Source organism: Castor canadensis, chromosome 11, assembly GCF_047511655.1.
Source record: "Castor canadensis chromosome 11, mCasCan1.hap1v2, whole genome shotgun sequence".
NCBI classification, from domain to species: domain Eukaryota; kingdom Metazoa; phylum Chordata; class Mammalia; order Rodentia; family Castoridae; genus Castor; species Castor canadensis.
Genome location: NC_133396.1, coordinates 111,070,365 through 111,214,543, shown reverse-complemented (window position 1 = coordinate 111,214,543; position 144,179 = coordinate 111,070,365). Strand labels below are relative to the sequence as shown.

The window sequence follows — 144,179 nt, the reverse complement described above, 5'->3', positions numbered from 1 at the left end:
AGAATATTATTTTCAGGGGATTAGAGGGAATATGTTCAGCTCAGCCTCTTTCCTACAGAGAAAGTATTAAAGAATCATTTTGTACAGAAGCATTCCTTTCAAAAGACTTAGGGATTAAACCCCAGTGCTACCAAAAAAAAAAAGGTACGAGATTAAAGTCCATAGTCCAAAATTCTGCTTTGTATGTCAATTAAGTGTAGAGGCAAAATGAAGGTATTTTCAGGTATGAATTATCTAAAGAACTTACCTCCTACGCTTTGTACTAAGGAACGTATGCCATCCAAACAAGTGAGGCAACAAAAGGAGAGGAAAACACAGAACAAAAATTCAACTCAAGAGAAAGGCAAAGAGTTTCCCTAGAGTAATTTTGAGGAGGTGTCCTGAGAAGACAGCTATGCAGCAGGTGCACAAAGCAGCCAAATCAGATTGGAGCAAGTAGAAAAGCTTGGGAAAAGATTTCTCCAAGAAGATGAAAATAATGGCATTCACAGTGAGCTTAAAAGTGTTCAGAGGAAATTTAGACAACCATACACAGCTTGTGGTTGAATAAATTATACTGTAGAGAATATTAAGAGGGGAAGAAAACACAGAAATTATTACCTCAGAGAAAAGACATGCAAGAAAGGTAGATGATCATAATACACAGTATTCACATAGTTATTATAATGAAAATATGAAATCTTTCCCTAACCAGAATGGGACAGGAACACTGAGAAGTGTGTGTGTGTGTATACACATATATATGGTGAAACAGAATTAAATGTTTACCTTCCATAATAGGAGGTCAGTAGGTAATGTTTGAAAATGAAATAGCAAGAAATAACAACATAAGCATATTATTTAGAGATAAGAAGAGAAGGCTGGAGGTATAGCTTAGTGGTAGAAGGCATACTTAGCATGCTCAAAGCCTTGAGTTTGATACGCACATAGTACTACATAAAAAGGAAGGGAGGGAGGGAAGAAGGAAGAAAGGAAAGAAGAGAGACAGAAGGAGGAAGGCGGTGAAAAAAAGAAAGAAGGAAGAAAAATCAGATGTTCTTTCTCTTATGTTGAATCTAGACATAAAAAAATGATGTGAGTATAAAACAAGAGTGGAGTGGGAACTGTTTGGGGTGGGAACCAGCAAGAGGAAGGAGGGTAAAAGGAGAGGGTGAAGGTATAAGAAGTGCTTAAACTGCTTTTGCTGGAAAGCACTGCCTCCTTACTTGGGCCCACAAATTAACAAAAAAACAGGAGAAGCTTGGCATCCTTGCCTCACCTCCATTTTGTATCTGTCTTTGCTCTAAGCCAATCTCTTTGCAGTCACTTTGTGATCAACTTGGATTCCAGAAAGGACAGAACTGATAATATCTTTATGACAAGGGACTGAAACTTCCCATAAGGAACAGTGGAGACATGCAGGACAGATCACCCCTCCAAATGAGGATATTTCCTATAATGATGAGGATGCAACCTGGAGCAGGAGTAATCATTTCATAGGAACCAGATTGCTCCCCTCAAGTGATGACAGCAATAACATCTTATCCAGAACCCCTCTCGGAAACTTCAAACTGAGATAATGGTCAACCAGAACACATCTGTGACCGAACTGTTTAACTAGGCACACCTTTGTCCCCTGCTCTCCAGTTCTTTTGTGTACTTAAAACTATAGCTCATGTCTGTACTGGGAAGATGGCTAAAGATGGGCTGAGTGCTTACTCTGCCTCTTTCCAAAGAATGTCCCAAGCCATGTAATAAACCTCTGTTTTCTGCCTTCACCATGACTCTTTATTTGGCATTTAGGGGCAGGTGACCAAACCTGGAATATGGACTCTCAGAGTTTGGGCCTTGGGTCCAAAACTCAGGTTTCAAAGGGAAGGTGAATGTGATGGAAGAACATCATACACATGTATGCAAATAGAATGTCAAAATTGTTTAATAAAAGGAGGAGGGGTACAAAAAAGAGTAACAGAGAGGGTGATCAAAATCTGCATATATGGAAATATAGAATGAAACCCCTTTGTACAATTAACATATGTTAATAAGAGATTTCTATTAGAATCCAGAATTCCTGCTGCAGGCTTATGAATGTTAAAAATGTAAGTTATTTTTCTTCCCACTTATATTTAAATACTTCCTAGTGCTTCTGAAATGTCATTAAAATTTTGGAGTGGCAGCCAAGGGCTGTTGTCATCCAAGGACATAGTTTCTAGCCTATCTCCATAGCAGTGACCAAGGAAAAATGGGTGCATTCTCCTAAGCTTTTATTTCCTATATAACAAGCTTAAAAATCCAGCTCTCTCCCTCTCCTTCCTGTCAGTTCGGATTCTGTGATTTGGTATTAATCTCTCTGATGATATACAGACTTTCCTCACGTGGCCAGGACTACCATTTATCATGCTTCCAACTTTGGGATTGGGGGATTCAAAATACCAAGGGAGTCTTCCTTTCTGGCTCCAAGAGAATCCTAGGAAAAATTGATTCACTTTGCTGAAGGCTATGCCAATCCCTAAACCAAGAAACAGGGTACTTGAGCTATCCCTTAGTTATGGTGGCTAAAGGGGTTGATTGGGCAATCTCACCATCCAGGTCTGGTCTGTTACCAGAAGGTGGAAAGTAAAACAATGTTATTAGAACAAGACCTGCTGCAATGACCTTATGTACCCAGTATCCTGTAAGTGACCGATACTGTAGATGTTTCATGATTATTTGTTGAGTAGACTTGCCTATGTCCTGCATGCCTGATACTATGTCTGTTGTTTGCTGGGGAAAATTTAGCAGAAGCATTGGATTTTCCAGATGTGGTGGTTATGCCACCACATGAATTCTAGCCACTATGTGGAAACTGAGGAAGGAAGACCAAAATTTCAAGGGTCAGTCTGGGAAAGTCAGCAAACTCTGTCTCAAAGTAAAAAAAAGAGGGATCTGGTTAGCTCACAGTGGTACAGAGTTTGTTTGGCATGCATGAGACCTGGGTTCAATCTTTAGTATCACACACACACATGCACACACACAAAGGCATGGGATTGCTATTGCTACAACTGATTAGTCAAAAAACAATAATGATAATGATAGCAAGCGCTTATATAATGCTTATGGCATGGTTCCAAGTGTTTTATGTACACCAGCTCATTTGATCTTCACAAAAACTTGATGAGGTAGATGCAACTATTTATGTTGTTGAAATTGGGATTGTATCCAAGTTGGTCAACCGGGAAGGACCTGCAACAACAGACACTCCCTGGTAATTTAGAGATTGTACAGGCAGGAGGAGCAAGTGACTGTTGATGTTAAGACTAGGTGTCACCACAGAACTGGGCTGTTCTTGTCAAAAGATGCTGCAGGACTCATTAATAGCTGAATTCCCCTGCCGAGATTCTTAGGGGGATAATAATGCTAAGATCTTGTACATATTGTATCAGGCTTGTCTCATATAATTCAAGTTCCTTTCACACAAACAAACCCTCCATGATGAACAATATTCTTATTGCACCCCTTATTGCTCCTTGTCTTTTTAAATTAACATATATTATTTCACCCCCCTATTGCTCTTTCCTAGCCCCTTCTCCCTTTTAAAACAATTTTAATGGGTTTTGTTATTCTATTTCCACACATGTGTATGAAGGACTTTGATCATATTCACTCCCCCTCACCCTCTCTTTTCACCCTCTTTCTCCCCCACTGGCTCCCACTCCCAAACAGTGCCCCCACCCTCATTTTACATTCATGTCATTCTTTTTTAATTTTTAGATCTAGATTCCACATATGAGAAAGACCATGCTATAGTTGCCTTTCTCAGTCTGACTTACTTCACTTATGATGATTTCCAGTTGCATCCATTTTCCTGCAAATCACGTAATTTCGTTCTTCTTTATGGTTGAATAATACTCTGTTATGTATATATACTGCATTGTCTTCACTTGTTGGGCACCTAGGCTGATTCTGTAACTTTGGCTATCGTGAACATTACCAAAATAAACATGGGTGAGTAGGTGTCTCTATTGTATGCTGACTTACATTCCTTCAGATATACGCCCAGAAGTGGTATACCTGGATCACATGGTAGTTCTATTTTTAGGTTTTTTTGAGGAATCTCCAAACTGATTTCTATAGTGGCTGCAACTGATTTACATTCCTACCAATGTATAAGGTGTATAAGTGTTTCTCGCCTCATCCCATCCTTGCCAGCATTTGTTCTTGTTTGTTTTCTTGATGATTCAGACTGAGGTGAGATGGAATCTCAGAGCCATTTTGATTTGTTTCCTCCTTGTCTTTTTTCTTTCTTTCTTTTTTGACTGTGCTGGGGTTTGAACTCAGAGCCATGTGGTTGTTAGGCAGGTGCTCTACTACTTGAGCCACACCTCCAGTCTTTTTGCTATAGATTATTTTTTCAAATAGGTTCTTGCTTTTTGTCTTAGACCCCAATTCTCATGCCTATGCCTACTGCATATGGGATCACAGGTGCACACCACAATGCCCAGCTTATTTGTTGAGGTGGGATCTCATTAACTTTTTGCCCAGGCTGCCCTTAAATCATAATCCTCTGGATAGCTACCTTCCAAGTAGCTGGGATTCCAGACAAGAGCTACCTCACCCAATCCTACTCCTCCTTGCCTTGACAAACACTTTACTCTGGCTTACAGAGGAGGTGCAAATGAGGATACCTCAAACAGAGCCCTTCTTTACCCTACTAGCTAAGGGCACAGGAAAGGCAGAGACAAACAGATAAACAGGAAGAAGAAGATTGTAGATAGTGAATGGAAATAAACCAATTACATTTAATTTCTCATGATGGCCAATACAGACCACTTAAATTATTTTATTCACTCATTCAATGAGTAGTCATTCCACTTTAATCTTGCACAGACACTGTAATGAGCACTAGTAATGTAACAATGTCAAGGTGGCCCCATCCTCCCTAAGCCCAATCTGATGGAAGTCCGAGAGTTCATCTTTACACTTCTTCAGAATAGGACTATTTTTAAAATAGTGCAACGAGATAGGTGTTGGATAAGATGTCAAAATGGCTAGAGTACTGTTGGGTGACACAAAACTTCATTGAACTTTCCTCTGGGCAGCTCACCATATGTATCATGAAGTTTCTAGCACATCACCTTTATTCAGCTTAAGCCATACTCAGATTGACCAATGATAAAATTTAGCACAGAGTAGAAACTCAACAGTAAGGGAGAAAGGGCAGTCAAAAACCAAATCTCAAGATACTTTAATTCTGCAACATTTGGAGGAATTCCTGATCATGTTAAAGGAGCATGAAATGGCTCCAGAAAAGGGAAAGAAAAAAAGTTCAAATTGATGATAAGTGGAGAAACATAACAATTTCAATAAATGCCTAAGCCTAGAATCAAATCTTTTGTTGGTTTATAATTCGACAGTTCTTGGCTTACTCAAAAGTAGAATGACATTCCTGTGGATTCCTTGAAGAGTTCATCTTTATACCATAATTAATTTGCTTGCTTATTTGTTTGTTTATGTATTTAGAACATGCCTCTTTCTAAGAAAGACTTAAGGTAGCATGCTACTACAATATCTTTACAGAGAAATTAAACAATTTGAGTGAGTTGTTTTATCCTCATAAAAAAGGAATTATCCAAGTAGCAAAGGACTACAATATGTTGGTATGGTAAAATAATGTCAAGAAGTTCTCTGCATTAAAATAATAATGTTCTAGCCAGGTACCGGTGGCTCACACCTATAATCCTAGCTACTCAGTAGGCAGAGGTCAAGAGGATCATCATTCAAAGCCTGCCCAGGCAAATAGTTTGCAAGACCCTATCTCGAAAATACCTAACACAAAAATGGCTGGTTGAGTGGCTCAAGGTGAAGTCCCTGAGTTCAATCCCCAATACCACAAAATAAATAAATAAAAATAAAATAGTAACATTTTAAATATGCATCTCAAAGTCAATATTTGTCAGAGAAAAGAATGCTATGCACTAGAGAAAGCTAGGTTGTTTTTTCAAGCTATAAAGATGAAGAAACTGTCAGCCAATGCCATTGTGACATAAGGAAATGTCAAGTTTTGGAACAGAAACAGTTTACTACAAGAGTTTAGATTGTGGTCATAAAATAACCCACTTATAATGAACTCCTGGCCAATAAGTGAATCTAGATAATGCTAGGAAGACATTATTTTTCACTAAAAAAATAAATAAATAAAAAGAAAAATGGCTCTTTTTTCTAGCTGGTTAAGTATATGGATGACTTTTTAGGATAACTTTATTATTGTGAATCTTTCACTTGAAAAGCTTATTTTTGACATTTGTTACTTTCACTCTTTGTGGAGATTATTACACTACAGAATTTTTAAGCTTGCTATATAAGAAGTGAAAGCTTAGGCAGATGAAGCCCTTTTTCTCTAGTCACTTTATGGGGACAGGCTAGAAACCATGTCCTTGGATGACAGCAGTCCTTTACTGACATTCTAAATTTCAGTAACATTTTAGAAATCTTAGGAAGTATTTAAATGCAAACAAAAAGAAAAATAACTTAGCTTTAGCATTTCTAAGCCTATAGCTGGCCTGTCTGGATTCTAATAGAAATCTCAATTTCAAATTTCAACATTTGGGTTTTGTTCAAAGATACTGCTGCAGATATTTCTACTAACCGTGAGTGAGTATGAGTAAAGTTTGATGGTTAACAAGTAGTCCTCCACCAACTTACATGATCGAAAAGGACCTAAAGGTCCTTCATCCATGCCATGAATATTTGTAGAGCCATAATTATATAGCGCCTTACTAAATGCCATCATTTCAGGGTGTTAAGGAGCTTTCAGGCCAGTGGGAAATAAGATAATCTCATATAAAATCTCAAAATAAAATGAGTATAGCGTTATGTATTACTAAATGATAAACGAAAAGGGTAAGCATTACTAGTTACTAACTTTCTGAGAAGGTGTGTCTACAGAATAGAGAGGCAATATTACTTGGTGGAGCTCAATCACCTGCTTTTTAAGTCCTGCCTAGGCCTATGACCTGAAAAAAGTTACTTTGCCTCCCTCTGCCTCAGTTGTCTGATCTGTAAAGAGCCCAGGGGGCAATGCAGGGAATAATGTAGCAAAAACTGAACATTGCCTTGTTTCTAATATGATTAAGCAATTTACATTCCATAGAGAAGAGAACCCAGAACACTTTGACTCTTAGATAAACCCCAAAATAAGTCATCCTGATTCTTTTTTCCCAAATAGTAAAATACCGAATATCTCCCATAAATTTCCCCCACAATCTCATCTCTTTTTGTTGTTGCTATGTTGATCTCTGAACATGTCATGGCTTTCTGTGAATGTGATAATTGTGTGGGAAAGTTGTTGCTTTTCTACCACAAAAAGATGTCAGTTTCATAACATTGGTAATTTATAGGTTTTAGCCTTTGAAATACTTCTGTTTGTATGCTCTCCTGTATTCCTTGCCAGTCAACTTTGTCTTTCCTTTTCTAGATGCTCTGCCACTGAGTCTTCCCTTGATACTAGTAATATAACTGATCTTTTAAAGCTCTTCGAAGGATAATGAGTAAATATTTACAAAGCATTGAGAACAGTGAAAAGATTTTGTTAAGTAGTGAAGTGGGGCCGTGTAAGAAAGCTTGGAAGAGAAGGGCCAACTTTACCTGGTGAAGAAAAATGACTAAGATGGAATGAGAAAAGAGTGTGAGAGCCAGGATGTGAGTTAAGAACACCAGGTAACCTCATTGGAATGGAACAAAGGATTGTGTGGTGAGAGAGATGACACTGAAGGGAGTGTCCAGTTTTGAATCACCCATTGAGAGGGTTGTTCCTGTTAGTGAAGATAACAGGGAGTCAGTGACAAGATGTGGCCACAACTCTTCCATAAGACATCTTTTCTTCCAAAAATGTCTTTGAAGCCAGAGTCACTGTCCATTCTGAATCACTGTTTGAAGTTTAGCTGTATTCTGCAAGCTGCTTGCCGATGTCGCTGAAAATAAAGCCTGTCATTGCTTCCTGCCCACTCCCACCAGCCTGCCTAATGCTCCTGGCAGTCTGCTTGGAGGCCACAATTGAAGTTATTTTGTAAACCAATTAAAAAAGCCAGAATTAGGCTCTTTAGTACATACTAGTAGGTTTTTGCTTTTGCCCATCTTATTTGAGGTCAAGCCACTAAAGCTCATCACATAATTGCTGCTAACGCACTGTGTGCTGTACAGCATTCATTCAGTACTAGTGTCAGATCTTTGCTGCCACTAAACGTAACAATAGTCAAGAAGTGCAATTTGCAATCTGGAGTAAAAAAGAACGGGGGGAAGCATTTCACCTGCTATGGTTTGGATAAATGTGTCCCAAAGCACCATGTATTAAAAGCTGGTCCCCAATCTTTAGCGCTATCTGGAGATAGTGAAACACTAAGGAGGTGAGGCCTAGAGGATAAAGTTAGGTACTGGGGGCATGCTCTTGAAGGACATATTAGGACCCTGGCCCCTCTTTCTCTCTTTTTGTTCCATGTTTGTAATGAGGTGAACAACTTCCTCTACCACATGCTCCCATCATGATGTACTGCCTCACCACAGGCCCCAAACCAACAGGGTCAACTGACCATGATGGAAAGCTCCAACATTGTGAAAAACAAGCCTTTCCTCTTTTTAAAATGATTGCATAATTTGTTGCAGTAATGCAAAGCAGGCTAACATACTACCTAACTTCAAAACATATTACAAAGCACAGAAATCAAAACAATGTGGAACTGGAATAAAAAAGAGATAATGGGACAAAATAGAAAGCCTAGATATTTCTAGAGTAGTTTTTAATTGCTCCTACCTATGCACTTATCGTCAACTGATTGTCAAGAAGGATGTGGAGAATACACAAAGGAGAAAGGGAGCTGGAGGTGTGGCTCAAGTGATAGAACGCCTGCCAAACAAGCATGAAGCCCTAAGTTCAAACCCCAGAACCACCAAAAAAAAGAAAAGAAAGAAAGAAAGGGAAATCTCTTCTCCAAGTGCTGATGGGAAACTGGACATTCACATGCTTAACAATAAAATTAATTAACTCAAAATGGATTAAAGATATAAATGCAAATCCTTAAGCTGTAAAACTACTAGGAGAAAACATAGGGGAAAGCTCCACTGGTCAAGGCAATGATTAATTGGATATGTTCCCCAAAATCCAGGCAATAAAAGCAAATACAGACACATGGAATTACATCAAATTAAAAACCTCTGCACAGCAAAGAAAACAACAGGGTAATGGAAGAATATACTTTCAAACTATACCTCTGATAAGGGGTTAAGATCCAAAATATATAAGGAACTCAAATAACTCAATAGCAAGAAATCAACCCAATTTACAAAATGAGCAAAATATGAGTAGGTATTTCTCAAATGGAGACATAGAAATGGCTAATAGGTACATGAAAAAATGTTAAACATCACTAACCATCAGAGGACTGTAAATTAAAACCACAATGAAATATCAGCTCACATCTATTAGAAAGGCTATTATCAAAAAGATGAAAGAAGAGTCCAATATTTCCATGCCTTAGGCATGTAATAAATTTTGTGTGTTTTTTCCATTTTTTTTAAAAAGAAGAATGAAAACTATTGATTTGGATGTGAGTAAGAGGGAATCCTTGTACAATGTAGATGGTAATGTAAATTAGTACAGCCACTATGGAAAATAGTTAGAGGTTCCTCAAAAAGTTAAAAATGAATTACAATATGATTCAGCAATCCTACTACTATGTATCCAAAGAAAATGAAATCAGTATGATGAAGACATATCTGTACTCCAATGCTCATTGTAGCTTTATTCACAACAGTCAAGGTACAGAATCAACATAAGTGTCTAGCAACAGATAAATGGATGCAGAAAAAAAGATACATATACATATACAATGAATAGTATTCAGCATTCAAAAAGAAATTACTCCTGTCATTTGCAACAACATAGATGAACCTGGAAGACATTATGTTAAAATATATAAGCCAGGCACAGAAAGATAAATATCACATGATGTCACTTTTATGTGGCATCTAAAAATGTGGAACTGATAGAAGAGTAGAATGTTGGTTACAGGGATTGGGCATTTGGAGGCTGCAGAGATATTGATTCAAGGATACAAAATTTCATTTAGATAGGAAGAATAGGTTCAAGAGCTGTATTGTACAACATGATGACTATGGTTCCAAATAATGTGTTGTATTTCAAAAACTGATGAGAGTAGTTGCTAATTGCTCTTACCACAAAAATAATGTTGTCACTTGATTGATTCATTCTACAATATATGTTTCAAAAACCAATGTTGTATATACAAATATATAAAATGACATCATTAAAAAAAAAAACAAAAATTTTTTTAAAGAAATGGAATTGACTTATGGACTAGCCTAAAGAACATTATTAATACTCTGTCAACATTTAGTCTGAAACTTGAATCTCTTTTGCATCTGCACCTTGTTTTCTAGCCTCTTGATTCTATGCTTCCTTCTAATTAAAAAAAAAATCAATGTGACATGTGCAGGAAACAAAAGCCTTTACAACTTTCCTGCCAGCTAAAATATATTTGCCAAAATCTTTGATCCCACCGGAATCTCCTCACTTTGTTATTTTTATGTCTTGACAAAGGAGTCTGTAAGTTTTGTGGGTGTGCTTTAGGGACTATAACTATTTAGCAGTTCAAATTTATTTGGTAGCTAGACTAAATCACTTAATTAGCATGGTATTTGGAAGAGCATTGGATTCTTAGTCTGATTTCAACACTAGTTCATTGCATGCTCTCAAATAAAACATTTATATTCTCTGAACCTGATTTTTCTCACCTGTAAAACAAGAGGGTTGAATTAGTGTAGACAATACCTAAGGGTTTTTTCAGCATTAAAATTCCACAAGCTATGATTTCATGTGCATCAGTGAAGATGCCCTACATTGAGTGAGTTGCCCTGCCAAGTCACCAATCTTATACTGATTGTGATAGAAAGCTTCTGAGATGGCTCCCAATGTCCCCCCATCTCCTGAAGTCCATGCCCTATGTAGTCCTCTCCATTTCAGAGTAGACTGGACCTACCATCTTGCTTCTAGATGATAGAATACAACAAAGGCAATGAGGTGTCCCTTTCATCATTAGGTGCAATGCTGCAGTGCTAACTGATGCTAATTTGATGCTACCCATATAGGATTAGAGGAGACTCCACAGATTTAAGAGCACATTCCCAAAAAGACTGCCTGAAATTCAGAAGCCAGTTACAAGTTTGGAGCTCCTGCCCCAGATATTGGTAATTCTGAGCAACTGGTCTATAAATTTGGGGAGTTTTCACTGTCCCCTCAATTTTGATCATTTATCAGAACATCTCACAGAACTCAGGAAAGAAAAATACTTGTAGTTTTATTCTAAGGATATAAATCAGGACCCATCATAGGAAGAGACACAAAGGCAAGGATCGGAAGGGTCGCTTATGCAGCGTTTCCATGTCTTCTTACTGTACAGTCAGAACACATCATCCTCCTGGTACATCAATGTGTTTACCAGCTAGGAAGTATACTCAAACTTCAATGTCCAGAGATTTTATTGGCATTTTATTACATAGGCATGATTGACTGTATTTTTAGTCCTGTGATGTGGCTGAATTCAATCTCCAAACTTATCCACTCCCTGGAGGTCAAGGTAAAAGTTCTAATCTTCTTAATCACATGGTTGGTCTTTCCAGTACAACAACCCCCATCCTGAAACTACATAGGGCCAATCATGCGTCATCTTGTTAGTTAACTCAGGTGCAGGTGAAAGACTCACTATGAACAACAAAGGCACTCCTATAACTCAGGAAAAAATTCCCAGACTTGGAGGTTATCTCCCAGGAACCAGAAGCAAAGATCAGATAAATTCTTTATGACACAACAGTAAGTTACTGAAGACTGTGAGTTTTGTCTTAGTAGTAGAATCCTCTCTTACTGGCTTTGATGAATACATGACAAGGTACTGAAGGAAGCCTCAGTTAACAACCCTAGAGGAACCAAAACTCAACAACCATGTGAGTTAGGTTAGAAGTGGATCCTTCCCCAGTTGAGCCTTCACATAAGACCCTTGATTCTAGCCTTGTGAGAAATGCTAGAGCAGAGGACCCAGCATATCTCAGGTTGCTGAACTGTGGTAACTGTGAAATTATAAAAATATGTTGTTTTAATCTACTAAATTTGGAGGTAATTTGTTAGATAGCAATATGTATAAGTAATACATTTCTCTACATTGTGACCAAAAGCCAGTGATGTCCTGAACACAGAGAACTTAGAAGTTTAACAAATCATCTCCTTTAGTAAGGCTAAGTGATAAAATGAGATGTACCTGGTAAGCAGAAAACTACAAAAAATCTGAACTGCTTGTTTTAGAAACAAAGTTGGAAAATCTTAGTAATAAATCCTACTAGCTAACAATATTCATCTTAAACTACATGCCAGGCATGGTTCTAAGTCCTTAGTGCATATTATCTCATTTAATTCTACGAGGGCATCATCTTTATTATTCCTATTGCAGAAAATGAAACTGATGCATAGGCAGATTAAATGGATTACCTTAGATCAAATAGGAAATTAGTAATGATTTGAACTCCCAGTGGCCAGAATTCAGAATCAATGCATTAAAATACTACCACACACTGCCTCCAATAAAAATTTAAATTACAAATAGCCTTAACTGCATACTAGTTAAACAAGTTAATGACCCAGATGTTCCTAACAAAATAAGCTGCTCTCTCTCAGGTTTTTAACTTCTATTTATTTATATGTCATTGTTTACAAAGAGGACATAAGGTGTCAAAATTATTCTATCATATCCCATAATCAAAATAAAACCAAATGAGTAAATGAAGCCAGAATGAAGAGAATATAAAAGTACAAAAAGAAGAAGAAAGCGATAAACAAAATGAAAGCTACAAAGGCTTATTCATTGGGTAATGATAAAAGCCACAAATCTAACTCTCAATGCTAAAAATTCCAGGACAAAAAATATTATATAATCAGTTTTTCATAATCTACAGTGCTCTCAAAAGATTAAAACAATTAGTACTACAGACAAAAAATAATTACTCCTGGTTGAATTCCAGAGGAGAACATTTCCTGTACTCTCTCACAAAGGAAATAGTGGGTAATGTCGCCGTCAATGATCACAAAAACATCTCTAGGAGGCTGAAACAACGCCATCCAACTTCCTGGTGATGGCTCAACACATGCACAGGTGTTAGAATAACTGAAAAAATGGATGCAATGCCTAGCCTCTCCTTAGCTTCTGTTTTCTTAATACTAAACAAAAAATTCCCCTACTCTTAACACCTGCTCGTTGGTAGTTTGAGCATAGGTGATTAACACCTGCTCGTTGGTAGTTTGAGCATAGGTGAAAAGCCTGTGTAATTTGGAGCTGAAAGAGAATAGCATGCACAAAAATCACTATTATAATTATGGCTCTTAAAAAGAGGAAGACAAGGGGGAAGAAAAAGAGGATGTAGTTCTTTAAATAAATAAATTGCTCCCTTCATATTAACAGTCAAACCTCTTCCCTGGATATATGTCCTACATTCTGCTATCCCACTGATCAAATTTTAAATGTCTCCATTATGATACATTACACTCTAATACTTATAACTTCTGCTTTTGCTGTTGCAGAATGATTATTTTTAATTTCTTTGCTGTGAAATCTAAATCCTCCAATACTAACCTCACAACCCAGCTGGGCAATGTCCTGCCCCACACAGCTATTTGATGTCTGGCTAGCCTGTTGGAATTCTCATTTCCTGGATCCCAATGACCTTATAAGTGAAGCTATTATATGATATGGAAGAACTATTAAAAATAATGTCAGGAAGCCAAGGGATATAAAACAAAGACATGAGTAATTGCTTTGGTCTGTGGTGGCTAAATGTTTGGTTATCCATAAAAGGTCAAGCAATTAGAGTGGGGCAGGACAAGGACCCAATTCTTTCCAGAATGTCCTTTAGCAGATCCACGCCTCTGGTTAACCTTCTAATCTGTATGCAATTATTAGAATAGATAAGTGATTCTCAGGGGTAAAGACTAGGCACCAATGAGGGACTTTTCAGAACCTGGATAAGTGAACTATGTAAGTTGAAGTCACAGTATAATGTTACAATATTTTTTTTCATTGTGAAAAAGAAAAATGCACATTTTCCTTATAAAAACTTCTGAAAGCAATGCTCAAAGAGATTTTCTAAGCTGCAGAGAATATAGAGAAAGGGTAATTCTGAAAGTTGTAAGAAAGTAGGGGAACTGAGGGCATGCCTGTCAAGAAAGGACCTGAGATTCCTATCATTATATATATATATATAAAAAAGATATAGACTTAAAAGTTAAAAAACATGAGTTGAGCATGGTGGTATGTGCCTGTAATCCCAGCACTCCACAGGTGGAGGCAGAAGGATGCTGAGTTGGGGGCAGCTTGAACTACTTAGTGAGTTCAAGGTCAGTCGAGCAACATATAGAGATCCTGTCTCAAAAAAACCAAGGGCTGGGGAGGGAGCTTTGTGATACACCATGTGCCTAGCATGCACAAGACCCTGAGTTAGATTCCCAGCACTGAAAAAAAGAAAACCCTGAAAACCCCATTCTTTCATTTGTTCAGATCTTAGAATCAATTTAGATTCCTCTCCTTATTTTAAACTAAACCTTCTGATTTTTCACCTATGTTTGAAGGATATCCAGAGTTCTTACTTCATTCTCTTTCATCCTGGCTCCAGCTACCATTGACTCTTGGCTAACACAAGGACCCCCTAACTGGTTTCCCTGCCTCCATTCCTACCTGGCTCCTCTACTGTTCTCACTACAATCAGAGAGATCCACTTACAATATTTTAGATGATGTGCCTCCTCTGCTGAAAATTCTGTAACAGTTTCCTTTTTTTTTTTTTCTTTTCTGGTGGAACTGGGGTTTGAATGCAGGGCCTCACACTTGATAGGCAGGCACTCTACCTCTTGAGCCACCCTGCCAGTCATTTTTTATGTTGGGTGTTTTCTACACAGGGTCTTGGGAGCTATTTGCCCAGGCTGGCTTCAAACTACAATCCTCCTGATCTCTGCCTCCCGAGTAGCAAGGTTACAGGCATGACCCACCAGCCCCTGGCTAGTTTCCTTTCTTACTCAGGATAAATTCTCAAGTGTTTACATGGCCTTCAGGACCCTCCATAATTTGTCCCCAACTCTTTCTTTCCCACATACACATATTCTCTCTCCCTCCCATACAAATAAACTCGAATTTTTCTTTTACAATTACTCTCCTCAGTCACTAGGCTCCACAAACACTCTCCTCCATGCTGTTTACTTTTGGTTGTTCTTTGTTTTTTAATTGTTTTTGTGAGATAGGGCCCAGGTTGGCCTGGAACTTGAGATCCAAAATCCTCCTGCCTCAACTTCCTGTGTGCTGGGATTACAGGTGGCACCATCACACCTGGCTTCCTCCACATTATTTTTTGAAAATACCAAGCACCTTTCTGTCTCAGGACTTTGACTTCTTCTTTTGCCTGGAATGACATTCTCCTAGATATCCCAACACTTCATTAGAGAGGCTGTCACAGACTGTCTAATAGAATAGCTTTCCCTGTCTATATTGCTTGATCCTGCTTTATTTATAGTGCTTATCACCATCTTACATATTATTGTGTTTTCATTTCCCAGAACTAGACTGTATTTTGTATTTCTTGTTCACTGATGTATCCCAAGAGCCTAGAACAATGCTGGGCACATTAAAGATCAATATATTTTTGTTGAATGAATTAATGAATTCTCCATTCAAGTCATGAATCATTCTTAAAATTGACATTTCTAGACAGGGTCTTGGGAGCTATTTGCCCAGGCTGGCTTCAAATCTATCTCTCCCTTAGTCACTCTTTCCCATTAACTGGACCATCATTCACGTTGTTGCTCAAAAACCTAGCAGTAATCCTTCATTCCTCTTTTCACCTCATCTAACATATTCAACCCATTAGTGATTCTTTTTGGTCTATTATATCCATAATACATCTATTTCTTTACATCTTCACTGTCACCATCCCAATCCTATATCTCTGCCCTGTATTATTAAAAGATTCAAATCAAGATATTTTGTTTCTTGCTAAAAAGATTATAATAGTTTCTTGGAATTTGTAGACTAAAATATAACCTCTTTCCATGGCCTGAAAGACCCTATGTAATCTTTCCCCTACCTATTATTCTATCTCTCACTACTGTCTACTCACCTGGGTTTCTTTCAGAATCATCAAGTTCATTCTGGCCCCATGGCCTTTGTGTTTGCAGTTCCCTCTACCTATGTTCTCTTGCTTCAGTCATGTGATGGTTAATTTTATGTGTCAACTTCATAGCAATGACATAGAATGTTCTTTTGACAACTCAGTGGACATATATCCATGATTCCCACTCCTATGGCCTCAAGGGGGAGTTCCACAAGATCAGTTGGCAAAGATAAGACTCAGGCCTGGTTTACAAATGGTTCTGCATGAATAAGTGGACAGCTACAGCATTCGAGCCCCTTTTGGGATATCCCTAAAAAACAAAGATGATGAAGATTCTCTACCCTCCCATCAATGGGCAGAACTTCAGGCTGTGTAAATGATTGTTTACTTTGTTAATGGAGAAATAGTCAGACATAATCAGTATATAATTTTGTACTGATTCATGGACTGTGACCAGTGATTTGGCTGGATGATCAGGGACCTGGTGAGAACATGATTGGAAAGTTAATGAAAAGGAGATCTGGGGAAGGGGGATATGGATAGACTCTCTGAGTAAGAAGAAAAAGTGAAGATAATTTTGTCCCATGTGAATGCTCACCAAAAGGTGACCTTTGCAGAGGAGGATTTTAATAATCAAGTGGATAGGTAGCCCCATTCTGTGGATACCAGCCAGTCTCTTTCTTCAGTTACTCCTGTCATTACCTAATGGCTCATGAACAAAATGGCTTTGGTAGCAGGGTGAAAGTTCAGCAATACAGACTTCCACTCACCAAGGCTTTCCTGGCTATGATCACAACAATCTACCAGCAGTAGAGACCAACGTTGAGCCTCTGCTATGGCACCATTTCCTGGGGTGATCAGTCATCTACCTGGGGGCAGGTTGATTACATTGGACCACTTTCATCATGGATGGGGCAATGTTTTATTCCTATTGGAAGACACACTCTTGATATGAATTTGCCTTCCCTGCATGCAAGGCTCCAGTCAAAAGTACCACCCATGGACTTACAGAATGGGTTAGTCATCATCATGATATTCCTGCATACAGCATTGCTTCTGACAGAGGAAGTCAATGTACAGCAAATGGAGAGTGGCAACAACAGGTTCCTGGTTACAGAATTCTCTGGTCCTACCATGTTTCACACCATCCTGAAGCAGTTAGTTTGATAGAAGGATAATAGCCTTTTGAAGACTCAGTTACAGCACCAGGTAGGTGGCAAAGCCTTGCAGATCTGGGGCAATATTCTTCAGAAGATCATGTATACTCTTAATCAGTATCCAATATAAGATGCTATTTTTCCCATAGCTGAGATTATATACCCAAAAATCAATGGGCAGAAATGAGAGTGGTACCACTCATTATTTTCCCTAGTGAACTGCTAACAAAATATTTGCTTCCTGTTCCCAAGACATTATGCTCTGCTGGCCTAGGAATCTTATTTCCTCCAGAAGACACAACTTCTATTGAGCTGGAAGTTAACACTTCCCCTGGTCACTTTGGGCAACTCATACCTCTGAATCAATGGGCAAAAGAAGGGAATCATTGTGTTGACTGATCCTGACTACTAAAGGAAAATTGTACTACTACTCCACAGTGGAGGTAAGGAAGAGCATCTATGAAATAGAAGAGCTCTCTCAGAGCATCTCTTAGTATTACCATACCCTATGGTTGAGATCAATGAAAAACTGAACAGTCCACCTCTGGCAGGACTACTGATGACCATGTTAGTCTACCATAACTGCTGTATCACAGAAATATAAATTATGTTTTTAATTTTTAAAATAATGATTCAATAAATTTTTATAAGAAAAATTCTACACCAAATAAAAATGTCTAAAGACAAAGTGTTCACTTAAAGAATGACAAAGCCAGAATGATCCTGCCCTGACAAGGACATCAGATCTCATTGTCCTCCTAAGTGTTTTTTCAACTCCTTCCCACAGATTCCCTGGATACAGCCCAGCCATATTCACTGAATCTAAATCTCCAGGGGAGGTACCCAGGAATCTTTTATTTTTAATAAGTACTGATGATTTGGCAACTACTAATTTAGGGCAGTGAATGACATCACAGAGACTTGAAAGAGTCAATGTAATTTTCAATCCACCAATTGATTTGGTCCTGTAAGTATATGTTTCTCATTCTTCTTTATTCCCTCTTATTAAAGAACCACAACCTAGTTCTTCCAGTAGCTCACAAGGTAGCAATGTTCTCAAGTAATACATGGTAACCAAGAAGAGATTTGGAACCAGAGTTGGTTTACTCAGTGAATTATAGATATTGAGTAGAGCAAGGTACTATTTATGCCATCTGGAGGCAGAGAGAAGGAAACTATTTTTTTCCTTAAGTGGCATTAAAGTGATTCTGAAGGTCTGGAGGCATGACTCAAGTGGTACAGTGCAAGCATGAGGTACCGAGTTCAAACCCCAGTACTGCCAAAAAAGGAGAGGAGGATTGTGTACATGGGGAGAGGGCAATAATGGAAGTAAATAAGAATACAAAACTGAGCTTACTGTTAATAAGAGGAAATGTTGTCTCTATTTTTTTACTTCTTCTCCATCCTCAGTTCAAGATAAAGTTGAATGGCCAAGTAGTCAGAATGTGTCCAGCAACCTAGCTCACGTTTTACTAGGCTAAATGCTATGAAGAAGTTCCCAACTGGGAGGTGGTGACTGTTTGTTGCCCAATGGAGGGCAAGGTGAGATATTTCCAGAGCTTATCTAATGAACTGGGAGACACGGCCTGGGGGTGAAGCTCGGTGGTAGAGTGCTTTCCTAGCATACACTAAACCTTGAGTTTGATTTCCAGTACTGCAAAATAAATACACGAATAAATGAATACAAAACAACTGAGGGGTCGAGGACACTTAAGGAAGAGTAACCCTGAGAACTTCACTGGGACAATTTTAGTTCCCCTAATTGCTCTTTAATTTTATTTGCAGCTCCTATTTCTTGGAAAATCTTCAGTATATGGGCATCCTTTTTATGATGCTTGTACATAAAGACAGTTCTAAAAGGAAATTTTAAATATTTATAAAAAAATGGACAGTCAAGAGAAAGAACAGAGTACGAAACAGGTTGAGGGATGCAGTGGTTAGGTCCTTGAAGGGAGCATACTCCCCTTTCAGGCTAAACTTTGACAGTCTGGGCAGTCAAGTTATTTAACAACATTCATTGTACTGGATAAGTGCCTCCCCCTATTATTTATTGTGTGAGCCCAACCCACAAGATTAGGACCTTGCCTGCCCTGCTTCCCACTAAGTGACTTCTTCAAGTCCACACTTAGTGACAGAGTTCAGCCCAGAACATTACCAGCCTTTTTACGAATTCTGGCATGTGTCTTTCTCATCAGCCCCTCCCCTCTCACCTCCCACTGTCTTTGGTGCTTTTTTTTTTGGTTTGAACTCAGAGCTTCACACTTGCAAAGCAGGAACTCTAATGCTTGACCCGCACCTCTAGTTCATTTTGCTCTGGTTGTTTTGAAGATAGGGTCTTTTGAACCATGATCCTCCTGACCTCAGCTTCCCAAGTAGCTAAGATTATAGGTGTGACCATTGGCACCAGGCTTTCTGGTGACTTCTTCAACTACAGTGCTGCCAAATAGTGCCCCAGACATTGATAAAACGTCCTCTGAGAAGAGTATTGTGGCCTGGTTTGCTAATCTCCTTTCAATATCAGGTTGCTGGCTATCCCATCCTAATAGGCAATTTTTCCACTATGGTTCTACCTAGTGCCTTTATCCCAGTCCTTGACACTGTACTTGAGTTTGCATAAAAGATGACTGAAATACAAAGGATGATCTAAATAATACTATGGACATTAGCCACATGCATGCACATAAAGAATAAAGATACTTTTAAAAAGATGACAATTGCTCATTTCCTTCAGAGGCAACAATGCCTCAAAGGATATAACCTGGGCAGGAAGGCAGTTAAAAGCTCTTCTCTCCTGGCCTCTGTCTTCTGAGATGCATTCACATTTCAACCACAATAGTCAGTTTAGACCCCATCTGTAATGATATATATGACATGACATATATATGATATTAAGAAATATTTCATGGATAGAATTGGAGAACATCACTCTGAGTGAGGTTAGCCTGGCCCAAAAGACCAAAAATCGTATGTTCTCCCTCATATGTGGGCATTAGATCAAGGGCAAACACAACAATGGGATTGGACTTTGAGCACATGATAAAAGCAAGAGCACACAAGGGAGGAGTGAGGATAGGTAAGACACCTAAAAAATTAGCTAGCATTTGTTGCCCTTAACGCAGAGAAACTGAAGCAGATACCTTAAAAGCAACTGAGGCCAATAGGAAAAGGGGACCAGGAACTAGAGAAAAGGTGAGATCAAAAAGAATTAACCTAGTAGGTAACACACACGCACAGGAAATTAATGTGAGTCAACTCCCTGTATAGCTATCCTTATCTCAACCAGCAAAAACCCTTGTTCTTTCCTATTATTGCTTATACTCTCTCTACAACAAAATTAGAAATAAGGGCAAAATAGTTTCTGCTGGGTATTGAGGGGGTGGGGGGTAGATGGAGGGGGTGGAGTGGGTGGTAAGGAAGGGAGTGGGGGCAGGGGGGAGAAATGACCCAAGCCTTGTATGCACATATAAATAATAAAAGAAAAACAAAACAAAACAACAAAAAAGAAATATTTCATATACCTTCAAATCTTCTTCCTTCATCTCATTTTCTTTATCGTATCTCTCATTTCATGCCCCCGATTCTGCATTCCACCCTTCTCAGCTCTTGGCCTCTTCTATCCTGACATGTGATGAATTGGCTTTGCTTGGCTCTTTCCTCTGATGTGCTCCTGTTGCACCTACTTATGATACCGATGGCCTAAAACAAGTCCCCTCCAAGTAGTACAGGACAATAACCAGAAAACAATAATGACACTGGAAATTATGTTGTCAGGCTTATCTTCAAAAAGCTGCAAAGTCATTCTGGTTTTTGTCTAAACCATTGCTATTGGTTTAGGACCCCAAACAATAATGTCCCATTTAGATGAAAACTAGAAAAAGAAATAAAGCAGTTATTAATGAGACATGTCATCTCTAAGACCATAAAAAAAATCTAAGACTCCCTTGCCAGCATGCTGTCTCTAGTTAGTCTTAAATCAGAAACACTTGTGATTCTGAAGCTGTATCAATTAGGATTTGACTTGGGAACTATTATTCTTCAGATAATTGATCATCTGTTACTCATACTGTTGACAGTTCCTTTATCACTGCCCAACCCTTAAAGATGGTAGGCAGTGAAGCTCAACCTTCCATTGTTACAGAGTTGAACATCCCACCTTCATTCTAGCCCAATGACAAATAACTTTAAACATTTCCCACCGTGCACCATTATCAGTTCAGTTAATTCATTAGATATTGATAAGCATATTATGCCACATACTTGAAGCATACAAAGGCAAATGAAACATGCTCTTGAGCTCCTTTGAGCTGGGATACAGTCCCCAAGGAAGAGGCTCCTGCAGGGCTGAGACCCAGACCTGGGATGGCACAGTGTGGCAGAGAAGTTGCTGTGTTGCAGTACTATAGAACATTGTGGAAATCTGCTCCCTGGAATTTACTGGAAATCTGTCCAACAGAATGCCAGGAAAATCTGTTCTTGAGGAGGTATCTCACCAGAGGTACTTCAAAAAAAAAAAAAAACCAAGGGAGGCGGAGGTGTCCTGGGAAACAGTCAGTAGCTGCTGCTGACTACTGTGTAGTACAGGAGCCTGAGCCCAAGAAACCACCCAAGTACGGAGGCCTGCCAATCAAGCATACCAGAACTAGAAAACAAGACCTTCTGTCTTATAATATCTCTCCAGAACCCCCTACTGACATGGCTTACTAACACTATGCCAGCAATAAGGGATAAATATTCAAAGGACCCAAATGTATTTTCCCAATACCAGGCAAAAACAATAAATTCAGATTTCAAACATAATACATAGATAATTGGCACAAGAAATTTTTAAAAATTAAAAGCAAAAACAATTGTCTATGTTTACAGAATTAAAGTCCAAAATCCTGTGCACACAAGCACTTCTCTCATCTGGGTGTTTACATTAATTATGCTATTTATGCTGTTCCTTTTTCTTGAAATGTCCCCATATCATTCTTTGCTTTTCAATTAGGAAAGCCTTTGTAAGAATCCTACTATAAGCCAGGCATGGTGGCACATGCCTGAAATCCTATAATCCTAGCATCTGGAAGGGGGAAGCAGGAAGATTATGAGTTTGAGGCTAGGCTGGGCTAGTAACAATCTTACCCACTTGCTATGTCGGTTCATCCTCTTAACAACCGTGTGAGACAAAAGAAGGAAGGTAATATTCTCTTTTACAAATATGAAACTAAAAACACAGATCTTAAGAAGTATACTTACAGAAGTGGCCTATACTTGATACCACTGTCTTGCAAAGGTCCTGTGGTAGTTTGCAGGCATAAAATTACATTTAGAATTCAGAACTCCTAAGAGCTCAAATGTTGTTTTTTAACAACAATTTGTTTTGGCTGGCAAACATATCTAAAAGAAGAATTATTTCAATAACTGAAACAAAGCCAATTGTTTGCCTTGAAATTCTCTTTACAAAAAAATGTATAAGGAATAGTAGGGTAGAAATCCAGCATATATAAACAAAAGAAAAATCTGAATGAGATGACTGGCAGGAACTGGTTAAAACTGCTCTAAAGTTGTATTCTCTTGACTAAGTCAATAGATGTGGATGTTAACTAGTTAGTCATAAATGGAGAGTTAAGGGAGTAGGAATGCTTTTCATATGACCACTTCATACAAACAGTTGCCTGTGGTGTTTGGATTTGCAAAATACATGAATTAAATTAGAGTTCAGTTTCACTTTCATGAAGGATTTTTTTATGGGTTTCCATAATGTATTTAAAGCATGATTCCATTTATAGAAATTCTATTTTAATTTAACCTATCAAGAAAGCATCAAATTTTAATAAAACAAGGTAGAAAATGATTCAATTTAGGCTAAATTGTAATGGTTCTTTGAAGAGATAGCAATGTCCTAAGTAGAAAAGTAAAATTACAATCTACTAGTGGAGATGAAACTAACACCTTATAAACACACAAACATCTCAGAAAGTTATGCATAAAGCATTTATTGAATGCTAAATAACCCTGTGATGGCTTGGGTATGATTTGAGTGTGTCCACAAAGGTTCATGTACTAGAAGCTTAATCTTCATTGTCCCAACGGTGGGAGGTGGTGGAACCTCTAAAAAGTGGAGCCTTGTGGAAGGTGATTAGGTCTAGGAGTTCTTATCAATAGAGCAAGACAGGCCTGTCCCTGACCTCTGGCTTCCTGTCTCACCATGTTGTATCTCTTTCTTGCATGTGCTCCCACTGTGATAACATCCACCAAGATGGGATGCAGGAAAGGTGGCCCTCACCAAAGGGTGAATTAATGAGTCAGTCTGATCTAGGACTTCGGTTTCCGCAACTATGAGCCAAATAAACCTCTTTCTTTATACATTACCCACTCTCAGGAATTTTGTCATAGCAATAGAAAATATATAAATACAAACTCCAAGGTAGGACCATCAAGAAAATAAGTTCAATGATTTTGCTACAAAAATAGGTAAAATGACTAAATGTTGATGTGTCTGGTAAATGGGGAAAGGATGCTAATTCTGACAACCTTACCACCACCCGTACCTCCAATTAATAGCCTCCCTTTAATTACCCCCCTTCCCTTAACCCTTAGTCATACTTAGCTTTCTCTGCAGTTTCCATACCTACTGTGCAACAATTAGATTCCAAACCAAATCTGTGAAATAAAGGACATATTGGAAACTTTAACATTAAATCTAAGAAAGAGAATGCTTCAAAATTCAGTGATTTGTGCACCTTTACCTTTGTTACAGGATTGTGAGAATGCAAAGTTGTGGAAGTATCAAGCAACCCTTTAAAACTTTTAATTCTGAAATAATTACAAGGACCTCTTGAATGTTCTGTATCCAAATTCATTGATTGTTAAAATTTTGCCATATTTCTTTATTAATGCTATCTGCTATTTCAGACAAGACCAAGAGTGTTCACAATGGTATGGCCATAGACGTCATCTATCTTTTCAATCGTCTGAGAATAAACCGAGACGTCATTTCCTTTTATCTGTAAATATGTAAATGTATATTTTTTATGAACAAGGACATTATCTTACAAGGTCATAATACAATTATATAAATCAAAAAATGTGAAGTGATTACAATATTATTATCTAAAATTCATATTTAAATTTTGCCAATTGTTCTTTCAAGCTATTTTTCCCTAATCCATGATCCAATTCAACATCACTCATAGATTTAGTTGCCCTGTCTCTTTAGTCCCTGCTTCAGCTTTTTGCATGCTTGGATTATAGGCATACGACACTACAACCACCTTTCTTTAGTCTTTTTTTTGGGGGGGGCCCTGGGTTTGAACTCAGGGCCTCAATCTTGCTAGACAGGCTCTCTTACCACTTGAGCCACTCTGCCAGTGCTTTTTTGTGATTTTTTTTTTTTTTCTTTTCCAGATAGGATCTGGCTAACTATTTGCCTGGGGCTGGCATCCTCCTGATCTCTGTCTCCTGAGTAGCTAGGATTACAGGCATGAGTCACCAGTGCCCTGACTCTTCAGTCTCTTTTAATCTAGCATAATTCCTCAGTCTTTGTCTTTCATATTAATATCTTCTAAAGCATGAGCCAGTAATATTAATTTGTCTGTCTCAAATGCAAATTATGCATTTTTGTGTATGAATACATCATGGTAAAAGGCACATGATGTCAATTCCTCCCAAAACTTAGCCCTTTTTTCTTTCTGATTTTTTTCTTTTGGGGGGTATTGGGATTTGAACTCAGGGCCTCACACTTGTGAGACACGCTTGCTACCACTTGAGCTACACCCTCAGCCCTTTTTCATTTTTAGTTGTTTTTTAGATAGGATCCTGTTTTTTTGGCCAGGGTGAGCTTCAGACTATGATCTTCTTTCCTATGCCTCCCAGTAGCTGCGATTACACCACATGTGCCATCACACCTCACTTATTAATGAAGATGTGGTCTCACTAACTTTTTGCCAGCTTAGCCTCAAGCCAAGATCTTCTGTAGCTCTGTCTCCCAAATAACTGGGATTATAAGTGTGTACCGCTACACCAGGCCCCCTGTTAGTCTTGATGATTTGGTGGTTGATCTTGATCATTTCTCTCTTGGAAACATTTTTCATCTTTGTAATTAATATATAATTTGTGGGAAGTTATTTTGAGATTATGTAAATATTGTTCTTCATGTTTTAGAAGCTAGTTTTGGCATCTTTTGATCATTCTTGTCTAATACAATTGTTTTGTTGGGATATAATTCACATGTAATAAAATTCATTATTTTAAAGTATTCAATGTTTTTAGTATGTTCACAAAGTTGTACACCATCACCACTATCTCATCCCATTTTTCAACACCCCAAAAAGAAAGTCTGCTTCCATTAGCAGTCACGCCCCTTCCACTCTCCCTCCAGCCTCTGGCAACCTCAAATCTACTTTCAGACATCTCATATAAGTGTCATCATACAATATGTGGTCCTTTGTGTTTGATTTCTTTCACTTAACATATTTCCAAAGTTCATTTGTGTCGCATTTTTCATCCTTATTTTATTTCCTTTTATTTGCCTAAATCAATCATGACTATGATTCGTGCGAAATGGTGATGTTCTAACAACAACCTTCCAGCTGTACTATTATGGCAACAATATTTTATCATCCTTTGTCAGGAAGCTCTTTAAGAAAACTGCACCAATAAAGCTCATTTTAATAAACAGAACTCCTTGTCCTTAAGAAGTTTCCAATCTAAGACAAAAAATGGCCTAAACCACTACCTTTCTTGGGATTTACAGTATTTTCTCTCCTTTCCAGTGGCATAAACAGCAACGTGGCCATCTCTTTCTGCCTGTCACCCCAGAGGCTCCTCCCTCTTGCTCTGGTGCCCCCTCCTCGGAGGTTGCAGGAGGCGGAAGTGACGCACCGGAAGTGCCCCGTTCCCCTAACTGTGGGGGAAGGAATCAAACTCCTAAGATGGCGGCGGCGGCGGAAGAGCGGATGGCTGAGGAGGGTGGCGGCGGCCACGGTGACGGCGGCTCCTCTTCGGCTGCTGGCTCTGTTCAGCGACAGCCCCCTTTGCCCCCGCCCCAGCCCCCTCAGCCGGGGTCCCAGGCGCCTCCAGCCCCGGCGCTGGCTCCGGACCAGCTGCCTCAAAACAACACGTTGGTGGCGCTGCCCATCGTAGCCATCGAGAACATCCTCAGCTTTATGTCCTACGACGAAATTAGCCAGCTCCGCCTGGTGAGCCCCCCCGCGGGACCCCGCCGCCCTCTCCTCTGGGCCGAGGTCTTGGGAGGGGAGGCGAGGGGAGCGTGGTCCCGGGGAGGGAGACCCCGCGAGCCCCAGCCGGCTCCAGCTCCCGGAGCGCGCCCCTCCCGCCAGAAACTGGCCCTCGGCGTAGGTCACCGGCGGGGGGCCGCTTCCGGTTGGCGTTGGTTGTGGGGCTGGGGGCGACGGACTTCGCTTTGGGGGTGTACTTGCCCCCCGTACCCCGCCTGGAATCGGTAGCGAAGTTGGGCTTCCCAGCTTTATGCTCGCCTTGAGCGTGGACCCCCCCACACCCAGGGGTCGCGTTGCCTCTTCTATATGGCCTTTCAGCCCCGGCCCGGTTAAGGGAGAAACTCACTAGTAAGCAACTGATCCCAGGCAGGCTGGGTTAGCCTTGTAAGAATAACGCATTGTTTACCCGTCCGCCCAAGCTTCCTTGTTGGAAAAGATGAAGCAGTGTTGATGGGTCCCCCCACTAAAAAAAAAAAGAAAAGAAAAAAACAGTAGAGGTTCTGAACGTCCGAATCCCAGCGTCCTAACTGACCACCAAAGTAGCGCCCTGGGAAGTGACGGTGCCCACCCTACTTCATCCTGACACATCCCATCCACACAAGCAACTTGACCCCTGGACAGTGTTGGGGTGTTTTTTCTCTTGCAATTCATTAAAGAAAACCAAGTCCTTTACGCCCACCTGCCAGCAGTAGAAGAGGATTATTTATACCTTAAAATCACAGTTGTTTGGTCCAAGATTAAAAAAAAACCAAAAAACCTAAATTTGACATTGGACTTCTACTTCACCCCAGAGGTTTGACTGAAGGTTTCATGAATGTCTTGATTCAGTCAGATATTTTGCTTCCTTTCAGTGAATTTATCTTCAGGTGGTCAGGAAATTGCAGGAGGTGGACATTTTGAAGTGATTGCGAGACGCTTCAGTGTGGATACTAAATCTGCTTTGGATTGTTTTTTAAGAGGACAAAGACGTGTTTCTGACTGTACGCTGTATAGCATTTTAAAAAACTTATCAGTGTGCCATATTTTGGGCTTACACCTCCAGTTTAAAATTAATTATAGTTGCTTTTAAAAAATATGTAAAAGCAAGCTGATAAATGTTAATTCAAACTGATGGGCAGTTTTTTTTTCTAGTCAATACAACAGTTCAACCATGCCAAACAACAGAATGGAGAATTTCTTCAGTTGAAAACAGATATGTCAAAATTGATTGCCTCTGATTTTCAAAACATGTCACTCTAGACTTTTGTCTAGACTCTTAAATATTCCTTCATATTTTTACAAAGAAAGGTGTTTGATCAAAATTGACGATATATGTATGTGGGCGTACATAACATTTGATTGAATTCAGCCAGTCAAGCAGACAATGGCTTTGTAAAGCTTGGACTGTTTAAGTTACATTTTGCCAAGGAAAACAGGTTAGACGTTGTAGTATAGGTGGTGGTTGTTCAGACCCACCTTGTACGTAGTAGATAAGTAAGTGCTCTACCAATAAGCTACACCCCTGACCCTCTTTATACTTTTTTGAAGTTAAAACAGGTTTTGGGGAAGGGGGGGACGGGGACAGCCTATGCTAAGGAGACAAGAATTAGAATACGTCTCACAACTTATTAATAAATGGTATCTCTTTCAAGTGGGATGTGTAGCAACATAGTTAATTTTTAAGCAGCTATCTCTTCTGGCCTTTTAAGGTTAAAGATTTATAATTTTAAATAACAAGTTTTTCTTAGAGTTCCTTTAGTACCAATTTCCACCCTTACCTCCCAGGAACTCTTATTCTTTTCTTTACTTAAGGTCAGTAGGTAATTCTTAACTAGATTAAATGGATAATCTTTTGTGGGAATTTAGAAGTATCTTGGTTTTAGATTCATTGGTTTGGTTTCAGAAGGTACAATTCAGATAACATTAAAGAAATGTTCTTGTCACTAGGTGTCAGCATTAATTTAATTATGATCTTTATATGAAATGGACAGAAAACAGACATTGCCTGGTTAAGTGCTTTGTATTTAATCTTTTCAATTTAAGTGGCCAAAAAGAATCAAGTCACTTAAGTATATGGTGTCTATATAACAAAGTTCCTGTCATTGATTTTTTTTTTTCAGTAGAATTAAGGTTCAGTATTCTTGGAAGGCAATAATACTAAAAACAGAATTAGTTTCTGTAAAGCCAGACGTCAGCTAATTTGGGGCTAATGAGCTAGTTTCTGCCTTGTTCATGTGTGTTTTGGTTTATTCTTCCCAGTTTGCTGAATTGCCTTATCCTATAAGATATCAATCATAAGTATTGTTAGCACCTAACTTAGAGGACAGGTACATAATCTGTTATTCTGTATTTTCTTTGAAAGATTTTCTCTAAGTTGAAGTTGGGCTACAATAACATTTTTCAACTAATTTTGCAAGTTAGATAATAATATTTGCTTCTTGTTACCATAAATAATTGAAATTTGGCTGTCCAGTTTAGTGATTTCCAAGGGACTGTCTGAATGTCCTCTTAAATTGGATCTTTTTCTATCATTAAATACTGCTGTAAAACTATGCCTAGAGCCTCAAAGTCCTGGTTATGCAGAAGTAGTTTTAAATATTTAACTCCCCCACTGTATTTTAAATTATTTGATTGAACCCAACTTTTGAAATGACAAAATGTGTACTTTGAGTTGCTTTCCCATTAAAACAGACAAATTTGTGCTGACGTAGCATTAGCATGTCACCTGGTTTTTTGTAGGTAGTGCATGAGAGACTTTGAAACAAGTAGCAAAGGGTAAGAAGTGAGGTTCTACCCTTAGAAAGCTGATAAAAGCTAACTTTGAACCTGTTCCTTTGACTCATGAACACAATATTCTTACCTGCAAAACGTAAGTATGAGAGGATTTAAAAGATGTTTTAGAGAGAGAGACTATCACAGTTTTCCCCCTGTACTTCAAATGCAGTACATGTAAAGGAGTTATCAGAGCTTCAGAACATGAATTTGTGGGTTAAATTGAGAATACTTGCTTATTTTCTAGAATGAGATTTTCCAGTCAGCAACAAAATACATAGAGCTGTGCTTTGTTCCAAGACATTTCTCTCTCTCTCTTTTTTTTTTTTTTTTTTGGTGGTGCTGGGGTTTGAACTCAGGACTTTGCTCGTGTGAGTCAGGCACTCTACCGCTTGAGCCATGCTCCCAGCCCTGTCCCAAGATACTTCTCTAGAATACTGTTAAGTTGTTAAATCTGCTACCTGTTTATAGTTATTTTTTCAATAGAGCCTCTTGTCTGGGACCAGTCTGCAACATGATTTTCCTATCTATGTCTCCTACACAGCTGGGATTGCAGGTGTGCCCCACCACACTTGGCTTGTTTGTTGAGATGGGAAGCCCTCTTAACTTTTTGCCCAGGCTGTCCTCAAACTGGGGTTCTCCTGATCTCTGCCTCCCAAGTAGTGAGGATTACAGAGTAATAATAAGCGTTACAGGTATGGACCACCACATGGGGCTGGTAGTGGGGTTTGTTTTGAACCTAGAGCCTCATGCTTGCTAGGCATAGAGGCAGTTGAGCCAGAGTAGATACTCTGCTTTGTATACCTCACTTTGTACCAGGAGTTCTCAAATTTTTGTCTCAAGACACGTTTACACTCTTAAGAATTACTGTTTAAGCCCTGAGTTCAAACCCTAGTACCACCAAAAAAGGAAAAAAGATTATTGAAGACCCTGAGAACTTACCTTAGAAAATTGTAGAAAACACCGCACATAATTCCTGTAGCTGTCAAAACAATAATGTCATCATATTATTGCTATATTGCCCATAGAAAATTCCACTGTGTACTTAGAATAAATGAAAAAGTCAATTAACATCTTAGCATAATAAGAATAGTTTGGTCTTGCAGACCTCCTGAAAGAGTCTTGGGAGATCTAGTGTCCCCAGACCACATTTTAAGAACCACTTCTCTGCATTTCTGTTTTATAGAGAAAATTCTTGCTAAATTTTAGTTGGGTTTTTTCTCTCCCATCACTTCTTCCACTGTTGATCTTGTTAATAGGTACTTAAGTACAGATAAGAAATAACAAATCTCTTAGGGACAGTTCATTCTTCCTGTTAACTCCCAAAGTAAAGGGGTTCAACCAGTAACATTGTCTGCAGTGTCGTTGTGAAGACATAATGCATGTGCTTTCCTTGAGCATACTCAGAAAGCCTGCAAGTCACAGGGCAAAGATCATAAATCCAAGAGTGCTGAGGTTAATTGGAGAGACTTCCTCAAGAAAATGGGTTTTATCAGGAAGTAAAAGTGGACGAATATTCCCAGCAGGAAAAAAAAAAAATTTTGAAGTAATGAAGAATTTGGAGAGGGGTGATTTAGAGGGATTAAGGTGAGCTTGAATTTGGAAGTGTGAAGGTTTAAATGTTCTGGATTATTGATCAGTTTCCTAGTATGCCTCAAATTTTTTTATTTCATGGACAGTGAAACGTAAGAAACCATTTTTGAGAATCTCCAGGATGAACAGTTTTGGTGAGGGACTTCAATAAAACTACTTTTTAATCTTTTATCATCATTATAATTTCATAAAAGAGACTAGCTGTATCTGCATACCTGTGCTATAGTTTGGATCTGGAATGTCCCCCAAAGGTCCATTTGTTGAAGACTTTGTCCCCAGCTTGGGACTGTTGGGAAGTGGTAGAAATGTGAAGAGGTGAGGCTTTAATGGGAGGTTTTAGATCATTGGAGGTATGCCCTCAAAGGGGATGGTGGGAACCCAATGTCTTAGTCTCTTACTTCCCCACAACAAAGTAAACAGTTTACACTCCCACAATGAGGCTATTCCCCCCACCTCCCAGCATCACCACAAGTGACCTAAAAAGAATAGCTTCTAATAAGTTGATTACCTCAGGTTCCAATAGCAGAAAGTTGGCTTGATGTACTGAATGGTACAGATTCTTAGAATATTGAAGAAAGGTACTATGTTAAAAAGATGACTTTTATGCATATGAATCCAGTTTTTGTAATTTTGTCGGAGTGGAACTAGGGTTTGAACCCAGAGGTTCAGTGCTTGCAAAGCAGGCACTCTACCACTCTAGCTTTACCTCCAGTCCATTTTACTCTAGTTATTTGGAGATGGGGGTTTCATAAATTGTTTGTCCAAGCCCACCTTGAACCTAGATTCTCCTGATCTCAGCCTCCCAAGTAGCTAGTCTTACAGGTATGAACCATAGGCCCCTGGCCCAATTTCAATATTTTTGACACTAGGAGCAAATGATATCATTTGATGGGGGTATATTACAAGCACCTCCTTCTAGCATCTTGCACTTAAGATTAAGTGAAACAGATATCAAGTGTTTAATTTCCCAAACTTCTGGGGTCTATGTGAGCACATACTCTGCTCTGTTTTCCCTCTTGGTAGAAAACATCTGTACAACTCATGTGGGGGCACCTCAGTAAACCTTTCAAGACTCTTCTCTGAACTTTACTCAGCTGCATTTCTAAGTTAACCTTAAATCATCTAAGTTAACCTAAAATCATTTTTAGAAGAGCCTGTTGTCCCACTAAGTTTAAGCTCCATGAGAGTGGGGAACATACCCTTCATTGTGAGTCTTGAGGGCCTTAGATAGTCTGTGATACAATATAGGTGCTCGTTATCTGCTGAACAGATTAAATAGTCTATAAAACATATCACTGCTCTGAGTAAACAATAGAAAAATAGGTGTCACTGTGAAGTTAGAGGAGTTTTCTATATAAATTATAATCAGAAAAATCAGTGCTTATCATTTGCCTCCTAAACAGGTTAGTAATTTTTTTAATTTTTAATTTTTTAATTCATCCCAGAATGTGACTAACATTTTACAAGACTATTTTAAGAAAATGAGTGTCTCAGAATTTTCAGAATAAAAATTGATAAGGTTATCTGAAGTTAGAAATCTATTTTTAACACTCAAGTTTCCTATATTAATGAGAATAGCGAGATAATCAAAAACAGAAAGCTTTGCTCTTTGGCTTTCAGAGTACATTATCGAAATCCTGGGAATTCTTCCTAATTGTTTTTCTTTATATTTCTCAAATGAATATCCAGGGGACAGACTCAAAGAATGTAAACTTTCTTGTTATTCTGCCCACTGATAATTGAGGACTGCATACATATGTGTGTGTGGTATCTATAATACAACAATGTAGTAGCACAAGTAATCTCTGATATATTTTAGTAAAGGCTTAAAGTATTTTTAAGTAAGAGGTGGAAAGTTTTATTCATATTTGGGTGAAAAAAGTGAAGATGAGTTCACTGGAAAAGCAAGTAGGGCACAAGAAGAACCGAAATAGTTGTGGCTCATTCATGATTCATTTTAAAATGATTTTTCATCTGTCATTAACTTTTTGCACATTTGCTTCATCTTTTTTACTTCTGTGCTCATTCTCTTGCTCTAAATGTGTCAAGGTTAGGTGCACCTGTGCAGGCAAGGATATGCATATCACATCTTGCTAAACCATTAAAATGCAAATACAACTGATATGTAACCTCTAATTACTTATATAATCACAGTATTACCACAGTATAAATTCAGATTTCTCAACTTCTGATTCCTCTTTTTGGGGTATATCTTGAATCTAATAAAGGTTTAAACTAATCTACAGCATTCCCCCCGCTTTTTAAAATTCTTTCCTGCCATTGGCCTTTTGAAGCATGGCTTGTAAAATGTCCTACAATCTAGATTTTTCTTAATTTTCTTCCTTATGATTTTAAACTTTGGAGGAACTGTAGGATGATCTAGTTCTTTTTGTCTAAACATTAGCATAATAGGAACTGCTGTTGATGTCCTTACAAATCTCTTCTTGTCTCAAGAAAGTAGGACTTCTTGGTTTCAGTAGTTTCAACTGAGGATCTGATAAGCACCGAAATCTTTAATAATAGCTGCTGATTTATTTGAAGACAAAGATCAAGTTCTCAATTTATTTGAGAATTTATTTGAGAGTACTAAATGAATACATTTAAATACTAGGTTCCATTATACTATTTCCCTGATACTAAGAGATAGTTTTTATATTTTAACATTTTAGAACTCAGAATATATCTTGATCCACCCATGTATATTACTATGGCAGTACTTCCTTTTTCTGCCAGAAGAGCTTTAATTAAATTGACAGTACGTCTTAAAGATTTACAATATCTTAAAGAGGTCCAATGTACATTTTTCAAGGAAGCTAAGACATCCAGGGAGGAAAAAATGCTATGAACTACACAGCATCATATATTGTAAGCCTTACTGTCAAGTGCTAAGATGTGCATTTTTTAATTAATACTTGATATTAAAGGAAATTTTGTAGCTTTCAAAAATTTACAGTATGATTGTCTCATGTTATTAAAAATGACCATGGTGACACAACAAATCAAAAATGATTCTAAACAAAAATTTTATTGCCACTTAAGTTAGAAAAGGATAAAAGGGAGCTGGGTGTGTGGCTGAAGCTGTAGAGCACCTGCCTAGCAAGCATGAGGCTCTGAGTTCAAACCCCAGTACTGCCAAAAGAAAAAAGGAATTGATTTTAAAGGCATTTTAAATCCTGAAGTAACAGATTAAGAACAAGTAAATCTAGTCTTTTACGGTAAAACAGCAAATAATAACGGAACCTAAGCTAAGTATCATTCTTGTACAATGATTTATTCCATAGGTTTCCTTCTGTTTTGGGGTTTCAGTGTATATGTTTTATAGTTTACATTTTTCCTAATCTGTCAGTGCTCTGATAATTTGTTGGGGTACTTAAAAAATTTTAAATGACATTTAAGACTTTTTATTTTGATTTAACATATTTTGTAATTAGCATATTATTTAAGAGACTATCTGCAGTACATTGTGTTATACATCTATAATCCCAGTATTCAGGAGGCAGAAGCAGAAGGATCAGGGGTTCAAGGCCAGCCTGGTCTATGTAATGAGACCCTGTCTCAAAAAGAATATCTATGGATTTGAGTTTTCCATATCAATAAAACTTAATAAGATATATGTACATGGGGGTGTTTGCCTATAATCCCAGCTATTTGAGAGGTAGAGATAGGATCAAGGTTTGAGGTTAGCTAGCTCAGGCAAAAAGTTAGCAAAACCCTATCTCAAAAAACAAGCCAGGTCGGGCACCAGTGGTTCACACCTATAATCCTAGCTACTTAGGAGGCAGAGATCAGGAAGATCACAGTTCGAAGCCAGCCCAGGCAAATAGTTCTTGAGACCCTATCTCAAAAAACCTCATTACACACACTCACACACACACACACACACACACAGAAAGGACTGAAGGAGTGGCTCAAGATGTAGGCCCTGAGTTCAAATTCTAGTACTGAACAAAAACAACAAAAAACCAAGCCAGGCATGGTGGTATATGCTATAATCCCAGCTTCTCAGGAGGCAGATAGAATCAGTTTCTAAGACTGGCACAAGCAAAACCATGTAAAAGTGCCTATCTAACCAAAAATGGCTGGGTCGTGGCTCAAGTGTTAGAGCACTTGCTTACAGTGCAAGGCCCTGAGTTTAAACCCCAGTACCGTACCCCCTTCCCCCCAAACAGATATATGCAACTATTATCTTGGTTATTCCTGTGTCTTTACATCTGTCAAACTACCTAAATTTATTGCAACTTTTTAAAAAATGGGTGCCATCAAAAGCTGTTTCCATGACATCATTCACTTTTTTTTTTTTTACTGTCACCATTTTTCTTTTTAACTGATACATACCGTATTTATTTTTGAGGTATCATGTGAGTTGGGTTTGTTTGTTTGTTTGTTTATTTGTTTTTGAGGTAGGGTCTTGCTGTGTAGCCCAGGTTGGCTGGAACTTACCATCCTGCTCATGTCTCCCGAGTGCTGGGATTTTAGGCATACACCACTCCTCTTGGCCTATTCGATGTTGTGACATACATATATACTGTGTAATGTTTGAATCTTGGTAAACGTACCTTTCTCCTCAAACATTTATCATTTCCTCCTAGCAAAAGCATTTAAAATCCTTTACCTAACTTTTGTTAATGTACAGTATATTATCGGTATCAGTTGTCCCCCTACTGGGCAATAGCACACCAGATCTTACTCCTGTCTGACTGTAACTCTGTACCCTTGATCACCTGCTCTCCTCCTCTCCTCAGCTCTTCTCAGCTGCTTCTAAACCACCATTCTCCCTTCTGCCTCTATGAGCCCTCATAGTTTTTAACATATCATCATCTTTTTATTAGGCTCTGTATTTTTAACTTACTGTCTTGGGTAAATTGTGAAATTCCTAGGATTTTTTGTTTGTTTGTTTTAATAACCAGAGAAACAAAATTTCTTCCCTTTAGTTTAGAACATCATTAACATGTCCTTAAATTTAGAACTCTACTTTAAATGAGGCAATTTTGGTTTGGGTTTTGATTGTTTTGGGGAGCTAAGGATTGAACGAGGGCGTCCGAGCATTATATCACAGAGTGAGATAATTTAGAGTTGCAAGTTACCTTACACTGTCAGCAGTAGTCATTAAATTGGTTCTCTTGGGGGACATGCAGTATATTTTAGTTTTCCTTCAGTCACTTTGCTTTCTTCTAAATCCTAAATAAAAGTTGTGTGTATGCTCTTTTGTATCTTTGTGTTTATGAGTCAGTCAGTGTTTATTGAATATCCATGAAAGGATGAGGACCACATTAGAACACTGAGCTTGTCTTACACTGTTGATTAATGCTTTACATATTTTTATGTTGATTTTTGTGGTGCTGTTCTAATTTGTCTTTGAGACTTTTTTTTTCTTTTTACTAGTTCTGAACTACAAATGTCATTTTAAGCTTTTATTTGTAAGCCTTTTTTTTCCCCCCATGTACTTCTTCTTTTGGTGATCATCTACATCAATCCTCGCTATCTCTAGTGAAATTTGCAGAACCATATCTTTAGTCCTTTAGTCCTAATATTACAGTGCTTATAGAAAATAACCAACCATCATAGTACCAGATCTTTCAAAAGATGAGTGATCTTTATCTGGAAGTGTAGCTCAAGTGGTAGAATGCTTGCCAATGGTTTTCTCATTTTAGACTTTGTGCCTTTGCACTATCAACTGCAACTCGGCAGTCCTTGCCCTCTTCCTTCAAAGTCTAGTTTCAAATTTTTTGTCATGTAAGGTCTCCTGTAGTTGACTTATTCTCATCAGCCATTCTTCGATACTCAAAACTAGTCAGTGCTCATACTTGCTTGAGTTTCTAAGTGATTCATAAAAGATACTGTAAATCATACAACTAGCTATAGTCAGTGCAGCAAAACAAAGTAACTTCAGCTGAACCTTGGCAATTGTAATAGTAGTGATTGACCTTAAATTTTGTGTAATTGTGTTGTTTAAAAATTATTTCATAGTGAGTGAATGCCTATAATTCCAGCACTTGGGAGGCTGAGGCAGGAGGATCATGAGTTTAAGGGCCAGCCTGCATTACATAGCAAGTTTCAGACCAGCTTCATCTACATAGTGAGACCGTTTCTCTAGAAGGATAAATAGATAGGTACGTAGATAGATATTTCATCTTAGAACTTAACAGCATTTTAGAGTTTATAGAGACATTAAGTGTTCTACAAGGTTGTGTCAGAAGGTACCTTGGGGTTTTCTTTTTTTTTTTTTTTTTTTTTTTTTTGGTACTGAGATTTGAACTCAGGGCCTCAAGCTTATGAGACAGGCTTTCTCGCACCTGAGCCATACCACTAGTTTTTATTTGGCTTCTACTGTGAAAGATGAGAATTTAGCCCTCTCTGTTGCCTTCATTTCACACTCAAAAATAATGTCTTTTCTCAATACAATAAAAGTATATATTTTTTCTCACATAAGAGTTGAAAACTGGTGTTTGTAAAAATGTGATTATTCAGAATTAGGGTGCAGATTGTCTGAAGTGTGGTCCAAGGAAACTATAGGGGTTCCCAAGATCATCTCAGGGGTCCATAAGATCTAAAATATTTTTATTATTGTGTTTTTCACTCATTCTGGTAGTTGTATAACGTGATCTTATCTACACATTGATAACTAATAAAATATGTGCTGTGTGTTCTTTTGTTTTTTAGAATTTTCCAAGTTATAGAAGAGCTCTTCAAAATATAAAATAATGACCCTTACTAGTTTGTTTTGGAAGGAAGAGTTATTTATTTCATTAAAAACATATGTTAAAGGGTTGGAGGCATGACTCATGTGATAGAGAGCCTACCTAGCTATCTCAAGTCCCTGAGTTCAAAACCCCAATATTGCATAGATAATATAATATATGGGTTTATTGGCCTTTTTATTCAGTTACTCTGAACAAATGTTGGTAACTGGCTTAGTTAGGAGTAGATTCTATTGTATTTTAAACTATCATTATAAATTACTTAAGTCACAGTACTCAAAGTTTGTTTTTTAATTTACTATGAAGTTGAAAATAAATATTAATACATTTCATGTAGCATTCTGTGATTTAGGAAATGCCTGGTGTTGATATTAAAGCCTTTGTGTACTTCAACCTAGTTTGCAGGAATTTTTGTCTCCCTGTATTCTAAGGAGAAAACAAACATATCTGGGGTTTCATCAGCATTTCATTGCATCAAATGTGTGTCACACATTTATACATGGGTGCTGTGAGAGACAGAAACATAAGATGCCTCTGACATAATTGACTTATCTTTGGCAGACATTTACTTCATTGTCTTACTTTCAACCTCCAGCCCTATAACTGAAGCACTGAAAGTTTGTCAGGGATCAGAAAACAAACAGGGGGTTGGGGGTATGGCTCAAGTGGTAGAGTGCTTTTAGTTGAGGCCCTGAGTTCAAACCTCAGAACTACTAAAACAGGAAAAAAAATTTATATACTAGATTTATTAAGATGAAAAAGATGTTAGAATATCTTAAATATAACAGCTATATATGTGGAATGCAGATTTTAAATTAGTACTAAGATAAACTTTAACAATTTTATATAGTATTTAAGAGTTTACCAAGTGGTTTAGCCTATATTTTATTTAATACTAGTGATTGAGTATTTGGTCACATTTTACAGATGGCTAGATAAAGCTTTCAAATAGTAGCTGACTTGCACAAAAATGCATATAGGTTGACTCAAATCAGCTGTTCTAACATCTGATATTTTTACTGTAAAAATAGCATATGCCTTAAGAACTCAAAGTAGTTGTCTTTGTGCTACACAGTCATTCTGGTTGTTGATCATTTAAATTTTGTGAGAGGTTAGACTCAGTTTGATATACATTTTTGCCTAAAAGGGAATTTCTCTGTTTTCAAGCTATTAAAAAGCTTTCCAGGTACAGTTTTTACTGATCCACAGGGCCACAACTTACTGGGTACATGCACCTAACATCTAAAGTAAATGATATTAATTTCTTAATACTATAGAAATTACATGGCTTAAGGGATTCACTCACTGACACTGATTCAGAGATTCATACAGCAAACTGGGGAACAGTACTAGCACTGAGAACTTTCAGGTATTTGTTAATGATTTGGTTGTTGATTTAAAAGAAAAAAATTCTGTCTCCCGTCTTGCCATAGGTTTGTAAAAGAATGGACTTGGTCTGTCAGAGAATGTTGAATCAGGGATTTCTCAAAGTGGAGAGGTACCATAATCTATGTCAGAAACAAGTTAAAGCACAACTTCCAAGGTATGTTATGGCTAGCCATGGCATTAATTTACAGTTGTGGGTGGTGGTTTCTCTAATTTTTTTTTTTTTTTTAAATCCCAAGAGTTTACATAGTCTTCCAACTTTTTCTAGCAAAAGACAGTTGATTTTCAGTAACAATGCTAAGACAGTTCAATGAGAAAAGGGTAATGTTTTTAAAAATTGACTGGGTATAGTTGGTGTGTGCTTGTAAATCCAGCACTTGGGGAAGCTAAGTAGGAGGATCATGAGTTCAAGGCCAGCGTAGACTATATAGTGAGACCCTGTTTCAAAAATATTTTTTGTGGGGGGCAGTACTGGGGTTTGAACTCAGAGCCTCACACTTGGTAGGCAGGTGCTCTACCACTTGAGCCACTTCACCAACCCTGTTTTGTATTGGGTATTGAGATAGGGACTCAAGAAGTATTTGCCTGGGCTAACTTCAAACGTGATTCTTATCTCTGCCTCCTGGGTAGCTAGAATTACAGGCGTGACCTCCAGGACCTGGCTTCAAGAAGTATCTGCATGTGATAGAATGAATTTACACCTCTCCCTCATGCGCTTTGCAAAGGGACCATAGTCCTATGTGTAAATGGCAGGAGTAACTCTGGAACCCTAGGAAGAAAACATAATAGTAAATCTTCATGAACTTGGATTAGTGTTTCTTATATATGAAAACAAAAGTAGATGGACCTGGTGATCCAAGCCTGTAATACCAGCACTTGGGAGACTGAGGCAGGAGGATGGAGAACTTGAGGCCAGCCTGGGCCAGCCTCGTGCATGTACTAGGCAAGGGGTCTACCACTGAGCAACTCCACTAGCTGTAATTCTTCTTAATATGAAGTGTAGTTAGAATTAGTCCTTATCAAGGACATCTGTGCACAGTGATTCATTCATCTTTATAGTTAAGGATTACATTGTAGATGTAGATGTAATGTCTAACATGTCAAAATGGACATCTTTGGGGAGGGGATCATTACTCAGTTTACCACAGCTCGAAGTCAATCTTACCTCAAGACAATAATAACAAAACATAGTTGGATTGTTTCAGGAAGGCATTTTGTTTGCTTAACAGTTTATTCTACCCTACTGTGTTAATAGTTGCCATTTATTTTTACTATTATTTTAGGAGAGAGTCAGAAAGGAGAAACCATTCTTTAGCCCGCCATGCAGACATACTTGCTGCTGTGGAAACCAGGCTGTCGCTGTTAAATATGACTTTTATGAAGTATGTGGATTCCAATCTCTGTTGCTTCATCCCAGGAAAGGTAAAGTGGATCTGTTTATCCAAAACAACTGGAGTGTCACATGCAAACTTTAAGTTGTTAGAAACTTACGAAGTGGTCTTTACAATGTTAGCATTGTCCATGCTTCTGAATGAGCTTCTCAGAATGGGTATGTTTAGTTTTGTACAATTACCATAGGAATATGTATCATTTGTGTGATCTTTATATTTAAAATTCTAATTGTAAAATATAAGAAGCTCTGATATTCTGTAGGGAAGCTTGGTAAGAGTTCCATTCTCAAGAAAAAATTTTTAACTTTTGCTGTTTGCAGAGATGCCAGAGATACCACAGTGAACAAGATAGGAATTGTCCTGCCTTCAGGACACTGACACTGGCCTTGAGACCATTACCATTACTATTCCTGCCTCAGTTGTTTTCTTCCTGGATCTCCAAAGTGATCAGTTCTACATCATCATTCATTCTTACTTAAATATGTCAAGAAGCCTTTCCCAGACACCATCTGATGTATTCCCTCTTCTTCCCACAGGAACTATCACATTACTCTCTTTTTTCCTCATGGCATAACTTTAAATTATTTCATTATTTGTTTACTTAAACTTCATTATAATAAGGGTCTTGTCATCTTCATTTGCTGCTTTTTAATATGACATGTCCATAGAAGGAACTCAGTAACTATTTGAATAAAATGTTTATCTTGTAATTTTAGGATATTCTCACCTAATTAAATTATAAGTCCAAGGGAAAGTACTCTTATTTTCTTTTTCTTGACATATGTATTAGTTTCCAATGTGGTAATTGAATAAATTATCTTTGAAAAAAAGTGATTTTCTTCTAAAGTGAGTTCCTTAGTAGTAATGCCAGAAATAATACAGCATTAACCACTAGTGCCTTGGATTTTGCCTTTGATTATTTGGTTCTGCATATTCTCCCTTGGCAATCTATTTATTAGCTACTGAAGCATCACTATCATCTGAGTTTCTCTCCTGTGTTCCTGACCTGTACTTCAGCTGCCAGCTGCCATCAAGCAGGTATCACCTGACTATCCCATGTAATTCAAAATCAGCATACTGATTTGAGGGACTGAGATCAGGATTGCAGTTTGAGGTCAGCCTGGGCAGATATTTTGAGAGACTCCATCTCCAAAATAACCAGAGCAAAATGAACTAGAGGTGTGGCTCAAGCAGTAGAGTGCCTACTTTGCAGGTGTGAAGCCCTGAGTTCAAACCCCAGTCCTATCAAAAAAATAAATAAAAATAAATAAAATAAAATAGTCAACATACCTTATCCCTCAGAACATCCATCTAAGCACACACCAATTCAGCCCATGGCAGTTCCTGTTCAGTCCTCAGTCCCACAAACGTGGACTCTTCTATGAAGTTTTGTTGGCTCTATGAAAAGGACAAATCCTAATACTTTAAAAAATCTTGCTGACATGTATTAGGTCCTTGTTTTTTTGTTTTGTGTGTGTATGGTACTGGTTTTTGACCTCAGGGCTTTGTACTTGCTAGGCAGGTGTTCTACCCCGTGGGACCATCCCATGGTTCTTGTCATTCTAGACTGACAAGGACCATCACACTACTGAAAGTATAGAAAATGTTAAGGACTAGGAGTTTGTCCAGGTACTGTTCTGCTAGATTATGTTTCTCTAGTAAACAATATATGTTTGCTATCTGAGTAAAGGAGAAGAGAAGACCCATTATAAGATGGATCCAGAATTGGGAACTGGGAGAACTGGCTGGATAAATGCAGTGGGAGGAATGTATTGATTAAAGATTGCCTGAGGTTTTGGTGACAGAATGGTTTGGTTTGTTAGTACACAATTCTCATGGGGAAAAGTCCCATTGGAATAGATGTCATTCAGATTGTGGGCTTTAGGAATGTGAATTATTATCTTCAGGTCTATGGTGAAGCCATGGGAAATATTAAGGATACCCTCACAGGGATAAAAGCTGAGAGCATAAATGACTGAGAAAGTTCAGTTACAATTTCAACAAGAGAGGGGATAATTAATATTAGTATTGTAAGAATTTTGTTTCTTCTCCATGTATATTGTGCCTTGGGTTTCCCCATTGCAATTATCATTAAAACAGTTGCTACCCTTTGGTGATGGCAAGAAAGTGTGATCTAAGGAAACCATTCCAATCCATGGTGACTCTTGGAGAATGAAACTTTAAACTTTAAAGGGATAGAACCTGTGGGAGCAGTGCAAAAGAGAGAAGGAAATTGGATTGAGTTCCTGGGGCTTGGGGAGTGGAGTTGGATTTGGATTTGGAGGATTAATAGAATATGGGTTTGGGTAATAACCCCACCCTACCACTACTCCCATGTGGGATTTAATTTGTGTTTGGTCTTCTGGTTTCTTTAGCAATTTGTGTAACCCTCTTTATATCATGTGTCTGTACAGATGTCTCCCCAATTATTCTATGATTTCCTTCAGGGGAGGAGCTATATTTTATTTGTCCTGACTTCTTAGCTCTGGGACAATAACTAATAAGTCTAAGTATTAAGTATAAAGTATTATAACAAGCCTAAAAGTTACATGTTGCAGATAATAATATTATCCATGGCCAGTACATCAGTTAAAATATCCCATAGATCTGTACAGGAATTGCAAAACAAGTGATCGTTTTTCTGCATATTTAGCTATTTTCTTTAAAAAAATTCTTTAAATGCTAATGAGAATTCATTGTTTTAGGTAATTGATGAGATTTATCGTGTATTGAGGTATGTAAATTCTACCAGAGCCCCTCAACGAGCTCATGAAGTACTGCAAGAGTTAAGAGATATTTCCTCCATGGCAATGGAGTACTTTGATGAGAAGATTGTTCCAATTCTAAAGAGAAAATTGCCAGGCTCAGATGTTTCTGGAAGACTCATGGGCTCTCCTCCAGGTAACTCTTGATTATAGTATTCAAAGTTTTAATAATATTCATGCATACTTCTGTAATATGCTTTTACTTACTATTTTCATTTAACCACATATCTTGAAATTTTCTGTTAGTAAATATTTATCTGTAGCATCATTTTTAGTAATAGATTGAATTACAGACCATAACTTATATAATTGGTCCACTACTCTTGGGCATATCTGTTATTTCTAGTTTCCTTTTTAAAAAAATTTTTTTTTTTTATTTATTTACTTTTTTTCAATTTGGTGCTAGAAATTGAACCAGGGCTTCATTCATGCCAAGCACATGCTCTTCCTCAGCTCTTTGTTTCTAATTTTTTTTTTTTTTTTTTTTTTTTTTTTGCAGTACTAGGGCTTGAACTCAGGACCTACACCTCCTTGAGCCTACATGAGTTTCCCCTCCCCCCCTCCCTTTTTTTGTGAAGGGTTTCTTTGAGATAGGGCGTCACGAACTATTTGCCTGAGCTGGCTTTGAACCTCGATCCTCCTGATCTCTGCCTCCCGAGTAGCTAGGGTTGTAGGCATAGTTTTCTTTGTTTTTTGTTTTTTTTTTTTAATTAAATTATGCTATGTAGAACAATCTTATGGCTAAATATTTGCAAATACCACAGTATTGACTTAAAGTACCATTTCTGATTAGTTAATGTTCATTTTTTAAAAACAAAAGTTATACCAGATAAAACCCAAAATATTCTTTTGATATTTTTTGAGACGGGACTTAATATGTATCCCAGACTGGCCTTGAACTTGATCACCCTGCCTCAGTCTCCTGAGTGTGGGATTAGAGACATGTGTCACCATACCCAGTTCAAAATATTCTTCATGCAAATAATGCAGTGTACTATTTCAGCCACCGCAGTATCTGGCTGCTACTTTCTTTTTTTAATTTTTATTTTTTTATTATTCATATGTGTATACAATACTTTTTTAAAAGACAGGGTATGTTGTAGGCTATTTTGAATCCTGTCACTTCGTGGTAGCTATTTTGCAAAGTGTTACTTGTGTGGTAGCTGCTTTGTGAAAGCATATTAGATACTAGAGATTTATGCTCTTTATCTGCTGAAAGACTAAATTGGGGCTGGGATGTAGCTCGGTGGTACAGTGCTTGCCTAGCATGTGCGAGGCCCTGGGTTCAATTCCAGCACCAAAAAAAAAAAAGACTAAATTGTTTGATATCTTTTACTCTTGCAAATACTTTAAATTAGGGGGGAAATTTTAGTAAGCTTTCTGTTTTGTTCAGATTTTTCCCTCCAATACTCAGTGGAGTAACTGTCTCTAATTTAATAAAGAAGCCTATGACATTAAGTATTGTTAGATGCACAGCACTGCACCGTGACCTATAGAGACTAAAAAGTGGGCTGGAAGTACAACTCAACAACAGAGTACCTGCCTAGGAGCACGAAGCCCTAAATTTAAACCCCAGTATTACCAAAAAACAACAACAAAAAATATACTGATAAAACATAAAGATTTAATACTCACAAAAAACTGAAAAGAAAAGAAATACATGCTATGTGCTCTCGGGAATCTTACTGTTTTTAAAGATAAGACATACCTAGAATTGAAATTAAATTATTGTAGAGAAGAAAAATATGTCAAAACACTATCCAATTATATACAAATATGGCAGAGACCGAATCTTAATGGAGATAAAACCAGTATTGGTTGGTTTGATTGATAATGTCATGAGGTAAGAATTGGTCTATACCTCGGAATAAAAGTGGAAGTTGGATGAGGGAAAGAAGAGTATACCTCAGACAGTGAAATTACAGTGGTTACTTAGATGTACAAGTCTAAGTCTATCTATGTCTATAATCTTGGCTACTTGGGAGGAGGCTGAGATTGGGGGATCAATATTTGAGGCCAGCTAGGACAAATAGTTCATGAGACCCCATTTCCAAAGAGTAAAATGGAGTACAGGTGTGACTCAAGTGGTAGAGCACCTGTTTTGCAAGCACAAAGCACTGAGTTCAAACCTCATCCCAACCAAAAAAAAAAAAAAAAAAAGATGGGGGAGGAAAGAAAATGGGAAACAAACAAAAAGGTTTATGTTTGTTTATGTAAAATAAGATAGAAAAGTATTATTTTCCAATTTCACTATTTGTATTTTCTTACTTGGTCCTAAAAATGTTTATATTTTGAATCCAAGTTTCTCTATTGGTTGGCAGTCCACATGATCAGGAAAATGAGAATTCAAACTCATTTATTGTTAAATTATCTGATTAGTCCATTAAAGCAAGTAGATTGCAAAGAAAAAGAAATCAGAAGTGATTTCAGGAGGATATTCCATTCTAAAACAAGTATTACTGGTAGGAAAACATTAAGTGATTAACCCTTTTAAACTATTTTCCTACAGTTCCAGGACCATCTGCAGCCCTAACAACAATGCAGCTCTTCTCCAAGCAAAACCCTTCAAGACAAGAGGTTACCAAACTCCAGCAGCAGGTTAAAACCAATGGTGCTGGAGTGACTGTTCTCAGACGTGAAATTTCTGAGCTTCGCACCAAAGTGCAAGAACAGCAGAAGCAGCTTCAAGACCAAGACCAGAAACTGCTAGAGCAGACCCAGATCATAGGTGAACAGAATGCACGTTTGGCAGAGCTAGAACGCAAACTACGAGAAGTAATGGAAAGTGCTGTAGGAAACTCCTCAGGGTCTGGGCAGAATGAAGAGTCTCCTCGGAAACGAAGAAAGGCAACAGAAGCCATAGACTCTCTTAGGAAATCCAAACGACTTCGGAATAGGAAGTAAATTGGAATATGGTTCTAGCTCCAGAGGAAGAGATAGGTTAAGCAATTATGCATATCAGGATACTGGGAGCAACATGGTGTCCCTTAAGCTTCTAGACTTTCAGAATACAACTTACACTTGAACTCTAATGGTTGGGACTTTCTTTTCCCACTTCTGGTGGAACTGATGCACAGAATGTTTTTACTTTGCAATAGATTTGTACTAACCAGACCTGTTCTATCATGTTTTGGGGAGCTAACTTTTTTTTCTGTGCACATAATGTTTAAAGTAAGTTTATTTGATCTGCATATATGCACATTACATAAAGATCTTAAACTCAGTCTTGATAGACTAGAACTTAAGTTTAATACAGAAAATGTCCTGTTCACTTGAAAGAAAAAAAGTACTTTTTAAATGGACACTATCTTGTTTAAAAAAAGTTGACTTTTTGTTATAAGTGACCTTTGTCTGGAATGTCTAAAAAGTAGTTAATGCTTTTTAATATTGAAGTGATGGGTAAATGAAAGGACTTCCATAGTATTCACTGTAGAAGGAGCCTCTACAGTATTGACTATATATTTTTATAAATTGCTGGCAAGGGATGTTTCCAGTTGTTACATACATGTTTTCAGTTTGTTTTCGGGCCATGTCCTACATTTGCATGGATGGATGCATGCATTGCCTAGTCAACTCACTTACAAAGCTCTTGCACTGGTCTTGATCCTGAATCTCTATACTTCTCCACTTTTAGAGCAGTGTCTTCATTGATGTAAGCACTTAACATCTTCCACTGCAACAGTTTGCCTCTAGGGGGAGAATTGTTAGTCCATTTGTCCTCCAGTTTTATAGGAACAAGAGACTATTAAAGCCCATTGCTTTATCTATTCTCCGCAGGGTTCAGTCACACTAGCTAAGGTAGAACCCCAAATCCAAGGTTCTTTCTATTGAGATCAGATCTCTGGGAGCTAGGACTGATCCTAACTCACCACTGTGTGCTTGCTCATGGATCAGATGTGGTGACTGAGTAGGGGATCCTACTATGGATGCAGTTTTGCTACTGAAAGAAAGTTCATTGAAGAAAACTGTACCATGAAAAATCTGAGCATTTCGTATCTAGGGGTTGACCTGAGGAAAGCGTCTTAACATTAATTTCAGGCTTTCCTTGCATTATAACTTTAAACAAAAGCTTTAATTTTGTTTGCACTCCTGTTTTGAGCTTGTAACTGGAAAAGCATGTCTTGCACTGTTCAACCTTCTAAGTGGTCACTTTAACAACCTCCAAATTGTGTTCTTTTCCCCAGTTGTATATTTCTGAGTCATTCAACTTATCACTGTCCTGGTTTTATTTTAATGTGTTAAATTATGTAGTTATTTTACTGTTACGTTCTTTTAAGGAACTGTTGCCCTGGGCTACAGTTATTTAAATAAGTTTAGGTGTAATACAGAAAACTATCCCTTTCCAGGTGGGAGTTTGACACATGTATAAAACCTAAGGTTTTGGTAAGTACCATAATTGAATAAAAGCACAAGCTTATTGCCTTTTTTTATCCGTCCAACATGACATGGTTATGCATCCTTTAGGTTAATCTTACCAAATGGAACTTTCCTATCTGTTTTTAGTTCTGTCCTTTCATAATACTGTCCTTAGATTTTGATCATTTCTATGTCTAACTTTGAAACTCCATTTACAATGTAGTATGTTTTCAATGAAAAACCACAAAGTAACATCCAAGTGTTTAATGGTTTGTTGGGAAGGTAATTTAAAAATAAACAGTTTCCTAAAAACATTTTGTCAGCCAAGGTCATCCATAAAAGTCCCATGTCTGGAACTTATTTTCTCAGCAGGTCTCATTTTTGTAATCATAGGATTTAGCCATATTGCCATAACTTTGGAGGAGGCCTACTGGAATACTCACGGCATAACTTTAATAGTCTGCTTTTCTGATAATAAGAAAATGTTTTTTATGTATCAGAGTACAGGTTTACAAAGTATGATCTTTATGCATCAAAGGGAGATGCCTCAGATTATGTCTTTATAATTATTAAAAGTTTCCTGAATTTCTTTTCAAAACTACATCTGCGTAGCATAAATGTATGTATAGTCTTCCACTAGTTAACATGAATATATGGCTTTCATAATGAGCACTCACTATTAGAGAGAAATTTTCTGTTCCAAACATAGATTTCTACAGCATATGCTCTATTCCCTTGTTTGTAAACTTGAGCTGCACTTGGTGCATGAATATTCATGACTAGGAGAATAAAGCAGTACAGTTGACAGTTTAAGTCTTAGAATTGTTAAAACATGTTAGGATATTGCCTTCACCATTTATCTTATTGGGTAGCTTTTAAACTTGCTTTTGGATACCATAATTGTATTTAGGGTTCTACAAATCACAAATTACTTTGATCAGCTAAAATTAACGTTATGAAAAAATTATAAACCTAAGAGAGAATGTTAGTAATTTAAATGTTGTGGGTTGTTAAGACAAAAATTTCATAAAGTATCTCCATCATCTTCCTTGGCCACTTTTCAAAGACTTCTGAGTCATTTTTATGTATAAATTTATTATAGTACAACACTACACACGTGGATAAAAATATGAAAAGACATACATAAGAAATGAAGAATACTGGCCACACCCCCTCACCCTGACTGGATCCTCTGCTTATCTAACCACATGGAGGGCTTACTCGGTTTTCACACATCCTGAGCTAATACAAAACCTGCTGTTTTTCAACCATCTTTTTTGATGTACAGCGCCTGGAAATAATGGGGCAAATGCAAATGTATTCCGAGTAACCCTACTGTTGTAAGGACTATTGGGGTGCCATCAGGTCTAAAGCCACTGGTTTTGGAAGCAACATTTTGGTAAAAATGTTTTTTTGGAGTACTGAACTTTACAGGGGCTTGCCTTAATCTCTATTTAGTAGTTTCAAGATGTGTGTGCTATTCTATATGTTAAAATGTTAAAATATTCTATGTAACCCCAAAAGTGGGTTAAACAGAGTATAAGTAATTCCTAAATAAATAAGCTAAAAGGTGTCACTACAGCTGGATTTTTGAGAGCAAATGAACATGAAAATAGGCTATGCGTCATAAAAATAATGGCACCTTAGGATTGCACTATTTCATGCATTATTTTATAAGCCATTTCATAGCCTGCACTTTAATCTCCAAAGAAATGTGTGGTGTCCTAGTTCCCTATTAGTAGACTTTTTCCTAAGATTGGGCACTTAATTCTATTTTACTATACTGAATTAGTTTCTTGGAGGTGGATTCTTTTTTGAGTTCTCCATTTCCTTGGCCATAATATTTTTTAGGATCTGGGAACTCCCTCTTACCTATTTCCAACAGAATATAATTTTAATTTAATGTAATATAAATCTCATACTTGGTGATCAGCACATGCTTATATCCTCTTCTAGCAGTGAGTACCCATATCAAACCCTCTGAAAATACAAGATTTCAGGACAGGAATAAAAGGCCTGAAAGGAAATGCCCTGAATTGATGCAAATGCTTAGAAGTGACTAATTCTAACTGGAAACCCAATTTGATAAGCTGTCCAGTTCTTTGACTTGGGATCTACCTGAATTCCTTTAATTGGTATGCAGAAGGTTAAGTTAAAACTACTTAAACTTTAGAAATTATTTTCAACAAATGCTAAATCTACAAAATGACACTAGCATGTAGTTGCTGCCTACCAAGATCTCACTTTGAATAGCAAAACACTTAAATGGGTGATACTATGACAGCCTCAAGTAATGTTGGCCTTTTGCAACTTCCTAAGAATCTTGGTTCAATCTCTAAAGTTCAAACATTAAATCCAAGTTTTTCATGCTGTGTCTGAGGAAAACTACAAGGTTTAGGAGCATATCAATCTATTGGGTCTATTGCCAAAGTCTAGTGGTCCGTATTCAAAACTACCAAAAGGTTAGAAGTGTTTAAAATTCCTTTATGTGGTACCATGTCTGTTTACCTATGCTTATGAGCAACAATAAGTCACTAGTTTACCTTCTGGATTTTAATTGTTATAACCTAATCAATTACTGGAAAGTGAAAAACACCTCCTGGTCACACAATAGGGTACGGAAATAAATGTGTTGTTACCAGTACTACTTGTTTTCTTTGTATTTCATGCACAAGAATTTACAACTGTACCCCTAATGTGACTTGACTTTTTTTGGTTGCAGTTTTTTGAGTTTCACTGTGTAGCCCAGGTGGCTTCAAACTCGTGATCTTCCTGTCTCAGACTCCTTAATGCTTGGATTATAGGTGTATACCACCATGCTCAGCTATAGCTACTGTCTTGAAACACTGTACTGTGTGTTTTACACATTATTGTAGTCCTTCCTCACAGCCTCCTTGAAAAGCAGGTTTTACTCCACATGGGTAGTTGGTGTTGGATAAGCAATATATCCACAGTGACTTTAGTGGATTTGACCCAAACTCATCTGCCTCTGAAACTTTGTACTTCCTTGCTGCGCTATGCCCCATTCCAAAAAAGCTAGGAGCGAATGATACGTTAAACTTCACATGTGGATAATCATTCTATACATCCCCTGGAAGCAGTGAATAGGGATTAGGCCGTGGCTCAAGTGGAAGAGCACTTAGCTAGGAAGATCAGGCCCTGAGTTCAATCCTCAGTACCATGAGGAGGGGGAGCCTTTCTTGGGAAGAACACTGGTTCTCTTCAAAAACTAATCAGAATTTTCAGTGAAATAAAATCATACGTCAATACTGACTTCTTAAAGGTATAAATGATAGGGAATTGTAGACAAAATTCTCTGAGAAAGAGCCAACCCTTCACTGATAAGTGCTTGCTCCCCTCCCCCAGCTTGTCAACAACAAGGACATTCAGATAGGAAATCTTACAGATAAGCTGTGCTGAAAGGTGACAGCATTGTCCCAGCAACATCATTCAGTTAACTGCCCAGAAAAATAAACCAGTGTTCAAAAGGTGGATCATGGTGTAAATCTTTTATTTCAATATTCTCCAAGTGGCTGTTGTGTAATAAATTCGCATGGTTAGAAAAACCAAAGATCTTTATCAGTATTCTTGCTTTTCCTTAAAGGAATTGGGGAGTGCAAGTTAGCAATGTTAGCATGCAGAGGCACTGGTTCCATACCAGCACCAGAAGAACTCTCCCCTTTATGAACTTCCCTGTGTTAACTCCTGAGACAATTCTTACAAAATCCATTAAAGATGACCCTCTTGACTCAACTAGTAGTGTGTCTCGACTGGCTGGTATACTTTCTTCTGGTTTTTGATGAGTCATATCTCAAAGCAAAACTGGAGTGGTGGGTATTAGAGTCCAAAGTACAAATTTTGTCTAGAAAGGAAATACAAATCAAGGATGAACTTCCCAAACAGATTTCATTCATAGAAACATAATCAACAAAGTAGGTTTCAAATTTTCTTTCAGTGGTTTTTTTGTTTTTTTAATCCTCCCATCATTGCTTCTGCTTGAACAAAAGTCTGTTTCTAGTTAACTGGTTTGTTGAAAGTCTAAGCAGCAATGTAAATAGCAAAGTTGGCCTCGAATGGGAGGTCTAAGGTGTACTTTCTATGTGAGACAAAGGCAGCACCCTCCCTTCACGGGTAAAGGAGGGGAGGGTGGGCAAACTGTTCTTCCTTTGCAGGGTTGGAGCAAGTTTACACATTCACTCTCTACACACACACACACATACATAATTATGATTTCCTAATAATTGTACAGAGGGATACACTGATATTTACATATGTGTTTACAATATATCTTGATTAGATTTACCCCCTTCAACAATTTCAGTACGTTTCATTATTCTATTTTCATACATGAATACAAAATACATCCACCATATTCACCCTTTCCTTATGCCCTCCCCCCTCCCACTGTCACCTGCCCCCAAAAAAGACCTGTACAAACATGCTCTTTAGATAGCCGGTTTCTATGATCCCAGGTGCTGCCATATCATCTGCCCTCTATTATTTCCAAAGCAGCTGTGACATGTAACTTGTTTAGGTAGTCCTTGCAAGAGGACAGGGAAGGAATGGATCTGTGGGATGAGGGATTAACACAGTGCCTGGCACACACTAAGCATGTAATAATAGTGAGATATATATATATATATATATATATATATATATGATCACAGAAATGGAGATATATGGAAATGCGCATGCATAGCTACTCCAGGAGGAGTGATGCATATTTGATCCCACCAAAAAAAAAATTAAACTATAGACTGAATATGTCCCCTATATTTATAGGTCGAAGCTTAATTCTCAAGGTAGGATATGAGATGGGGCCTTTGGACAGCAATTAAGACAGGATGGTAAAGCCCTCATAATTAGTGGCCTTGTAAAAGAGTCCTCAGAAATCTCCACTCCTTCTGCCATGTGGGATCATGGTGACAAAACCACAGTCTGTGAAACAGAAGGTGGGTCCTCACCAGTCTCAGAATCTACCACTCCCTTCATCTTGGACTTCCAGCCACCAGAATAGTGAGAAATTAATTTCTGTTGTTCACAAGCCACCTGTAAGGTGGTAATTTGTTAGAGTAGCCTGAATGGACAAAGACATTAACAATAGAAAAAATTAAATTATGTTTCTTCTTTTGAAATTAGTGTACACATACTATAGCTAACTCTTGGCACCTTTGGTGTCACTGAGTATATTGAAAAGAGGTAGAGAGGAAACGAAGGACTTAAAGGAACTAACTTATGATTGTGTTATCTTTTTTATTGTTTTCAATGCAAGATAGATAACAACTCTGCTTTATAGGAAATAAAATAGTTTAAAGCCAGGTGCAGTAGCTCATGCCTATAATCTCAGCTACTTGGGAGTCGGAGATCAGGAGGATTGCTGTTCCAGGCCAGCCCAAGCAAATCAGTGAGACCCCATCTCAACCAACAAGCCGAGGGTAGTGGCATGGATCTGTCATCCAGCTATGTCAGAGGCCATAGATAGGAGGATTGTGATCTGAGGCCAACCCCAGGCAGAAATGCGAAACCCTACCTGAAAAATAACTAAAAATCAAAAAAGGGCTGGGGTCATGGCTTAAGTGGTAAATGGCTTGCTTAGCAAATGCAAGGCTCTGAGTTCAAACCCCAGTACCACAAAGAAGAAGGAGGGAGAGGGGAAGAGGGAAAAGGAGGAGAAGAAGAAAAGAGAAAGAAACAAAAAAGTTTATTCATATTCGGAAATACGAATAACTGTGGCCCAGGAACACTGAATGGTATGTTCTAAAGCAACAGAAGTTACATGAACTTTTATAGCCAAAGAAAAAAGAAAGATATAAATTAATAAATTCAACAAATTCATCAATGAGGGTATTAGATACACTTGGCTACAACCAAATGGGGAACTGTGTCCTGTAGATTTCAGATGATTTCATACAGCATTCTTAGCTTTAGGGTTGGTGGAAGCTAGTGGTATGCTAAGCCCAACAATACATTCTGAGAGGTTTTACCTAACAGTTCTGAGAATGTTAAGTCAGACACAAAAGTTAAAAGTAGCCAGGCGCCAGTGGCTCACACCTGTAATCCTAGCTACTCAGGAGGCAGAGATTAGGAGGATCACAGCTCAAAGTCAGCCGGGGCAAACAGTCTGACCCTATTTCTAAAAAACCTATCACAAAAAAAAGGGCTGGTAGAGCGGCTCAAGGTGTAGGCCTGAGATCAAGCCCCACTACCGCAAAAAAAAAAAAAAAAAAAAAAAACGTTAAAAGCAAATGGGTATTTTTCTAAAGTGTCCAAGATAATCCTGTGGTAATTTTGGCTGTTGACCTCACCTTTCCATCTCTCCATAATGATGACATTCTACTCAACCAATGTCAAATGGTCTGCAGAGTTTTAATATAGATGCAGCTTTTTCAGAGAGCTGCAGTTTTACAATGTTATTAAGGAATTTATTCAAAAATGAAATACTATTTAAGATTGACAAATGTAATATACCATGTCACCACCACCACCACAATCAAGATATAAATGTTTTCCACACAGCTAAGGTGCATGCTGATCCTCCCTAGTTGATCCCCAGGCTCACCCCAGCCTTCTACAACCACTGACATACCTTTCTGCACCTCATGTAAAAGGAGTCAGATGGCCTGTGTTAAAAACTTTTGAGTAAGTCTCCTTGGCTCAACCTGTTTTTGAGATTTCAACATATAGATGCATGTTATTGTATAGTATTCTATCATAAAGATACATTGTGCAAGATTGTTCTTATCCTGTCACCTACTGATAGCTCTGGATGGGTATGAATAAGTCTGTTACAAACAGTCACATACAAATCCTTGCTTGAACATTGCTCTAAGAAAATACCTAGGAGTGGAATGGCTGAGTCCGTCAAATGGCAGATGTATGTTTAACTTCATAAGAAGCATAAAACTGGTTTCCATAACGATTACAACATTTTATCTTCTCATCAAGAATGAATGAGCAAGGCTGGGGGTGTAGCTCTGTGGTAGCATGCTTGATTGCTTACCATGTGCAAGGCCCATGTAGGTTGGATCACTACCACATGGGGGAAAAGAGGAAAAAAGGCTGAGGGCTTGGTTCAAGGTAGTAGGGCACTTGTCTAGCAAGCTCAAGGCCCTGAATTCAAACCCTAGCACCACCAAAAAAAGTTGGGCAGGGAATGTAGGAGCAGTCCAGTCTTCCACATCCTCATCATTTAATATTGTCAGCTTTTTTTTTCAAGTGAGGCAATTTATTAACTCAGCATCATTTGTTCTAATGTTTGTTATTGGCTGTTGTCTGGAGATTCTGTTCAAATCTCTGTCCCTCAGGTATTGCTTTGCAACCCTCCATCTTCATTCTTTTGCATTATTTTCAGCCCCTTTAGGGCTTGGAGGACCAGACAAGCCACATTGGCATCTTGACTGAAGAATGATGCCACTTCTGTCACCTCTCCCTTAGATATTGCTCACAGAGGTGTAGCTCACCTCTACAACCAGTTCTCATCGTAAGGAGCAAGTTTGTTGTGCTTGTTCAGATGGATCATGCCCATTCACTAGGAGAGTTTCAGCTTCCTGGACATTTTAGGAGCGCTGCCAGAACTCTCATTAACTGCTGGTTTGTATCTTTTACCAGGCACCAAGTGATCTCTGAACTGCCAATCAGGGGAAAGGGCATGAATTTGTTTTTAACTATTGTGAATATGTGGTGGTATTTCATTGTTTAAATCTGCATTGCTCTGATGACTAGTGATGTTATGAAGGTTTTCATGTACTTATTAGAAACTTGCAATTCTTCTTTAGTGACATGAGTGGGAATTGCTTGTTTTCTCATGAACAGGACTTCCAGATGTACAGGCAAGGCTTTTGTTGGCTATATGTACTGTGAATAATTTCTCCTAGAACATGTGTTCCTTTATTTTCTTGAGTATGTTTTGAAAAATAGAAGTATTTAATTTTGATGTAATTCATTTCTTCAAGTTTTTCTTTTATAATTTCTACTTTTTTTATCCTAAGAGATCTTGACCTACCCCCAAGGTCACCAAAGTTTTCTTTTTTTAAATTATTTTAAAGCCTGGGAATAAGTACCCTGTATTCCCAGGAAATCTCCCATCCAAGTACTAACCACACCTGACCCTACTTAGCTTCTAAAATCAGAGGAGATTGGGTATGTTCAGGGTGGTATGACTGTAGACTCTTCACACTCTTATGTTTTCTACTGATTATTTTATACTTTTAAATAGTACTTGTAAAGGCTTAATTTTTTTTGCCCTGCTGAGAGTTGAACCCAGAACCTTACACATGCTAGGCAAGAGCTCTATCACTGAGTTATAGCTCCGCCTTAAACTTATTTTGATTAAATTTGTGCATGTGTGTTATAAGAAAAAGTAGAGTTTTATTGTTTTTCCTTATAAAGTTCAATTGTTACAGCAACAAATGTTGAAAAAACTATCCTCATTGGTTTTGCTCTTTAGGCTTTGATTGGAATCCTGTAGATTTTTATGTAATAGAAAAGATAACCCTAAAGCTACAATTTTATTCCCCGTTTTCTATCTAACCTAGCAATCTTATTCTAACATTCTTCTTCTTTGATGCCTATAAATTCCCAGTTCTTCAAAATCAATCTTCCTTCCTTCTTTCCTTCCTCCCTTCTTCCCTCCCTTTCTTTTTTGTACTGGGGATTGAACTCAGGGCCTCAGTGCTTGCTAGGCAAGTGTTCTGCTAATTGAGCCACACCCTCAGCCCCCCAATCTGTATCTCTTTAATGTGTCTCTTTTCTTAATGCACTGGCTAAAATCTCCTAAGCAGTGTTGAAGGAGGTAAAGCCACTGGGCCTTCTTGCTTTCTTCTTGATTTTAGTGGGAATGAGTTCACTCTTTCCCACTAGCACCAAAAAAAACAAAAACAAAAAACCAAACAAAACAAAAATGCGGGGTGTACTTCTTATTTCCTTTCTGTGTGATAGGAAAGCCTCTTGTCATCATATTGCTTCCTCCCTATTTTATAAATTCTGAGTTCCAAGTCAACCAACCTCTGACTCAAATTTTTAAAGGAAACTTAAAAACATACCTAACAGATGATAGATTAGTGAGAAACATCTCACTTATAATAATAAACCATCCCAAAATAATAACAACAAAATTAAAATGAATCTGGTGGTGACCTTTCTATTTCTAAGTCAAGCCACACCCTGAATTAACGCCTCTTGTTTTTTTTTTTTTTTACCTGAGGAGTAATCCTTTGTTCTTTTTAATCTGCAAGCATAGGTTTGTGTTTTCATGGCCCCTGCTCTATATCTTAATGACTAACTGCAGAGGTAGTTCAATGCGTAACAGTTTCCCTGTACACTCTCCACTTCCAGGTTAAAAGAAACGTAGTTGTAAAAAAGTGCAGAGCAGAGATGTGATGGAAATCAGAGGCCCAGAACTCCAAACAGGAAGCTTCTAAGCGGTCATGCTTTCCTAGATTCACAGGTCCAGAATGAATGACTGTTTGAGTATTAGGATGAGAGAATTTTCAGGAGGTGACTAGGCCAGGAGGGTGGAGACTACATGAATGGATTAGTGCCCTTAGAAAAGAAATGCAGACGCTCCCTTGCTCCCTCCTGCACATGACAATACTAAGAGCGCAAGCTATCTAGAACCAAGAAGTAAGCTCTCACCAGAAAACAAACCTGCCAGTGCCTTGGTGTGGACTTCTCAGGCCTCAGAACTGTGAGGAAGCATGTGCGTAGTTTATAAGCCACTCTAGTCTTGGTAATTTGTTATAGCACCCCACATGGACTAAGGCACTGTCCTGAAAGATTTTTTAGTGGGTTCTTTAGGGTTTTCAATATATAAGATCGTGCCAACTGTGAAATGAGATAGTTTTATTTCTTCTTCTCTAAAGTAGATGCTTCCTATTTCATTTGTTTGCCTCATTGCCCTGGTTATTTATACCTTCCACTAAATGCAGCAAGAGGGTACATCTTGTCTTGTTCCATCTTCAGGACAAAGCATTCAGGCTTTCATCATGCTAACTATGATTTTAGCAGCCAATGTTTTACAGGACCTCTTTAACCAGTTGTTACTGGAAGCTTTGGTTGGAATCCTTGGTTCTTGAGTTTCTGTGAGAGATCGCAAGCAAGACACAAAACATAATGAAAGTAATAGCAAAGGTTATTAGGAGAAGGAAGGATATACTCCATAGAGGACAGTGGGCTGTCTCAGAGACAGCCAATGATGCACTTTTTTTGTGTCCACTGGGGTTTCAGAGGAAGTTTCTAGAGAATCATTTATAAATTTATCAAGATAGTTTTTTTTTTTTTTTGGCAGTACTGGGATTTAAACTCAGGGCCTACACCTTGAGCTACTCCACTACTTCTTTATTTGATGGGTTTTTTTTGAGATAGGGTCTTGAAAACTATTTGCCCAGGCTAGCTTCAAACTGCAATTCTTCTGATCTCTGCCTCCTAAGTAGCTAGTATTATAGGCGTGAGCAACTGATGCCTGGCTAAAGAGATTTGTTTTTTGGCAGTACTGGGGTTTGAACTCAGGGCCCCACACTTGCTAGGCAGGCACTCTACCAGTTGAGCCACTCCACCAGCCCAGTATTTTTTTTTTTAAATTAACTATTCTTGTTATAAAATCTATTACAATCCTGTAATCTGCTTTTACCCTCCTGGGTTTGTCCTTATCTGTCTATTCCCATTTTGGAACAATCTTTAAGGAAAAACCTTATTTTATCATGTAAAATATTTACTTATCGAGAAAATATCCTTACTTATAATTTCCTTATGCCAACTCATGCCCCTGTATTTTATCAATTATATCACAATCCTTCTGTGACATGCTTTTAACCTCCCGGTTTTGTCCTTATCTGCCTAGAAACTTCTTGCCTATATTAAAATAGTTTTCTGTTCAAGATTGTTTGGAAATTTTGTTATCTTAGCCAGCCCCAGGTGGAACTGTAACATTCTGTAACTCTTAAGCTTGTATAAGACCAAAGGGGAAAAATAAGTAAAGGAACCCCTTTAAAAATCCAAATAGCAACAAAGTTTGCATAGTATGTGCAGCTACAGTGTGAACAGGTGATCTTTATTTGTTTCATAAGTGGAGTTTGGGTTTAAAAAAAAACAAGGTAGAAAGGAACCAGTACATAGGAGAGGAGGAGAAGGAGAACATTTTTAAATAAGAAATGATTTTATATATAAAATAAGGTTTTGTCTTAAAGCAAAGGATTGATCCTGATGCACTGAGTCTGTGTCTCTTCAATTCCTCTGGAGTTGTAGAGGACAGAAGTTAGGAATTGAAGGGTTAGTAGGACTGATTCCTTTTGAGGGTTGTGAGGGATGAATTTGTTCCAGATCTTTTTCCTTGACTTGTGGATGGCTGTCTTCATGTCCACATGACATTTTGCCTGTATCTGTTCCATTATCTTCCTTCAGGTTTTTAAAATATTCATTGAATTGCATCATCTCTATTGATCTATCTTTACATTTAATTTTCTTTTCTTCTTCCAGTTTAACTTCCACTATTGAGCCTCCCTATTGATTTTTGCGTTGTACTTTTTGCTATTGCATTATACTCCAGAAATTCCCTGGTTTTTTTTTTTTTTGTAATTTCTGTCTCTTTATTGATATTCTCTATTTGATGAAACATTGTCAACATGCCTTCCTTTATTTCATTAACCATGTTTTTTTTAGTTATTTGAAAATATTTATACTGGCTCCTCCAAAGACTTTTAGTCTGACATCAGGGACTTCTCAAAGGTAATTTCTGTTACCTCCCCTGGACTTCCATATATGGATCCCAATTTCCTGTTTCTCTGAATGACTCCTTTAAAAAAAAAAACAAAATTAACAGTTTAGATGATAAATTATAGCAACTCCCAGTCCTGATTCCTTCCTTCCTTTCCCCAGATTATTTGTTAAGTGATTTAGCTGGGCTATTTTAATGAATCCTATTTTGCCCTCAGGAAGGCTCTGATGTTGCTCTCCAGGGGCATAGCCATGGGCATGCTCACAGTCATCTTAGGATAACAATGGTTTTAGCTGGGTTCCTTGATTACCCTTAACCTGGTCCATTAAGATGGTTCTTTCTGTTGGTGTAACACTAGGGTGTCAGGCTTCTCTAATTGCAGGGTAATTGCTCTGCTTTTGACATACCCTGGAGCCATAAATTGCCTCACAATCTGTCCAAATATATTTGAGCCATTTTCCAGGGATAGTTTTTGAGGTCGGTCTGAGGTTTCTTCTAACCCCTGGAGGGCTCTTCTTAGCTGTCTCTTTCTTGGTTTCCCCTGGAAACCTAGTTGGTGCATGGTTTAGTCTGTTGCTGTCATGGCGCCATCATCCATCTTTTTATTGCTTACCATTAAAAAGATCCATAGTTTTTGTGAGCAGCCTTAGGTTAGAATTTCCCCACATTCTGTCCTAAAATAAATTAGTTTTTGGCAGGTGCTTTGGAACTCTCTGGGTTTATGGCCTGTCTCTCTCTCTCTCTGTGGGCAACATTCTCACCCATGCTTCAGAGTTAAAGGCAAGGGCAATGGCTTGTTTTCCTCTGAAGGACACCCCTACTTTACAAGCAGGGTGCTGGGAGGGGCTGACTGCTCTGCTCTCCTCACTTGCCTTTCCCACTGCAGAACTTCCCTTCTACAAGCAAGTGAGGGTGAAGGTGAGTATTCTTGGCTTACCACAACTGGTGTTGAGCCTCCACTGTGAGTCAAGGATGGGTTAGTGAATGGAGTCCTTGACTACTTGCCTTCGCTCTCCTGGGACTTCGCTTCTGCAACATGGAGCAGGGGAAGGGGATGAGAAATGCTGGCAACCTGGCCCACCAGGGAGACACTGTAGTCCTAGACTGGGAATGAGATCAGGAGCCATGAGTTTTTGGCCACAGTTGCCTGGAGTGGAGCATCTGTCATGCTGATCCAGGGTTGAGGGAAGAAAAAGCAGGATATGCCTCAAATGCTATGCTGATCTTACCGAGCTTTAGATTTTCGTGGATAAACATTTCTTCATTTGCTGTATATCCCTAGGATAATTTCCAGAGACTGTAAATAGTTGTAGTAATTTTGTAAAATTTTCACCAGTTCTGATCCACTGGAGAGTGGATCCACAGAGCTACTCACGCATACATTCTGGAAGTGAGAGTTTGTGAAATTACTATTGTATGGTGGCTTTTATTTACACGTCTATTACAGTTTAGATCTTGGCTATCTCCCGGAGGCCCATGTGTTGAAGATCTGGTCCCAAGACTGTGGCATTATTCAGAAGTGGTGAAACCTTTAAGAGAATTTGGGTAATTAGGGGTGTGTCCTTGAAGGGTTATTGGAATCCCTAGCTACCCTCCCTCTCTGATCCTCCCCCTTCAACCTCCCTCCTGGCTCCTTGCTTGCTGTCCTGAGCTAAACAGGCCTCAGCATGTGCTCCACCGTGATGTACAGAGCTTTCAAAGCAACAAAGCCAATAGAAGGTGAACTGAACCCATGAGCCAAAACCACCTTTCCTCCTTAGAAGATGATTCATCTCAGGTATTTGTTACAATAACGGAATGATGACCAATACAATGTTGTTGATACATAATAAATGAGGACATTTTTTCAAATCATCCCAGGACACTTGTGTCCTCTGACCCATTCCTCAGTGTTTTCCTGCCCTGCACTGCAGAGGGGCCAGGCCCCTGCAGGTTGTGTTTCTCAGCCTCCCATGTGAGCTGGATTCTAACTGAGTTTGGCTAATGGGAGACACAGGAAGGGAGAAGGAAGGGAAACACTAGGGATCTGTCACTTCCTTCTTTATTCTGGGCTTCCCCTGCTGCAGTTTTGGCTCCTGCTTTCACTGGGTAATGTGAGTTCCTGAAGGCACAGAACATTCTACTAACCAATGAGTAGACCTCCCAGCTGTGGGAATGAAAGTACTTCCCAGGGTGTTCTCTGTGTTCCCCATCTGACTCTCAACAAATCTGTCATCTGTGTAACCAGCGTTCTTCAATAGATTCCTTGTGTTGCAAATACATAGAAATGTCATCTTGTGAGGTGCCATGTTTCCCTTTCTGTTAAATTCTTTTTTATTTTGTTCATGTTTTCCTATTCTCCCTCCTCTCTATTCTTCTTAGTGATTATTAAAAGTTCTTCATATATTTCAAATAGGAATCTTTTCCTGATAGCATGTGTTGGAAATACCTTCTTTCAGTTTATGATTTGTCTTTTCACTCTTTACAGTGAAAAGTTCCTCAATTGTTTTTTCCTGGATGATACTGGGGTTTGAACTTAGGGCTCTGTGTTTGCCTGGCAGATGTTCTACCTTTTCAGCCACGGTCCCAGCCCTTCAGTTCTTCAATTTAATGTCATACTTTTAAAATATGTTTTCTTAATGGTTTTGTGATTTTTGCACCTTATTTTAAGAAATCCTCCCTGAATTTCCTTAAATAATATATTATCTTAAATTAAAAAGTGTTGTAGTTTCACCTTCCACCTTTAAGCCATAATACACTTTGAGCTAATTTTAATGTACACTATGAGGTGGGTTCATTCCATTTGACAATTTTTCCTTCTCTTCATTGTCCTTTTAGTTCTACTTATAGGATTTATTTCTGGATTCTTTCTCCCTGAATTAATATTTTTCTATCACTATATCACTGTAGACTTTTAAGTGTTTGTGTCCTCCCAACATGTGTTGACATCAATTTCCCAACTGATGGGAATTGAGCTGGGGCTCTTAGGAAGTGATTAAGTCTTGAGACAGGGACCCTTATGGATAGGATTAGTGTCCTAATAAAAGAGACCTCAGAGAACTGCTTCCCCCTTCTACTTCGTGATGACACAGTGAGAAGATGACATCTATGAACCAGGAAGAGTCCTCAGGAGACAATCGAAGTGTCATGTCTTGATAGTAAAGTTGCCAGCCTCCATTACTCTAAGAATAAATGTCTGTTGTCTAGAACCTATCCAGTTTGTTAGAGCAGCCTGAGTAGACTAAGACACTATATTATTTATCTATTAAGGCCGTATTATAATTAATAGCATCTGACAAAGTAAGTCCCCTTACCTTGTTTTTCTCTAGGTTTGCATTAGTGGTTCTTGAGCCTCTTATTCTATCATAAAAATTTAAATTATTTTATGAAGTTTCAACAAAAACCTAGTTGAATGTTGGCTCGAGTTGCATTGAATACATAGATCAATTGAGGAATATGTGGATCATTTGTGAGGAAAACTGATATTTAATCTTCTAATCTATGAACATGGTGTATTTCATTGTTTATTTCAATCTTTAATGTCTTTCAATAAAGTGTTAATATTATGGAGATGGTATGTACCTTAACAATAGAGCATGTGCCTACCCTGCTCAAAGCTCTGGGTTCAATCCCCAATTCACCTCCTCAAACCATTGGTAACTGACATTGAATGTCTGGCATAGATTTTGTTATTTTTTTTCTAGGTACATTTTTTATCTTGATTGACCCTTTTAACTGGTTGTTGCTTATGTATAAAAATAGAATGCTTTTTGTAATTAATTTTCCTCCAAGCCACTTAGCAAAGTTCATTTTATTCCAATTCAACTCTACTGGATTTTCTCTGAAGAATACTGCCAGTAAAGTTGGGCACCAGTGGTTCATACCTGTAATCCTAGCTATTCAGGAGGCAGAGATCAGTTTACAGTTCAAAGCCAGCCCCCGGCAAGTATTTCTCTAGACCCTCTCTCAGAAATACCCAACACAAAACAGGGCTGCTGGAGTGGCTCAGGTGATAGAATGCTGCTTAGCAAACATGAGGCCTTGAGTTCAAACCCCAGAACTGCCAAAATAAGTAAATAAATAAAACTGCCAATAGATGTTGATTTTTTTTTTTTTTTGAGGCAGGCTTTCACTATGTAGCCCAAGCTGGGGATTACAGGTGTGTCCCACCACACCCGGCTCTTACCACAGCTTTTAACAACAGACTGGATAATGTCTTTCTAGAATAACTGGTATAAATAACTCCTTGCAAATCACTTGGCAAGAGTAAGGAAAAGATACAAAAACTAGATAATAAATTAAGAACTTTTAAAACTTCAAAACACTTATTTATACTTCTGTCAGTTGACTTTTTGTTATGAATACATATTAAGGACTTTAAAAATTCCATACTGCTGGATGCTGGTGGCTCATGCCTATACTCCCAGTTACTTGAGAAGCTGAGATGGGGAGGATATGGGTTCGAGGCCAGCCTCCGAACTGGACTGGATGTGTGGCGTAAGCGGTAAAGCGGAAGCCCTAAATTGCCACAAAAAAAAAAAACAAAACAAAAAACTTGCCTAAGAGGTAGTAGCTGTTAATTCCCCTAACAATTCTGTAGCTACAAGTCTTTTCCTTAGAATTTCAAAATCTACACTTTTTCCCAAAATATGCATGTTTTTCATTTCAAATGTTACAGATACAAAATGACTTACTGAAAAAAAAAGTCCTTCATAATCCTCTCCCCTACTTATTTACTCTTTCACAATGTGACCATTTCTTGTGTCTCTCTAAACATATTTGATGGATATTCAAGGAAATAGGCATTATATTTATTACTGCCTTCATGTTTTGCATTTTGCAGTACATTTTGGAGGTCAGTTCATATGAGTATAAAGAGAACTGCATTTCTGTTTGTTTGTTTGAGATAGGGTCTGCTTATGTAGCCCAGGCTGGGTTCAAATTCGTGATCCTCCTGCCTCAGCTTCCTGAATGCTGGGATTACAGATACGTGCCACCATACCTGGCTAACTTCTGCATTTTAAAATGGTGGCTTAGCATAGTATTGTATAGCTAATTTCATGTACCATAATTTCATTGTTTTAGTTCCCCCCCCCCCGTATGAATCTCTAAAAGATAAGAACTATTTCAAGAAACTGTCGCCATAATACTATTATCACATTTAAGAAATTAATAACTTCTTAATACCCTCGGTTATTGAATTAAATCAATACAGTCAAACACATTGCAATTGGCTGATTCATCTTTTTTTGTAGTATGGGGGTTTGCACTCAGGGCCTCACACTTGCTGGGTAGGTGCTCTACCACTTGAGCCACACCTCCAACCTGATTTATCTTTTAAGTCCCTGTTAACCAATCTTCCTTCCTTCCTCCTTGCCTCACTTCTTTTTCTTCCTTTCTTGTGCTGCATTTGAAGCCAAGGCTTAATATCATGCTAGGCTTGTGCACCACCCCTGAGCTACATACACCTCCAGTCCCCAAAGTTTCATTTTTGCTTGAGAAGTTGTAACTAATTTTGAAACAAAATGTCCCCTCTTTCAGGAAGAGGTTGTGACATAGATACAAAGCTAAGCAATCATCAATGTAAGGGAAATGGTTACCTTAGAATAATAAATTCCATACCATTTCCCCTTCCAAAGACAGTTTTCGTCGGATGTGGTGGTGCATTTCCAGCATTAGAGAAGCAGAGGAAGGAAGATCGTGAGTTTGAGGACAGCCTGGGATATATGAGACACTGCCTCAAAAAAATAAAATAAAAATAGTGTTTTCTTCACACTCTGCATTTCTCCAGGACGTATTAGTTCCATAAAGCAGCCAAGAATGGCGCTTTATGGATAATTTGCTATTAAAAATCAAACAAAATTTGGGATCCCTGGCAATGATTAATGCCACGGATCCCATGAGCAGGTGTGGCTGCAGCCTCCTGGGGGTCCTGGATCCCAGAGGTGCCGCCGCGCAACCTTATCTTCCTTTTTCACCTTTTCCTGGGCTTGGGCACCCTGCGGGCACCGGGCGCCAGCAGCAGGAGGGAGCCGGGACCTGCCTGTGTCCCACGAGCCACACAGCCTCAGAACGCGCTCCCAGAGCCGCGGATCCCCGCCCTGCGTGGGACCCCTAGGGCAAGCGCCGCGCGCCCCGCCCCGGCCCCGCCCACTGCCCCGCCCACTGCCTAGTCGCTCCCCGGTGGGGCGGGGCCAGAACGGGGCGGAGCTTCGGGCTCCACCCCTTCCCCCTTCCTCGCCGCCGCTCCCGCCGCAGACTGACACGAGCCCGGGATCTGCTGTCGCCTCCGCCTGCGAGCAGCTGGGCGCCGAGCAAAAGCCAGAGCCGGGCCGCGCGCCGCCGCCATGGGGAGCCGCGTGTCGCGAGAGGACTTCGAGTGGGTCTACACCGACCAGCCCCACGCCGACCGGCGCCGGGAGATTCTGGGTGAGGACCGGCGGCGCCCCGTTATGTGCCTGCGTGGCCTTTCGCGGGCGGGCCCTGTGTGGGCCCTGCGCGCCCAAGGGCTCCCGAGGCCCGTTACCAGCCGCTCTCCCCCGCAAGCCGGGCGAGGAGCGGGGCGGGCTGGGGGCTCGGGCCTGAAGGGAGGAATGGGGGGCCCCCGTCGTCCCTTGCCGCTGCACCCACCCTTTGGCGAAAAGCTGCAGCCGCGTCCCGGAGCGCGGGCGCCCCGCCGTCCTAGGAGGGCTAAGGGTCCCCGGGCTGGGCCACCCCTGGCCAGGTCCTCCGGCTGGAAGATTTGTGTACCCTTGTGTGGGCGCGGAAGAAGCCGGGCTGCGGGAGTGCGCTGTACAGGGCGTGTCCCGGGGCATCCCGGGCCATTGGAGCCACACTCACGTGGTCCGGTGCAGGGGACAGCCCAGGCTGGGTATGGATACCCGGCCCCCTGACCCATTGGCCTTCTCAGACAGGATGATTCCTGGTGCTCTGTCACGTAGCTGATCGCAGACATATTTCACCCCTTCAGGTTTTGTGGGTAAAAAAGGCTGACATATGGAAGACTTGCCAAATAGGGAAGAGTTGCAGTTTAGCCTGCTGGTCTCCTGACTTAGTTTTAGGACCTTTTAGGCCAGACTAAGTAGGCCTTACCTAACTCTAGAATATTTAGGGCTTCTATGGAAGAGAGAATTCTCTCATTGTTCTCAGGCTGTTCTTATGATGTGTTAGGCATTGGGCTGAGATGAGAGCTTTGCAAACATTACCTAATTTAATCCTCTCCCTGGATAATTGGACTAGATTGGCATTTTAAAAAATGAAGTAAGAACGAATGAGTTAATGCTATGAGGAGGATCCTAATCCGGGTAGAATTGCGCCCAAAGATACTATGCTTTATTTATTTACTTTTGGTGCTGGGGATTGCGTTTAACTTATGGTTTGTTTGTTTTTTTAATTGAGGGAAGTAATGGATGGAGCATTGAATATGAGGTATTCTTTCTCATACAGAGAATTTCCCTAGTTTTTCTTGACCTCCATTTGCCCAGTGAAAAGAAAAGGCAAGGCCCTGATTTTTACAAGAGTATTTAAATTTAGAACTTGCATGTTCCACAAATATGTTAGTTGATGCCATAGAAATGGATTTTTTTCCCCCTTCTTCTTTTGCTGGGAGTCAAACTCAGTACCTCTTGGTGCTAGGTTAGCACTTTACCATTGGGCTGTACACCCCCAGTCCCTGAAATAGAATTTGAAAAGTCAACCACTAAATTGGGAGAGTGCACCTTTACAGTTTCTTATTAAGGATGCTGATTTTAGTTACTTTGAGTTCTTAGATTTTTGTGTTAGTGTTTGTCACTGCGACATACCTGAGAGAAACAACCTAAGGCAGGAAGGATTTATTTTGACTGCGATTTCAGAGGTTTCAGTGCCTGGGGCTGGCTTCATTGCTTTGGCACTGAGGTGAGGCAGCACATCGTGATGCAGCAGAGTTGCTCAGTTCAGGCAGGTGGGAAGCAGAAACAGAGACAGGAAGGGGCTGGGGTCAAGTTATGTTTATCCAGGGCATGATCTCAGTGACCTGCTTCCTCCATCCAGGTTCCACCTCCCAGTAATGCCATCAGACTAAATCAATCAAGGGATCAATTCATTGGTTATGTCAGAATCTTCAGGATCCTGTCACCTTTCTCTTGTTGGATCCACCAGCTGGGGACCAAGCCTTTGTATATGAACCTTTTTTGGGAGACACTTCATATCCACACCATAACAAATTTCCTTTCTCTCTTGATTACACTCACTTGATAGTATATATAGTGCATTTTAAACTGTGCCTTAACAACATGCTGTGTAAGACTAATCTGGTGTCCATTCTTGTAAAAATCAACTCCCAGGTACTGGAATTTAACTATCCAACAGTCAGAAAATCAAGGAAGCAAGAAGGTGCTAATTGATGCTTATCTCAGTACTGAGTCTTTTTTCCACAAACCTACAGTCACTGAACCATTTCACTACTATGTCTCAATAAAAATAGAGCATTTTCCAAAAAGTTATAAATAATGTTCAGTGTTCCATTTTAGGAGTGAGAGATGAAATATCCTTAGGAAAGATAAAAACCTGAAGGTTAATTTAAATTACACTCAGACAAAAAGGGATATTTCTGAAATTTCTGTTAGGTGTTTTTGGGGGGTGTGGAGAATCATGATATGACAAAGATATGTTGCTTGTCTGAATAGTTTTACATTTAGAGGGCTGGGATATAGTTCAGTATTAGAATGCTTGCCTAGCACTGGTAGGCCCTGGGTTCAATCCAGCACTGGGAAAAAAAAAAGAAGAAAGGGAAAAGAACTTTACATTTAGAGTTCATATTAAAAGCTCATTTGAAATATACATTGGTTGAGTGCAGTGGATGGGTGTCTGTAGTCCTATCTACCCAGAAGGCCAAGGCAGGGGACTCTCAAGATCTAAGACCAGCCTGAGCAACGTAGTAAGACCCTTTGTGTGAACAAATGAATGAATAAAACAAGTAAAATAAAAGGCAGCTCAGTTGGTAGAGCACTTGGCTAGCATGTTCAGAGACATGGGTTTGATCCCCAGCACCACCAAAAAAAAGGAAAAGAAGCATGTATTTGATATTAATGAGGGCTGGGCTAGGGACTGCACCACTGTTAATGGGTCAAATAAGAATAAATTAGAATCAATGCTTCCTTTACTGTTTACTTTCATAGTAAAACTTTTTAAACAGCCTTATTGAAATGTAAATCATATATCATAAATTCACCCATTTCAAGTATACAGAGTTGTAAAGTATCACCACCATTTAACTGTCCATATCTCCTCCTATTCCCCCCGCCAAGTCCTGGGTGACCACTAAGCTATTTCTCATAAGGACATGCATGTACATATACATTTCTTACAATACTTGGTCTTTCTTCTGTGGGTTCTTTTACTTAACACAGTATTCTTAGGGTTTATACATGTTATACTATGTATCAGTACATTTTCCTTTTTGTAGCAAGAGACTATTCCTTTGTACAGATACACCACATTTTACTTACTCTTCAGTTGGTAGACATTTGGGCTGTTTCCCCTTTTCAGGTATTTTGAATAATGCTGCTCTGAACATTGATGTCCAAGGTATTGTGTGGATTCTTTTCATTTGGGAAGGAGATGTCTAGGAATGGAATGGATGGGTCATTGGCAACATTGTGTTTAGCATTTTGAGTAACTGCTAAACTGTCTATGCCAGTTTATATTCCCATCAGCAGTGTATGAAGAGTCAGTTTCTCCACACCCTTGTTGCTGCCTGTCTTTTTTTGTTTTGTTTTGTTACAGTCATTCTAGTGGGTGTAAAGTTGAATCTATGGTTTCAGTTTGTATTTTCCTAATGACTCATGATAAGCATCTTTCATGTGCTTACTGATCATTTATATATCTTTTTTGTAGAAATTTTTTTGCCTATCTTTAATTGGATTACAAGTGTTTTAAGAGTTCTTTATATATTCTGGATACAATTTCCAGATTTACAATAGATAATAATTTACAAACATGATCTCCTGCTCTTTGGGTTCTTTCTCACAACAAAAAATTTTGATGCAGTTCAATTTAACCATTTTTTTCTTTTGTAATTTGTGCTTTTGGTATGTTGTGTTAAGAAACCACAAAAGTCATGAAGGTTTTTAACAAATTTATTTTTGCGGTACTGGAGTTTGAACTCAGCACCTACACCTGGAGCCACTCCACCAGCCCTTTTTTGTGTTGGGTTTTTTCAAGATAGGGTCCCGCAGAACTGTTTGCCCAGGCTGGCTTTGATCTGCAATCCTCCTGATCCCTGCCTCCTGAGTAGCTAGTATTACAGGCTGTAGCCACCAGCACCCAGCTGCTCATGATGATTTACTCTATTGTTTTCTATTGAGCTTTATAGGTTTTTTTTAGTTAGATCTATGATCCATTTTGAGTTAATTTTTGTGTAAGGAAGGCGTCCAAGTTCATTCTTCTGCATGTTGATAACCAGTTATTCCAGCACCATTTGTTGAAAAGACTATATTTTCACTGTTTAATTATATGGGCACCCTTGTACTGTTTTTTGTTTTTGAGACAGGGTCTCACTATGTAGCCCAGGCTGGCTCAAACTGTTAATCCTCCTGCCTCAGACTCCTGAGTGCTGGGATTACAGCAATGCACTGTACTTGGCCTAATGGGATTAGGCTTTTTGTTTGTTTTGTTATTTCTTGTTTTTTGAGACAGGGTCTTGCTGTCCTGGAACACCCTGTGTGTCCAGACTGGCCTCAAACTCATGATCCTCCTGCCTCAGCCCTCCCAGTGCTGGAATTACCAGCATGCCCCACCATGCCAGGCTCTGCAACACCACATCTGACTCACGTTTTTCTGTACTATTACAGTGTTGTGGAAATTCAGTACAGAATTACTTGGAACAGGTTAGTTTGTCTGAGAGAACTGTGAAAATAAGTTTTATGATTTTGAGATAATTATAAAATATAACTGTTCTTTGTCAGATGTGTTAATTTAATGTTCTATATAAGGTAAATATGCCAGAGCTTTGTTTGTCTAAATGTAGATATAACATATTTTGATACAGAAGAATGTGAAGCTTCTACGTTCTAGTTTTTCTTGCATAAATTTTATCACAGTATTTTATAACTTTACGATCAGGATGTATTCCTTCCCTGTGGGATGTATATATATATAATTAAGACTCTAGTAGAAGAGAGATTATGTTTTTAAGAAGAAAAATATAATTAACAATTTAATTATAGTTGCTGAACTATTTTGTACTTTTCTCTATTCCTGATTTTTTGTTTGTTTTTTCTTACAGCAAAATATCCAGAGATAAAATCCTTGATGAAACCTGATTCTAACTTGAAATGGATTATAATTCTGATGGTTCTCACCCAGTTGGTTGCATTTTACTTGGTCAGAGACTTGGACTGGAAATGGGTCATGTTTTGGGCCTACGCCTTTGGCAGTTGTGTTAACCACTCAATGACTCTGGCTATTCATGAGATTGCCCATAATTTCACTTTTGGCCACCACAAGACACTATGGAATCGCTGGTTTGGAATGTTTGCTAATCTCCCTATTGGGATTCCATATTCAATTTCCTTTAAGAGGTATCACATGGATCATCACCGGTACCTTGGAGCTGATGGCATCGATGTGGATATTCCTACTGATTTTGAAGGCTGGTTCTTCTGTACCACTTTCAGAAAGTTTATGTGGGTTATTCTTCAGCCTCTCTTTTATGCTTTTCGACCTCTGTTCATCAACCCCAAACCAGTTTCCTACCTGGAAATTATCAATACTATATCTCAGATTACTTTTGACATTATTGTTTACTACGTTTTTGGAATTAAATCTTTAGTCTACATGTTGGCAGCTTCCCTACTTGGTCTGGGTTTGCACCCAATATCTGGACATTTTATAGCTGAACATTACATGTTCTTAAAAGGACATGAAACATACTCGTATTATGGGCCTCTGAATTTACTCACCTTCAATGTGGGTTATCATAATGAACATCATGACTTCCCCAACGTTCCTGGGAAAAACCTTCCACTGGTAAGTAGAGAACTTAACATTCTAACATCAGATGGTTATGTAATCAAAAGTAGTCTTGACTTGCTTGTTTTATTTGAGTTGTCTTTTTTGGGGGGACTAGAGTTTGAACGCAAGGCCTTGTGCTTTCTATGTCAGTGCTTTACTACCTAAGCATGCCCAGCCCTTGACTTGATAATTTTAAAAGGATTCTAGTATACTCTGTTAATCTAAACTGTTATGTATATGTGTATATATATATAGACACATGGTGGTGGTGGGACTGGAGTTTGAGCTCAAGGCCTTGTGTGTGCTAGGCAGGTACTCTACCACTTGAGCTATGCCTTCAGCCCTTCAATTTTTTATTTGTTTATCTATCTATTTATTTATTTATTTTGAGGTATTGGGGGCTTGAACTCAGGGCCTTCACCTTGAGCCACTCCACCAGCCCTTTTTTGTGAAGGGTTTTTTGAGATAGGGTCTTGAAAACTATTTGCCCAGGCTGGCTTTGAACTGCAATCCTCCTGATCTCTGCCTCCTGAATAGCTGGGATTACAGGGTGAGCCACCGGTGCCTGGTTCAATTTTTTTTTAAAGCAAAAATATATATCCTTCTCTAGTCTGATTTTACTAAGGATTTACTCTTCTATATTCTTATCCTGTTTCCTTACATTTAAGGTTCAAAAGTTCTGGAAGATGTGCAAAGTCTTTTATGTGGTAAAATAACTCAGAAATAGAAAACCATACCCCTCTGTGAGGTTAGCTATAGTTAATGGACTCTTTACCACCATTAAACGTGTGTGGTTTATTATGAAATCCAGATAACCTGCATAATTGATCCACAAAATGAATAGATGCCAGTTTCTAATACTGCAGTCTTCCCCAGTCAGGGACTGTCTCCTTCCCTTGACAGTAGACTTAGTGTACTGTTTGTAGAGTAAATGAAAGAAAACATATTAACCTTTCTATTCTCAAAATAGGTAGCTTATTCCATTAAAATTTTTTTTCCCATAATTTCAAAAAGGATGACATATGTGAAACATAATACTAGTTTTTCTTGATTTTTTTTAAGATATGATGTAAGAGAACCATAACCATATCATATCCACCCAATCAAATTTTTAAACATCAACTTTTTATGCTTACACACATGCTAAACCAAGTACAGCATCAGAGTATTGGTTTGGATCCCCAGTTTCAGAAAGTAAAAAAAAATTATAAACAACATTGACTCAGTGGGTAATTCTTTGTCTGGACTGTATTTATTTACTTGTTTGCTTATTTATTTATTTATTTGGTGGTACTGGGGTTTGAACTCAGGGCCTTATTATCACTTGAGCCAGCCCTGTTTTGTGTTGTTGTTTTTTCAAGATAGAGACTCAAGAAGTATTTGCCTGGGCTGGCTTTGAACGATAATCTTCCTGATCGCTGCCTTCCAAATAGCTAAGATTATAGATGTGAGCCACCAGCACCCAGCTTGGACTGTGTTTTAGATAATATTGTGCCAATGTTAGGTTTCTTGGGTTTGATAATGTATTATGGTTTTATAGGAGAAATGTCCTTTAGAAATTCATGTTCTGTAACATTTGGTAATGAAATACTAAGTTGACACATCACATCTGCCACTTTCAAAAGGTTCAGCGAAGAGAATGAAGTATGTGGGTTTATACAGAGTGTAAGTGTGTCATAGGGTTAATCTTGGTAAAGCAGGTGAAGGTTTAATTGTTGGTAAAACAGGGTGTTCACTTTACTAATCTTTCAAGTTTTTAGTAGGTCTTATTTTCAATAAAATGTTTACAAGAAAACAGTGCTCAACTCTCTGAAGGCAACTTGGAACCTGTGGTGCAATGCATTGGTTGCCCCTGCTCTTTGGTGGCATTCTGCCAGTGTGCTGGCCCAAACAGAGTGAGGCATTTGCCTCTTCTGTGATTGCAGAAGTGATTTTACTGTTTTTTAAAGAGAAATCCAGTCACTTGTTGAACAAAAGAATTTTTTTTTCCAACATAAAGTACAGCTTTCACTTGTAATTTTCTGAAACAGTCTTAGAATTGAAAACCTAGCTTAGTTCAGATAATACTTCACTTAAGGCCCATTGTACATCATGACTGTTCACTTCCCTCTCTCTTCCATGTTGTCTTCTTAACTAAACTGACATAAGCATCACTAGAGTTGGCTAGTCTTGCCTTTCTGCTTTTTCAGTGGTTTTGTACATGTGTCAAGGAGCATACAATTTTGTTTATTTAATAACTACCTGGTATTTATTACATATTTAAATTATAGTAGCTCCATTGTATAGGACTATTGCATACTTAGCAGGTGTGCAGTAGTAAATGATTTTTTGGCAGCAATATTGAGATATAATGTATACAATTCATCCACTTAAAGTGTATAATTTAGTGGATTTTAGTATATTCAGAGAGTTATGCAGCCATCATTTACCAATTTTGGAACATTTTAAATCACAACAAAGTTTTAAATTTAATATGTTAACTTTTTTATTCTTTATTTTTGCTGAGCTTTGCTGTTCACAAAATACTTTGAAGTGTGTATTTTTCCAATTGCTCACAACTCTGTCATGCATATCAGAGATTTATTTTTCAGCATTTGAATTGAATTAGACACATGACTAATAAGTTCCCTAGGTTTTCTAACTCCTAGTATTATGGAATTTATTGATTTTTTTACTTATATCTTTAAAGTAGTACAAATTATAACTTTTTGTCTTTATCATGATTGTTAATATAGTTTTACTCTTCAGGAGTATCTTAAGTTGCCTATTCAGGATCTAAACTGACTGTCGTTCTACACTGGGAAAGCTCTAGTGTCTTTCTATTCCAGCTGCTAAAAGAAACTGATTGCTGCTGGCCTTGACATAGGATCAGTGTGCATTAGGCTCAAGGCTTATTTGTGTGTGTGTGTGTGTGTGTGTGTGTGGTCTGTAGATTGTCCTATGAATGAAAGAATTGTAGGATGTTTTGAAGATCATGATGAACAGTATGGCCCTTTTGAATGGTGTGGATTTTGTTCAAATCGAAGGTGACATTCACCGGTCATCTTTGATAGGCCTGAGTGACATTCAGTGTTCACCTTGCTGTATTTTTCACTTCTAGGTGAGGAAAATAGCAGCTGAATACTACGACAACCTTCCCCACTACAATTCCTGGGCAAAAGTCCTGTATGATTTTGTGATGGATGACACAATCAGTCCCTACTCAAGGATAAAGAGGCCTCCAAACGGCCAGGAGCTTCTGGAATAAATATCATAGCCAAAGAAGTCCCTCCCACAAGCTTTAAAGTAGCTGATAAAGTGGATTTTTTATGTTACTAAATACAAGATCAGTGATGTCCAGAAGCTGCCCTGACATAGTCTCAAACTAGAATCTCCGTGGTATCAAGAAGCTGAACTGGAGCCTGACCCTTTATTGCTCACCTTTCCTTACTCATTGTATTATTGTCCCTGAAGGTATCTTCCCCCCACATCTGTCATCTTGTGAGCATATCATAAAAAAGCTTATTTCTACTTTGTTATTTTCACTATAAAGTTTTACTTTATTAAAACAGCTAATAAATTGAACTGTTAATCACAGTATATTAATATTCATTGCATTTTTATATTTCATTGTCTACACAATGTAATATGGTTGCCTGGGTACTGGAGAGAGCTCACCTTAAAATTTCATTCCAAAAAATAGTTTTTATTTGTTTATTTTTTGGTTGTACTAGGGTTTGAACTCAGGGCCTCACGCTTGCTAGGCAGGCACTCTACCACTTGAGCCACTACACCAGCCAAAAAGTAGTTTTTAAATGGCCTGAGTTAATATAGTATAAAAGGTTTGGCTGGAAATATCTTTCACTATAAGTGAAATTACTGATTTTTAATTTTTACTGTTTTATATGAGACCTAAATTAAACACTGCTGATTCCTGAATTGCCTTACCACATGTAAGGTGATTACTGAATATAATCATATCCTTCATCCAGTTTCCTCTCCAGTTGCCTTGATTCTCGCCTTCAAAACAGCTCACTGATAGACATCTGTGGTCTTTCACAGCAGTGCAAACTGGTTGTGGGCTAATGATAGACAGTTGGCTTCAACTAGCTGGGATCCTGGGCTATTAGGACAGCAGTCTTGGTTACCTCAAATGTGCCTCTTGGAAAAATACTGTGTAATATGGGAAAGTATTTTTAAAAACATCAGCAATATTGTAATTTAATAAAGTGTCAAGCAATGCCCAGACAGCTGAAGGTGGACTGAATAATAGAACCCACCGGGAATTGGCAAACGTGCCTTACCTAAAGAACCACTGATTTAAGATTTAGAATGACAATAGAACCAACCTTAAAATTCAGATATTCTTGGTCAATAAAAAATACCTGAAACATACCTATGCATTTCATATTAGATCTAAACAGATCGCTTACTTTCAGAATCCTAAATTCCCTTCCTCTTTGGACTCTGGCCATTTGATAACAACTGTCATTGCCACAGCAATGCTGCTAACTCCCAATCTGTCAGCTCAGTCCTCTCAATTCTACTACCGGCTGTTTCACTATCACTTCTTGCCTGGGTGAAGATTTCAGTCTTCCCAGCAGCTCTAACTAGTCTGGTACCTACTTGCCAACTCAATCCATAGTGTGTGTGTGTGTGTGTGTGTGTGTGTGTGTGTGTGTGTGTGTGTTAGTGGGGTTTAAAGTCAGGGCCTAGAACTTGCTGGCACTATAACATTTGAACCATGCCCTTAGCCCTCCAATCCATCCTTTAACTGATCTACCTATCAGGGCAGTAAGTAGGCTGGGCCTAGGAATTGTCAAAGAATAAAGCCCGAGAAATCATCCAGTGTCCTTACACCAGTTCAGCTCTAGTCCTGAGTTCTGGTCTGGTTAGTGTGTATCACGGCTCAAACCAGCCTTCCCAGTCCACCCCCACTTCCCAGCAGGTCAGGTGCCACTTCTTTGGACTCTGAGAACCAATGATAACCTCCCTCATGGCTCTAATCCCACTGTTATGTAAGTAGCACTGTTTGTTTCCCCTGTGGTTATAACTCCTTAAAGATAGAACAGATCTTTTATTTCTCTATTCCTCAAACCTAGCAAGGTCAGTGCTAAACTTGGAGTAATTGCTAGTTTCATTCAGTTAATGAGACTAGCACAGAGAGTCATTGAACTTCAAAAGCTTTGTCTAAAGCAAACAGCTAAAAAGTGGGTGTTCATACAACCTTTAGGTAAAGTATGGTAACTGAAAGGAATGGACATTTATTGAGAATCCTTTCATAAAGCCCTGTACTCAGGGTTTTTACATGCATTATCTTTTTTCTTTTTTGTTGTTTGCAGTGTTGGGGATGGAACCCAAGGCCTCACACATGCTAGGTAACTACTGTGTCCACTGAGAAAGTAGTGAGTACATGTCTGGTCTCTGTGCTTTGCCAGATGGTACATGCAGATCATCACCAATCCATGTAGCCCGATAAGCTATTATCGCCACAATTTCCTCATGAAGGAACTGAAGGTTAGCATGCAGGTGACCAGTCTAAGGCCACACAGTGGAAGCTAGGGTCTTACTGCAAGTTTGTTAGTGCCTATTCTCCTTTGCTATTCCAGCTGCCCTGCTTTAGTTTGGACAAGGAGATGTATTATTTTCTTCCAGGAGCCTTTGTCATTTGGAATTAAGGAAGAGCAGTCTTAGAATGTAGAGCTGGGAAGTTCTTAAAAACCAAGAGTGTTAATAAAACCTTACCCTCTTGGTGTACTCAACTATGAGACCGAGGACCAGCATGACTGAGGTCCCTGGCAAAGGAGGCTGAACCTGCAGAAGGACCTAGAGAGGGCAGTGAGCTACTTGGAGATGAGGCCTGAGGCTGATTAGCTAAGAGATCTCCAGTGGCTGAAGGTGGTATCCACAGAGCAAATGGGAAATGAGGACAGCCAAGTAAGGTCAGAGCAGGCAGTTACTTTGAAAATCTAATGACATGGCAGGGTAAAAAGAAGAATGGGGAGCCTTATTCAAAAAAGGACAGCTTGTTAAATTCATTAGGGGGCTCAGGCAGCCAATAAGTGGACTCCACCAAGTAGAGATTTCAGGTGCTGGCAAGTGGATGTATCAGTGCAGGTCAGAAGACAGTTGCTCTTGTAGGCAAGTGTGAATTGGCCCATGAATAAGTACTGAGTCCTGGGGGATTCTCTAAACTGTGGGTGTATGGGATGCTGGAACCAACAGCACCTGGGAAGAAAGGTGGAAGCCAAGGAAGCAGTCACTTCTGTAATCAAGTGTGGATTACTGGTTTCTAGGCATACATTTCTATACTTGTAATCCTTGGGAAAGGAATAAATGGATGCTTTGTGAAAGAGACTTGCAGGAAGTGCCCTCAATGTGGGGTTCCAAGTACAAATAGATAGCAATTTCTAATCCAAGAAGGGCCTCCATAATCTCCCTCTGTTAGGTTATTCTCAATGGCTGCCCTTACAAGCATTTGGGGAGAGTCTAATAAGACTCATTTGTCTCATTCGTGGCTTGAGCCTCACATTTCCCGAGATTTCTTTTGGCATGAGTGGGTGGCTTATTCCCTGCCCATTCTCAACAGTAATTTCTTTCTTGGCCATAAACACACATTGAGAAATCAGCACTCCCCTCCAACCCCCTGTCCCCTCCAGGCTGGGTTCAATATGTTAGGAAGTGGGTTCTTTTCTGTTTCCAGAGAAAGCACTTTCATGTCACCATTCCAGTTTTTCAGCACATGTCTATTTCGCCATCAACAATAAAAGGGAACAACCCACAAAGCCTTTCAAAGCAGGTATGCTCTCTTGGCCGCACATGCTTAACTCTGCCCATCTCACCTCTGAGGGCAGGTTCTTTAAGCTGTACTCATCTCTGCCTCCCAGAGTGAAGTCCCTAGATTCTGCACCCTGGGGAGGCTTCTATGCACCTTTACTTTCGAAGGAATCCCCTTAACCCAGGGAAGTCCTGAGCCTCAAGAGAAGCACTTCTGATCATAGTGGGATTTTCCACTACTCAATTTAAGGACTCTTAATTAGAGTTGAAAAGAACAACTTCAGATTTTAATTCAATTCTGTCTCCCTTCAATTTTGTAGAAGCAAAATTTTCATCACCTGTTGTCTTCTCAAAAATAGACAAAAATGAGAAGTCACCAAAGATCAAGGTCGAATGATGAATTCAACCAGTCTTTGAAAATTTCAGGGCTGGCGGAATGACTCAAGTGGTAGAGTGCCTGCCTAGCAAGCTTGCGTTCAAACCCCAGTACCACCAAAAAAAAAGTTGCTTTAATAGAAAATTTCACCTCAGTTTTTGTATCTCTGCTGTGGCCACTGCATTTTTTTGTGTGCATGGGTGCACTTTCCCTTAGAGTACCTGATTCTTTCCTGGCTCTGCCCTGGGGCCATGATACAAGCCTGTGACTGGCTTAAACCAATTTGCAGCCCTTTGCTTCCATTAGGAGTAGGAGTTGGGGTAGAGGAAAGGTCTTAAGGAAAAATTCAGGCATCTCCTTAGTCCTTTCTAAAGTCCTGATTCTCTGCTGTGTGGGAAGCCACACACAGGCTTCCCTGATACTCAGGAGGAGGGCCCTGAGTTGACCATGTGGGCACCAATGTCAGTGCTTTTCTTTGATCCCTGTCTTGTCTCCTTCAAAAGCTCAGAGACCAGTATAATCATATATTAGAAAATGACTGTCTTATTTCAGTCATTAACTCCTCTTAATGTATACAGTGTACATTTAAAAGAAGAGGAAATCCAAGAATCCAAGATTTTAGGTAACTTCCCTAAGTTAATGGGCTTGATCTCAGAGTGGTAGCAGAACAAGAATCTGATCTGAACCACCCTTGTTCTAAGTTCAAGCCCTTGCCACCACCCCTTGATGCCAGCCTTCAATTGCATGTCCAGAAGAGCCTCAGCTTTCTCACGTGTGAATGAGGGGTTGGGCTGTTGTGACCAGTTGGGAATTTGACACTCTCAATGCTAAGCCAGAGATGCAGTAATTGGGAGGATACTCCTCCGGTGACAAGGGCGGGTCCCTCCACTCCCCACATTCCAGGGAGATGCAATGAATTGTTCTCTACAAACTGGTTAGGCTCATGGCTGCAGATTAGGAAACCAGTGACATTGCTACTGACCCAACTAGACCTGGCTGTCTTGAAGGACTCTGGAAAAGTTTGCTCTGTAAATTAAAAACATGAGCAAAGGTATAGAAAGAACTTTAATCTACCTCGCAGAATTATACATTAAGAAGCCAAACTACTTGAGAACTGAAGAACAATCTCTACAAATGTCCCTGCTTATCCCCAGAGAATCCTAACTAGGAGCTGACAGTATTGATAGGGCTGCTTCCTTGTGGCAGGCCCTATGCTAGCTTCTCTATTGATGGTTTGATCACCATGGGTATTATCCTTTATGCTCAGCCAAGGAAACAAATAGAGAAGAATAACTTGACTAAAGTCAAAGAGCCACAATTCAAATCCAGAGTCTAAATCCATGACTTTGTAGAAAGAATTTCATAATGAATATATTCCTTAAATTCAGAGCCTTTTTCCAAATGAATTCCAACATAGGAGGTTTTTCTAGAGATTGTAGTAACTTGACCTCCCCCAGGAACATAGGCATAGGCCAAGAGTGGCTGTCAGCAAGGAAAGCGTATGGGTTTGACTCAAAGCCTGACCACACCCCATGTTCTTTTCATACTTAATTTGTCAGGAAAGTACTGAACTGTAAGTCAGAAAAGGCACTTAAGGCCAGGAGCTCACATCTAAGAGATTTTTCAGAGCTTGCTCAGACACATGGTTTTTACAACTACTGTAACTCAGTTTAGACCATCCAATTGCCATGCTAAGAAAAGAGGCTGAACTTGTGCAGCTGGGAGCCTAACTTGACAACAAGAAAGGAAGGGAGATGTTAGCCATTGTGCCTCCACAAACCACAGTCTGACCACAAGCTGTTTAATATACCTCAGCTGTCTAACCTAGTTGCAAAGGCCCAGAAGAGCTCTGACAGTTGAGTGAAACCCTCAAGACATGTCAGAACAACCATGGGTATGAAAAACTAGGTCTGCATGGTCTGTGTGAATGGAACAGATACCCCTCCAGCTTATTTGTCAACCTACCTCCCAGGTTCCTGAGATAGCTTGGAGATCTGAGAAAGTCATCTTTGTCACCATGTGGGCTTCTGTTGTCGTGGTTCCTATTGACACTGGATATTGGGGCAGTCAGTTGGGACAGTGCAAGCAGCAAGAGGATAGGTCACAGATATCCCAAGCTACAGTAGTTAATGTCTGCTATCCAACTATTTTTTGAGGTTTTGTTTTTAATTTTTAAATATTTTGACAGAAGGTTCAGATATAGTGGTTCGTACCTATAATCCCAGCTACTTGGGAGGCTGGAGGAGCTCAAATTCAAGGGCAGCTCAGGCAAAGTTAGTGAGACCCTATCTTTAAAACAATGTACAGAGTCATTACTCCCATTTCCTGCATGGGGAGCAGGAAATGTTTCTGCCCCTTCCCCCAATTCTCCCTATTTTTATTCAGCATACTAAATTTCTTTCCTAATAAACCTTACTATTACTTCCACTAAAAAACAAAAACAAACAAAAAGGGCTGGGGCGTAGCTCAAGCAGTAGAGTACTGGCCTAACAAGTGGAGACCCTGGATTTAATCCTCAGTAATGAAAAAAAAATGTGGTAGAATACACAAGTCATAAAATCTACATTGCTACTATCTTAAGATGTACAGTTCAGTAGTATTAAGCACATTCATGCTTTTGTGCAACCAATCTCCAGAACTTTTTCATTTTTCAAAGCTGAAACTTAATGCCCAATTAAACAGCTCAGCGTTCCCTTTCCCCAGCCTGGCAACCACCTTGGGACTGTCTGCTTCTCTGAGTGTGACTTGAAGATTTTTTAAAAGTCAGCAGAACTCTTTATTTTGCATGTCAATTACACAGCCTTGTTTCACATTCATGGTGAAAAGTGGAGTCACACCCTCCTCCGTTTTAGATTTGGGTAATTTTTAACACCTGGAGTCACCATCGCTTGGCAGCTGGAGAGACTTGTGGGCTGTGTGCTCTTGCTTGCTGAGGGTGCTGACAGGAGACACTCATCTCCTAGGGTGTAGCCCACGTCTGCACCAGCCCACACTGCGCCCGCCCATGCCCTGGTCAGGGCCTGAACTTCAGCAACCTAGTTTTACTTCCATCATTAGCCAGCATCCAAGGGTCTTAAACTGCATCCTGGTAATGTTCATCTTTGCGCACTTAGTGTAGCTCTTGACGGGATTTACTTTTTTCAATTGCTTCATTTGCACAGATACTTGTTCTAGAACAGGAATGGCCACAAGAAATTGGGTTTTCAAGACTGAACCTCCCATAAGTGAGAGTAATGAGTCAGGAGGCAGCTGGGGCGGTGAGCTGAAAAAAGAGGAAGCGAGGCCTCTCGTGTCACACCACCCACACGTCACACACGTCCCCACATGTGATGGGCGGCCCTATAGCATCTGTCCTGCCTGCCTCTCCCACACCATCTCTGCCTCCCCTTCCACTCACTGTGTCCCAGCCCCAGCCAACTTCTTTCTCTTCCACACACTCAAGATGGCCACATGTCAGGGCCACCTTGACTCCCTCTTTGGGGACACCAGATCAGGTACAGCACAGCCAAATCATTCCCTATGCTCAGCTCTCATCAGAGCCTGTCTCTTTGAAGGAGCCTTTCTTAAGCAACTGCCTGTTTCCAGTTTCACCAAAAAGTGACCCAAGACGAGTATCAGTATATAAATGCTTGTTTCAAATGTAATCCTAGGAGCAAGGTGAGGGAGGGGAAGTGAGTCAGAAAGGTGGGCCAAGAAAGTATGGGTCCAGGAAGAAGCAGGTAACCACAGGGAGAGCCAGACTGGTGCAACCAGAGTAACCTAGTGGGCAACTTGGACTCATCCCCATCACAACTTCTGGGACACAAAGGGGATAGTCCCATTGATGGTTACCCAGGTTTCTGCTTTAGAGTCGTACATTTGCTCTATGTATTTTTCTGTGTCTGCATTGTACAAGATTTTTTAAAAAGTCCCTCTTAGGGGTATAGGAGAGGTACATGTTTGCCAACTCCTCCCTCTTTGTTGAGGGTCAGTCCTGGGGACACTTCTGGTCTGCTAGCAGAGGAAGAACACAGAAAGGCCTTAAGCAAAGAGACCTAGGAAGGCCTCTGCACAAAGGACCACTGCCCTGAATAGACAGACAGGACAGCAGGGTTCCGACCAGGCTGCTGGGCTGCACTAGTGGCGTCATGCCCACCTCTGCCGTATCTTCTCTATCTGAGTCTCAGGGGTCTAAGCTTCAGGACCTCACTGACCCTGAAAGGCCCTGAAGGTTAATCTGAAACTCTCTGATGTTCCTTTTCAAGCCTGGTGGCCCTAACACCTCCAGATTACAGATGGAGAAAGTGACACACAAACAGCCAAAGGAATTTACCCATGGCTGAAGTAGGGCAAGCTGTGCCCACAGGAAAGCTTTAGCACAATCATGAAAAATGTAAAGGCTGAACTAATGCCCCCAGCATAGTGATAAGGCAAAAGAGGGTAATTCATGCTAGGAGAGAGGCCTCGTGTTCTCTTACTGACAGGCTTGGGTTAGCACAAGAAAGGGGGATGTGCAAGGGGTCTGGGATAGGATGGCAATGTAGGTTCTGGAGAGAAGTTTATTAGTACATGTGTGGACAGCTGTGCTAAAATAACTTGTAGAAATTCACAGAAAGGTAACAAAAAGGTATGCAAGTCTTCCATAACCCCACCTCTCAAAGACCACCACTGTGAACATTTTATAACATTTGAGTTTTAAGGTTTTCTCTGGTTGTTTGGGTTGGAGTGATTTTATCTGTGATCAAATATGAACATATGTGGTTTTTGTGTTTCCCTGTCATGCCCTTCCCAGTCACCCACTTTCATTCATAAATCACAACCCCAAGAGGTGAAAGGGTGCCAGGCATGGTGGCACATGCCTGTAATTCCAGCAACTTAGGTGACAGAGATAGAAGAATTGACGTTCAAAGCCAGCCCTGAGTTAGCAAGACCCCACGGCAAAAACAAACTAAAGCAAAGAGGGCTGGAGGTATGGCTCAAGTGGTAGAGTGCCCGTCTAGCAAAGTGAGAGAGACCCTGAATTCAATCCCTATTGCCAAAACAAAAAACAAAAAAACAAAAAAGCCAAAAGAAGTGAAAGGACTCTAAGATGGACTGCCCTGGCCAGACTCTGGTTGCTGGGATTCCCTCCCACTGTGTCTTCCAAGTGTTTCATCAGAACCATAAGAAAAACAGTGGTCCCTGGCTGGCCTCATCCAAGGTTAATCAGCAGCTCTCTAATGTTCCTTTTCAAGTCTGGCCACAAACCAGTTTGGTGGTCTTATCATTATGGCCCTGTCCTCCTCACTGTACTGGAGGCTTCTCCTGGCAGGGGTGTCACCTTTTGACTGCCAGGATTCACGTCCTTGGCTCCTGCGTTCCCAGGAAAGGGGAGGAGGAATGGTGGTGGAATGTTGTCCCATTTGTTAGTCAGCTTTGCATTACTCAAGCTTAGGGAAAACACAAGTAAACCCTCTAGCTTCACTTGCTTTTGTTTACTCATTTCACTTGTAATTTTAAGGTCACGTAGCTATGCAGCTAAGCTCTCCTACAGATAGCACCTCTGATATATGGGTGTATTGGTCACGAATGTGATGGTTACCTAAGTTGTTTTTCAGGAACTTGTAGGCAGATCAGTCCCTTGATGTGGGCAGGTCAGTGCCTAGAGGTTCACCTTCTGACATCACGCCACAGAAAACTACTCCCTCAGAGGACACTAACACCGCCATTTTTCTGTACCCATATCCTCCCATGAAATTTGCACATGGGCAGCCCAGTGATTACTTCATTTTCCTTTAACTACCAATCACCCTTTCCCATGCCTTGCACTGCAGTTTCCTTTCTTCCTCCTTTCCTCCTCCTCTCCCCTCCTCCTCTCCTCCCCTCCCTCCCCTCCCTCTCCTTCTCTCCCCTCCCTTCCCTCCTCTCCTCTCCCTTCCCTTCCTTTCCCTACTCCTTTCTTTTCCTTTTTTCCTTCCAGAAAGGCTCTCACTGTGTAGCTCAGACTGGCCTCAAACTTGCCATCCTTTTCCTTCAGCCTCCCAAGTGCTAGGATTACAGGCATGCACCACTATACCCAGTGCCACTGCCATGACTCTTTATTCCATAAGTACTCCGAAATCTATCTTGGGGAAGGTGGATTTGTGACCTAGGGTGCCCATCTCCTCATATTTGCCTGTGGTCTTATCCACAGGTTGCTTGTGAATAAACTCTTTTACAAAACTTATCATTTGTTTGAAATATTGCACATTACTGTAACAATACATGAGATAAATCAACTTGAAAAAAGGAAAGGTTTATTTTGGCTCAGAGTTTTGGTTTCAGTCCATGACTGATTTGCCCATTGCTTTGGGTCTGTGGTGGAACAGTACATTATAGTAGAAATTTGAGGTGGCAGTTACCAGTTCACCTCACAGCCAATAGGAAAGGAGACAGAGAAAGGGGTGGGGTTCGACTATCCCCTTCAAGGGTACATCCCCAGTGACCTAACTTCCTTCCATTTGACCCAACCTCTTCAAGGTTCTGACACCTCCCAGTAGCACCACCACACCAACCCTCTAACACATGAGTTTTGGGGGATACATTTCAGATCCAAACCATAGCACCAGATATCTGTGACCTGGTGGAATGTCAGTGGTAGCCCTGGATGTTCCCTCTGCCCATCACCCTTCCCCTTAAAGCTGTATATCTCACTCTCACTTCCTTTAGTCTTCAGCTTACTAGAGGCCTGTCCTGACCATTCTTCATAAAATAACCAGCCCTACTCAGAAACACTTTGCTGTCTACAGAGCCTTACCTTACTTTTTTCTTCACAACATGTACCACTTGCTCTATTTTATATTTGTGTGTGCATATTTATATATGGATTTAATGGCTTTCCCTTCTCTCCCCTATCATTAAAAAGAATGGCTCACTGGGCACTGGTGGCTCATGCCTGTAATCCTATCTACTTGGGAGGCTGAGATTGGGAGGATCGAGGTTCAAGGCTGGCCCAGACAAATAGTTCACGAGACCTCCATCTCCAAAATAACCAGAGCAAAATGGACTAGAGGTGTGGCTTAGGCAGTGACATGCCTGCTTTGCAAGTGTGAGGCCTGAGTGCCAGTCCCTATATGGGTAGACAGATCTCTTTTTACTAAGAAGTGCAGTTGCTTGTCAATAAATAGTTGTTGAGTGAATTAGTAAAATCTCTCCTCCCATTTGTGAAACTGTCCTTCCACTTTCTTTCCAAGTTAGAGGTGGGTTGTGAACTGAAATTACCATATTATGCCCTGATGCTAACTTAAAACAATCATTAGAATCACTTGAAATGAACTTGGCTTGATTTTAACCAGCCACATGAAAGTGTTCCAGGTTTCAGGGGATAAATAAGTAATCCTTCAAGATTTGAGACCTAAAGTAATTCCAAGGTCCTTTTTTTGTCAGCCCTATTCCATGATAAGCAGAAGTAAGGACAGTTCCTGGAATTTGTCTCTCATATTCGTCTCTCATAATTAATTACACGATGTTCCCTGCCCCAGGCCAGTCAGCAGTACCACCTAACATCAAAAAGTCTTTCTCCAGCCCTTCTGCAGAGAAAATAACAATTCTGTGAAGAACACAAAAGGAAATTTCAATCTTAATGTGTCAGCTCACCAAACAGTCAGCTGAATGGACTTAGCTGCAAGGGAAGGAAAAGTAGAGGGAAACAAAGGTGGAAAAGTGTGGGAACAGAAGACATGTTTGTGTTTTGGGCCTGAATTGAATTCAGAATGTATTTCATATTGAGATGGGGTAAGTACCAATGTGTGTCTGAATTGCACCTATCTTTGAAGGTGGATCCGTTTGCTCAGTGAGACCTCATTGGCAGATTTACAGGCCTTGTGTTTGCTTTCTGCTAACTGAGGCTTTAGCCCATGGCATAAGATTATCTGGACAATTTAGAGCATAATCATTTTGGCCTCGGCCAGTTATTTCAGTAGATGGTTTTGTGTTTTTAACAAGAGCAATCCTCAACACCTTAAAAATGCTCATTGTGAACTATAAATACAGAAAACAATATAAAACACATATGTACAGATTTAAAGAATAATAATAAAGAAAACCCCACATGCCTACCGTGGGTTAGGAAACAGAACAAGCACCTTTGAAGGCCCCAGAGCACACCACTCATCACATCCCCACTGTACCCAGAGGGGTGCACCTTAGTATAAATCACTCCTTCGCTTTTTTTTTTTTTTTTTTTTGATTGTCTTACTGTTATGGGAATCTCGAACAGAGACACGGGACACCAAGGCTTTTCAGGAAGCAGTATTTATGAGCGTGCTGTCAGCGGCTCAGCAGACTCACATCCAAAGGCTGAACCCCAAGAATAAAGGGGTCTCACCTTACACACCCTTGCAAGCAGGTTACAGAAGCAAGAAGCAAGGTTTAACCCATATATGTTGCGTGCAACTCTTGGCTACTTCACCCCCAGTGCTACGTGACCTTCATGTTTAGATTCTTTATCTTCCTGCTATGCCGTTCCCCCGCCACCCTCCCACACACACATTATCAAACACAGACTTGTTTGTTTTGTTTTTTGGCCCTCCTCCATTATTCCCCCCTTTGGTGATCGGACCCACCTATGGTCAAAGAGCATCATCTTGATTTAGAGGTTTGTATTTTTATAGCACATTACATGGGCAGCTGTGTTTCTCTCTATAGTGGCCTCTGTAATGGGCCTGATGGACTGCAATACCAGGGGAACCAGGCAGGGTAACGTCAAACTTGCTCCCAAGACAAGACCCATTGCCCCGCTTTTCATGACAGATGTAGTCTGTATTGTTTTCTCACTCTGGTACTTTTAGTATTGCTTACCAGCATTGCTTACCAGCAACCTCGCAGACCTGGGGAGTATATGAACCAATGTAAGACCCGACCTGCTGGTGGGGGAATGATACAAAGTATGGCTGTGTGGAGGTCCCAACAGTGGCTCTTTTGTAACACTAGTACATGGGGGAAACCTTGCAAGGGCCAACCCAAAAGGTTATAGAGGAGAGCAGGTGTGCATCCCATGATCAAGCTTCCACTGTGCATAGATTAGTCAGCTTCCAGAGTGACTAGAGCAGGGCTGTTGTCCCTTTGCTCATGGTCCCGTGTTGTCTCCTGGGAAGCATGGTCCAACTGAGGAAGGGCGCAGGTGTTCTGGAGGGTGATCTTGCATGGTGAGACTGGGTTAGGGATGCACTCCTACTCAGGAGAGGCTGGCTTTACCCCGCTGTGGTGGATCCAGGGAGCAATTTTTGCTACTTTAAAGGCAGTGGGGATAGACAAGATAAAAACAAAAGGGCCCCTCAAATGGGGTTTTAATGGTTGGACATTTTATTCCTTTATCCAGACAGTATCTTGGTTTCTTTCTTTTTTTTTTAACTGAGTAAAATTACCATGGCAACAATATATTATCAGTATATATGTCTAAGAAAACACGATGTTTTAAAAGAGTTAAAACCACCATCATTAAATATCAATGGACATGTTTAGAGCCAGTAAAAATAGTCACTTTTTCTCTATTTAAGTAGAAGACCCTGTCTAAAAACTATGAGTTTGTGTCTGGAAGGGCTTTAATGCCAGATAGCCACACATATATAAGAACAACTTCCTCAATCCTCTCAACCTTGGTTATTTTTGAGAGGTCTGCATGAGTGACTCCATTTGAACTTTGACAGCATTCCCCCCTTGTCTCCAAAATGCTTGTCTCTAAGCAGTCTCCTCCGAAGATCCTTCTCCCATCCAAGCACTAACCAGGCCTGACCCTGCTTAGCTTCTGAGACCAGACAAGGTTGGCATGTTCAGGCTATAGACTGAAGATCTTTTTCAATTGGTCATTTTTCCCCCTCATCATGAGGATATGCTCTTTCTGGATTTTTGTTTGTTTGGTTTTGGTCCCGTGGTGGGGGTTGGCGGGGCTGGAGGGGAAGTAATGGGTGGATCAGGTTAGAGTTAATTCCAACTAGACCCTTTTGACCAAATTTAAGCAACAAGGAGGCTTAGAGGGAGTGGCTCTTAGGCAGTGGGCTTCTAGACAAGGACAATACAAAACAAAATCCAACAAAAGCAGACATGTAAAAATCTAACCTGACTGACACATAAGTACTTTATTAGAGTCATTTTTTATCAACTTGATTGTAAATGACCCAAACGGATGAGAACTATAATGACAAAAACTTAAAAGAGCGATTGTTAAAATTTTGATGGACAGTTTACCAACTAACATAACAGTATATCAGTACCGTTAACTTTTTGTTACCATATTTATCTAAATTTTATATTTTAAAGGCTTGATATTCTTGAAAAACATAAATATATTTAGTATACAGGAACCATCAACAGCATCACAGCTCTATAGAGGTTATATATACATATTAGTTTAGTTGTTGATCTTGAAGTAAAACCTTAGATTTTTCTCCTCAGTTGGTGGGAGGTGGGGGTGGAGAACAGTGTCAGTGACCCCAAAGAGCCCAGTCACAGACATATATAGGGTACCGACTGCATTAGAATCACCCATGACAAACTAGAGAAAAGGTCAGTTTGAGAAGAATCAACTTAGAATGTAACACATATGTACATGAAAGCAATGGAAGGACTCTCCCTGTATAGCTAACCTTATCTCAACTAGCAAAAACCCTTTGTCCTTCTTATTATTGTTTATACTCTCTCTTCAACAAAATTAGAGATAAGGACAAAACAGTTTCTGCCTAGAAGCAAAGGGGGTGGGGGGGAGAGGAAGGGGGAGGGGGGAGAAATGACCCAAATATTGTATGCACATATGAATAAATGGAAAAAAAAGAAGAATCACCCATGACAACAGTTGTTTCATCATGAGGTCATCTAGAAAATTTTACATAAACCAACTCTTAAATAAACTTTTATTTAGTTATGACTCAGTTACCTCAGTAGTCAAAACCCTGACAACAATCAGCAGAGAACACAGTAAGTATTTATGGAGACTAAGTGTGGAGTTAGGAAACCTAATGGCCAAGAATCATGGCTCAGATGTTGATAAGGGATCATATCCCAAATTGTTGACACTAACAGATGGCTCATGACATAACAGCAGGATCCCACCAACCTGTAGACCATGGAGCCCCCCTAAAATAACCAGGCCAATCTGGCCATCCTAAGCTAAAAATTCCCTCCACCTGCCATATGGAAGAAGTAGTTACTAACATCTCCACTCTGTTGACTCCAATCAAAACCAGAGGTCTTGACTTCCAGCATAGTGCATAGTGCTTCTTTTTGAGGTTTTTTTTTTTTCTCTTTATCCTATTTGGAGGGTGTACTTTGGCTTTGTTTTTGTTGTTGTTTGTTTGTTTTTCTTTTACTTTGCTTTACATAAGTAAATCTGTCTCAACCCTCATATCAGTGCAGAAGCACTCCATGTGCTCAGCTGCCTCTTGCCTCTCTGTGTTTTAATAAACTCTTGTCTTGATAAATTTATGGGTTAACCTGTAGCACCAAAAATTCCTGACAGTTATATTGACAAAACAAAACCTATTTTTAAGACAGATTTTTCTGTAAATGTTATCAAGGACAGTATAATATTTTTGGGTCTGGGGATCAGAAGACAAAATGAGCCAGTGCCCCCATCCCCCTTGAGAGCACTGTGGGCCCCGTATCCTGTAAAGGGACAGGCGCCTTCACAAGTCATGGCTCCTTGGGGACGCCTAAAAATGCCACAAGACTGATAAGCAGGAGGCTTTTGCAGAACTGTGTATATGTTCTGCAGAGATATGTTAAAAGACCACTGTACCCCTGATGCCTGCACCTCCCCTCCTCAACAGAGTGTGTTCCTGCAAAGATATGTCAAAAGGCCACTCCAACCCTGGCTTCTAACTCCCCTCCCCAACAAAAAGGACCAAATAAAAACCCCTCTTTGTAAACAACAAAGAGCTACCGATTTTCTGGGCTCCTTGTCAGTCTCTAAGGGTAGCTTTTCCTTTTTCTCTAAGTCCTACTTGTGTGCTGACCTTGTCGTCCCATGAGTCAATTCACTGCCTCACAAGTTAATTCTTTGGCCAGTGAAAGCAAGGACCTTTGACACAGGCCTGCAACAGTATTTTTAAGATAGCCTTGTTGTTATGAGCTTAAAGAATTAAGTATTAGTTTAACATCAGCACATTAATTTTGACCTTACAAAACATTTAATGTAACTGAGTTTTAGTCAACTCCATCACTTACATAAGCATGTAGAAGCTCCATCTTTTTATGATAACTTACTCTGTATCTTTATATCAACTTATTTTGTATCCCCTGGGGGAGCTTGTCTTTATCTTTTTTTTAATATAAAAGTATTTTTTAACCTTTTATTTTTAAAAAAACCATATCCTTAATACCTTACATATATATATTTTTTGTTACTTGTTGAAAATAACTCATAAAACCTTTTAACTTAGAAACTTATATTTGTATGAAAAAAACCAGGAAGAAAGAAACCTTAAAATTATTTTTTGTATAAAAACAGTTTATAGAAAGCCCATTTGTTAATAGACCCATGTATTATAAGAGAGAATTAAATCCCAGATTTTATTTACGACAGAATGAAATAGGCTAAGGTCATTTTTTTAACTACCCAAATTTTAAGATTCCTGCTGTGGGCTGTGGCCCCCCACTTTTTTTTTTTCTCCTCTGGTCTGAGCCAGAGTGTTAACCCCTAAATGCCTGCATCCTAGTGAGACCTGACTAAAATAAGTTTGAAAACTGGTTTTCTTAAAAGTAGCAGTAGAACAGAGTAACAATTTTTTACATTGACTCTATAATAAGAACCATCCTCAAGATGTTTACATATTTATATGTAAAAAGCTTAAGCAGTTTATAACCGAGATCTTTAGAACAAACATCCTGTTTTTTTGTTACCTTGAATATCACATTAACCTTATAACGGCAGTTTAAGAACTGTCTTGAAGATGCTTACACACACACACACACACAGAAGTTTTATAAATTAAATATGCTAGAAAAAAATGTCAATTTAAGCATACATAAGATGAGCTGGAATTCCAGGAGCAAATTAAATTTTGTTCAATGCTTTAAAAAATTGATACACACACACAAAATTAGAGTGCATTCTCAAAAAAAACCTTTTAAATTATACTCAGAGGGCTATCTGGTGGAATGATGGATGATGCATCTGTATTCTTATGAGTCTCCCTCTTTGGAACTAAATTTTTGTTACCCAATCCTTAACCTTGGTTGTGGCTATTTCCCGGAAAAAGCTCAAATCCCTTCCCTCCCCCCACCAGTACTGGAGGTTTTTTGCATTTTACCCAAAGTGCTTTCTTTTTACTTGTGTTGTTCCCCATTCTGGTTTATCTTGCTGGTGAGAAAACCCAGTAGGTGTTCAACCTCCCTAATTCCCAAAGGTGTCTCACACACTTTAACCCAGCTCCCTAAATCTGAGAGACATGGTTTCACCCCAGACAGGGTTACTATGTTGTCTGCTGGGAGCTGATCAGGCTCCCCTTCTACTTCCTAAAGGCAGGCCTATTATTCAAACCCAGGTTCTTACCAGTCTGATGCACAGGGCTCCCAGTTGGTTCCCAAGCCTTCTCCAGGTTCCTTTGCGCAACTGAGACTTGCTCTCTGGTGTACCCTGAGAGGTGAGTCTGCTGGCACCTGGTGGGACACTCTCCCAATTTGCTGGGGAAGCTGAGTCCCCATGACAAGGAGATGAAAACACCATCTCTGAGTGCCAGATGAGCCCCCAGAAATGTTACAGGACTCTCAAACCGAGACATGGGACATCAACACTTTTCAGGAAGCAATATTTATTAGCATGCCAGGAGTGGCTCAGTGGATTCAAATCCAAAGGCTGAGCCCTGAGAACAAAGGGGTCTCACCTTATATACCCTTGCAAGCAGGTTACAGAAGCAAAAAGCAAGGTTTAACCCATATATGGTTATATGTAGCTCTATTGTCTACTTCGCCCCCAGTACTATGTGACCCTCTTTATGTTTAGATTTTTAAGTTTTATCTCCCTGTTATGCCATCCCCTCCCCCCTGCTACATTATCAGAATACAGACTTGTTTCTTTCTTTCTTTTTTGGTCCTCCTCCCTGCTACTTTACCTATGTGTGAATCTCCAAAAAACAAAGCTTTGAATTTTGAAAAGCTGATCACAGTCACAGACCTAGCATAAAGTAGGGGAAGGAAATAATACTCCCATTAAGTGCAAGCTCCCAGCAGATAGGGTGAGCAGAGATGCTGGACTCCAGCACCCTTGTCTTCAGAGCTCCCCCAGGGGCAAGGCCAGCATGGTATGTATGAATAAAGTGCTGCTTTTCTAGCATAAGCATGGTAAAGGCGCAGGGATGGAGGCAGACTAGGAAATAGGGAAAAATGTCATGGAACTCTGGCTAGCTTCAGGAGGCATGACTTTTCCCAGTGCATTTCATGCTAACCCCCTTATCTCAATCCAGTGCTATCCTTTGCAGTTGTAATTTTCTTTTCAGTTGTGAATCCCCTGTAGTTGCAAGATAGGAAGACTTGAGACAATTCTGCACTGTTCTCATTACCTCTTGGTAAAAGCCCTTTGCTTAAAACATGAATATTGATTGCACCTCATGCATATAATTAAAATACCTGAGAGCTAGCTGAAGTGCATCTGCAGAGTACCCCATGTTGTATGACAAGATCTTGCCAATCAAACCTGTCAATCACCATAGCCCATCCTGCAAAGACCGCCCAGATTTTTCCCACCTTTGCCCTTTCAATTTATAAAAGGTCCTTTGAAACAAAGACTTGCAAGGACTTCTATTCCATCTGGCTGGGGGCCGTCACTGCTTTCTCTGCGGTAAACTTCCCTTCACCTTCAATAAGCTTTAATACATTTTCCTGTCTTGCTGAATTCTTCTCACCCAGTACTTAAGTGCGTAGCAGTCTTCCAACCAAGGCCTTTAGAGACCATCCATTCAGTAACAAGACCATTCTGGATTTTTGGCCTCCAGACTCATCATTGAGGCAGTGGGTTGAAGCAGCATGCCTGGAAGGAAACTCAGGGTCCCCAAGTGTTCTGGGAAGCAGAGTGTGTGTGGGTCTGGCACATCTGGGTATTTTGTCTTCAGGTAGTTGGTGCTCTTGTGGTTAAAACCCTGAACAAGTCTTCTGAGTCAGGGCAATCTGCTCTCTGTGGGGAGATTCCTCCCTGAAACTCCCTGTCCTCTCCCTCTGGGGATCTGCCTTTTCTCTCTGCTAACTTCCTCATTTTGGTGGGGCACACCCTCCCACAGTTTCCTGAGGAAGGATGTCAATGGACAAGGCAGTCTAGAGGCCATCAGCCGGAGGCTCCAGCTGCCCAAGACTAGCAACTCCTCTCTGAGGACCTTTGAACTCAGCAGAAACCTCAAAGTAAATGGAGTCTCAGAAAACAAGGGACAAAAATGCAGTCTGGATGAATGGGTGAGCACTGGTTTGCCCATGGGATGCCATAAATGGAAAACTAGCAGGCTCTTGTACAGACTTAGATAAGTGGAGCCTGTCTACTGCTGGTAATAAAAGTACCCAGGCCTAGAATTGGGTCATTATGTTTGGGCCCTGGGGCTGCCTGATGCAACATCAGAACACTATAGCATTCTGTCAGTTGTGAAGTGCTGAGGACACTGGGAGGTACAAGAGTCAGTGATTCTGTGCCCCTCCTTCCCACTTAGCAGTCCTCTTCCTGTCTACGTGCTGGTAAGACACCACACTCTGTGGTGTCTCTGAGATTTGAGGGAGCCACAACCCATGTATCTGGTTTCATCACAGGTATCCAGTTGCCCATTGGGAAAGACAGCAAAGCAAAAGTAATTTGAAGTTGAGTCTATTCATCATTGTCCACCATCTGGAAGAAAATGCATGTCCCTGGACAGGAGGTTATCTGAAACCTGGGTTAGGTTTATCATCTTTAAATTGGAGGGATGGGGCCTCAGTGGTGCTCCCCTGTTATAGGTCATCAGAATCACCTGGGAAGACTTAAGTTGAGTGGCCCAGGCCCTGCCTGGAGACTCTGATACAATGGGTTTGCTGTGATGTTCAGAAAGCATGGTGAAGAGCCCTCAGCTGGCTCCTCTCTAGTAAAGAAATGCTGGCCCACACATGATTTAAGACATTTTATAGCATTATGTTTCAATAGTTCAGGTAAAGAGATAACTGTAGGCGATATTTGCAAACTAAAATCCAAATGGTAACATTGCTAGGTAACATCAGATCCCTTGCCATGTAGTCTTGTAAAAGAAATATCCATTGTTCTCTAGAATTCAATAGGATTAAAAACTCCAGTGCCAGCACTAGGTCCTGACTATGCCTGAGGAGAGATGTGAACCTTCTTTAATGTCCCTATGAGGCAGGATAGATAGATGAGGAGATAGGGAAATTGTATTATTTTAATAAATATTTAAAGGGTCAGACTTAGACATTGGAATGAGGAAGTAAAAACTGAAAAGCCAGAGCACCTAGCCTCCTCCCATTTCCTTTTAGATGCTAAGTTACAGGAATAAGGAGACATAAGGGCACTATCTGCTTCTGCTTTCCTCTTTGAGATATTAATAAGCTGCAAGGATCCTTGAATAGGTAGAGGAAAAGGTTTGCCTGGCAAAGGTAAGTCCTAAAACTCACCTTTGTTGCTATGTTTTAGGTAGGCCTCGGTGACATCTCTACATTTTACAATAATTAACATCCATTTTGGGCACTCAGAAGCATTATTAGGGCTATTAGACTTTCACTTGATGATGTGTATTTATTTCCCCAACTCAGAGCTTAAAGATCTCAGAAAAGGGCCACTATTTTTGAGCTTGTCTCCCACTTCTAGCAGGAGGTGTCTTTTCTCCCTTCTCTTTAAATTTCACACTACTTTATCCTGTTCTGCTAAAATAAATTCTTACTAAAACTTCCACCTTGTGAACTCTTAGTTATGGATACCTTGAAATGCTTTTCACATTTGTGGATTTCAAAGACCTGCAATTTTGTGTGAAAACTGGAAAGCTGTGGGAGGCCCCTCATCCATCCTCCCATTGATGCAGGGTAGAGTTAGGGAAAGTTCAGGACTCATAGAAAATATGTGACTTAGTATTGTAGTTCAGACTGAACGTTTCTCTCTCTCTCTCTCTCTCTCTCTCTCTCTCTGTCTCTCTCTCTCTCTCTCTCTGAGCTTTCTATTCAATTACAGATGTAATTAGGTTACCCACAAGCTGGCTCAGGTATGGCTTGGACCTCCTTCACTTGACCAGGGGACCCCATGCCCCTCTGGCTACTCACTGATTATTGGATGGGAATCACGTGGATCTTCCCTTTCCTGGAAAGGAGAAGCATGCTCTCTCTGCTTCCAGATTCTACCTAGGCCCACTGTGCTCCCTTTTGTAATTTCCTTCCCTAACTTTTAATAAGCTCCATTTACACTCACATCTCCTGCTCTGGATTCTTCCATGTGGGACACAAAAAAATTTGAAGTCTTGTGATTGTAGCAGTCCCATAACATAAATCAGCCTCATGACATCTTAGGAATGCAGAAACCCCCTTGACCTGGGAGGAGTGAGGAACCAGCCTGGCCAGATAACCAGGAGGTACTGGAGGCCCGTGGGCACCAAGAACGTACTATAGGATTCCACTATGAACTGTTAGGTTATAGTGGAAGCCTTACACACACACATACACACACTCCAGCACTCGGCAAGTGGGGGGAGGGCACCTGGTTTTCTGACCCTGCTGTGCATCTCTGTGCTCAGCCTTTCTCTATCAATAAAGTTCCTTTCCTGCCTGTAACTCTGGTGCTCCAGCCTCTCATTCTTGAGGGTGTTCTGAGAACAAGAACCCTTTAGCACTTCCGTGGATTCCCCGGTGACATCTCGCTCCCGTGACATCTTGGCAACCCAGATGGGACCCTCTTCTCTCTAGGGTGTAAGGTTGGTATCAGCTGTGCCTAACCAGAGACAGTCTGCCTGGGAAGTGACTGTGATTGTCCGGCACTCCTGTGGACTCTGTCTACTGGGTAAGCTGCCCTACTGTGGAGTAGCCAAAAGCAGAACTCTCTGGCCATTTTCTTCTGTCAGTTAGGAAGGTTTTTCCTGAAAGTGGAGGGAGAATTTCTCAAGCCCACTAAGGCTTCTGGCAGAATCCAGCACTTCCCTCCTCAGAGTGCGACGTGCTGAGCCTGTCCCGGGGTTTATATGGGACTGCCTTACTGCCACATGGGTGAATCTGAACCCCTCCAACTGCCAGACTTTTCTCTCTCTCATTTCTGCACCATGACCCAATGGCCCTTTAGCCCCCAACAACACTGGATGACCTTCTTCAGGGACATATGGGAGGATACCACGCCTTCATGTAGTAGGGAGATAATAAAGCATCTTTGCCCTCAGGAGGTCCCCTGCCCTTTTTGTTCTCCACTTTTCTTGGATGAAGTATGCCCTCCTGACTGAGTGCCAATTTTGGGGGGGTTTTATGACACCTCATTGAGCACTGCCCTCCCTTACACCCCCACTGCCTCATCTTTATCCTTCAGGACTGCCCCAGGGAATGTATTTACACTGTTGTTATGGCACATACCACTTGGGTTTTCTCCCATAGCCACCCCCAGAGTTCATGGGAGATCATATGCTCCAAAAACACACCCTTTCCTCACAGTCTTCTCCAGAAGACACGACTGATCCCAGACTTACCCAACACCCCTCTGGCCTTCTGTGCCCTTATTGAACCCTTCCTCCAGTGAGTTCTCTTTGAACTGCACGCCTTCACCCACTAACTGGAGACATTATAAGTATTTGTGCTTTAAGGCTGGCAGGGTCACATGTGGTTGGGGCCACACCAGTGTGGTGACTGCAACCCAGAAGGCCTTTCAGCTTTTTCCTCGGTCTTGGTCACAGACAGCAGATGGGACAAAACGGAGGGGAGAGGATGCTCTCCCTGGGGTGGGATTTCCTTATTAGGACACTGATAAATAGGAATGCCCCTTCCATAGTATAACACATGTTCTTTTTCCAGATGGGAACTTCCTCCTCTTGAGTTCTGGAGAGGTTTCCCCTTGCCTGCCTGCTAAAATGCTGAAAGGACATTGATCTTGACAACCTTCACAAAAAGGCTTTGATTTCTTTTGCACTCAGGCCTGGCTCCATTATCCCCTTGGAGATCAGAAAAAATGGACTGAGGGTGGGACTCTTAACCACGACACTATTCTCCAGCTAGACTTGTTTTGTAAGAAGGAGGGCAAATGGACAGAAATCCCCTATGTACAGCTGTTCTTTTTTCCTTAAAGAACATCCCCAGTGAGTGAAACAGTGTACAGGAAGTGCTCAAACCCTAACCATGGTTTGGAAAAACATACCTAAAAAAGGGGATACCTGTAAGACACCCCCAGTAGCCCCTAAGAAAGCCACCTCCCCCCTCCACCCAAGGGGAGTAAGGAGAGTGGCCACCCAACCCCCATGGCTCCCTTGCCTCTTACTTGGTGGCCATCAACTGCTACCCCCTCCAGCCAGTTTCCAGAGGGAGGGATGGCTGTCCAGGAAGAATCCATGTCCCCTTCAGATTAAGTGATCTTAAGGAAATTAAATGGAACTTTGGCAGCTTTACTGCTGACCTAGACTGGTACATTCAAGCCTTTATTACTGTTATCCAAACTTTTGAACTGTCTTGGAAAAATGTCATGCTTCTAGATCAAACCCTCACTTCCCTGGAGTGGCAAAGAGTCCTTGATCAGGCCACTAAGCTGGCAATGATTATCACCTACAAAAGTCCTCTGTTAAGCCTGCACCCCTAGAAGGGGAAGCTGAGGACCCCTGAGTCCCTACTGGGGCCCAAGCGAGTCCAAGGATGGATCCTGGATAGCATCCCTGAAGTGAAGCTGATGAATGGGCTAGAGCCCATTTCATTCACCTCACCATTGAATGTGGTGAGGGCTGGATTTAAAGAGGGTTGGATTCAAACCCCTTAATTACTCCCAGATTACTGCTGTCCAACAAGGACCTGATGAATTCCCCCACTGCCTTCTTACAGCATCTAAAGGAGGCCATTACAAAACACACCACAGTGTATCCTGAGTCGCAGGTCAGGGAGGTTCTCCTAAGAGATAAATTCCTTACCCATTCACCCCCAGCCATTCATAGAAAATCTCAAAAGCTGGTGGCTGAGGGTGACAAAACGTTAGACCAGCTGGTATAGACAGCTACTTCTGTATACTATAATCAGGACCTTACTAGAAAGAGAGAAAAAGTCAAAAGGCACCATGACCTAGTGGCTGCTCTTAGAGAATTCCCCTCTTGATGGGGACCAAACATTAGGACTTTCTACCATTGTGGATAGGAGGGACACTTCAAACAGGAGTGTCCATGAGGAGGACAAGCCTGGGAGACAGCCCCAGCTTCCTCTGGGACCCTGCCTTCTCTGTAGAGGCAACCACTGGAAGTCACACTGTCCCTGTCTCCACTCAGAGGCCAGATGGCTCCCTTAAATGATGGGTCCCAGGGCCTCCTGTGCAGCCTCCAGTTCTTGACATCCAGACCAAGGAGCCCTGTGTAGTCCTGATGTTTAAGAAGCACAATGTCATCTTCCTTTTGGATACTGGAGCCTGCTTCTCTGTCATTCCTTTCTCTCTAGGTTCCAGGTCTAACAACAAAGTCAGCATTCGGGGCATATCGGGCCAGCCCCTAGAATGATATTCTACCCAGCCTTTGGTGTGCTCCTGGGGGATACTCCACCTCTGTCACTCGTTTCTACTAGTCTCTGAAACCCCTATCCCCTTGTTGGGAAGGGACCTCCTGTCCAAACTTAAAGTCCACATACTACTCCCACCCAGAGAGTATTTCTGCATGCCCTTAATTGAGGAACAAGTGGACCATCTATCAGTCTGGATGGATGGCTCCACCATTGGGAGAGGCCATACTCAGTGCTTCTTTCCACCCCAACAGAAGTCTGTGTGGCTGGATTGGAAACTTGGATCCACATCTCCAGAGTCAAGCTCTAGATTTCCCCTACCAACATGGCCACCATTAAACCTGCTCCTGAGGAGACTCACTAATCATGCAAGCCCATTTTGGATCTTAAATTTCTCTTTAAGAAGACTCCATCAGGAAAGTAACTTATGTCAGATCTCCTCCCCTACCTCTTCATTGCACTCTATCTCACTCTAAGCATAGCTCTAAGCATAGGCCTATGGGTGACTTCTCCCTGAGAGTGGACCTACCTACACCATGGGGCTCTAATTTTTGGTTTCCTCTGTCTCCCACCCATGATACACCTTATATTATGAGATTTGTACTTCTTTTTCTTCCCATTCTAATGGGACAGGTCTTTCACCACCACCCATGGACCCCCACCATCAACTGCCTGGCCAAAATTACTAATCTCAACAACTTCTGGGTTTGCTCAAGGTTCTCTGGGCACAAGATGGGAGTTGGGGTTACCTGACTCCCATTTACATGCTCAATCAAATCATTAGGTTACAAGCAGAGGTAGAAATTATCACCAACCAGACTGCTTCTGCCTTAGAATTATTGGCCAGAGAACAGATTCAAATGTGTACTGCTATATATCAAAATGCCTGGTCTTAGACTATCTTCTAGCTGAGGAAGGGAGGTGTATGTGGCAAATTCAACCATTCAGACTGTTGCCTTAAAGTTGATGACAATGGACAAGTGGTAACAAACATTGCCATCAACATCAGAAAAATCACCAACGTCCCCATACAAACTTGGGATGGGTGGAAACCTAACAATTGACTTGGCAGCTGGTTCTCATGGCTTTTCTCTCTCCTGGGACCCATTGCTATTATCAGAGCTGTCCTGTGCTTTGTTGCATGCCTCCTTAACCTTCTTGTATGTATCATTTGTTCTCATCTGGACTCCATCAAACTCCAAATGTTACTACCATGGACCTTTGGACACCCCTTGGGTTTGGATCCCTGGCTCCTGCCTGGGCCCTTTGCCCTCCTCTCAGCAGGAAGTAGCTAAAGACTGGATCTTGACATCCCATCTCCCTAATGGCAGTTAAGGATCCAACCCAAAGTGGGGATTTGTAGCTGTCCCATAACAAAAATCAGCCCCATGACATCTTAGAAATGTGGAAGCCCCCGCAACCTGGGAGAAACAGAGGAACCAGCTCTGCCAGATGACCAGGAGGTACTGGAGACCTGCGTGTGCCAAGAATGAACCTATAGGATTCCACTATGAGCTGTTCTTTAGTTAGGGTGGAAGCCTTACATATACATATATATCCCCCACTCCATCCCTCAGGAGGCACCCACTTTCCAGACTCCACTGTGCATCTCTCTGCCCAGCCTGTCTCTTTCAATAAAGTTTCTTTCCTGCCTGTAACTCCAGTGATCCAACTTGTCATTCTTGAGAGTGTTCTGAGAGCAAGAACCCTTTAGCACATCTGAGGATTCCCCTGTGCAGCTCACACACAGCATTGTCATTAACGTGGTGAAGTCAGCTAGGAGAAAGGGTGAGCCCCAGGCCCTACATATATATTTTTTTTTTTTCCAGACCCTATATTTTAAAGGGTCATTTCTACTCTCTTATCTTCCTTCTGCCTTATCTCTCTGAAACCACAGTCAAGGGAATGGGCTGACCTCTGCCCTTGGGAAATGTAACTTGGAGGCACCAGGACCACGGGTCCCAGCAGGACACAGCAGTGTCTGTCCTCCTGACAAATGGGCATCTAATGCCACACAGGGGGCCAGGTCTGCTTTGAGGCTGTATGGGGATCACACCTGGGAGACACATGACTCGGGGGAAAGACCACCTTAAAACTGTAGTATGGTGGCTCTAGTCCCTTCACCATCCTGAGCCAGGCATGCAGTGGCCATGAGCCCCAGGTCTCTGGCCCTGCCACTCAGCGCTGGCCCAGCGCTGGCTCAGTGGAGGCGCACAGCTGAGCAGCTGGCGGGAGGGCTTGGCAGCTGGTAGTCTTGCAGCACCTGGGCTGGCAGTGTCCGCCTGGCAGAGGGAAGAGGGAGAGGTGCAGACAAAGAGCAGCGCCTGGGCAGGTGCAGTATGGCCATGACCCCAAGCCCTCAGGCCAGACCCCTCTTTCCTGTGGCTGCCATGTGTCCGCACCCTTCATCCTCTTCCTCCCCTCCGGGGACACATGCCCTGGACCCACCAGTAAGTAGCTGGCACCCTTACCAAATTCTGAATATAGTTTCTAAGTGTCCTTTCTTTTTTTGTTGTTGTACTAGGGCTTGAACCCAGCCCATTTTTGTGATGGATTTTTTTCAAGATAGAGTCTGGCAAACTATTTTCCCAGGCTGGCTTCGAACCACGATCCTCCTGATCTCTGCCTCCTAAATAGTTAGGATTACAGGCATGAGCCACTGGTACCTGGCTTAAGTGTCCTTTCTTTTGGGAAGCTAACAAGAATTGGCAGAGTGTCTCAAATGATAGAACACCTGCTTAGCAAGTATGAGGCCATGAGTTCAAATCCCACCTTAGTTTGTTCTGATTATTTGGTCTCTTCATTAGGATAATAATTGGGTCAGCATTCAGGATCATCATTCCATTCAGGAACCCTCATGCAGGGGTGGAGAGGCGGCCCTTAGGAGAACAGATGACTTGTAGCCAGGGGATCGTGCAATTGCTCACAAAAGGACCTGCATTGGAGACTTTCTTGATACAAAAAGGATGACTTGTGGATATCAGAAGCGCTTGCTCTCTATCAAAAAGTTATTTCCTCCTTCCCCATTTCTTTCTCTCCCTTCACCAGCCAGCATAAGGGAAGCCAATGTATTCACCACTTGGCGGTATCCTTAAATACTGGGAGTGCTTTGATCCTGCTAACCTAAAAAAATAACCTAAAGTGCCTTAATGCCTCTAGGACTAACTCATATGAGCAGTAACACCCATCTTTCAGGGTGAGCTGTCTTTAACAGATTGCTATTTTGAGTCTGTATGTTGCATGTAACACATCTTTATGTTCCATTTGAAAGCCATTTTTGGACAGACCATGTGGTCACAGGAAATGCTGCCACCATGATGGAGTCACCATGTATTCAGCACCATCTTGCCACTCCCTAGGGATAGGAAACTCACGGGTGACACCATCTTGTCATCCCCTAAGAACATTACAAATAATATGTGGTTGAAATTCTCTAAATTAATATAGTTTTTAAACATGTTGTTTTTCATCTGTTAAGGACTGGACAAAGAACCTACTAAAATAATGACAAAGGAATGATTTAAGAGTGCACTCTGAAATAATGTGTGTCATTTTGCATTTTCTGTGTAGGTCCTTGTGGCCACTGAATTAATTTTAACTTTTTTTGAGCTCATATGTATGTGCTTAAACTGACATTTCTTGGCATGCCTAGATCAAAACATCTGTGTGTGTGTGTGTAGATGTTTTTATGATGATTCTTAACTGACTTTTATGAAATTAATGTGTAAAACTGTTGTTTGGAAAGTTATCTACAGTTTTGATGCCACCCAGGCCTAACTAACCTTTGCCATAGGACTAAAGAGAATTTAGTGGACAATAATCTGTTTCATTCTATTGTGAGTGTGAGTTACATTCAACTCTTTTATAATTTGGTTTACAAACCCATGTGTTCTAGATTGCTATTGTAAAAATAAATAAATAAATACATAAATACATAACCTACTTTTCTTCCTGAGTCTTCTTTTAAGGTATAAGGTTGCTAAAAGTATTTTATTAAAAACAGTGTTATCTAAATTTGAGTTTTTACACAGGTTGTTTGAAAACACAAATTAAGGTCTTAAAAGCTTATAAGTTTATATTGTTGGCTATAGTTTAAAGTTTGCTTAGAGAATTTTCTGAGTTGAAAATTTAGAATAGTGACATATGTCTAAAAATAGGTTTTATTTTATAAAGATAACTGTCAGGGATTTTTGGTGCTATAGGTTGATACAAAATTTTACCAAAATACTCAGTTTTCTTGCACTGAGGAACTGTTTCCCCATTATTGACTACTAGCTTCCATCAGCCAAACTTGCCTTGGTGTGATTTGGATTTGACAGTTAATTCTGTAGTGGTTATTATTATCTTTTTTATTTTACATGTTGCTTTTTGTATCAGCCTGACTCCTTGCCCAATGTATATAATAGTTCTGATGTTTTATTGTTTATTGGTAAACATATCTTCATTAAAAGTTCTTTTTAAATCTTATCAAACTCAATGAGTAAGTTCTCTTCATAACCCATCTGAAATTATTTACAGACAATACCATAGAAAATGACTCTGACAAGTTCTTATCTATCAACCAATATCTGCATTCTTAAGTGTTGGGGTCATTTTGTATTTTCCTTATAAAACTTTGTAACTTGTCTGTTGACACTTTACAGCAATTTAAAGGTGTCAGTACATTCCCTATGAGACAGACAGTTAGATTTAATTAAGCCCAGCCTAAGAACCATTTTTTTTATAAATCTCTTTCTTGCTTAATTTGGCCAAAAATGTCACATCGGCACTGACTTCTGATCTGTTTAATGTGTTACTTCCCTTCTACTGTGGGACAAATCGGACTTTCTGAGAGAAGCTACTCCTGGCTCCAAGGGGACAAAACTGCCAAACTGGCACTCTTCAGAGACAACTGTTCAGAGAAACAGTTTAAGAGGACTGCAGTTAAAAAGGACTACATAAATGAGGGGACTTCTCCAGATCTGGATAGAGTCAATTATGCCAGACCTCTAAAAGTAACCAAAGCTGAGTGATTTTAAAAAGGGGCTCCTTATGCATGTGCTCTATATTTAAGCCTTTGAGGCTTCTGGCAAAAGGCATGTCTTTGGCTAAGGCCTTCTGTTTAAGCAAAGGCAATATGACCATTTTTACTAGCTCCATATCTGCCTTTTTAATAGTACTCAGAGTTGTTTATATTCTCTCTAGTATTCTACTTTCAATGAATACTAGAAAGTAGATGTCTCTGCTTAGAGACATCGTGAGTCTTCTGTACAGAACTGACTCATTGATGTTTACCTTCTAATTGTACTGGCACCTGCCCCCTAATACATATGGTCTCATGTAGATAGTGCCCCAAATAATCAGTTCTTAACTAACCACAGCTACAGATTTCAGATCAAATGTTCCTCTCTCTCTCTCTCTGAGCCTTCTATTCATTGCAGATGTGTATGTAGGTTGCCCATACCCTGGCTCAGGTACAGCTTGGACCACCCTTACCTAGCCCCGGGACCACCCAGGCTTCTCTTGCTACTCATTGATTACTGGATGGGAATCACCTGGTTCTTCCCTTCCTCTACGTTAGCATAGTTTTTAAAAGTACCTGGAAAGGGAAAGCATGCTTGCTCTGCTCTAGCTTTTGCTTAGGCTCAGAGCCTATGTTCCCTTTTGTAATTTAATTTCCTAGCTTTTAATAAACTCCATTTTTACCCATGTGTCCTGCTATGGATTCTTCCACATGGGACACAAAAAATTTGGAAGACTTCTGATCACAGACTACACCATTGCCATTAATGCCGTGACATAAAATTGGCAAGCCAGAGCCAGGAGTTTTATCTCACAAGGTTTGAAAAGTGTTTAGCTTTGGAACTTTTCTCTTGAAATCTGTCTCAGCCATAGTGGCCATTTCTTTAACCTCTTCTACTCCATAGCCTACTCCTGTCTACTCTCCCAGACTGGCCATCTGAGTGAGGACAACAGAGGCAAAGATGGACAAGGAGAAAGAGAAAGGGTTAGAAGTCCTGCTCAAGTCCCACTGTTAGTTTTCTCAGCCTGCTGAGTGACTCACATGGTCCTGAGGTTACAAACATAAAAGCAATTGGGAATCTAAATGGCACATGGCTGAGGATTAGAGCTGCTGATCTGTCCCAATCTCCTGGATTTTTTCCATCTAATTCTAAGTCTTTAAATCTGCATAAACTCTACTAACTGTTTTCTCTTTTAAGTCATGCTTTCAAGATAGACTGTTTTCCCCATGTCAAGACTGGGAGAGGAAATAGGCCATGTCCAGGTTGCTGCAAACAGCCCATCCACTTTCCTGGCCAAGAAACCACATAACTGGGGTTAAGAACTCATGCCCTCAGCCTATGTGTGCACAGAGTGGAGGGACCAAGGAAAGAACTTCAATTTTCTGTGTAAGCTTTTCTTTATCTCCTACAAAATACCCCATGCATTTAAAATTGGGACCTTAGTATTCCAGGTATGGTATTATCTAAAAGTCAATAAGGACACCCCTCTTCTTGGGTTCTGCTATGGATTCAAGAAGGCATTTGGGGTTTTATGATTATGAGAGGCCCTTCCCTGAAATTAGCTCTTGAGGGGCTAATTTATTCTCCCTTTTCCATGTTTACTAAGATAGCCAGATCAACCAGTTTCTTACTAAAATCACCAGTTTCAATAAAGATGTAATTGTTTTCACCGCTAACAGTCTGCCCCTTTCCTTGCCTGATGTGTAAATTCTGATTTGAAAACAGTTTTTGGTGTAAATTATGAGGATAGGCTCGTGCATCCCCTATCCTTTATCTGTAGGAAGATGTAGGATGCCAGCTTTGCACCAAAAACTAGGCTGCCTATATTTACTTTAAAAGGTTTGGCTTTTAAAGTAGCTGTAGCCCAAGGTAAACTATTAGGGATTATTTAAAAAGCACCCTCTAGGGGTAAAGCTGAAGTTTTAATAATCCAAAGAGGCCATTATAAGTCAAGATTCCACTCTTTCTTAATCCTAGTTGTGTGTCTCAATGTGCTAGTAGGTGGACGACCCAGCTAACACGGAAGATCAGGACCCAGCAAAAAGGACTGGGGAGTTCAATGATTAGGATGGGATGCCTCCATTAAAAGAAAAATTGCAAGTTTATTCATCACACTCATTAAGGTGGAAGGAGATTTACATCCTTCAGGGTATAGGTTAATTGTTCCAAATAAGGGAGCATAGGTGTGGGAGGAAGATAACTTTCCCAATCCCCCAGTAAATGAAACAGGTATGCACCTCTCTATTTCTTTCTTTTCTCACTTCTATTTTTTTTCTCTAGGCACAGAAAACAAAGATGGGAACTGCTGTTAGTATTCCTGGCAACTCTCCATTAGATGTATTTTAAAGAATTTTGGGACTTTAAAGAAGAGGGATTAAAGAAAAGAAAATTTATTTATTATGGTAATGCGATATGGCCTAAATATAAGTTGAATAATGAAAAAACTTGGTCTATAAATGGGAGATTTGATTTTAATACCGTTCTCCAACTAGACTTATTTTGCAAAAGGCGGGGGAAATGGTCTGCAGTTCTCTATGCATAGCTGTCTCTGTTGGCACATAGAGACCCAAAATTTAGAGAAAAATGTAGAATTTTCTGTATTCCAGCATCTACCCCAACAGACCCACTAGAGGGTGAGTTTTCAGGAGTTGGTGGAAGACCCCTCCTCAGGCCCCTCTTACGCCTCCAGAAGCAAGAGAACCTCAGGAGGTAACTAGTCCCTCTGCTTCATTCACACCTCTGGCCCCGAGGTCTCCAACTACTGCACCTGGGGCACCTAGTTCTTTCTCCACAACCTCTGCTGCATTATCCCCTAACTCCCCTCCTGCTTATCCACCAGAATCCCTGCAGGCACTACATGAAGGGCTTGTTTTTGCAGAAGTGGCAGCTGTAGATGGAGGCACCATGCGAGTACATGTCCTTTTTTCCATGAACAAAGTGTCTCAATGTAAAGAGAAACTAGAATGCTTCTCTGAGGAACCGGGAGATTCATGGATGAATTTAAGATTATCACTGCTACTTTTGACCTAGCCTGGAAGGACTCGCATGTTCTCTTTTCAGTTTCTTGCACTCCTGATGAGAAGCATAGCATTTGTACAGCAGCTTGGATTTATGTCTGTATCAGGGATGAAACTAAACCAGTGGAAAATGTTGCCATGCCCAATGATGAGCCAAATTGGAGCTGTCAAGTTGGGAATACCAATGCAGAACTAAGAAAGTACATGATTGACTGCTTAACTGAAGGAATGAAGCAATCAATACACAAGGCTGTTAATTAAGATAGATTAACAGATATCACTCAGGGAAAAGATGAAAATCCTAACCCATTTTTAGAACAGTTAACTGAGGTCCTGAGAAAATATACTAACATCAGCCCAGATTCAGTAGGAAGACAAACACTTTTAGGGATGTCTTTTATTAGCCAGTCAGCATTAGATATCTGCTGTAAGCTACAGAAACAAAAGATGGATCCCCACACTCCACTTTAAACAGTAGATTTGGCCTTTGAGGTTTTCAACAACCAGGATTTAATGGAGGAACACAAAAAGATTAAGAGTCATCAGTTACAGGAATAGAGGCAGGCTTAATTATTTGCAGAAAAACAAGGTCAAATATTGGCCATGATTATGGATGGGAAGTTTCGCTCTAAAGGAGAGCCTCATCAAGAAATACCCTAGGAAATCTCTAAACATCAGGTTGATTCTGGTAACCCATAAGGGGAGATGTCATAAGTATGGAAAGCCAGGGCACTGGAAAGCTGAGTGTGCCAAAAAGAGACCACGAAATCCAAGACATGTCCCCTCTGCTATAAGGGAAAACATTGGAAAAAGGACTGTCCCTTCCTCCAGGGAGAGGGGAGGCCATCCACGTCTGAAATTGTTCTTGATGACTAAAGATACCTGAGGGTTCCCACTATTTGAGCCCCAATGAGTCAACTATAAATATCTTATGAGGAACTCTACCTCTTGAAGTGGTTGAAAGATTAATTAACTCCTTAGTAGATAATGGGGCTCAATTTTTTGCCTTGATTGACTTCCCTGGGTCTCTCTCTAAACAGAACTGCACGATAACTGATGTCAATGGAATCCCAAAAATCAAAAGATCCTCTCCTGACTTGCAGGTATGAGAATTTTATTTTCTGTTAAAGATCTCTTGTTTTACCAGAATGCCCAACTCCATTGTTGGGCAGGGATATTTTGATGACCTTAGGCACACCAATTCATTTTAATATTAGTAACCCTATGTCATTCCTGGGAGTCTTAATAGGGTCCCCACAGAAAAAGGATAATAATATTCCTTAGGAGATTTTTATCAGCAACAGACCCACAATTCTGCGATGTAGAAAGCCCTGGAAGGGCGATAAATGCTAAAGAATCTTTCCCATTATTCTCATGAAAGGCAATAGCCTATTAATCCTGAGCCAGACATGGATTACAATTGTTAATCACTAAATTTAAGTCTGCACCACTGGTATCACACCAACCTCCTTGTAATTCTCCCAGTCCACCTGTTTTAAAACCTAATGGAGAATACAGACTTATGCAAGACTTAAGAGAAATTAATGAGGCAATTGTGCCTATCCACCCCATAGTTCCAAATCTGTGTAATATCTTAGCACAGATACCTACAGGAAAATGTTGGTTTACTGTTCTCCGTCTAAATGCTTTCTTTCGTATACCCCTTGACCATAAATCTCAATCTCTGTTTGCTTTTGAGTGGACAAGTCCTGAGAGTTTGGGAATGACTCAGAGCACCTGGACTGTGCTGCCCCGAGGGTTTAGAGACAGCCCACACCTATTGGGGAATGTTCTGGCCAAGGAACTACAAACTCTGACACTAAACTGCAGAGTGCTAATGCAATATATGGATGATTTGTTAATTTTCAGTCCTACAAAACAGAACTCCGATGGAAATACTCTTCAAGTGCTTAATCTCTTGGGAAAAGCCAAATATAGAGAAGCTCCCTAAAAGGCCCAGATTTCCAAGCAAGAGGGTACATACTTGGAATATATATTAATCATGGAGACAGAAAGCTAGCTCCAGAAAGAAAGATGGCTTCTCCAAGTTGGGCCTCCAAGAACAAAAATGCAGCTCAGAATGTTCCTGGGGCTGAGTGGATTCTGTAGCTTCTGGATACTGGGGTTTGGCTTAATAGCAAAGTCCTTACATAGAGCAGTTAAGGGTCCAGATTCAGAGCCTCTATATTGGACTAGAGAATAGGAAAGAGCTTTGAAGGACTTAAAGGAGCTTTCAACTTCTGCTCCTGCATTGGGAATCCCTGATTTAAACAGACAGTTCATGCTATATGTAGCCAGCCCAAAGTCAAGGAATAGTTCTAGGAGTCCTAACCCAGAGATGAGGTGACATCCCCAACCTGTAGCCTACTTCTCTTAAACAACTAGATACTGTTTTATGTGGGAGGTCCAGTTGCCTATGAGCAGTTGTGGCACCTGCTCTTCTAGTACAAGCTTTGAAATCAACTTTGGGGCATCCTCTAGAAATTCAAACACCTCATCAAGTCCAGAGTATATTAGATATTAAAGGGCACCAATATCTGACAGGTGGAACCTTGCTTAAATACCAGGTTCTCCACCTAGAAACTCCTGAGGTTACTTTAAAACCTTGTAATATTTTAAACCAAGCTACCTTCCTGCCCTTACCAGATGGAGAGTTAATGCATTCCTGTTTAGAAACTATTGATCAGGTCTATTCTAGCTGACCTGACTTAAAGGGCCAGCCATTAGAAAACCCTTATGAGGAATGGCTTACACATGGAAGCAGTTTTGTCAAGGAAGGAAAAGAGATGGTGGAATATGCATTCATTAGCCACTGAGTTGTAACAGAAGCAAAGCCTCTTCCTTGTAATACCTCAGCACAAAAAGCTGGAGTAATTTTTTTAACGCTAGCACTAGAGTTAGGGAAAGATAACAGGCTTAATGTCTCTATTGACTCTGAAGAGGCACTTCTAGTTTTACATGCTCATGCAGCCATTTGGAAAGAGAGAGAGGTCTATTGACTTCTCATAACTCTCCTATAAAACATGGGGTGAAAATCTCATCTCTATTAAAGACTGCTTGGGAACCCTCTCAGGTAGCTGCCATGCACTGTAGATGTCATCAGAAGTCAGGTTCCCTAATTGACCAAGGTAATGCTTTGGCAGATTGCAGTGCAAAGCAAGCTTAGAAATGGCTTTGATTGCTGGGCACTGGTGGCTCTTGCCTGTAATCCTAGCTACTTAGGAGGCAGAAATCAGGAAAATTGCTATTAGAAGCCAGCCTAGGCAAATAGTTCAAGAGATCCTCTCGAAAAAAACACCTCACAAAAAAGGGCTGGTAGAGTGGCCTAAGGTGTAAGCTCTGAGTTCAAACCCCAGTACCTCAAAAAAAAAAAAAAATGGTTTTGATTCCCACCATGCCAAAATTATCTGATGATACACAATACTCAGAGGTGGATAAAGAATGGGGAGTTAAAAAGGGTTATAGATTAGGAGAAAATGGCTGGTGGATGAGAGGATGATCACAAGGTATTAATACCTCAAGCAGACTCCTAAGTGACTCCTGTCACTTAGGCCAAGATGCACTTACAACACTGCTCTCCCGAGTGGTTGGAGGAAGGGGGCTCTTCATCACTATTCAGGGAGAGACTCAAGCTTGCACTACATGTTTGCAAAAACAATCAAATCTGCCCCATCTCCTTAAACCAGTTCAATGGAAGGGAACTTTTCCAGGTGAAGACTGGCAATTAGATTTTACTCAAGTCCCAAAATGTCAGGGATATGAATACTTACTGGTATATGTAGATTCTTATTCGGGGTGGATTAAAGTTTTTCCTACCCATACAGAAAAAGCTCAAGAAGTAGTTCAGACATTACTAAAAGAAATAATTCCCAGGTTAAGGCTACCAATGTCTTTATAGAGTGATAATGAACCTTCTTTTATTTCACAAATAACTCAGGAAGTTTGCAAGACTCTAGGAATTACTTATCATCTGTGTGCTTCTTGGCATCTTCAGTCTTCTGATAAAGTTGAAAGGGCAAATTTACAAGTACACTGACTAAACTGTGTTAAGAAACTTCTAAATGTTGGCTAAAATGATTACCAGTTGTTTACTAAAGATTAGAAGAGCCTCTAAGAGCTCTCTTTGATTAAGTCCATTTGAATGCCCTTTTTTAAACCTCTGATTTTCTATTAGATTCTAAAATACAGAGCCCCTCAAAATATGGAATTAACCTAGGCCAGGTACAGCAGGCCCTACAGGAACATGGAAATTGTTAGACTGAAAAAAGGCATGCAAGGATAGGTAGGAGACGGCTCAATACATCAGTGCATGTTTTGTTGGGGAGAAAAAACCTGTTGGGGTGGGTGTCTCCAGCAAGAGAGTTAGAGCCCCCAGCCACTTACAGACTGGGGGTAGATATAGGAGGTTGGTGGAGAAATCTCAGGAAAGTTGCTGGGTGGGAAAATCCTCAATGACCCTCTGACCTTCCCAAAATAAAGGATTAAGTAAGGACTGGCCCGGTAGGGAGTTTCTACTAGATGGATATAGATGTTTGTCATTCTTTAGGGCCGGGTTGGGTATTTCCAATAAGCCACCTGTGAGGGGGAGGAGGTACAGCCTACATAGCTAGTCTATGTTCACCCTAACAGAAATCATATTCTTCCTGCTTCAGGAGGAGCACTTTTAACTCCAAAGATAAAACCTGGAGAGCAAGTTTTACTAAAAACCTGGAGGAAGGATTTCCCCTCAGACCAGTTTCTTTCTAGATGGAAAGGACTATACACAGTTTTTAGTACTCTTACAGCTGTTAAGCTGTTTAGAATTTCTTCCTGGGTTCATACCTCTAGAATAAAATTTTTATCTTAGCTTCCAGACTCATCTAAAATAAAAGAAGTCAAGGAATCCTACATCTGTGATGCATTAGAGGACCTGAAATTTTTCTTCAAGAAAAGGAAGGATATACTCAGATTAATTAACGAAGATCTGCATTACTTATACACTTTTGGTAACACTTTATACAATCTTTTGTTGGTATTTGTACTGGACTGGTGACTAATAAGATATTTGGGGAATGCTTAGAGCCACTATTGCCTCTCCCTCATGGGTTGCCTTTGAACTTGCTCTCTTACTGCTTTCAGCTATCAAATGTGCTCTCTCACAATGCATTGGACATTGATTATAATCCTGTTTTTATCTTTACAAGGGATAACAGCATTTAATCGAATGCTGGAGTTAGCCAAGGAGACTAATGAAATTTTTTGTGCTCCTACAGCCCACAGTGTATCAGATTTTAAACTTATTGCCTTAGAGAAAAGGCTAACAGGAAATCCTATTGAATGTTGGGGCCGCCATTATGATGGACCCCACCAAGATTATTTCCTTATGACCATGGGGAAGCAAATGTGACTGGTTATAGGACAATAGGCATTCAAGGCTTTGCAGGTATCCCTCTTCCCCCTGAAAGCTTACAAGTTTGTCCCAGCTGTAGGACAGAAAAAGTACTTAGGGGAGCCATAATTCAAGGAGTATTATGTGTTTTCAGTAAAGATGAAAGTTTCTTTATATATGATCTTAAGGCTAGTACAGTAACTTTTTGCAATATAACCTTTACTTATGGACATATTATAACTGCAGTGGGCACTATAAACAACTTTACCCTTGCAGGGGAACACCGAGTGACCCCACAGATAATTATGTATGACCTGGGGTCTAACATAAATTACTCAACCCAGAACCCCCCTAGCCAAAATCATATTAAGATTTTTTTCATAACAACCTACCTCTTAATAGCATCCACTTGACAGAAAAAACATTATTTAGAGGATAACTGTAACCCAACAATTACCATCTGGAGTAATGGTAAACATAGCAGCAGGGATAGGATGGATTCTCTACTTTGGGCCAGGGGCAGAGGGGATATTCATGGAAAATAAAAATGCTATTCATGTAGGGTCTGAAGATTGGCAAACCAGACCACCAAAGTCTTGTAGCTACTCCTAGGAGAAGTCTTACATCTCAGGCTTTTCTATTGCAAACTGACATGCTTCCTTCTTGCCTGCTGGGATGGAATATGTAAAGTTTTTGGTAAAGAATGTTACATACAGGTAGAGGACCTTCATATGAGATCACTGATCACATGAAAGCAGATGAGGAGAAGGAAAAGTATGCTACCTGGTTTGGAGGCCTCAGATTTTGGGAGGAGTAACTTCTATCACCATGAGCTGCTTGCTTATGACTTGCTGAGGCAGGCTACAAGTAAGTTGCCCACATCTGGCTCAGGGATGGCCCAAATCACCCCTCATTTGGCTGAGAACCACCCACGCCCCTCCCCACTCATTGATTATTGGATGGGAATCACCTGGTTCCTCCCTTCCTCTAGATTCTCATGAATTTTAAAAGTACCTGAGAAAGAAAAGCACACCCTCTCTGCTAGCAGATTCCACCCAGGCCTTTCCAAGCTTCCTTTTGTATTTCCTTTCTCTAACTTTTAAAAAACTCCCTTTACACCCACATGTCCTGCCATGGATTCTTCCATGTGGGACAAAGAATTTGGAAATCTTATTACCACAGACTGAAGTGATGCGATTAACAATGCCATCTTTACAATAGCTATCAATCTACTATGCTGTTTCTGTGGATGACAGGTGTTTTCAGTAAATTAAAATCGTACCTTCCCTTAATTTTATTTTTATAATTCTTCTTAAAGGTAAAATCCTATTAGCTTTATCCACATACCGGTTTTGAGGTTTTTTTAACTTTAAAGAATGGTTTTCACTAATTTCTCTTTTAGTAAAAGAGTAACTTGATATCTCCTGGTCCTGATCCTGACAGCCCATCAACTACGTTTTTTTGCCAACTAAATTTCCCTTGTCACCTGAATTTAAGACAGGAAAACAACTTTTTGGTTCCTTTTCTAGATAGGGCTGGTGCCCAAACTCAGCAGGAAGCAGCTACAGAAGACAGATTGTCTCCCCTCTGTACCCGTTTTAAGAATAAAAGAGACCAAAGTCATCTAGGAAGGAAATAAAGCAGGATAGACAGATAAGGAGACAGGAAAGTTAAAGTACTTTAATAAATAAATTTTATTTATTAAATATTTTCTGAGGGTCAGACTCAGACGTTGAATTGAGGAAAGCTGAAAAGCCAGAGCACCTAGCCTCCTCCTTTTAGATACTAAGTTATAGGAACAAGGAGACATAAAGGAGCTGCATATTTCTGCTTTCCTCTTTGAGATGTTAACAAGCTGCAAGGATCCTTGAATGGATAGAGGAAAAGACTTGTCTGGCAAAGTCCTAAAACTCATCTATGATCCCTGTGTTTTGGGTAGGCCTAGGTAATATCTCCACATTTTACAATAACAAACACCCATCTTGGGCACTCAGAACCATTATGTAGTGATTAGGGCTGCTAGACTTTCACTTGATAATATGCATTTCCCCCAACTCAGAGCTTAAAGATCCCAGGAAAGGATTGCCATTTTTGAGCTTATCTCCCATCCCTATACTTCTAGCAGGACTCTTTTCTCCTTTCCCTTTAAATTTCTCCCTACTTTTATCTTGTTATATTAAAATAAATTCTTGCTAAAACTTCCACCTCGTGAGACTCCTTGTTATGGGATACCTTTCATGTTTGTGGATCTCAAGGACCTGTGAGTTTGTGTGAAAACTGGGAAATTATGGGAGCCCCTCATCCATTCTTTGGTGACACCTAGAATTAAATTTTTGCCTCTTTCCTTAAATCTTTTACTCCCAAAGCTAGATAGTAGGAAGGATCTCTTTTTTCTTTTTTTTACTTCCACTCTATTTAAAAATCACTTATTTAAAATACATATATATTAACTGTCCAGAATCTGTTTAAAAGTAATCCAAGGGCTGGGGAGTAGGAATAAGTGAAACAAGACAGGTGAGTTGCTCATTGTTGAAGTTGGGCAATGAGGCATGAGGAGTCACTGTATTTGGCTGTATACAGTGGCATTGCCATACATGTTCTTTTTGACTTACCCTAATGGAAACTTTATATGGTTCCATCCAGCAGTGTTTTTCTGTGTACATTTGAAGTTTTCCATGACAGATAATTAAATCATGCATTTATCTTTGATGTATTAGTAAGTTACTGTTATGTTCATAACCCATCTCCCTCCTTTTCCTCAATCCCATGCCACCAGGCAAGAACAAGGCCCCTGACAGTCTCTTTGAGAACACAAATGGATCATACCGGTGCCACATAAGTTGTCAATTCAACATGGACTCAAATAACTTCATTTTAAATACTCAAATCTAAGCTAGAGAATAAACTAATGCTGGCAATAAATGATTTGGGAATCTATTACTTTAATGTTCAAATTTTAGTAAGCTGAGAATAGAGGAATCAATTTGAAAAAAATCAGACATGAAGCAGATACTCATAGTGTTGAATTAATTTGCTTTGATCCCTTTTCTAAATCAGGTTTTTTTTTTTTTTTTTTTATTTGAAGGACTGATTTCTTCCTATGCTGTGGAACTTATAAAACCCTCCACTGCAATGGAACACATTTAGTGTTCTACAATTTTGAGAGTTCAGCTAGCAGAAGCTCCTGGGTCTGAAAGGAAGACCCATCATCAGTTTACCAGACTCACAATCAGCCAGAGTGGGAGAACAGGTTTTGCTGTCTGTGCAACAGAAGAAGGTAATTAGAATTTTGGTTGTAATAAATATCTACAATCTCCTCTTTCAAGCTTTGTATTTTATAGAATGCTCGTGTGGGCCAGGCTCTCAGAAACAGTTTCTTTTTAATGCCTTGACCATGCTCGGGGCCCAGGGGCTCCTTAGCACAAGGGAAGCTTACAACAACTAAGCACCAGGGCGTTCCACCTCCAAAGCCAGCCAACTTCTCTGTAGAAACCTTGAGGCGCCCCATCTCATCAGAGCTCTCCAAAACCAACTGTGCTTTGTTGTCCTAGGATTAACTGATTCAGTTGTCACATTAAAAGGTTACTTCTATTTCATTATGTGTCAAATGCCATAGGTGTGAACATAGCAGGGGCCCTGTGCCTAAGAATCTCAATCCAGAGTTTAAGAAGATGACATAAATCAGGTGAAGTCAGCATAAAATGCTGGGTGAAGCTTCTCAGAGATATTGACGTGCAAATGGTCCCGTGGGTGGTAGGGCGGAGGCATTCTGGGAAGAGTGAACACCATGAGCCAAGACTCAGATGTGAAAGAACACCGTGTTTTAAAGGAATGGCAATAAATCTAGTCAAGCAAAGAGTTGTTGGGACAGGTGCTAAAGGTAGGTTGGTATCAGATCACAAAGTCCATGTCGGATCACACGGATGAGTTCAGGTCACCAAAATGTTCAGCAGAAAGAGACCTGATCAGTCTGTGCACCCCAGTGCTGGTGAGAACCAAGGAGACCAACTTCTGGGACATTTCCAAATGATAAGTGACTGAGGACCAATTCAAAAGTCTATTTTGGTGATGAGGATACAGGAGAAGAGCAGTTATGCAGACAGTGGCGGGGGGGTGGGGTGGGATCTCTGCGTCCACTTGGTGTTTTCATCTTGACACACACTGTCATCTTGAAAGTTTGAATGGCTATGACAGAACGTGGACTTTTTACTTTCACAACTAAGGTGAGTTCTCTGGAACAACCTTTGCTGTGTCCCTCCCTCATTGCCTCAGGGCAAAGGCTTACTTGGCAGTGGCCATAGGAGAAGAGTGCATGATGTCACACTGTAAGAAATATTCCAGTAGCCATGTTTACACAGATAACCTTGCAGGCTATTTTTAAAGCTCCTGTTGACACATGCAGTTCTCCCAGGATGAGAAGATGGTACTTGTGGTGAGCTGACTTCACCAACAACAGTCAGCCACTGCCTCATGTTTTCCCATCTCATTTTTCTCACCACTGATGAGCATGGTAACAGCACGAGCAGAGTGAGTACCTGATGTTCTGGGGACAAAAAGGAGGGGAGGCTGGCTAGCTTAGCCTCCTAAATTAAGTGTTGCTCTTTACTTTTAAATAAGCTAAATTTTCATCATTGGTATCACTGTCATTTCTGACATTGTAATTTTTGGGGTGTGTGTACATGTGCTAGAGATAGAACCCAAGATCTTGTGTTTGCTAGGCAAACACTGTATCACTGAGCTACATCCCAACCTATTTTCGACTTTTGAAGTATTTTTCAAAAAATAGAACTTTGTTTTCAAAATCAGGTGAAGAACCACAAGCTGTACATACAAAATTTAGTCAAGTTTTAAAACTTTTTGACTGAAGTGCACATGCTTGCAGAAGAAAATGCATGTGAGCCTCTGGCATGAAGAGACTTCAAGATGGTAGCACACTGGTACCATCAACACTCAGATCAGAAGGTGTGGCTGGCACCCCAGAAATCTCTCCACTCCCTGCTCCCTTCCAACCTCAGTACTACCAAAAGCAACAATCTACCTGCTAATAATTGCATCGATGATTACTTGTGCCTTTTTGAATGTTATATATAGATACTCCTTCACTTATGATGGGGTTACATCCCGATAAACCCATCAGAAATTGAAAATATAAGTAGAATGTATATTTACTACACTGAGTTACGGAACACGTTAGCTTAGTGACTAGAACACTGCAGAACTCTCCTTGTGGATGTGGTGATGGTGAGGCTGCTCCCAGCATCCTGAGGGAATTGTCACAATTGGTTTTCACAAGAGAAGATCAAAACTCAAAATTTGAAGTATGGTTTCTATGAATGTGTATCACTTTAACACTACTGGAAGCTTGAAAAATTGTAAGCTGGGGACCATTTCTATTAATAAGCAGATTATACAAGATGAGCTGGGGTCTAGCTTCCTCTATGCAGCATCACTGAGAAGCTCCTGTATTGTAGTGTATGGTTTGTCACAGCTGGGTTGTATTCTTGTGCCACCACATGGTGATTTTCTTTTTGTAGTTTTCAGAGGTCTGTTTATTTTTCTATATCAACTTTAGATTGAGCCTATCTTGCATCAAGAACAAAACAAGCAAAAATTAAAATAAAAACCTAAGTGTAGAGCCATTAAAATAGTTAAAATATTTTTTTGCTGATTATGTAAAAGAGAAGAAGAAATAATGACTTTTAGTATTTGCTCAGATATGCTTAGGAAGTTGTATCTCATCAGACATTAAATCTGCTGCCCCCTTAATCTTGTCCTCTCAGCCTACAGTAATGTGAATTTTTGGTATTTTTGGCATAGCAGCCCTGACAGATTAAGACACAGAGAAAAAGCAAATATTCCATTCAAAATAGAAACTCTTTTCCTAGAAGAGGTGAATTCAGATTTTTCAAGTATCTCTCTAGTGAAATATTGAATTAGATCTGAAATATGATAAAAGAGCCTGTTTCTTAACATTACTGCTAAATGGCTTACGCATGTTTTGTTTATGGCCAAAGAAATTCCTTTTCTACAAACAGTTTTTATCACAAAGCAGTATTCATTATAGAAATATTAGAAACAATGCATCAGTAGAAAATAAATAAAAATAATCCTTCATTACCAGAAATAACTATACTCTTACTATCTTGGTCTTCTACACTTTTAAATTTTTATTTTCTAATGTTAATTTTTTGCATAGGTAATAGAGATTCAAAATTCAAACAAGAAAAAACGGTCATCCTTAGCCAATTCAGTTTCCCTTCTCAAATGCAACCATTGTTATTATTCTCAGAAGAGAATTTCAGACCAGTTGATTTCCCAAATAAGGGAAAAATACTTTTTTTTTTTTTTTGCAGTACCGGGGTTTGAACTCAGGGCCTACACCTTGAGCCACTCCACCAGCCCTTTTTCATGAAGGGTTTTTTTGAGATGGGGGTCTCACAAACTATTTGCCAGGGCTGGCTTTGAACCGTGATCCTCCTGACCTCTGCCTCCTGAGTAGCTAAGATCACAGGTGTGAGCCACTGGCACCCAGCAGGAAGACTCTGAACCTCGATGTTACTCCTTATATTTAGAAAATCAAACACACTAAGAGTCAGTTTGATCATCTGATTTATATATATTATTTCCCAAAAGACAAATTAATAAGGAACTACTCCTTATTAATTAAGGTGATTTCCAGAAGTCAAATATTGGAAATGTAAAATTTGACTTTTTTTTTACATTTTATACACACGTGTGTGTGTGTTGTATAAAATGTCTAGTGTAGCTTTATTCATAAAGGCCAAACCCTGGAAATAGACCAAATGTCCAACTGGTGAAAGGATAAGAAAATTGTGGAACACTTACACAATGATATACTACTCAGCAAGAGAAAGGAACAAACCTTTGAAAAGTAAAACAACACAGGTAAATCTCAAGAACATTACACTGAGCAAAAGAAGCCAGACACAAATCAGTGTATGTCTTACTATTCCATTTATGTAAAATTCAAAACAGGCAAAACCGGAGTATGGTGATAGAAATCAGACCAGAGATAACCTGGAGTGAGGCTTGGGAAAGGACTGACTACAAGGAATACAGAAGTTTCTGGAGTGATGAAAATGTTCTACACCTTGACTGAAGTACTGGTGACATTGGTCAGATGGCACAGTTACAATTGAATGCAAATTAAATTTCAATTTGAAAAGTAAGCTTTGAGATAAGTAGCAAATATGGAGTTATGCCAATATGTCAACTTGCTAATACTTTAAAAAAAATTAAAATTCAGACTTTAGTTAAGAAATAATTTCAATTCAGGAGTGGATGAGTTTAATAATATATTGTAAGAACTTTTGTAAATGTACCCCTAGTACAACAATGATATGATAATAAATAAATAAATGTCATATTAAAGCAATAATAAACTAATGAAATGCAGAAAAAATAATTCAGCAGATAAAAATAATTTCAATACAAAGAAAAATATTAAGATGATTGAATCTTTGGGAAGACAATTATATTCCTAGTCTCTGTTCAATCAGAATCAAAAGGGCCAAAAATATTAACTGTAAAACTGTTTCTGATTGTAGTTCATAGACTGTTTTACTCAAAGACGTTCAGTAAACATTTTTCGTTTTCTTTTTGGATGCAGGTTCTTGCTTTGCTGACAAGGCCGGCCTCAAACTCATGATCCCACTGCCGAGGTCTTCTGAGTGCAGAGGTTGCAATTATGTTGTAGACTCAATAAAAATCTGGTAAGCAACAATACCTGAGCAGTTAAGGCAGACTGTTGTTTTTCTAAACATCGACAAACACTCAGTTCAGGTGAGATGACCCTTCCTTTTTTTCAGCTAAAATAGTCATGGACCCAAACAAGATAGCACAGCAGCTCAAACCCTTAACCTGTTATTTACTGCTGTTAAAAGGGAAAAGATGGTTAAGTAACAGGATATGTAGACCACAGAGCAATTAAACCCAGCACCTCACCTCGTACAACTGTGTTGGACTCTGACTTGGATTTTCATTCAATAATCCTAATGGGAATTGCTGAACCTGGGATAATAAATGGCTAATGATTTAAAGGAAGTTCAAATATAGTCAAGAAACAGGTTTTTGTGGCTAAGGTATGCTCTGGAATCAGCAAAATGTCTAAGTGAACAAAACTTACCACAACAGTATCCAATTCAGACATTTCTTAGGGCTGGATATTTCCCTGCCAGCCACAATAACTGATTTTACCTGATAGCAAACTTTTTTTTGGGGGGAGGGGGCAATAGTAGGATTTGAACTCAGGATTTTGCACTTACAAGGCAGGCACTCTACTACTTGAGCCATTCCTCTAACCCTTGATAGCAACCATTTTAACTTATTACAAACACAAGACCTGAACACCAAATTAATATAAAAACCTGGCGTTTTGTAAGGAGAAGTCAGTGATTTTCAAATCCTTTTCCTTCCTTGTAGAGAAGATAGTTTCACTTCTCTGAAATGTGTGAATAAGTCTCCCCAGCTTAGTGTAGGTACAGTCTGGCTCCAAGAAGATAAGAAACCATTTGTCATAAAGGGTGGGGTTGGTCAAATAATACTGGAATGAGACTAATGAGAAATTCTGAGACTGTGGAAACAGACATGAGTATTCGTTTTCTCTCTGAATAAGTAGTGGTTTCAGAATCTAGTGAGGAAAATCGTTTTCCAGTCATCACGACACATGCCAAATTAAAATTTCTCAAGAACACTTTCACAAAGGTCATTATCGTGCTTGTTTTCAGGACAAAGTGCAGGGTGCAGTTTCAGGGAGTAGAAATGGTATAGAAGACATGATCTCCAAAACAGAGTTTGATGATTCGTGAGTTCCTGTCTAATGGTATCATGACAAATCTCTTCGTAAACATTGAAGAATGAACGTTTCTTACCTTTACTGACATAGATGTTTCTTTTTTCCTGAAAGTTCTTCAAAGTGCTAAACTGAATCATGAAGTAATCATGAAGTCACCTGAAGATCAAATTCATAAACATACACATCTTAGTGGTGTCCAGTAACTGTGAATTATGACTTAGTTTCCTCTGAAAGATGTGCAAGCCCTCAAGGGGAAACTGAGGAGATGAGATGGGTTATATTCGTTTTCAGAACAGTATTCAAGCCAGATACATTCTGCTCATGAGAGTTAATCCGGCACCACCCGAGGATACCTACAGTCTATAAACAGGTAACTTTGGAGACTCTTTTTGCACTGTTTGACTCATCTTACTGATGATGTTTATGAAGAACAAAGACACTTCTGTCTTAGAGAATCATTCAAATAAAATGAACTCGGAATGGACAGTAGAATTCCAAAGGATTTAAAAATGTGTAACACACAATTAGATATTAGGAAGTTATAATGCCATGATGTAGTTTATATATTTATAAAATGTCACAACATTGGATTAGACAGGGTTTATCATTCTTTATAAGGTTAGGATATTGTATAAGTAAGCCAAGTGAAATAGCTCAATGTTAAATATGGCTTGGATTAGAATGTTAATGTGACAAGCTACAGATGACAAATTTATACTTAATAATAGCACACTTTCTGCAGCAATATCATGATATATTTTTCTAAAAACAAAATATCATGTGCTGTTGAACATTTCAAATGGAAGTTAGACAGCATTCTTGATTTCAGTTTCTGAAAGATATTAGTGCAAAGTCCATAAAGGCCAGATAGCTAGAAAATGAAAGCTGTGGCAAGGCAGGGGCATCAGAACTCGTTTTGTGTGTACGTAAGACAATATCCAAACACAATCATTAGGAGCAGCTTAGTTATGTACAAGGGCTTGTTAATGTTTGGTCACCAACAAGCCCCAAGAGAATGACGGGTTTGGCTCTCAGGTAGTATCGCTGATTATTTTATTTTATAAGATACTATAATTTTGGCTATATCACCTATTTCCAAAAGGAATGGAATGTAGTTTATATTTTTTTTCTATCATTGCAGGCTTGTCATTAGCCCTTTTTGATTTAGTTGTTTTTCAGATAGGGTCTCATACCTTTGCCTAGGGCTGGCCTTGGATTGTGAACCTCCTATCTATGGCCTCCTGTGTAGCTGGGATTATAGGCATGAGTCACCATGGTCAGCCATTAAGTTTTCTTATCTCTGTATCCTTCAAAGGTGATGGACAGTTGGTTGAACCTTATGCTTTACATACGAATTTTAGTATTGTTCCTTTTAATACCTTAATTGCTACTACCTCATCCCAACATTCTCTCTCTCTTTCTCTTACACACACACACACACACACACACACACACACACACACAGATCGCACAGTCATGTGTATGTGTGTTTGCATGGTAAATCTTCATGTTTAGCCCAGCTCCCCTACATGGACACCTTTCTACCTTGTGCTTTTGTGACTGCCTGGGTGTCCCACATTAGTTTTTTATATTGTTTTGTCATTGTTTATTCCCCTTTTTCCCACTAGCTATGAGCTCTATTTATGGCAGGGTCTGGGGATAAGAGCCCTCTGTCCCTGACTCTAAAACTCTGAGCTGGACTGAAAGAGGAAATGTAGCTTATATTACAATAAGTTCAGATAATTGAATCTTAATGTTAACCAACAAAATCCCTTTGGAACTCATAATGATGATATGTGTGACATCCAACCTAAGCTAAGCATATGAAGCTCTAACTATAAATAAAATTTAGCTATAAGGCTCATGGAAACCAAAGAGGGTAAAAGGGAAATCAGTACAAATACAAAAAGACATCTTTTGGAATCTACTGAATACAAGGAGAGCAATGCATACTTGAAGTTCCCATGAGAGTTCAAGTGTAGAGGACAAAGTAGGTCTTGTAATGAAAGGTGGCCTGGCATATGGCACAGACACCCATACACTGCAACTGAGCCAATGACTGCCCAGGAACCAAGCAAGGAAAGGCTCCTTCTGTACTTAGCATGGATGGATGCAGGTCTCAAATGACTCTTTTTCATCCACACAAATCTGCATAGTGAAATCAAAGCCATTGGCAAATGTGGATGGTGAAAGCTGTTGAGAAGGCATCAAATAATAGAAAACAGATTTTTTTTAAACAAATTTTTTTGCAATGCTGGGGATGGAACCCAGGGCCTCACACATGCCAGATAAGCACTCTACTGCTGAGCTATACCCATAGCCGATTTTGTATTTTTTTTTAGTCACAATTTTATTATTCTAATTTTGTATTTTGTAAGGAAAGTTTCAACGTATGGAAAGTCATTGTAATTTTTGTTTCTCATGTGTTTGTGTTTCTGACCTCTCCAATTTAGGTTGCATTTTAACAGGCAAGTAAGTATCACCTTAGCAAAACAATGAGGGTTTCCAGAATTCATAAGCAGAGCAAACTCATGATGAGGACAGTGGATGGGCCAACTTGCCCATCTAATCACTTGTATGTGATAATAAGATATAGTGCTGTTTATTAGAAGTGCAGTAAATAACTCTACTATTATAATTGCCAAAGAAGTTGCATAGTATTTTAGAACAGCTTCTAAATGTCTCATCAAAAGAAAATCAGCTTTATTATCACAGAAAATAAATGCTGGAAAAGGGTTGTTTTCCTGGGCAACAGTGGTTTTAAATATCCAGAGTGATAGATCAGAATTGAGAAAGTTCTATTTCCACTTTTTCATTTTGCCATTTCCTGTCTCAGGGCACAGAGTGAAGCTTCTGGTACCAAAGCAGAAAGGTCTGCACCCCTGTAATAATGTCCTTGTCTTATTCTTAGGTACTACAAAAGCCCAGAAGGAAGCCAGGCAGTAATTTTTTCCCTTCTTCCTTTCTTTCTTCCTTCCTTCCTTCCTTTTTGGTGGTACTGGGCTTTGAACTCAGGACCTTGTGCTTGCTAGGCAAGTGCTCTGCCAGTTGAGCACCAACCCTTTTTTATTTTATTTTCCAGATATGTCTGCCCAAAGCCAGCCTCCAGCTACAATCCTCCTACCTCCATCTCCTAAGCTGAGTGACAGCTGTGAAGCCACCAGGCCAAGCTTGCTTTTTGAGACAGGATCTCACTAACTTTTTTAGGGGGTGGGTACCTAGGCTGAACTCCAACCAGGATCCTCCTATTTCTGCCTGTTGAGTAATCAGATGAAAATTTTCTACTGTCACATATTGAACAATTAGGAAGCCAGGCCTGGCAGCCCACTTGGAAAGTGAAGGCAGGAAGGATCTCAAGTTCTACTCCAGCCTGGGGTACATAACAAGACCCTGTCTCAAATGTTTTTTAAAAAAAATCAGGAAAGAGACTCACTAATAAACTTGGGAAAACTGATTAGGACCAATAAAAGAGAGCATTGAATTTCACTTAAAATATTTTTAACCTTGAAAAGAAGGGATTGTGGAGGAAGTAATGCAATCAAAATCAAACATTGCTCCTAACTGTTGACACTAATGTTAATACAAAACTTCCAATCAGCAGAAACGTGCACATTACTCATTGTAATGTTTTCTCTTACAAGGGCTATGTTAAAGTGCTGGTGGGTACATTCATTTGTCACATAATGTCTAAAGAAAGCTTGTATAAATAGTCATGTATGGCTCCAAGTTAAAAGGGGGAAAATACAAAGCCCAGAAAGTCTGCGATGCTCTTGCTTCATGCTCAAGCTGAGTGGAGACATACAAGAAGCCTTCAATGACGTGATCATTCCACACAGCAGTAACAGGCTGTGAGCGCAGTCCTTGAGGCCAGTGAAAGACTGCAATGAAAGCAATGCTGACTGAGTTCTTTTTTTTGGTACATTACAGCTTTAACATGACTGTTAAAGTTTCTTTGAGAAGGTTTGGATTTTGGAAGTAAAACCTCGTTTCCAGACTCTAAACTTATTATATAATGATGTGGTGTATATATTATATAAAGTAATTTAACTTACAGAGCTTAAATCATTAGCCAAGCCCAATGTTTCTATTGGCCAAGCATGAGGTTAACACATTATTTGAGACTCTTACTCATTTCCGCACTGGATGTGGACATCCATGACTATAATCCCGGGCAGGAGGTGGACACAGGAGAATCACTGTTTGAGGCCAGTCAGAGCAAAGTTAACTTGAGGCCCTGTAGGAAAAGGAAACTAAAAGTAAAAGGGCTGAGGGTGTGGCTCAAGTAAGAATGCTTGCCTCACAAGCAGAAGGACCTGAGTTCAATCCCCAGCACTGCAAACAACAAGAACAAAAATAATTCTATTCATTCCTTCCCCTGATGTTAAATCTAATCTTGATGCAGACACCATTAACTAATGAAAACAGGTGGCCAAAGACTTCAGTAGTACAATGTCTCTCAAACTGTGACAGCAGTGCATTAAAACCCAAAATATGTATCATTGATATAAACACTTTAGTTGGAACCTCTTTATAAACAGACACCCTAGTTGGCCTAATCCATAAGACTTGTCCTGGGGTAGCTTCTGTAATCACAGCTGCCTCGGTCACTCACTGAAAATCTTCTCAATTTTGAGGACAGAAAGCTGTAAACTACTTAAAATTTCCCCCCAAAGAAGTAAGATCATTTGATCAAAGACCAGTATGGGTTTGGCTCCTAATTAAGAGGCCATGTATGTCCTGCTTACCGGGAAGCAAGGGCGTTTGTATGTGCCCTTCACCAGCTGGTCTGACACTGTCTGTTTTCCTTCACTGAGAATCACAGGATTGCTGGCCCATGTGCGGCATGTCCCTGAGGAAAGTGGAGGTAGGAAAACACAAATAGATTCATGGCCCTACATGTCCACATGTGAAAATTGAAGAGATCAAACTTTATATCCTGTTCACACTCCCCAAGAACAATCAGCGTGGTCTCAAGAGGAAATTTATGCGAGGCAGTCATGTAAACATCCATAATCAGAACTGGAAATGACTGGGTACATTTAAGGCTGCCAAAGAATATATTTTTGGACCTAAGTTTACATTGCCGAATAACAGACTCCCGAGGCCCTCCAGGATGGAAATCCCGACTTACTTCACCATGGCAAACCCAAATTTTTTGGCCTTGTCCTAAAGGCATATCCTGAGCACAATCAACAGTGCTTTAAAATTAGCCAGAGGAGGCAGTGTCTCAGTTAAACTTGAGTTTCCTTTTCTTCCTTGTGTACAAAAATTGGTGAAGTTAACCAACAAATTTATTTCAAAATACATGAAGAGAAAAGCAAAAACTACAAATATGAAAGTTAAAGTCAAAACTATTGGCTTTCCTGTTGTGACAGCAGGCTGTATTGCCATGTCTGAGAAAATGCATCTTTAGGCTTGGGAAATAGGGCACTTATCAGGTATCGAATGCAGGCAGTCATGAAACGGCTCCTCAAATACTGTGCAATCACAATTTGTGAAGAACAGCGATGTGACTAGGGAAGCTTGGGAGTCAAGCATCATCTGACAGGAAAACCTATTTCCAGGAATTCTAGGAAGAAAAAGCAAGGACTGGCCAGACACTACATCAGGGGCTTCACAGGATAGCTCATCCAACCTTTCCAATGTTAGAAATGTGTCCTGGCACATGGACTATGGCTATTTCTTCAGGTGGTTTTAAGCTCTCTAGTATTTATTGAATTAATTCTCCATGTACCAAGTCTTGGTCCTTGCTATTGATTAAGCCCCATTCCATCCAGGTTTTTCCAAAGGAGTGGACCACACCAAATACATATTTTGAATCAGTGTATATGGTCCCTTCTTTGTCCTTTAAGTGTTTTAAAGCCTGATTTGGTGCAAACAATTAGCAAGTCTGTGCCAACCAATTGTTAGGGAGTCGGTCTGATTCTATTATAGTCATGGCCTCCCCATCTACTATAGAATATTCATTATGCCTTTTTCCCTCGATTACCTGAGAGGATCCATCCACAAAGAAATGGAACCGGATCTGGAAAGGAGTTTCCCTGAGATCTGGCCTCACTTTTGTTTAATATTCAGTAATATCTAAACATTTATGTTTGTGAGCTCCTCCCTCCTGCCTTCCTGCTAAGAAAGTGGCTTGGATTTAGGACCTCATCAGTTAAAGTTAGGTCATCCTTTTCTAGCAAGATAGCCTCATACTTTAGTTTCCGGGAATCCGTCAGCCATCCACCCACCTTCTGGTTTAAGATTGTCCTAACTTGATGAGGGGGTGCTTATAATTAGGTTTCCCCCAAAGGTGATTTTTCTACTTTCGTTGGTTAGAAGGGCTGTAGCTGCTACTGCCTGAATGCACTCAGGCCAACCTCGGGTGACAGGATCCAAAAACTTAGATAAGAAGGCCACACATTGACGTTGACCCCCATGTTTTTGGGTTAGCACCCCGAGGGCAGCTCCCTTGTTTACATTCACAAAGAGGTGAAAGGGCTGTTCAAGAGAGGGCAAGGCTAGCACTGGAGCTGTGATAAGGGCTTGTTTTAGGTCATCTACTTGTTCCATCTTCTTGGGAGTCCAAAGGAGGGGGTCTGGTGCCTCTTGGGTCAATTTGAGATATAAAGATTTAGTTTTAAGGGCATATGAGTTTATCCACAAATGGCAGTATCCCACTAAGCCAAGGAACTTTCTCAATTCTTGTTTTGTTCCTGGGAGAGGGAGACCAGTGATTCTTTTTATTCTTTCTGGGCCAATCCTTTGTTGGTCCTTACTGCTCAAATGTCCCAGATATTTTACTTCAGTCTCAGCAAACTGTAACTTATTCTTTGAAATATGAAGTTTTCCAGCTTCCCAGGAAATTTATAAAGCTAATGGTGGCGTTGATCACTTCTTCCTGATTATCCCTGACAAAAGTAAGTCGTCCACATATTGGAGGAGGCACATGTGGGGATCTAATATGAACTTTTCTAAGATTTTTTCTAAAATCTGGCCAAAGAGGTGAAGGGAGTCAATAAATCCCTGGGGAAAGACAGTTAACCTATACTGTTGCTTGTGTCCTGAGTGGGGGGTCCTCCCATTCAAAGGCAAATATATCCCGACTATTCATATCTAATGGGCAGGCCCAAAATGCATCTTTTAAGTCTATTGCACTAAACCACTTATGATTATATAGAACTTTGCTGAGGAGAGTGTAGGGGTTCGGGAAGTTTAGCTTGGACTATTTGACTGATGGCTCTAAGGTCTTGAACTAGTCTGTCTTTTTGACTGGGAGGATTGAGGTATTGAAGGGAGATGTACAAGGTTCAAGGAGCCTATCAGTCCCTCAATAACTGTCTTCAAACCTATCCTCCCCTCCATAAGAATAGGGTATTGTTTTCTCCTAACAACCTCTCCAGTCTTCTTTAATTGAACGTTGATAGGTGCAACCTGGAGGGCATCCCAGTTCCTGTCTCTAGCCCAGACTATTAGCTTAATTTGTTTCTCAGCCTATGGAGTAAGCAGATTTAGGGATGCTTGTATTTTATCCCTTTTTACGTGTAAACCAATTCTCAATGTGCCATTAGATCTCTTCCAAACAGGTTGGGACCTGCCTCAGGGACTAGGAGAAATTGTACCTTAGTGGTCCTGTCTTGGAAATAAACATGTTTCTTGTAATATTTTAGCTGGAAAGCTAGCTCCCTTTACCCCAGAAATTAGCGTGCTCTCCTGGGAATAGATTAAGCCCCTGGGCAGAAGACAGAGGGAGGATCTGGAAGCACCTGAGTCAATCAGGAAGATGACAACTTCACGTTGTGGTCCCGCTTCTAAATTTATCAAGGGCTCTGAGTGGGATGCTTCAAGGTAAAAGAGCCCCTGGCCCCTATTCTTCATCAAAGATCATTAAGAGAATGGTTTCCCTATGCTCTCTTTCCCATTCTGGACATTCTCTCTTAAAGTGTCTAGTCTCCCCACATTTAAAGCAGTTATTTTCCCCTCTTCTTTGTTTCATCTTCTGACTTTCTGGTCTCTTATACCCTGTTGAGGGAGGTTGGGCCAGTTGAGGTCCAATAGGATGTTGGTTTGGCCTTCCCCTATGAACCTGCTGTCTGATAGGGTACTGATTTGGCCTTCCCCTATTAATCTGCTCGATAGTGGATAGCATAATCTTTGCTTTTTGTTTTTGTTTTTCTTCCTCTCTCCTTACATTTGCCTTTTGTACCTCTCCTAATAATTCCTCTATGGATCTATTTTTCCAGTTTTCTTGTTTTTATAATTTTCTTGCTATATCTGGCCAGCTGTTTGTAACAAAGTGAAATTTTAACATTCCCTGTCCTAAAGGGTCTTCTAAGTCTAGCCCAGCATGCTTTCTCATCTGATGCTTGAGGTGGCTCATGAACTCAGTCGGTCTCTCATCCTTCCCTTGTTGGATATTAAAGGCTTTAGAGAGGTTTTGTGACCTTGGTACTGATTCCCGGATTCCCCTTACTATTAAATTTCTCAAGTCCCTTATGTTTTCTTGGTGTCCTGGGATGTTGTTATCCCACTGGGGATCTTGGTTAACAAACTTAACATCAGTTGCAGGACATTTTGTCCTGGGTGATGTTCATGTTCCCAGAGAGCCATTGCTGCTCTATGGATCATGGTTCTTTCCTCCCCCAAGAAGAGAATTCCCAAAATAGACATTAACTCAGCCCAAGTATTTATCTGTGGTCCCCAAAATTGATCAACCTGTTCTGAGATTCCAAAGGGATCCTCAAGAAGGGGTCACAACTCCTTTTTAAAGTTTTGGACCTCAGAGCTGATAAGAAGGGCATGTATGAACCCAATTGCACCCCCTCTAAGGGGGACCTCCCTGAAAGGAAAGAGGCAGTATGGTCTTTCCCCACGGGACTGAGGAAAAGGTAGATTCTCAATGTCCCAATGACATTGCTCTAACTCCTTTTGGAGTTGTGGTAGGGGCAGGTTTTGGGTAAGGAGTGGGGGCAGCAGGGAGTTGAAGGGGGTTGGAGGTAGAAGGACTAGGAGAAGGAGGTGGGGAAGCAGAAGCCTGAGGGGCTGGGAGTTGAAGGGGGGTGGAGGTGGAAGGGTTAGGAGGGGGAGATGAGGAGGCAGAAGTCTGGGGTGGCAGTGCAGGGGCCAGCTCTGGTGCCTGAGCTTGAGGAAGTGGGGTTGGAGGGGGAAAGGAAGAGAGTAAATCCCAGTTAGAAGAGGTTTGGGGTTTTTTTTCTTTTTGTCTTTTTACCTTTTCCTTTTTTTAAATGTGGAAACAGGACTGCAGGAGAGTGTCTCCAACAGAGGGCATATTCCATCTCCTCTTGAGTGACTGGGCTCTTGTCATTTACATGATCATCAGACTCAATTTTGGCCAAAAACCCAAAGGCTTTAAGATCAGTTCTTGGGTCCAGATAAAACAATAGTATTTAACCATTCTTTCTTTTTCCCCTTAGTACGGGGGCTATCATCCCAATATTTTAACATCTTCCTTAGGGGGTGCTCAGAGGGTATTTTATCCTGGGCCTTTGTTTTCTGACCCCTCTCTTTGCTGCCTTTATTTCCCATTTCTCCTTTCTGGTCATCTGTGCTCTGTTTATCAGGAGCTCAACCTCCTCCCCTTTTTGCCTTGGAGGTTTCTTGTACTCTGATTTTTTTTGCTTTGTCCATCTCCGCCCACATCCTCAGTGGGAGCTTGAGGCATCTTTTGGTAGACTGTGGTTCCTAATCCAGCTCCTGACCTGGATTAGATTTAAAATATAATCTACCTTAAATAGTATTAGGTCACCTCAGAACTATGGATCAGGACTCCACTTTTGCCATGCGTCACCCAACACATCTCACTCACACATCACACAGCCCCAATATCCCAACCACCAAGACATTACTTGTTTACCCCTGTGACATTTCTTGTCTTGGTTTCTGCACAAAACTTTTGTGGTTGCCGTGGTTCCTGTCTTCAGAGCTCTTTTACCTGCACTGTCAAGAAATCCTGGAGTCCCAAGTTCATTCTCAGATCCAGAAAGTTGTCACCTGAGGCTGAACCTTGGGGCCACTGCAACTAGGCAGCAGGATGTGTCTCCCAGGGGAAGGGCTGGGGGGGACCCTTTCCTGGATGGAATGTAATGTCCTAGGCAATCCCCCAAATTGTTTGAATTAATAATCCTCCAGTGCCGAAAACAGACACACAAAGGACAGAGAAAATCTTGACAAGGCAATTTCTTTTGATCAAGAGGGTACAAGCATGTGCTCACTCCCACTAAGCAAACACACAAGCACAAAATGGCCAACAGTGGCTCCTCCTATATCCCTGATGCAGTTGTACCTGCCCCTCACCTGGGATTTGTCCAGGTCAAAGGTTCACAGTCTCCCTCGACTGGCTAAAAGGCTTGGGGGATGGGTTAGGGCACACAGTTTGGGGGAAAATGGAGTAATACAGGAATCCAAAGGAAGAAGAAGGACCCTTTAAACATGTAAGTCACCTAAGATGGCAACCTGAGGAATTTTTAAGTAATCTAAGAGGGTAACAAGTACTTTGATAGAAAGATCATTTTTCTTACACCAGCAATTTGCAAAAAAGGCATCATGCTTCTTCACAATGCAGATGAAGACATTGCTCCCCATAGGGTTAACAGACTTAGATTTAAACACTCAAGTGTAGCAATCACAGCACAGATCACTAGCAGTTGCTTCCAGATTTACATCTGCATGCATGGAGTTTGGTACCATTCTAAATGAGAGAGAAAAATGATTTTTCTTTGGGCTTTAAAGACCAATATAACAAAAGATAGGACAACAACAACAACAAAACAAAACAAGGCATGCTCATGTACATTGTTAGAAATATTCAGACACACACGGGAGTTGCTCAGCAAAGCAAAAAGAAAAGTTTTACTTCTGTGGAAGGGTGCAGCCAGACCAGAGTCTGATAGGCAGGACTCACTGAGTGGGGAATCAGCTCAGTTTGTATTTTCTCTGTCCCTCACCCTTCCGGATGGGTTTGGGTTCACAATATTTGGGGGACCTTGAATAGAGAGAACAAGAAAATTCCTTCAGGCAATATTCATCTTTAAGCAAGCAGTTTGAGATTAGGACATCTGGCGACAAATAGTTCTTGGTTTGATTGCAAGAACTCTGCAAGGTCAAGCAGCATATCACAAAGCATGCAGGCAGCAATTCAGGGAGGCAAGCTGGCATCTACACAACGATAGTGTCACATTAACTCCTTTGACAGAAAAGACCTAGCTTTAGTTGCTTCTCACAATGTCACAGTTTCTTATTGAAGAGAAATGGTTGCTAGCTCATTGAATACATTTGACTCCCAAGGCCAGTGTCTCAAGTTCCATAAATGAAACAAACAACAAAAGCCCAAAAATGAAGGTAGAAGCAGACTCCAGTCTTGGAAAACTAAAAGCAAACAATTCATGCTCTATGAGTGTAGTTATAGCTAAAAAATCTACCACCAAGAACAAAACCACCCTCAGTCTTCCCATAGGTAAAGAAACATATTCTAGTCCCTCGTTAAGAGTGGCAGATTTGTAAGAAGTGCCTCATTTTGTTGAGCGAGCACATGATGCGAGGTTGGCTGGGAAGGGGGAGTAAAACTGAACCCAGCCAGCTGAGAAGAAAACAGGACCTGCTCTAGACCGAAAGCCCCAACTCCTCTGTGCCCCCTAAACCCTTCCTCTAAAACTGACTCTAGATTGACTTTGGAGCCAATTCTCCTCAGTTTACAACTTCAGATGCTAGAAGTGACAAGATTAGAATAGTTTCAGAATTTTAATACTAAATGCGTTACAAGACATCTTTAATAATGTTAGTAGCTTCCACAGGGAGCTAACATAACATTGTTTTTTTGGTTGGTTGGTTGGTTGACTTTTGGAAACAGGGTCTCACTACATAGCACAGCCTGGCCTGGAATTCACTATGTAAATTGAGGCTGGCCTCACAACTGTGAACCTCCTGTCTCTGTCTCCCAAGTGATGGGATTATACCCACAGTTTTTTGGAATTTTTTTTTAAACTGGAGATAGAGTTTTGCTTTGTAGTGCAGGCTAGTCTCAAACTCACAATCCTCTTGCCTCAGCCTCCCAAGTGGTAGGATTACAAGTGTGACACAGTTTTTAATGACTGAAAATGTTTGCCAGTTAGATGGTTGGTTCTAGTGTTTGTTGTTTTGGTTCATCACTTCCGTATACATTGTATGTACTCTTTTCTTTGCAGCATGAAATAACTACTTTAAGAAGAAACATCCACACAAGTGGATAACATGCCACTGAGCTTATCTTAGTGTGAAATATCAGCCCTGCAGGGTGCTCACAGTGTTGATCTTCAGATAACCAGTGAGGTCTGGTCGCATCTTGCACAATACCTGTCACTCTGTCCACCCTCACGTATCAGTCTCTCATGCCTCCCTGCAGGAACTATTCAAAATCATAGAAACCAAAGCTCTGTGAGCTACTGCTATGGAGTCCCCGTCCCCCCATCCCCCAAATATGAAGGCATGACAGGGACAAAATACCAAGAGGCAGGGAGAATGAGGAAGGAGGATCTGAGTGCACAGGATGCTGGAATGAGGAAACGGGGCCAAGCTTGAAAAATGTTCCTGTGAAATTCAAACCTTGATCCAAGGAAGAGACACCATTAATGTCTTCAAAACAGGAGACAGCCAACTAAAAGTAGCCTACTCTAAGGTATAAAACCAACTCTAAACCTTGTCTCTGGAGCTACGCTCCATTCCCTAGCTTCCCACCATTTTCTTTCCTTTTAATGGCATCCTAATAAATTTTTGCTTTTCCTACTCTCCCAGCTCAGTAAACTCTTTTATCAACCCACAGCTCTGACATCCATGACATCTTGGTGGCCCACATAGGGAGATCTCTCTGGGGACTTTATCTTTTCCATATTACAAGAGTAAAGAGTCTGTCTATCCTCTCTTCTCCAAGTCTTCACTTCCAACACATGGCATAGGAGGCTGAAGGTGAGTAGGTGAATCCATGTATGCCGTGGAGGATTCTTTTACTCTGTCTTTACTTTCACTTTCAAATCCTTTCTGGCCTTCTGTGGAGAGGCCATCTTTGCCTGTTGGAGGACAATCTGGAGCCACTGGGCAGTCATCCTTTTTCCCTTCCTTTTCCCCAGTCAGTACTGCCTGTCAGTACTAACACTGAGTCCCCTCGGAGAGAAGCACTCAGTCTTTGGAGTCCCCTCTTTTCAGATGATCACACCCTGCCTTTGGAAGTCCTTCTGACTATAGGAGATGTTGCTATCAGAAGTCACACCTAGGTGACTAGGTCTCCCTAGGATATCTAGATTGAGCTCCTTCTCTTTCAGTGGGACACCCCACCAAAATTCATCCCCCACACCTTGATCCCCTCGGACTCACCCCTGGACTGTGTTCTTAGTAATGTAGCATGAATGCTTTACAAACTGCCAGATCAAAAAGTCTGGCCCCTGACACTCTTACTTGATGTTTTTTGCCATGATTTCTCTGATTTGAGTTCCCTACATTCAGACCTTTGTGCCTCTTCTCAGGAACTGGAGCTGCAGGAGGAATGCCAGATGTGTCTGGACTGTCAGAATATTCTTGATAATCCCCAGATCGCTTCTGTTCTATCCTACTACTCTACACAATTTCCTGGACTTCCTTCCCCCTCCTGGCACTGTTACTTCTTCTTTATGGTTTAGTTTGTCTGTCACTAGCTAAAAAGTGACTCATGATCTGATTTTCATGGAGACCTTCTGCACATTAAAACTCCACAAAGGTCCAATGGATCCTCTTCTCCTTATTTTCTTTCCTCTGGAAACCACCTACTCTGGGCCTTTAGTACTGTAACCTGGACAGACTTTGCCATTCTGCCACACTTCTTCCAATGGCCCAATTCCACAGAGGCCATCTCCTCAATGATGATGCTAGGACTGTAGACATGGACTCTGTGCTATCTTGTTACCCCTTAGGGAGACTTGTAATTAATCTATAACTGAAAGCTCTCTCTGAGAGTAGTCTAAATTAATATACTTGTGTATATGTGTTATTTTTGTAAATAAGTAAAAGCTGTTATCTCATCTAAAAATAGTCAATTACTCAACCATAAAGTTCATATGGAAGCACAAAAGAACGTGAATAGCCAAGGCAATACTGAGCAAAAAGAGCAATGGTGGAGGTATCACAATACCTGACTTCAAACTATACTATAGAGCCATAGCAATAAAAACAGCATGGTATGTGCCTGTAGCCTGCTACTCAGGAGGCTGAGGCAGGAGGATCACTTGAGTTCAGCAGTTCTGGGCTGTAGTACACTATGCCAATTGGGTGTCCGCACTAAGTTTGGCATCAGTGTGGTGACCTCCCAGGAGCAGGGGACTGCCAGATTGCCTAAGGAGGGGTGAACCTGCCCAGGTCAGAAAAATGGTGTGGTATTGGCACAAAAACAGACATGAAGACCAGTGGAACAAGATAGAAGACCCAGCCATGAATCCATGCTGCTACACCCACCTGATTTTGAGCAAAGGCACCCAAAACATACAATAGAGAAAAGACAGCTTTTTCAACAAATGTTTCTGGGAAAACTGGATATCTGCATTCAGAAAACTGAAACTAGATCCCTGTCTTTCACTCTTAAAAGAATCAACTCAAAGTGGATTAAGGACCTTAATATAAGACCTGAAACCTTGAAGTTAGTGCAGGAAAGAACAGGGAATACGTTGGAATTAATAGGCATATGCAATGACTTCCTAAACAGAACTCAAATGGCTCAGCAACTAAGAGAAAGGATTGACAAATGAAACTAAAAAGTTTCTGCACAACAAAAGAAATGGTCATCAGATTGAAGAGGCAACCTACATAATGGGAGAAAATCTTTGCCAGTCATACATCTCACAAGGGATTAATAACCAGAATATACAGAGAACTCAAAAAAATGCAATGACCCAATGAAGAAATGAGCAAATGAACTAACCGAACAGAACTTTTTCAAAGAAAGAAGTCCAAATGGCCAAAAAACACATGAAGAAATGCTCACCATCCCTGGCCATAAAGAAAATGCAAATCAAAACCATGTTAAGATTCCACCTCACCCCTGTTAGAATAGCTGTCATCAAGAAAACAAACAACAACAAATGTTGGCAAGGATGTGGGGAAAAAGGAACACTCATACACTGCTGGTGGGGATGTAAATTAGTACAACCACTGTGGAAAACACTATGGAGGCTTCTCAAAAAACTAAAACTAGAACTGCCATATAATCCAGCAATTCTACTCTTAGGGATATAGTCAAAGGAATGTAAGTCAGGATGCAATAGACACTTGCACATCAATGTTTATTTTGCAGCACGGTTCACACAAAACAAGTTATGGAAACAACTCAGATGCCCTACAACTGATGAGTGATATATATATATATATCTATATATATCTATATCTATATCTATATCTATATATATATATAAAATGGAGTTTTATTCAGTCATAAGGAAGAATGAAACCATGTGGATTAAAGGCAAATTGATACAACTGGAAGACATTGTGCTAAGTGACGTAACCCAGGCTCAGAAAGATAAAGGGTGCATGTTTTCTGTCATATGTGGGATATAGACCTAATACAATACAAGCAATATTATGAAAAACAGGTCATACTAACAGGAGGTCACTAATGGGAGAATAAAAGAAGTTAAGAAGGTGAATATGGTTGATGTAACTTCTATACAATAATGAAAAAGAATTTTTAAACCTGTTGAAATCACCCTAAGAAGGAGACTAAGGTAGAAAGGAGAAAAATAGAGGAGATGAATCAGTTCAGGTAATTATACATATATATATGGAAATATCACAATGAAACCCCTTGTATAGCTATCTTAAACAAAAATGTCTTTTTTCAAAAATGGAGAACAGGAGGGTAAAATAGGTCCTGTCTGGGGTTGGTATCAGTGGGAGGTGGGACGATGTAAGGAAAGGGTATAGGAGGGGGAATGTAGTAAAAATATTATGCACTTGTGTATGAAAATGGAAAAATGAGACACTTTGAAACTATTCAAGGAACGGGGGAGTGGGATAAAGGAAAATGATGGAGAGGCTGAATTCAACTCTGATATATTGTAAAAACATTTATAAATGTCACAATGTACCCCCACTACAACAATAATATAATAAAAATTTTTAAAAAGTGAAGCCTCATCTAACACAGTGTCAGGAAAGAGTTTCATTGCCCATTCAATCCACTTTCATGTGGAAAATAAACTCTCCCTGCGCCTGAATCAAACAGTTCTTGTGGTCCTTCCATTCCAGTTGTAAAACTAAAGGGTCTGACTGTATGATTGCTAGGCATCTTTTAGTTTAAGTGATTTTCGGTGCAGTCAGGAAGTGGTTAAACCTGTTAGGGGCTAGGGTGAACAGTGGCTGGAAGAAAGCCTAAGGACAACTTTTGTGAATCTGGTAATGTTCCTATTTTTTTTAATAGTGGTAAAATATATATAACATGAAATTTTTAACCATTTTAAGTGTTTTGTTTGGTGGCATTCAGTTGGTGCACACTGTTGGGCAGTCATCACCACTCTCCATTTCCAAAACTTTTTTTCATTTCCCATAATGAAGCTTTTCAGACATTAAACACAAATCCATTTCTTCTGCTCCCACCCCTACACTTGGCCCTGGCAACCACCTTTCAACTGCCTGTGTCCATGACCCCAGTGCTTTCTTTCTGTAGCTAGAGACTTTGCTTGTAATGATTCATGAAGCTGGACACTTATGGCCACTTTTTAAAAAATGTGTATCACACCTCAATAAAAAAGATCTGAAAAGTAGAAATATTTCTGGACCAGGCATCAAAAAACCTAAGTGATAACTTGTAACTGAATGGACTTTTTGGAAGTATGTGAATCTTTATTAATTTTTAAATGCTTTGGTAATTTAAAAAGACAATATCTTATTTCCAGATGAGTTATATAATTTCATGCTACATTTGGGAGGGGAGGGTAGAAGGGGAACTTGCTTAACTAGGGCTGGTGACTGTACCAGATGGATTTATTATAATGGACCTTCCAAATGTTAGTGAGGTTGGAAGGTTGCCTTTCTGGAACACTGCCATGTTGAGTGTCTCTATTCTTTATTAGAGGAGAATGGGTTGACAGGGGGCCTACCCCAGTAGGCAGGAGTTGTTAGGATTGGTTTTAATATTCATAAGAACCTCTGAGCTTACCTTGACTGTCATATAGATATCCCAAGTACTGTTAGAAATTTTTACCTTACACTCTCTACTGTCTTAATCCAAAACTCAGTCATTAGAACTCGGGATTACCCGAGGACAATTCTTTTATACTTCTCAATCTTTAAATTCTGCTCTTGGGTCAGGCTAGACTTTCACCAAGCCCTGTGTCCAATCAAAATGCATTTCTCTGACCTTTCATCGCACTGCTCTTAATGAACTGGTCTTGACTTTGTCCTCACAGTTTCCATAGGAGAATTATTTGGCTCACTCTGGCTCATTCTGAGAGACTTCTTACTGTGTTTATGACAAGATATTGCTGAAGACATTGTCCAGCACATTCTGTGTGCTCTTCCTGAGACCCAGAGGAGGAATTTTCTTACATTTGCAAATGGGAGCAACCATCAGCTTTCTATATCTAGGGGTACCCTTTGTTTAAGTGAACTCTTTGGGGAAAGAAAACTCAGTTAAATAAATTTGATGAGGCACTAATGTTTTTAGGAAAAAAGTTTAACACTCTCACAATCTAAACACTCTCAGAGTTGTTAGAATATTAATTAGAAAAATCAGTAATTTAAAAACCCCTCACTTTAAGGTAACAAACTGCCCTTTTTTAGAGGCATGAGGTGTGGTCTACATAGAATACTTCCCAAAAATCTCAGTAGCAACTTTGCAAACAATAGCAGTAAGAATTGGTAAATCTTCTCATCACTAAAAATCCTACTTTTTTGTTTTGAGACAGGGTTTTACTATGTAACTCAGGCTGGCCTTCATTCCCTTGCTTCAGCCTCTCTTCTGCTGGAATAACAGGTGCATATAGCACACCTGGAAAAGTCTAATTGCTTTAAATTAAAATGTAGCACTGTTTCTGATCTGAAGTTAAAAAGGAAAACAGAAAGTGAATGCTATTTATTCTCAGTGAGATAATGAGAAACTATGTAATGGAACATTAAAAAGCTTGTAGGGTTGGGAGTATAATTATGGTAGAAAGTTGTCTAACATGTACAAGACCTTAGGTTCAATCCTCAGCACCACAAAAAACAACCAAATGCAAAAAAATCAGCTTTAGAACTTTTTGTGCTAACTTCACTATCTATTTTATTATCTTTTAATAAAGACCCTAATGAAAGTCTCAAATAATGTGGTGACTACAGAAAAATGAGTCAAAGAAAATGCTAGAAAAAGAATTATGGCCCACAAATATTATGATTCTAGCCAGGGACCAGTGGCTTATGCCTGGAATCCTTGCTGTTTAGAATGCTGAGATCGCGTAGATTGCAGTTTGAGGTAAACCTGGGTAAATAATTTGTGAGACCCCCTATTTAACCAATAGTTGGGCACAATTATGCACCCTTATCATCTGAAGCTACGTGGAGGCTGAGATTGGGAGGATCGTGGTTCTAGGCCAGCCCAGGAAAAGAGTTGGTGAGACCTCCATCCATGACAATGGAAAAAAGCTGGTGTGGTGGCATACAGCTGTCTTCCCAGTGATGGTGGGAAGCTTAAAACAGGAGAATCGCAGTCCAGGCCAGCCTAGGCAAAAAATGAGACCCTATCTCCAGAATAACCAGAGCAAAAAGGGCTGGTGGTATGGTTCAAGTGTGAAGCTGTGAGTTCAAATCCCAGTACCACCAACAAATATATGATTGTGCTTTTTGGGGTATCTAGATTAGACAAACTCAGAGAGAGAATGGAGGTTGTCAGAGACTGCAAAGATGTGGAATGGAGACTGATTTATTTTCAGGGTTTTTGGGGTTTTTTTGAGATAGGGTCCTGTCTCAGCCTCCTGAGTGTTGGGATTCTAGGCATGTACCACACTCCCCTCCTGGGATTTATCTTTTAGTTGGCATAGAGATTCAGTTTGGGAAGAAGAAAAAAGTCAATAGGTGGTAGTAATGGCTGCACAACAACGTACCTAATGCCACAGAACTACATACTTAAAATTGTAAATTTTATATTATGTATATTTTACCACAATCAACAAAAAAGAAGTTATGGCTAATTGAACTAATATTTCCTATAATTCTGATAAGGCATTTTATATATTATAGAACATGGGTTCAAAAAGTAATTCAAAGTGTACTACTACTACTATTACTTTTATTTTAATAATTTGGTCACACAAATCTATTCTTAGTTATATAACTTCTGGAATCAGTGATGATTTTTTTAAAGGTTTATTTATTTATTTATTTATTACACAGTCCTGGGGATCAAAGCCAGCATCTCTCATATGCTAAGCAAGCTGTTCCCCCAGACCAGTGATGATTTTTATTCACGTAAAGATCACTGCAAAAAATTAAAGAAGGAAAAACATAAGCATACCACCATAATATGGCAATTGTGACTTTGTATTCCTTGTTGGTCTTTGAACATCTATGTATGAATATAAAAGTTTTGTATCCTGCTTTTTTGAAACCAAGTATGCCCATCCATAAAATTGAAATATTATTTGAGTATTTAAATATTCAATTTCAAACACTTCAAAGGGTGGAGTCAAAGATTAGGCATATCCATAACTTTATTTATTTGGGTTTATTTATTTATTTTTGCAGTACTGGGGTTTAAACTCAGGGCTTACACCTTGAGCCATTCTACCAGCCGCCCTCCCTCTTTTTTTTGTGAAGGTTTTTTTTTTTTTTTCTGAGATATGTTAACTGTTTTGAGATCATTTAAAATTACATGATTCTGAGAATTTTGAGTCATTTAGTGGTAATTTTATCACTATTATCTCAAAGTATTTGGTACACATCTAACAACCTTTCTGATTTTCTGAGCTAAGGATAAATTTTATTGACACTTATAAGAAAGAATAGAAGTATGGGAAAGACTACTTTGTCCAAGGTGGGGCTTTAGTTTTAGTAATAGGCCTCTTGTCACACCACATCACCACCAGAAACACTAAGCAAAGCATCTAAAAGAGTAGAATGTTAAGGAAACTTAGATTCCTAAAGATACTGAGAAGTTGCTCTGACCCATACATGTTTTCAGAAATTTGTGACTAAAGAATTTTCTTTCAATCTTCCTTATGCTAGTTCAGATATAGAAGAGGGAAAATATTCTGGGGTAATAATGTGAGAAGTCTGTACATTCTGAAACAAAAAGGGTAAACATTGAAAATGCCAATTTTTCTCACTTTCTGTTGGCTTATAAGGAATATATGTGGACAGAAGTATGACCGATAGATTGTCTCTCTGGAAAGAGATCTTTTTCTGCCTTTGCCTGGACCTTTCTTTAGCCATCAACAACATTCTTTACAACAACATTCTTTAAGCAAAAACATTCATGGCCTGTGGAGGAAGGAGAGGAGGTCAGCATATGAAATTGCAATATAAGCAGTCTCCTCAGATATACCAGGCTGACAAAGGGCCAATATGCACAGGAGAAGGTTGGGTGTGGGTCCTGTTCACCAGAGCAGGTCTGTACAGTGAGGTTCCAAGTCTGAGAAGAGGACATACCCAACATTTAAGCAAAAATACACTCTTCAGTCAAAGAGAATAAATTGCCAAAGGCCTTGATAACAGTTTAAGCCATGATACTACAAAAGTTGTTTTAAAAGTCAAATTAATTTTTCTCAAAAAATACCTTTTTTCGTATTCCCAACTTTGCTGTGTAACCATCCACATTCCACCACATTCCTGCCAGATCAGTATTGTTTCAAACAAACAAACAATGTACATATATGTTCAGTTAGGAAAATCTGGAAACATAAAACAATTGAGAAAGAGAAAAACAGCCCTCAACAGCTGGAAACTGTTCTGAGATGATCAGGTAGGATTTGTTGTGGCTCTAAGCTGGCAGGACCCTCATAGGAGGCTGTGCCCTTCTACCATATCACACCACTTCTTCTGGGGTAGGTTCTCCCTTGCTACAGAGTAGCAGGCCAAAATTGGTCAACAAGTGTGTTCCCAGGTTACTAGAATCCAAGGTTGTATTGTTCACTGCTCTACTGAAAACCCAAGAGATGGAATAGATTTATTGAAGGATGACCCTGGGAAAAACAGAAATTTTTCTGTCTCAAATTTCCATCTTGGGGTATGGAGCTCAGGGGTGCAAATGGGACACAAAGGGTTACAGGTGAGGTAGTGGATAGGAAATCCCCACAGCATTGTCTCCATCTCTTCTCTCTTCTTCGAGCATCATCTGGACGTGGGTAGGGTTTCTTCATCTTGGCAAGTTGATATTTGGAGTTGGATAATTCTTTATTGTATGGTTGTCCTGTGCATTGCCAGGTGTGGTTAATTGCAGTATTACTCCATTTCCTGGGGTAAACAAATGTCCCCAGATATTGCCAAATGTCTGGGATGTGGGTGTATGGTGGTAGTAATTATTGCCTCACATTGAACCACTGAAGTAAAGCAACATGGCTTCATGGCTTTTCTTACTACTATATGCTGATGATAGGCAAGGCTATAAATCATCTAGAGGACTCTCCTGCACTCCCATCCATGGAATCAACTCTCGGTTAGATATCGCCACTAGATAATATGTCCAGTGGCTGAAACTCAATAGCTCATCTCCCAGATTCTTTGTCCTAATGAGTAACACCCTGTATTCTGTTGTCTGAGCTGAGAATTTATCCATGGCCTACCTCTACAATTAATCCAATGTCCTATCAATTAAAACATTTAAAGGGTTTCCTTCTGTGGCCCCTTTGCTGTCCCCTGACACTCTCTTAGTTGTAGCACACTCAATGTCATGGCTTTTAGTTGCTCCATCTTCCAAGCAATCTTCCACACTGCCATCACCGACATCCTTATAACCCACAGAACTGATCATCTTCTGTTCTCATCTGTTTGTCTTCCTTTTGGACCATGCTGTATGTACTAAAAAGCAAATGATAAAAAGTAAAGTTTATAAATGTACTACTAGCAACCAATAAAGAAAGAGGTAAAACTAAATATTGCAAATGATGAGTACAGGGCAAAGGAAAGAGGCAGTTCTGGGGTGGTTAGTAATTTAGGCCTCCAAGGATAGGAAGGAGCACTCAGGAAAGAAGGTAAGCTGACAAAATCTTGTGACTGTCCCTTAATATTCCAACCTGGAGAGAAGCATCCTGGAGAAAAGCTATCCCCAGAAAAAGTTAAAGAAAACCCTCATATACCATCAATGGACTCTGACAAAAATAAGAGGAAATGCCATTTCCCAGAAAGCTATGTGGCCTGGGGGTACAGCGCTATGGGAGTGAAAGGGACAGGGCTGGTCCAGCACAAGACCTTTCCTGGGGTATCTCCCAGAAGAAAATAAGCTCAGGCCTCCTCAGATGGATTACCTTAACAGCTGAGCTCCCATTCCTGTCCTACAGCTATAAAGATGGGGACACAAAGCAATTAACCAGGCTTCAAATTGTAATGAGGGAGGGGTAGGAAACTAGTTCCAGGTACAGTGAGGAGTGAGATGGAAGTACTCATTCACTCTACAAGGGCAAAGAGAAGGTTTTGATGGAGTAACCACCAAGATAAAAAGGAAGCTGGCCCTGGTGGCGCACATCTGTAATCCCAGATACTTGGGAGGCTGAGAAAGGAAAAGAGCAAGTTTGAGGCCAGCCTGGACCATGCGGCAAGATCTTGGCTTAAAATTAAAAAAAAGAAAGAAAGAGCTGGGGAGTATAGTTCACTGGTAGAGCACTTGCCAAGTATGTGCAAGGCCCTGAGTTAATCCCCAGTACTGCAAAAGCAAACACAACAAACAGTAACAGATAAGGGAGAAAAAATGAAAAGAAAGAAACATGACAATGGAAGGCAGGCAGGCAGGAAGGACGGAAGGAAGGAAGGAAGAAAAAGAAAAGAAAAGCAAATTAACCACAGCGGATGCAGTATGAAAAGCCAATGAAAGGATTTAGGCAAATAATGTAAAATATCAACCAGATCTAGTATAAGAGTAATTGGTATTCCAAGCTATGTGGGAGATGGAGATAAAAGGGT

General features: G+C 40.0%; 2 protein-coding genes and 1 long non-coding RNA gene across 10 annotated transcripts; 2 read left to right on the top strand and 1 right to left on the bottom strand.

Annotated features, from left to right (window-relative positions):
- The first annotated feature begins 26,211 nt into the window (after positions 1-26,211).
- On the top strand, positions 26,212-50,128 carry Fbxo28 (F-box protein 28). 2 transcript variants are annotated; one of them, XM_020153228.2, is made up of 5 exons: positions 26,212-26,505; positions 39,020-39,129; positions 40,256-40,394; positions 43,069-43,264; positions 45,638-50,128. In XM_020153228.2, exons 1-5 carry the CDS (start codon positions 26,239-26,241, stop codon positions 46,030-46,032), a joined length of 1,107 nt encoding a protein of 368 aa, XP_020008817.1. In that variant the 5' UTR covers positions 26,212-26,238; the 3' UTR covers positions 46,033-50,128. The 2 variants fall into 2 exon arrangements, with proteins under 2 accessions (XP_020008817.1, XP_073904338.1); XM_074048237.1 differs by lacking the exon at positions 45,638-50,128 and adding an exon at positions 41,323-41,401 and having other exon boundaries at positions 43,069-43,212.
- An 8,372-nt stretch (positions 50,129-58,500) lies between these two features.
- On the bottom strand, positions 58,501-65,955 carry LOC109677117 (uncharacterized). The gene is made up of 3 exons (XR_002211598.2): positions 65,804-65,955; positions 60,132-60,723; positions 58,501-59,272 (listed from the first exon to the last, which is right to left on the bottom strand). It is a non-coding gene; the product is annotated as an uncharacterized lncRNA (long non-coding RNA).
- Degs1 (delta 4-desaturase, sphingolipid 1) lies at positions 65,402-130,041 on the top strand. 7 transcript variants are annotated; one of them, XM_074048234.1, is made up of 9 exons: positions 65,402-65,602; positions 70,440-71,182; positions 107,955-108,017; positions 111,761-111,899; positions 115,368-115,559; positions 119,279-119,468; positions 119,913-120,015; positions 121,389-121,467; positions 124,180-130,041. In XM_074048234.1, exons 1-5 carry the CDS (start codon positions 65,521-65,523, stop codon positions 115,427-115,429), a joined length of 1,089 nt encoding a protein of 362 aa, XP_073904335.1. In that variant the 5' UTR covers positions 65,402-65,520; the 3' UTR covers positions 115,430-115,559; positions 119,279-119,468; positions 119,913-120,015; positions 121,389-121,467; positions 124,180-130,041. The 7 variants fall into 7 exon arrangements, with proteins under 7 accessions (XP_073904335.1, XP_020008831.1, XP_073904336.1 ...); XM_020153242.2 differs by having other exon boundaries at positions 121,209-121,467; XM_074048235.1 differs by lacking the exon at positions 119,279-119,468 and having other exon boundaries at positions 121,209-121,467.
- Positions 130,042-144,179: the final 14,138 nt, after the last annotated feature.

What these genes read in the sequence shown, in the direction of transcription:
- Degs1 (XM_074048235.1), top strand. Translation starts at nt 65,521, where the DNA reads ATGGGGAGCCGCGTGTCGCGAGAGGACTTCGAGTGGGTCTACACCGAC. An exon ending in CCGGCGCCGGGAGATTCTGG is followed by an intron (nt 65,603 to 70,439) that starts GTGAGGACCGGC and finishes TTTTTCTTACAG; the next exon opens with CAAAATATCCAGAGATAAAA. An exon ending in GCATTACTTATACACTTTTG is followed by an intron (nt 111,900 to 115,367) that starts GTAACACTTTAT and finishes TTTTATTTGAAG; the next exon opens with GACTGATTTCTTCCTATGCT.
- Fbxo28 (XM_020153228.2), top strand. Translation starts at nt 26,239, where the DNA reads ATGGCGGCGGCGGCGGAAGAGCGGATGGCTGAGGAGGGTGGCGGCGGC. An exon ending in AAATTAGCCAGCTCCGCCTG is followed by an intron (nt 26,506 to 39,019) that starts GTGAGCCCCCCC and finishes GTCTTGCCATAG; the next exon opens with GTTTGTAAAAGAATGGACTT. An exon ending in ACTCATGGGCTCTCCTCCAG is followed by an intron (nt 43,265 to 45,637) that starts GTAACTCTTGAT and finishes ATTTTCCTACAG; the next exon opens with TTCCAGGACCATCTGCAGCC.